We start from the raw sequence: 143,658 nt of genomic DNA, 5'->3' as shown, positions 1-143,658 counted from the left end.
TACATTCTTACAATCATGTACGATTATCTTATATGTATATCATTTTCCACGAATTTCAGACACTTTGAAGAAAAATAATATCAATAAATTAGAAATATGAAAAGCCAAATATATATATATATATATATATATATATATATATATATATATATAACCATATTCATGCTGCTTAAATATGCATTTTTCCAAAACTATTTTATTTTCAAAATTAAAATCACCATAGTACATCATAAAGGTTTATTTCTACCTGCTTTTGTTTTTAGTTTCAAATATATATATATGAATTTATTTCAAATAGTAGAAGGACGTAATTTATATATAGCTAGATTGCAAATGTGTATATGATAACAACATTAAATCTCTATATACTTGTTTTGAATAAACCTCAAAAATATTTGAAATAAACATCATTCACATATACATGTACATAAGAAATTATTGATGAAAATAAGAGATTTGTAACCATAATTATGCCTTAATTGCAACCCACATAAATCAAAGATTTCAGATTTTAAGTAATTAAAAATCCAAAATTATTTAAAAGAAATTTTAAGAATTGATTAAGAAAAATAATATTAATTATGAATCAAACTCCTAAAATGAAAGGAATAATAAACAAAATCCTTGTATTAATTAACAAATATAAACTGATTTAATAAAATGTCACTTTAAAAAGTAAAAAATCCGATTGATGAGTAAAAGAAAACAAAATTATATTATGATCTTTTATATATATATATATATTCAAAGGTTTAATTTTGTCCAAAATTATAGGTAAAAATATCCTAATGAAATAACTAAAATTTAAGCACATAATTTATGAATAATAAGGTGTATGAGAGATTTTTTTTTGGTGGGAAATTGTAGGTAAGAGTAAAGTATATGAATTTTTTAAAAACAAGATAATGAATGAAAGGAGAATAGTAAATGCACTGGAATATCTCAATTACACTCATACACATCCATAATATCCTTCTTATATCTCTAATCCTACAAAGATTCAGAGTAAGGTCCCAATCTAATGTGTTTTTCCCTTCACCTGCCATTTCACACACACACACATATATATATAATAGCGAGGATTTCCAACTTAATTATACAGTTGAAGAAGAGCGAAAAACCACCTAGATTTTTCAATTATGGTGTAAAGTTATTCTTTCCTAAGTCTACGTACATTACTAACAAATGGTTGATTTTTAGCTTACAAATTAAACTCACGCATATAAATTCTTTATTGATCGTAATAAAATAAATTTAAACGCGCTGCACTAGAATATTAGTTTTGAGGATAGTTCAATAGGTAAAAGTATGATATTGAAAATCAACTATGCTACCAGACGATGAATTACACATGTACACCATTGTGGATTAATGAAAAAGCTAGGTGAGTCCTCCACTTGATGAAAACCTACCAAACCCACATTCAAAAAAATTTTCCATGTTCATCATAATTTCATGGACCCATAAATTTTATAATATAAAGTGTTGTGCTCTTTTGATGATCTCTCCAAAAACCCATCTCCCCATTTATTATATATAAAAAGGGTGACCCTTGTCATCCATTATTTCCATCAACATAATTCACCACATTAGTCTCTCTTTTAAAATCTTTAGCCCTTTGTTATATTTTTGTTTGACAAAACTTAGAAGAAGAATGGGTGAGGGAAGAGGCAGTGCAATGGTGTGTGTTGTGATGGTTTGTGTGTTGTTGATGCTTCAATACTCTCAGATGGCTCATGCTGCAGTTTATACTGTTGGAGGTGCTCAAGGCTGGACCTTTAATGTTGCCTCTTGGCCTAAGGGGAAGCGTTTTCGCGCCGGCGATACACTCGGTAAAGTTACTATTTCAAAAACTTTTAAAAATGAAGAAATGTTTTTCCTTCTTAAAAGTAAATTAAATTGGGATGAAATTTAACAGAAGAAGTTAGCCACATTTAGGTTATGGTTTACAATACAATATAAGATATAACCCCACTTGTTCTGAAAGAATAATGAGCGGATAATTAATTATTTCTTATTTTCCAAGCTAAAATAAATAATTATAATAAAATCTTGTTCTCATGTACGGATGTATAAGACACACAAAAAGTAGTAAATCAAATAAATGGAAAAAAAAATGATTGAAGAATTGATTTTCTTATAAGAAATGATTTGGTTTGTAACAGTATTCAACTACAGCCCATCAGCACACAATGTGGTGGGTGTGAACAGATTGGGTTACAGTAGGTGCACCACTCCAAGAGGTTCCAAAGTTTTTCAAACAGGAAAAGATCAAATCAAGCTTGTGAAGGGACAAAATTTCTTCATTTGCAGTCTCCCTGGCCATTGTCAAGGTGGAATGAAGATTGCCGTTAATGCAATTTAATTAAAATATCCCTATATTTACCATCTAATCTAAGAGTTTGTCTATTTTTTTGGATCAAATTTTAATTATGATTAAGTTTATAAATTACTATTGCTTAATCATATTAAGTTTGGTTTATGATTTAGACAACTCTCATCATCGAATAAGACTGAGTACTCTTTTCCTAATTTAAAGTGTGTGCTAATTAGTTTGCTTTGAGTTTTAGTTTGTTTGTGAGGATGTTTTTGCTTCACATGTACCGTATGGAATAAAATTAAATACATCAACTATTATTACTTCTTCGATCAGCTAGTACTTCTTTTTCTTTTATATATATATATATATATATATATATAGTCTCATTAAGAATTTGATAATTTAAGTATAAACAAAAATATATACTAAACAATAAACTAACTTTATTTAACCATATAATCTATAAACTAACAATATCAATCAAAATTTTCAATTTTATTTGAAAGTAGGAAGATCAAATATGGCCATCTAATACCTAAGTTAAGGAATGTTATGGACATATATATATATATATATATATATATATATTATATATTATATACATACACGTACACAAAATACCAAGTGAAACAAAGCATAAAATTAAGTGGGCAATACCAAGTGAGTCGTTTTAAGCCAAATTTTGGAGCAAAAAAGTGTTTTTAATTATTTTTAAATAAATAATTTGGCTGTACTAAATCCCATTCGGAAGTCATATATGGTGTGTCAATTCAAACATGCACTAAATCTATATTTAACTAAATTGGAAAGCTTTTAATCCCTAGATTTGTTTTCATGTACTTCATACCTCTTTTGTTCCCTTTTTATTTTGGAATATGTGAGGATATTTGAGTTAGTATTGACCTGAAAATTAAAGTAAAATGGATTGTGAAATTTTAAAGCTAAGGAAGATGAAAAGCGTAGTGTGAGAGCACACATTGTTTGATGAACTGCCACATCTTGACAAGCTATAGCTAATTAGCTAAGAAATTTAGAAACACATGATCATAGCCACGATACTCAAGTAGGGAATGAGGAATATCCCAACAAAATTTGAGCATCCAAAAAACCACGTCTACCCAACCAATTAAAATTTATTTATAGATAAAGCAAAAAGAAATAGAATGAAAAAACTGAGACAAAGCTCAAATTTTGTCCAAAAAGGGATTGACCACACCATTAAAGGAAATGGACAAAGAAGATGGTATCTAAGATTATCAATTTTCCAGACTTCTCGCAACTCACATTTTCTCCAAAGAAAAAAATACAAAAGAACTCCAATGGAGTACTCTTTAATCTTTCAATCCTTAATTATTAATTATAAATTTCTTTTTTAAAATAATAATTGTTATGAATTGAAAAATATAATAATAGTATAATCAAATTATAAAATAAATGGACAGCATATACTTTGATTTATTTTTCCTATATTCTATAAATAAATTTTAATTTTTTGCTATAATAAAAAGGGGTCTTTTCAAAAATATAAAAAAACGGCAAAGTATTTACATTGTATAGAAGAATTCCGAAAATGATAAAAGCCCAGAGGCCTATCGTGTAAAATACCAAAAATGCCCCATCAACAATGCACATAATATATTTGGTAACACGATTTGGTATACAATCGTTTAATTAATTGGGTACACGATCGTTTAGATTTGGCTACACGATCATTTAGATTTGGGGTTCCAAATCTAAAAAAAAAATTCAAAATTTGGTATACGGTCGTTTAGATTTGGCTACACGATCGTTTTAAATTTGGAGTTCCAAATCTATTTTTTTTTCAAAATTTGGTATACGATCGTTTAGATTTGGCTACATGATTGTTTAGATTTGTTACACGATCGTTTAGATTTGCCTACACGATCGTTTAGATTTGACCAAACGATTTTTTTTCAAAATTTGGTATAAACGATTTTTTTCAATATTCTTTATATCTAATTTAAATCTCTAACCAATTTTTTTTCAAGATTCGTTATAGTGCGTAAAAAAAGATTCTTTATACACCATCTACATAAAAAAAGAAGAAAGACAATTTTTTTTCAATATTCTTTATGCATAATCTTTTAGTTTTTGGTTAGTCTAGTTTAAATGCCTAACCAATTTTTTCAAGATTCTTTATACACCATCTATTTAAAAAAGAAAAGAAGAAAAAAAAGAAAAACGATCCAATGAAAAAAAAAGAAAAAGAAGAAACATGAATAAAAAGAAATAGATTTGGTTACCCAAATCTAAAAAAAAGAAAGACAGAAGAAATCACATGAGTACAGAGGAAGAAGATGACAAAAAATTGCAGAGAGGAGAAAATGATGGAAGCGCAAATCTGAAATATTTAAAAAATGGCTAAATTGATGAGTTTTGTTACACGCACCGTAAATATTTTAGCAGTTTGTTATATTTAGGAAAGTTTCCCTAATAAAAAATGCCCGTTTTCAAAACATCATACTTAATTTGCTCCCATAATTATTTTAGATTCACTACAAGAAAAATCACCTATTATGACAGTTGGTTCAATTCCAAATTGAAAAAAGGGAAGAAATAACTGTCATCAAATGTCAATAAACGGGTTTTTGGCGGAAAAAAAATTGAGTTTTTGGAATTCCCAAATACATGATAGATATTTGGTGTCATAATATGTAAAGGAATTAAAAAAAGTAATTAAATATTTTTTAATTCAAATTTATTAAAATAAAATTTATTTTAAAATAAAAAAAAGAAAGAAAATGGACCAAAGCATCTCCTCACACAAAAACCCTTGAAACTCTTCTCTCATTCCCGTCTCCCCCCTCAATGCCACCACTAGCCGTCTGCTCCCTCACGCAAAATCTGATTCAGTTCGAATGTTGTTGTGATCGTTTCGGTTTGAATGTCGGTCGTCTCCTTCGTCACGCAGAATTCCTACTGTTTCGGTTTGAACTTCAGCCATATCGTTTCGGTTCGAACGCTGCGTCTCCTCTCCCTCAACGCCACTGCTACCCTTTGTAAGTCTTAATTCATCTCCATTCTCTTGAATCCCCGAATAATTTTGTTTACTTTTTATTCCATGGCTGCCATAATCTCCATTTCCAGTTATCTTTTTCCTCTGTTCTTCTTTATCAACACCATATCCTTCTTCTTTATCAACACCGTATCGTTCTTCTCTTCTTCATAGGACGAGCAACCTACTTTAAGCCCTTACATCTTTGGGACAAACCCTCTGGGAATCTATCAAGTTTTCAAACTCATTTCTCCTTTGCCATTGATTCAGAAGGAGCAGAAAGGTATGGAGATGGGCTTACCTTCTCTTTTGCTCCTAATAATTATAGGCTTGATGCTGATATCTCAAAGGGTAGTGGATTAGGGATTGGGTATAATCCCAGTTTGATAGATTTAACATATAGTTTATTTTTTGCAATTAAGTTTGATATATTCAGTAATTTCTTTGATCCACCTGAAAAAGTAGAACATGTACATATTGATACCAATTCAATGTCTTTTGTTGCTTACTCAACATGGAAATGTGATATTAAGAGAGGGAGGAGGACGAATATTTGGATTAATTATGATTCTGCTACTTTGAATTTGAGTATTACTTTTGCTGGGTATGAGAATAATAAAACTATATTGCAAAAACTTAATCATGATGTAGGCTTTAGGTTGACTCTACTTGAATGAGTTACTTTTGGGTTTTCTGCTGCAACTGAAATTTTATATGCAACTCACAACATATATTTTTGGGATTTTAAGTCAATCGTGGAGGTTTTTTTTTTTTTTTTTTGACTTGTTGTTTTAAATGTTTCAATTTGATCATTGTTTAAATAGAATGAGTATTATATTACTTTACCACGTTTATAGTTTCTTTGAAAAGTCACTAAATTCCTTTTATTGCAACCTCATTATTAATGCAGTCACGTTAAAAAGAAAAAAAAAAAGGAAATACTAGTTAATTGCGGGGATAGAATTTGTTTATCTAGTGTTCCATAAGAACCCAAGTACTTCATCTTTTGTGTATTCTTCTAGTTTGTAGTGGGTTCTATATGAAATATGTGTATAATAGGATGTAGTTATTGATTTATTTCCTTAAGTTGTCATTCATCTCTTTTGTACCAGATTTGTTTAGAGGGAAATTATAGAAGATTCAAGTTTGTGACATATACACAATGGACAAATCATGGATGATGGAAAGTAGGATGTCTAGAGAATGTGATGTCACTACAAGAATTGAGGGGACTTCCAACGCACATAAACGTCGGTAGAAGTGCTAAAAACGTCGAAATATGATTTCCCGATGCAGAAGGCGACATCGGGAATGTCGTCGGAAGAAATGTGTCGAAAGAACAATTCCCGACGTATCATGAACAAGGCGTCTGGGAATAACCTTCTCTCGACATACTCTTTTCCAACGCTACCGCTGCGTCGACAATATGTAATTCCCGACGTCCTCATTGTCGACGTCACTTGTGCGTTGGAAATACCTACTCCCAACGTCATGATATCCGACGTCACTTGTGCGTTGGAAAAAACATTATCTCCGACGTCTTGTGTGTAACGTATTTTCGATTTTTTTTGCATTGGGAATTCCTTTTATATGTACTTTTTTTAAATATGTAATTTTTATTTTTTTTTCTCTAAAATAAATTATAATGAATCAAGTCTCTATTTTATGAAATATTCACATTCGTTTTGGAATAAATTAAAGAAAATTAAAAATAAATCAATAAATTACAAAATACTGATAATTTAGATAATACAAAGAAGTTCAAAAAATATAATAGCGTTCATAATACAAAAAATATAATATTCATAATAGAAAAAAGCGCAAAGAAAGAACGAGCCTCGTACGCCATTCTAAACCGCGGGTCCTACAATGATACAAAAGTGGCTAAGTTTAGTACATATATATCCATATCATCACTGTCATTTTAAAAACTTAAGAATAATGGAAACATATATACGTACTGCAAAGCTAGGGATCATATGGTGGTCCTTGCTATGCCCGAGTCATGTATTGTATCAGCTTCCACATTTGTTCCACTTTTGAGGCTAACCTTGGTGATTTCTTGTCTGCTCTTTAATCCGTTCAATCCGTTCCAAAGCTTCATCAAGCTTAGCTTGTAATTGAGTCTCTCTTTCTGTGGACTGTGAACATGACGTCGAGTAACTGCTTGTACTTGTCGTCTTGCAGGCTTTTGGCTTGGGTCCCCAACCAAGGCCTTTTGAGTAGCTTAGTCGTCTACCCAACACCTGATCGCATATCTCATCCTTAGAGAGTAGCTGACTACCCTCTGGGGTAGGTTTGTATTAGAGTTCTAACATTTGATTCTGCAACAAATTTTAAAACTAAGTTAGTAAGTCAAAAATATACTATCATAGAGGACAAATAAAGGCATAAGTGTTGCTTCGATAACTTACATGCGCATCCTCTGTGGCCTTCGACATGAACGTCCTGGATCGAATGTGTGTTTCTCGAAACAACTCCACACAGTCGATCGATGACGACCCTCCCGTGAGGTTATCTAAATCGTGTGCAAACTAAAGGAACATATCGTTCATCTCAAGGAAATTATTGCGTGGGTATGACGATGACATAATGCCTGTGGACATAGAAAACAAACATTCAACAAGCAAATGCGAACACATAGCTAGAATCAAAATATATAAACTACATAAGTATGTGGGTACGTGGTTTGTCACAATAATTCATCGTTATCGCTTGCATGTGACAAGTGTTCATTCACATCGTCGATGAAGTCGTTAATGACATGACATACAACCGGTCTTTCAACGATTGTGGGATAAATGTCAGTTCTATATAGAGTGTCATCTTCAATGTGGTCATTCACTCGATGACTCACAACAATTTCTAGTACATTAAGGTGCTCATTCTCAACATCGTCCATTTCTGGCACGTCCCATATACGTTTATTCTAGATAACTTGCACAACTTTCCAATTGCTACCATTTTTGGGTCATCTAGGTAAAAAACTTGATGTGCTTAAGTAGTAAGAATTACAAGTTCCTCCGCGTACCAAAAATGGGACGCGTCGAGATTCAACAATGTACCAACCAAATTTTCACAAATATTCTTCTTAATGTGTATTACGTCAAGTTTGTGACATAATAGTAGTCTCAACCAACAAGGAAGTTCGAAAAAAAATACTTCTCTTCGTCCAATTAAGAGCTCTCTTTCTTTTCTTATCATTTATTGAAGGATGTTTACTCATAACTGGAAACTCCAACTGATCTAGCTGTTCCAAGATTTCCTACCCATTTATCACCACTGAAGGAGTCCTACGCTCTATCTTTCCATCGTGTAGCCTACTTCTATGTCACACGTGGTTATCTGAAAGATAGCGTCTTTGTCCCATAAAAGATATTCTACCTCGTATTTCAAACGACGATCTATCACCCATGCATACAGGACATGCCTGATACCCCTTTGTACTCTACCCTGATAGGTCACCATACGCCTGAAAGTCATTAATCATCCATAACAAGGTTGTATGTAGCTGAAAGAACTAACATGTAAGAGAGTCATACGTACATATCCCGAACATCCATAACTCTTTTAGTTCCTCAATCAATGGTTGGAGATACACATCAATTTCCCTACCAAAAGATCTAGGATCGGGTATGAGCAGTGACATGAAGAAACTTGTCTCTTTCATGCATTTTCATGGTGGCAAATTGTAATGAAGTAACATAACAGGGCACATATTGTACGAGGTACTCATTTGACCAAATGGGTTAAACCCATCTGAAGCCAAGCCCAAACGCATATTCCGTGGATCAGAAGCAAAATCAGAAAATTCAAAATCAAAATGCTTCCATCCCTCTGCATTAGTTGGATATCTCAACAAATCATCTGTTTCAACACGTTTATCCCTATGCCATCTCATGTCAGCAGACCCTTTCTATGATATAAACAAGCGTTGTAATCTTGGTACCAAAGGAAAGTGGCTCAATACCTTATGCGGAATTTTGTTCCCTCTATTATGATTAACCTTGTACCGAGTCTCACCACATGTAGGACAATGTTGTAAAGCAGCAAACTCTTTCTAATACAATACACTGTCGTACTTGGACGGGTGAATAGTCTCGTATCCCAAGCCCAAGTCACAAAGTTTTCGTTTTGCTTCATAAAATGAATTAGGGATATTACTACTACACATTGAAAACGCTGCTCTTAAGAGTTCTAACAACATGTCGAACGACTTGTTACTCCAACCATTTAGAACCTTCACATGCATCAACTTAACCAAAAAATTCAACGACGAAAATTCAGAACAACCGAGGTACAACTCATTACGTGCTTCATTCAATAATCGTCCATAGGCATCAACGTGAACTTGGCAAATACTAAAAATTGGGTCACTCCCTCTCTTTACTCAAGTGAAAACTTATTCCTAAGTTTCATCCAACCCTTGTTCATCGTTTAAGTCCCTAAAACATAAATATGTTTGATTAGGAACATAAACCTCTCCTCTCACATCCTAAACTTACTCCCCTAAATATACAATCTCTAAAAATTTTCACTAAAACTAACTTCAAACTACAGAGGCTACCATAACTGCATGCTAGCCAATACAACCTAATTATTAACAACAAAATATTTCAATATTTGCATCCTACCCACCCCTTCCAACAATGCTACTTTACAAGCTATCCTACTACCACCCCCTTCAAACCCTCACAAATACAAACAAATTCAAAACAAAAAAGCTACCATAATTGTAGGATAGCCATCCCAAATCAACAACAAAGTTATTCAACACAAACAGGCTATCATAACTACAGGATAGCAAAAAAAAAAAAATCTTAACACACTTCAAACTTTCAATTCATCATCCACTTCAAAATTTTAAATTCAACCCTAAACCCCGCCTTCAAAATTTAAATTCAACCCCCCACTTCAAATTTTTAAATTCAACCATAAACCTCGCCTTTAAAATTTAAATTCAACCCCCCACTTTAAATTTTCAATTCATACCACATCAAAATTTAAATTAAACCAAACCCCACTTCAAATTTTCCCCATTCACCCCGCCTAAAATTTATATTCAACCACTGACTTCAAATTTCAATTCAACAAACATTCAAAGTTTCAATTCAAGACACATTCAAAGTTTCTATTTCACAAATAAAAATCTATTTCTAAACAAAATCCTAAAACAACTTTTTTTTTAAAAAAAAACCCTAAACTATCTAAATAAACCTAAAAATTAAACACTTTAAACTTACCTTGTACGACGGCAGACGGCGGCAGTGAGGGCAATGGCGACTCTTCTTCTTTGTCCCACTTCTCTTCCTTTTTTCTTCTTTTATTTCGGTTTTGTGTTTTACAGAAATGAAATAACAAATTTATAGGGGATCTCCCGACGCAGCACAAAAATGTCAGGAGATCCTTTTTCTTTCGATGCCATTCCCAATGAACAACTAATGTCGTCGGAAATTCTTCATTACTCCCGACGCACTAAAAAACGTCGGGAATACATGTCTAATTATAATTAATACGATCAAATTTCTTACGACCCTTTCCCGACTCATACACGACACGTTGAGATAACGTGCAATTATCGACGTTCGGCCCGACGTCTTTATCATGGCATCGAGAAAAAGGTTTTCTCTCGATGTGTGACATTATGCGTCAAAATCTTGTGCCATTCTCGACGATATTTCTGCCGACGTTTTTCTCTGCGTCGGAAGAACCTCAATTTCTTGTAGTGTGTAAGAGTCGAAAGGTTTATTCAATTTGGATTATCTCATGTCAAAGGTTCTAATTCGATAAGATGTCCATGTTTGAAATGCGGAAATTGTTTACATAGGGATGTCTCAATAGTTCGGTATCATTTGTACGCCAATGGAATTGATAAAACTTATAAGGTATAGTTTTGGCATGGTGAAGATTTGAACTCAAAGGTTGTTACCAGTAGAATGGAAAATACAATCGATAAAAAATATGGACTCGACGATTTGTTTAATACAGTGAACATATTTTGATCCGCTCATAACCAATCTTGTAATACATCTAATACATTTGATACTATGTTTGATACGCAAAAAAACATTTATACCCAGGATGTAAAAAATTTACGAAGTTGTTAGCCTTCGTGAGATTGTACAACTTAAAGGTTAGATATGGTTAGAGTAACACTAGCTTCTCTGAATTATTGTCCCTAATAAGTGACCTCCTACCTGAAAACAACGAAATACCAACTTCATTATACGAAGCTAAGAAAACACTAGGTACCTTAGGACCGAGTTATCAGAAAATTGATGCATGTCCTAATGATTGTTGTTTGTATAGAAAAGAATTTGCAAACATAACAAAGTGTCTTTAAGTGTGGTTTGTTAAGGTGGAAGATCACTAAAAACTCAACAAGTGAGAAAAGTGGAGTGCTTGCCAAGCATATGTGATATTTTCCAATAGTTCCAAGATTTATAAGAATGTTTAAGAGCTTTGAGAATGTTAAGAACTTGCGTTGACATGCGATCAATAGAAAAGTCGATGGTATTATGAGACACATGGTTGACACTCCATCATGGAGGTTGATAGATCACATGTTGCCAACATTTGGGTCAGAATCAAGAAATCTTCGTTTGGGGTTTGTCCACTGATGGAATTAACTCGTGTGGAGATTTATCGTCAAACTATAGTTGTTGGTCCATTATTACTACAATATACAACCTTCCGCCATGGTTGTGTATGAGAAGGAAACATTTGATGTTGACAATGTTAATATTAGGTTCGAAGCAACCGGGATACGATATCAATACCTATTTAGCACCCTTAATTTATGACCTCAAAATTTTATGGGAAGATGGGGTTTAGTGTTTTGATGGGTATAAAAGAATATATTTTACTTTGCGAGCCGTCTTATTGTGGACTATCAATGATTTTCCTGCATACGATAATTTGTGTGGGTGTAGTGTGAAAGGTTTTAAGGCTTGTTCAATATATAGAGAAGATACTACTTCAATCAGACTACAACATGAAAAAGAATGCATACATGGGACACATGAAATATTTGCCAAGACATCATCCATATAGAATACAGAAAAAGAATTTTGATTGTAAGCAAGAGCATGGAAATCCTCCTGAGCCCTTGTCAGGGTAGGTCATCTACTTTAAACTCAAAGACATGATATTTTTATGTGGGAAAAAGTGTTTTAAGAATAATAACGAAGGTGGTAATGACTATTGGAAAAGAAGATTAGACTTCTTTGAACTACCATATTGGAAGAACTTGCATGTACGACATTGTCTAGACAAAATGCATATTGAGAAGAATGTATGCATGAATCTAGTAGGAACATTGTTTGATATACCAGGAAAAAGTAAAGATGAGATGGGTGCAGTCTATGAAGTTGAACATATGAGTGTAGTCTATCAAGTTTGATATTAGGACAATTGTTAGAGCAGGAATATAGTGTGAAATGGGGTGACATAATGTTATATTGCAGTACTGTGGTCATGTGATATTTGATGCTCTCCCTATTTCCTCACCTTTTCTTCTTTCTGGTTATTTCTCTGTTACTTTTGTTGCAAATATAGGAACTGCATACTCAATCTATTGTTGTAAGCTTATGAACTATCTTTAATTCTAAAATGAGGTGTTGACACATATTGCTAATTGGTATATATATCACACAAATGCTCATTAATTGAAATACCTTTGTTTGAACTGCTACAAAACCTTTGCTATAAATTTTTTCCTTCAATTAACTTCTCAACATTGATATTAGAGAAATGACTAATTGTGGCCAGTTAGGTATATGCCATTCTTGTTATCCTGACTGTTATTGGTTTATGAATAATTAGGACTATGACTGTTGCTTTGTGGATATTTGTGTCATTTCATTTATCTTTATACTAAGCTTTAGTTGTTATTGATTTTTGAATCAGAAATGTTTGACTGTTGCTTTGTCTGTTGTGGGTGTTTGCACTATTTCTTGTCTTTATAATAAGTCTTATTTTGAGCTACAATCATCATTTTCTTTTCTTACTACGTTTTGCGAAAATCCATTGGAGCAGTTAAGCCATATTTGCGATAGTTCATTGATTTATATGCCTTTTTGTAGGTTTAGTAGCAAAAATTTGGTTCAAATGCACTTGTATGTTCATTGCTTCATAATACGAACACTTTACGAACAATTGTACATATATTAAAGTATATATATTAAAGTGTTCACCATTTCTTTCCATATGGGTGTGTTGTATAGTACTTTGTGATTGTATTGGTCTGTGTAATGGCAGGACGACAAGAAAAACAGAGATTAAAAAAAAGGTCAAGAAAAACAGGGACTGAAAATAAATTTATATCATTTGAATTTTAAAAAAACTGTCATGGAAAATTTTTTCTTAACAGTTAATTAAAGTCATGGTAGGTGAATGATGCAGTTAATAATTTTCATAAATTATAAATAATGACATTGATCATCTATCATAAAAGATATCTAATGATAGTTATTCTCTGTCATAAACTATAAACAATGACAGTTATTATCTGTCATAAATATAAATAATGACAGTTAATATCTGTCATAAAATATAAATTATGACAATTATTATCTATCATAAAATAAGAAATCTGTGACATTTATTTTTTGTCATAAAAAATACCTTTCGTGACAGTTTTTATGAACTGTCATAAAATACTTTCTATGACTGTCGAAATAATGATTGCAAATAACTGTCACAAAATCTTTTTAGGGCTAGGCCATTTTTTTAGTAGTGATTATAACTACACGAAGCCACTTACTATGTAGATAATAGAGTTATAACCACTGCCATAATGATGTTACTCTAATTAGTTTTACTCCCGTAAATTGTGGGTCAACAAAAAGGTCATCCAAACGTGGTATAAATATCTATTATATAGTTTGCAATAAAATCATACAATATAAATTTTGATGTGAATTGAACCATGTTTATGTGGGTGTAATTTAAAATTAAAGTTAAAAGAAAAAAGAGATAACAAAGAAAGGCTTGAAGCTACAAACTATAGCTGTGAACTCTAAAAAAAGAAAAAGTTACAATATCCATGTTTTTACATCCCATCTTATGAAAAATAATTCAATTACAACATCAGCATGATGCCATTGAGAATTTTACATCATTTAGATCAAATCTTTTTTTTTTTTTAATTGTGATGCCTCTTGTGTAACTCTTAATTTAAAAGCTTTTCTGTTCTTTCTTAATACATTTTTACTTTATTAAAGAATATCTTTTATTTGGGGTAGGATGAAAACTGCTTAGGATGAGTTAACTTAGTTGAGATGTTCGGGTGCATCCATTGATCCCTCGACCTCTTGGAAATCTTAAAAAAATAAAAATAAAATCTTTTATTGTGGTCTTTTTCAAATAATTTGGGATGAAAGTGATGAGTCCACATTTAATAATATTCTATGTCGATGATAATTACACAAACCACACGTTTAAAGTAAAAGCAATTTTATGGCAATGAGATGATCCACTAGAACTGCAACACACACCCCATTGGCCCATTCCATTTATATAAAAAGGTTTTATATCTAAGCCTTCACTGCACAACTAACTTTTCCACCATTGGAACTTTGAAACTTTACTTTTTCTTTTTTTTTTTTTTTTTCCTCTAATAATCTCATCTCTTTCTCTTATTTATGGAAAGAAAATATGGGAGAGGGAAGGGGCAGTTCAATTGTAAATGCATTATTGATGGGTTGCTTGTGTTTGTGTGCTCCAATATTATGACATGATTCATGCAGCTGTTTACACTGTTTTGGATATGATCATTTATTGATCAAAGCATGACAATTTCAATAATGTTGACTCTTAGACCCATTTAAAAGGTCTGACACATGATACACTCTTCATAATATTTTGTGGTATATGTTTGAATTGATTTTAAAATTGAAAGTTTTCCTAAATATAATAAACACACAAAATATTTATGGCATAGGTAACAAAATGAAAAAACCCATAAAAGTGGCCAGATTTGTCCTTCCTTTTTATGGTCTTTCTTCTCTTCCTCATCTACGATTTCTTTTTCTTTTCATCATCTTTCTTCTCTTTCTCTTTTTTTTTTTTTTCTTTTTCAAATTGTTATTTGGTTCAAGATCGTGTACCAGATATAAATGATCTATTTATTTTTATTTTTTTCAAACTGTTATTTGGTTGTTTAAGATCATGTACTAGATATAAAAGATTTTGAAAAAAACGTGGTTTAGATTTGGGCAGCAAAATCTAAACGATCGTGTAGCAAAAGAATCATGAAAACATTGTTTAAACCAAATCTAAACGATTGTGTAGCAAAATCTAAACGATCATGTCCTAAATAATCTTGAAAAAAATCGTTTAGATTCGATTTGGCTACCCAAATATAAAGAATCGTGTACCAAATCTAAACGATCTTGTATCAAATAATAGCTAAATCTAAAAAATCGTGTATCAAATATATTACGCACGTTGTCGACGGGGTCATTTTCAGTATTTTCCATTGTAGACTTTTTTCATTTTCGAAATTGTTTTATACAATGCAAATATTTTGCAGTTTTGTTATATTTTTTAAAAATACTTTTTTAAAATTACCATTTTTTTAATCATTTTTGAAAGGTTTAAATTAATTATATTTTAGTTCTGAACTTTGAATATTGTTGTAACTTGATCCTTAAGCTTCGAAATTTTAGAAGGTCCTTACTTCGATCTAGTTAGATCTTTAGATTTTGTTAACTCGTTTAACAAAATGGTGTGAGTTGTATTTTTAGATAATTAGGTTGCTAAATAAGTTAAGTTATGGATAGAATTTACAATTTCAATTTTAAGAAATGTGGCAAAACCATTTTACAGAGGGGAAAACCCCAAAAGTTATTTTTTGTTTACTATTTTGGTCATTCACTATTTTTATTTGTTGGTTGTTGGCATTTTAATTAAATTAATATTCAAACAAATCTAAAAGTACAAATTCTTTAAAAGGAAAAATAACAAAATCTTAATGGTAAGAATTATCAAATAAATGCTTCTTAAGAATTCAATGACCAAAACAAACATGTTCCAAAGTTTTGAAAGCTAAAATTGCTTATTGTTTTTTTATAACATAACAAGAATAGTTCAAATAATGATTACTTAAAAGAGGAAAATATAAGAGGGATTTTTTATATTTAAATAAATGAAAAAAATAACCCTTTTCAAAAAGTAAATAAATATCGACTAAGGCTCTATCAGGGCAACTATTTTATATTTTATTTTTGATTTTTGAAAATTAAGTCTATCTTCCATCCACTTTCTTACCATGATTGGTATGAATCTTAAAGTAGAAGAATTGTATTCTTAGTCAAATTTTAAATTTCAAAAACAAACTTTTAAAAACTATATATATATATATATATTTTCATTTTCATAACATAAGCAAAAAATAAAAAGTAAAATGAGAAAGGTAGCAAAAGAATAAATTTAGAAGTGAAATATAAACTTAATTTTCAAAAACAAAAAACAAAAAACAAAATGATTGTCACATGAGATCTAAAATTATTTAGGCCCACTTAGATGTCTAAACTTTGGAATTCGTTATACATTTTTACAACATAACTTTTTGTCAATAGGTGCATAACTCCAAGGGGTTCCAAAGGTTTTAAAATAGAAAAAGATCAAATCAAGCTAATTGTGAAGTGACCAAGTTTCTTCTTTTGCAATCTCCATGTCGAATGCCTGAGTGGAATGAAGATTGTCATTACAGCACTTTAATCTATACTATATATAAAAGTTTAGAAGTGGAAAAACTTTTTTCTCGCCCTTTTATCCTTTCTTTTAGTTTTGTTTTCCAATTCTTCTATTGGTTTTATGGTAAATTCTTTTTTAATTTTGTTTTTTATATAATTAATTATAGACTCCATCCCACCGCTTTTTGAATCAATTATAAAATGATTTGAGAAGTTGGAATTAATTTAGTTGAAATAAAGTAATCTATATCCATATATAAAATGATGGATGTGAATAAACTTTTTATTCTCATTTTATCCTTTCATTATAACTTTCTTTAGACTTCCTTTAGTGGCTATTTTGTCATTCAATGTAAAAAAGTGGATTAAAAGAACCAATAGTGGATTTGGAGAAACTTTTTATGCTAATTTTGTCTTTTCCAATGTAAACTTTTTGTAGTCACCTAATTTTGTTCGACCTTATTTCAAATTAATTTAATTGCTACATTAATTTTTATCTTAATTTGGCTTATTTTGAATTTTATGATTAATTACTTTTTTTTTAAAGTGTTATTTAACTACTTTTTAAATTTTGTAGGTAGTTTGTTTAAAGTAACTAAACCATTTAGTTAGGGTAACTAAGGTAGACGGATAAATACCAAAGATGGTAATTTTTATTTATTTGATTTTGGTTATTAAAGGCTCCATGCCATTTTGATATGAATGCTTAAGTTCATATTATTTTCACATGCAAAAATTTCCACCATTTTGAATTTTTAGTCATTTGAAGAAATGATTTTGGCTCTAAATAATCTCTTCTTCCTCATACACACAACACAACATAAAGAAAAGACCACACAAAAAAACCCTTGAAATTTTTACAACCTTCGTATCCTCTCTTCTTCGTCTAAATCTCTAACTTTTCCATACCCCCTACTTCTTTTAATCTTCATACTTTCTTAAAAATATATATATATATATATATATACAACATCCATTTTATCTTCTCTTCTAGCAACTCCTAAATCTTTATCTTTCTCCCTACAATACCAAGAATCTAACACAAAAAAAAAAAAAAAAAAAAAAGAAAATTTTTTGACTTAGTTGGAAATGTACGGTAGGGTTTTGGTCCCAATGATCCACACCTCAACAACAACAAGTGAGTTTAGTAGGTTGAGATTTCAACTTTTATTTCTTTTCTTTTACATCTTCTTCTTCTTGTTATTTTGTTTATTTTCCTTCAAAATTTTTTATTTTTCATTATTCTTACTATTTTAATTATTTTATTTATCTTTCTTTAATCTTCCATGAAGAAAAAAAACACTAAATGATTAAATATTTGCTCATTATTTTTGTTCTTATTTCTCTTATAATTATTTATTTATTATCTCGTGAGCTTCTCTTTTATAGTTTTTTTTTTATTTATTACATATTTCTTCATACCTTGTTGTTATCTATTTTTTATTTATTAGTATGTCTTTTCTTTATTAATTTATTCTTAAGCTTTATTTTCTATATATTGTTTTTTTAATACATAATTAACATTTTTATTTATTTAATTCTTTTTCTTTTTATAACATTTATTATTGCTTCATTACTATTTTCTCATTATTAGTGCTTATTTAATATTTTTTTCACCTTGGTTTTGCTTCTTTAATTAATATGTTCTTGACTTTTATATATTATTATTTTTCTTCTTTTGTGATCAACTTAATATGTTATTACTAATAATTGTTTAAATTTGTTAATATTTTAAATTATTTTTCTTTAAACATATCCGACAATGGAATCTAAAAAATTTGGAAGTCCAATTATTCTTAGAATTCTTGAGGTGAGGAAATCGATTCTTTGGAAGTTCGAAATCGATCTCCAATATGTTTTTATTAAAATCTCAATATGTTATTTTATGCTTGCATAATTTATTATGATGCTTATTTACTCTTGTTTATTTCTACTTCATAAGCCTCATTTTGTTTCCTATTTAAAATTTTCAACTCTCTATAATTAAAATTCTCAATGTTTTAAAATCTTTCTAACTTAAAATTATCCAAGTTTTAAAACATTTCACAAAACTATTCTTTTAATCATTTAGAATTTTTTTTGCTTTTAAAGTTACAATTTTTTTTTTATGTTTTTCAAATGTTCAAAATTTAATCTATGATTTCATAAGGTTTATTAATCAATCTTTTCTAATAACTTATACCATTTTTCCTAAACGAGATCCTACAATGGAATCTAGGAAATTTGAGAGTCCAATTTTCTAGAATTCTTGAGGTGATGGATCAAATATTTGGGAATTCAAGATTTGATCTCAAGAAAAAATGATTTTAATTAATGATTTAAAAAAATCTCTTTATTAGAAGGCTATTCCTATGACAGTTTTTGAGAAATTGTACAAATTTCTCACTTTCTTGAGGTGAGGAGATTTTCTTTTACATAGTCTAATTGATGGAATGTTTTCCACTTATTTTATAAGTTCATTGCTTCAAATATTAGAATAACGAGAGTTAAAATAAGACATTAGTTTTTAAAGAAATTAAAAAATATTTTCAATTCAAGATTTGGAATTTGGTCACTGTTTTCTAAACGGGTGTTGTGGAGTGCTAACATCTTCCTCATACACAAATGACTAGAACTCAACTCTAGTTTTCGCAGACCATTTTTTAATGATTTTATTTAAAAGGTTTTTACTGTATTCCGATGTCCAATCACACCGTAAAAAAGATTGGTGGCAACTCCTATTTTATTTTAAAACTAACCTATTTTGAAGACGTCGGCCGCTCCGCGTTGTTTCGGGCACTTGGCGACACTTTTTATATTGTTACTTCCATGACAATTTCGTCAATTCAATAAAGTTTTATTTATTAAAATTCAAATTGTTATTGTAAACGCTAATGTGAATTATATGATTTTTTTAATATAAAAATATAAAATTTTTTAAGGTTAAATATCATTATTTTGTATTTTGAATTCAAATATATTTTCACTAAAATCTTAATTAATAATTTATCTCTCTTACTCTTTTACTGTGATTAATAAACATAGTTTTAAAATAATATTTGTATCAAATTTAAAAGTAGCCCCTCTAACTTATCTTTGTTTAATGAACTATTAATGTCATAATGGTAAGGTTTAATTATAATTATATGTAAGATAGAAATCATATACTATAATTACACTTTTTTAATACAAATTAAAACTCATTTTTGTTGTTATTTAAAAATATACAAAAAGACTAATTAAATTTGATAAGTTGCAAATATAAAAAGAGTCTTGACATAGGAAAAACTAGTTAATATTTATATATGTTGTAGTCACCTAATTTTATCCTACATTTTTTTTATTATTCTTTAAATTATTAATTGTGGCGATGGTTAAGATATTTCATTAATTTATTTTGTTAAAAAAAGAAAAAGGTAAATTTTTTTTGTAATAATATGAAATCTTATGTTTTTTCTTATCTTTTTATTAAAATGGAAAATAAAGTCATTAATGAGAATATCTATTATTTTAAAAAAATTCAAATCATTTTTTTGACTTATCACTTTAGGAAAAAAAAACAAATTAATTTATTTATACAAAATCTCTTTTGATTTATCATATTAGGAAAAGCAAGATAATTTATTTTATACAAAAAAATTTAATACCATATTTGACTTATCTTTATCACTTTAGGAAAAAAACAAAAAATTTATTTTGGACAAAATCTTTCAATATCATATTTTTACTATTTTAGAAAAAAGAAAATTAATAAAATTACATGATATCTAATTTGATTTTATACTTATTAAATTTTCCTAATTTGTGGCACACCCCGAGTCTATAAATAGGATCCTTTGTCATTTGGGAAAGGGGGAGAAGAAATTATTTTAGAGAAATTCTTGAAGAAAAAATTGCTTTAGAGAGAATCTCTAAGAAAAAAAATTGTTTTAGAGAAATTCTGTAGAGAGAATTCGTGTGAAAGTTCTGAAGAAACATATTTCTCCACAAAAGGGTGGAGGCAACCTTGCCACCCGCCACTCTCGGTTCTTTTTTTCTTTTATTTTTAATTTATTCATTTAAGTTTAGTTTTTTAAAATTTTAAATTTTATGTATAATTTTTAAAATTATTATTATTATTATTATTATTATTATATATATATATATATATATATATATATATATATATATATATATATATATATATATATATATATATATATATATATATATATATATATATCTTTTCTTTTTCTTTTAGGTGGTGGCGACTCGCCACCCTTCTGTTTCTTTTTTCTTTTTTTATATAATTTATTTATTGTTTAATTTAGTTTATAATTTTATTAGTATTATCATAAATATTATTTTTAGAATAACTTTTGTTTGTTTTTTATTTTATATATATAATATTTATTTATTTATTTATTTTTTTATATTTGTGATTTTCTTTAAATTTTTGTTATTTTTATTTTTATTATCATTATTATTATTTCATTTCATAATTTTTTTTTTATTTTTTCAATTTACTATCCCTATGTCCTCTTCTCTTCACTTATTTATTTAATTTTTTTCACATATTTTTTTTGATTTAGTTCTCTTTTCATTTTTTCCCTTATTTTATTTATCGTTATTATGTATCTTTTCTTTTCCTTTTCTTTTAACTTATTTTTATTACTATCGTTATATTTAGTATATGCATGCATTAATATAATAAATTATTTGCCTAATTTATTGTGTGGTATATTTGTTATTTTTAATTGACATTCATTAAAATTTTTTTAAAATTTTTAAAATACTTTTAACCTTATTTGTATGCAATTTTGATTTTTTTTTTAAAATTTTCTCTTTAAACCATTTAGATTTTTTTTCTTTTTGCTTCAAAATTATTTCTTTTAAACTCAAAATTAAATATATATTTCATAAGGTTTCCTAATCTACTTTTTTTTTTTTTTAATAATATCTCATGCCGATTTCGCTAAAAAAAAATCCTATGATGGAATCTTGAAATTTCTGGGAGTCCGTTATTTCTAGATTCTTGAGGTGAGGGATCAATATCTTAGGGAGTCCGAGATTTGATCCTAAGAGAAAATATATTTAATCAATGTTTTTTTAAAAAAAACTTTATTCGAAGACTAGCCTATGATAGAATTTGAGAAATTGTAACAATTTCTCATTCTCTTAAGGTGATGAATTTTCCCCCAATATAGTCTAATTAATGGGTGTATCCCACTTATTTTATGAGATCATTGCTCCGAATATTGGAGTAGTGAGCAATGAAATAAGACATAGTTCTTTTAAAAAAAATAAATTTTATTCAAGACATTAAATTTGGCCACCTTTTTCTAAAACGTTTTCTAAAACGGGTGTTATGGGGTGCTAACACCTTCCCCGTACACAAATGACTCCCGAACTCAACTCTAATTTTTTTTGTAGACCAGTTTTTATTTTATTTAAAATGATTCACTTTATTTCGGTGTCCAATCACACCGTAAAAAAAGATTGGTGGCGACTCCTCTTTTTTTGTTTTTAAAATTAAACCATTTTTAAGGACGTCGGCCGCTCCGCGTCGTCTCGGGTACGTGGCGACATATGTTATATAAATGGGTGTGTGTGGAGGTTGAAGTGCAATTGCATGCATGAAGGAGAAGCCCAAAAAGATGATAAGGCGGGGTGAGTTTTATGCTTTGCTATTCCAAGTGCTTACTTAAGTTTCCTTTCATTTTTTGTTTACATATATTTAATAGTGGTTAAAAAATATTTTATTTTATTTTCTTCTAATTTGACTTGATGTCATAGACATGAAATGAAGTCTTTATTCCATGCATTCAATTAAAATATCTATTAGAGAGATTACAAGCCAATATTGTACTTTCAGTGAGCGTATCTCTTTGAAATCAGAGACGAGACTACTAAAAACGAGTTTGTGAATGAAGTAAAATAGAAGAGAGAAATTTTTTTTAATTTAAGATTATCTTGTTAGTATTACTTAATCTTATCTAGATTGTATAGATTTAAGAATTACATGTACTTAGTAATTCGTATGCTCCAAATTATGTACTTCTTTCCTTGAAGTGAGTGAGCTTGATCAACAAGCTTTTAAATTGTTATACTAAAATAAAATTATTTAATTTTATTAGACAATACATTTTTTATTGCATTTTTACTGTTTTAGACTTCTTGTAATTAATTTTGTTATTTAATACAAAGTTAGCAAACAAAAATGCCTACAAAAATTAATTTTATTTTCTCATAATTTTCTAAAAAGATAAGACTTTTGTGCATTGGACGTGTTTCAAACTAGTTAATATATATATCTTGATCAAATTTTAGTTGGATTAAGTTAATTAATTTCAAATATGCATTATTTGAAATTGTTGGTTAATTAAATTCAATCATGTTGAAAGGAATTATATCGAAGAATCTTTACATGTCTCGTTTACAAACTTAACGTTGGTTGAGTTATGTCTATTTCAAAAATTGAATACCCATTTGGATTCCATATTTGATTAAAAAAATTGCAATGAACTTTGTTTAAGTTGTCCCAAAGGACTGGTATTTAGACAAATTAAATAATAGACATGGAAGAGGAGCTTTATTTACAATAGTTTAGTTATATTTAGTCAACCTCTTAGGTCCATCAGCATCATCAACAACAACAATAATACTAAATTAATAATATACCACACAAACCCAATTTACAAGTTTTTTTTTTTTTTTTTGGGTGAAGAAAGCAAGTAAATTTCGAAAACTAGGACTTCATTTTTCGCACACATGTGATTGGCCGGAGATACTATATCAATGTTATTTGTAACATATGAAAATGTCTCCTTTACCAAAAATTAGCCCCAAATTGCTTCTCTTTCTTGTTCAACATTATTGACATTTTCAAACCTTTTGCATTATCAATTAGAACAAACTACGTCAAATTAGGGCAAAAATATGTTCTAACTCTGTTTCTTTTTTATCATATACCTCCTTCGACAATCGATCATGATCATGAGGAAATTGGGATGATAATAGAGATGAGAATGAGTATGAGATTAAACTTGCCATTGTTTGGAATAAAGTTTTGTAGCTTAGACATAAGAATAAGCTCTTTTCGTTCGTCATTTATACCCCCGAACTATACTCATTCAAAATGATGAGTTCTTTTTTTGTCCACGTACTCTCTTCTCTCTTTTTTTGTACAATTTTTATTTTATATATTAGTAAAATTAATTAAATAAAAATTAAATTTGTGTTTAATAAAATTACATTATAGTATATGCATTTAACTACCATAATTTAATAAATAAAAATATATATTTAAAAAAACAAAAATATAATTTCTTTTTTGGGATTTATTATGGAATAAAAAAAAAATAAATTATTTACAAAAGTACTGTATAGAGATAGATTTTACTATTTTTAAAAATATCTCTATTTTTTTTTGTTATTCCATAATAAAACTACATTATGATTTACAATATAATATAAATTTATTTCTTAATAATAATAATAATAATAATTAGTTTGTCATTTATTAATTATTATATCATAATTATATACATCCATCAAATTACTACTACAAATATCAGTATTAATAAGTTATATAATAATATTATTTGATTGTTAAATAATTAAATTTTCTCAAAATTTTGAACTAAATTTGGTGTGAATCAATTAATCATATTAAAAATTTATAAAATTTTCATGATTAATTTTACGAATGGAATACAAAATAAATTTATTTTCATGCATTCTTAATAACATTTTTATGCACAGTCAAATATATACATCTTTAATTCTCTGCAACCTTATTTCTCTGGACATCTTTAATTTCCAACAACCTTATTCTCATCTTAATTCCTTTAATCCAAACGGTCCCTCAAAGCACATCACAAACTCATGTGTCGAGCAAGGAAAATGGAAAAAATATATAGTAATCATACCTAATGTATTAATAGATATTGCAAAAAAAAAGAAAAAAAAGAAAAAGAAATTAAATATAGTAAAATTTAAATCCAACCGTCATAACTCACAAGACATATCATTAATAGAAGTCTATCGATAATAGAATTCATAAAAAATTTTATATTTGCAAATCTTTAAAAAATGTTACTACATACTTATTTATTAGTTCTAGAAGGGGTGGAGACAATTAATAAGCATTGAGTCCCACATGGGAGAAATATTAGTGTGGATACCACTCTCCAAACAAGCTACACAACATAAGCAAACGTCCCAAAGAGATTTGCAAATTTTGCAACAACTTTTAATCTCCTTTTTAATCTCTTTCTCTGTAGCAGTTCTTAAAGTTGGAGCACCTCAAGAAGCCTTCACCTTAGCTTGAGAACAAACTTACTCCTCCTTTTTAACTTTTTATCTCCTTCAAATTTGTAACAAAAAGCCAAAGGGATAGCAAACTAATATGTTTTATCTTATTACTATGTTGTTTTTCTATTCATTTCTCTTTCTTTTTATATTTATGCCTTTTTCTTTTAACATTATTATGTTTATTTATTTATTTATTTATTGCTTTAGTATGCTATTTTACTCTTTTTTTCGTACTCATGTTTATCCTTTCAATATGTGATATACTCCCATCGTTATTGTTCATGTGAGATTATGAAGAAATTTAATTCGTGAAGTTGAACTTATGTTGATGTTGTATTTACGCTGATTTGATGCAATGTGGTTCAACCTCTATTACTTAATCATTTTGATCTCTCTCTGTTGAATGCCTACGTTTGATTTAAAAAAGTGGACCACATGGTGTCCCTAAAGTTGGAGTCTCGATCTTAGGAATTGTTGATTTTAGGAGTAAAAGGAGTTTTTTTTGGCTCTTGGGAGAATTCTCTTTAGAATTTATATACTAAAAATTTTGCAGCGAAACTCTTCTATTTATAGAGTTCTCTGGTGGGCTAGGCTTGGACCTAGTTGGTGCATGAGCTAGACCCATGGGTTAACCACATGGATTTGGGTCAAATTTAGTTTTGGCTTAAATTAAGTTTAATTTGGCTCAATTGAACTTTAGCCAAAGTATTTAATATTTAATTTGATCGAAATAATTAACTTGATCCAACGATCATAATGAAAAGATGTGGCATCATTTGAATTAGCTAGTTTAGCATCTTCAAATTTAATTTGAGATACTTGTCAATTCTAAATTAGCCTCAAATTCAATTATATGTATTTTTCATCATTAATTTAGTAAATGTGACGTGCTAATTTGTGATATTGTTTTAAAATTTTTTATTCAACAATCATCATTATCATCCATCATTTACGTTTATTGTTGTTTATTCATGTGCATTTGTATTATTTGTTCACATTTTCATTTCCACTATTTATCTCCTTATATATTTAATTTAATTTATTTTATTTCATCTCTTTTTTTTTACTTTTCTTCCTTCCTCACATCTCCTAGGTTTTTTTTTTTTTTTTTTTTTTTTTTTTTTTTTTTTATTTTAATGTTCACCATTATTATTATTTCTATTCTTTTTTAAAAGAAAAGAAGTAAAATTAGGAATTTTGGTGAAGAAGAGAAAATATAAGATGAAAGGAGAAGAAAACAGGAAAAGAAAATTTTGTGAAAATTTTATTCAAAATTTTATTTTAGGTTGGAAATATGTGAATATTTGGAGAATAAATTAGAATTATTCATTCTTTTAATAAAAGAAAAAACTTTAAAGTTTATCATCATCATCATCATTTTGTTGGCAGAGGAGAGGTCGGATGGTAGACGGATTTGGACGATAAATCATACCTCAAGCACTAGTCTCAGTGGTAAGTCCGAGTCAAATTCAAGGAGCACATTGATTTCTCAAACAAATTTATTTCGAACCCAAGGCAACAGGAGAGTTTGAGTTGAATTTAATTGCAAAGAAAGAGTATAGTAAAGAAATTCTATGTCAAATGAGTCCAGCTTGAGTTTTTGATAGATTTTCCCTATTCTATACATTTGATCATACTTTTATCATCACCAAATTTCTAAATTGATTACACCAAACTAATTCAATTAGAAACAACAATTGAATTGTCCTAAGCAACTAATCAATATTAACTGAACTGATGATGCATACGAAATTTAGATTTATACTAATTGCATTAAGCTCAAGGGAAAGTTAAGGTGAATAATTAGTTTTCAAGTGCATAACCAAATATTCATGCGAATTCAATTCTAGATTATATTGATCAATGCATATAGCAAGCAAACTAACATATTGTTTCAACAAAGAGATAATCTAACAATCTCAAAGTATCCAAAAGCAAGATATTAAAGCATTCAAATTAGAATTGGATTCAATCAATGAAAAAGATATCTAGTGCAAAATATAAAGTTTTGTACCCTCAAGAACGTACTACAGATTTCAGAATCGAAGAATGTCGTAATTATTTTTTGATATCGTGTAGGGGTGTAAGAATAACCCGAGAAATCCAACAACACGGATTACCAAATCCATATTATATGAGTTGATTTGGGTTAGTTTAAAATATAGGTTGAGTTGGGTTGAAAATTTTGATTTTTTTCAGGTTAGGTTGGGTTGTGGGTTGGAGGGTTGAAAAATTCGGGTCAACCCAACCCAATCCAAATTAATATAATAAATATAAATATTAATAAATAAATATATATTATATTTTATTATTATTTATTTATTTAATAAAAGAAACAATATTGAGTTTTGAGAGGTTTTTTTTGCTTCACTTGATGCAAATCATATCCTATTTACGGTTGATGATTTCCATTTGCAACCATTAAAATTTAGAAACGAAAAAAAATAATAATACAACCTGAAAATCTAACCCAACCCAATCCGTTTAGACTGATGTTTCTATTTAACTAACATCGTGGGATTTAAGTAGAAATAAATAAAATGAAATAAATAAAGGAGTGAAATAAAAACATTAAAATATATAACAAAAGAGTGATGGGATTCGTTTAATCATTTATTTATCAAAAGTACTACAGATTCATTCATTTATTAATCATTTTGCCGCTTAAGTTCTTTTTCTTCTAAATTTATATTAGTTTAGAATATTTCATATTTTCATTAATTTAATATCTTCGAATTCTTCATTTTCATTTTTTAAAAAAATATCCACGACACAATATAGAAAAATTGAGTTCAATTATTTAAAATTCTGGAGCTGAAGAATCAATTATTTGGGAGTCCAACCTCCATAATCTTCGATATTTTTTCTCTAATATGTTAATGTGTTTATTAATTTATGATCTTTAAATCATATGGATTGTTTGTGTAATATTTTGTATTAATTGTTACATCGATTTCAATTTAATATTTTTTTACTTATTAAATTTCTTTTAAGACATTTACAATTTCTTTCGGTTATATATTTTATATAATTATAAAAATGAATTAATGTATCCTTTCATGACTTTTAGATTCGCTTTATCTTTCAAACAAGCACATTTTCTCATATAAAATTTTCGACGACGAAATTTAAAAAATTTAAAAGTCTGATTTACCAGAATTGTTAAAATGCAAAAATTGATTTTTTGAGAATTCGAGATCTATCTCTGATCATTTTGTTTATTAAAACTTATTCATTTGGTTTATTTATTTAATTCATTATTAAATTATATTTGTTGTTTATATTCATTTTACAATTTAAGTTACTCCCAATTTTTAAGTCTTTCCTAAACTCTTTCGTACGTCCTTGTGTTATCTAGCATTAAAAAAATTAACCTATATTTCCAAGGATTTCTTAATTAATGTTTTCCTAATGATTTAAATCATTTTCATTAAGAAACGGTGGAATTTAGGAAATTCGAGAGTTTGAGTTTCAAGAATTTTTGAACTGAGAATCAAATCTTTGAATTACAAGATATGATCCTAAGAAATTTTTTTTATTTAATATTTTCTGAAAAAACGTACCTTTATATCAAAAGGTTATCTCTATGACATAGTTTGCTAAATTGTAACAATTTATCATATTCTTGAGTTGGAGGAACTTTTTATCAATATAGAGTAGAATTGATGAAATTTCTTCCACTTATCTTTATGGGACCATTAACTTTAAAAAATTGAAGTTATGAGAGGTGAAATGATGAAAACATTGTTTTAAAATATAACTCTTCATAAATAGGATTTTCAACTTTTAAGTTTTTAAGAAAAAAGAAAAGAAAAAACATTGGGCATCGTTTTTTTTTATGGGTGTTATAGGATGGTAATAAATTCCCCTACACAAACGATCCCAAACTTCACATTTTTTAAAAAATAAATATTATTTATTTTATTTTAGTGTCAATCTCAGGTAAAAAAAAAGGATTGGTGTGGTGGTTCCTATCTTATTTTCAAATTCAACCTTTTTTTTTTTTTTAAATGTCAGTCGTTCAGGTGACGACAGTATTGTCCAAGTGATCGAACAAGGTGTGGGCACAAAATATTGCAGAGATTTGGTACCTCCATTGTACATAATTGGTGGAGTACTCGAGCGGAAGAGGGACTAAATTGCAAATATTCGAGAGTAAACCAGAAATTTAGGGATGGAGACTGCTGGATTAGTGTGAGATAAGTAAGAAGCCATAGGAGAAGAAGATGAAGAAAGCATTGAGGAAGATGACGTTAGTCAAACAACTATGATACCAAGATAAAAACTAATTAAGTTATTTAATTATTTCTTTGTATTTTTCCTTTGTCATTTTGTGAGTACAAGAACATGCATTTTATATAAGGATGAGAGCAAAAAAACTTTCTCCATACAAGGATAAAAGAAAAATGAAAGGAAACAAGAAAAAACTATCATAAATATAAAAAATTAACGTTTTTGGCGGAAAAAGACGGAATTTTTCGGATTTGAAGAATTTATGCCAGTTTTTAAGTGTCATAAATCTATGACAACGTTTAAATGTAATTAAATATAAACAATAAAATAATAAATATTTATTTAAATTGAATGAAAAGAAAGAAATAAAAGAGTAATTGGAGTTTGCGTGAAAGGGTAGGAGAACATCTCTTCTTGAAATTTCTCTCGCGGACCTTCCCTCACGACGCAATCTCACTCTATCTCTCCACCGCCAACACCGTTGACTACTGCGACTAAGTGCCGACTAGCCAAACACACCGCTACCAACTCTCGCCGCATAGGACCAAAGTTGCTTGTTGATCTGCGTGGTACTTCCTCCCTATCTCTCCGACTAGACCTAAAATCACCGATTTGGTAATCTCTCTTTATCTCTTCAATTAGCCCCAAAATCTTTGGCTCCCTTTCGCTCTCTTTCCCTCTCTATCCAAAGAGCCATTATTGGGTATTTTGTGTATGTGGAGTAGATTGTGAAGATTTGGGTTAAAGCAATTAGTCGTCCAAAGGGGTTGAACGCTTTAGATCACTCCATCGCTGCTAGTTTGTGACTTCGCCCTAAGTTTCACCGCTTGTGACTCCGCATCAGCCAAACATGACTCTGCAAGTTCGAGATTTGTTGCACATGTCTCTGCCCCAAGCTCCACCAACAATGTGACTCCACCATAAACTGCCAAATTGTAAGTTTATGGATATACTTGAGATTCATAAAGTTTTGCCTCACCGATATTTGTTAAAATTCCTTTGTGAGTTTTTGTGTGTGTGGGGTTTGATGATTTTTTTTTTTATTTCTTCTTATGCATTGTGATTTATGTTGATGTAGTTTTCTAATTCTTAAATTATCAATACACAATTTCATTACATGTTCAACTTGTATTTATTTAATTGGGTTTGGCACTTTAGAATCTTGGTTGATTCTAATATCTAAATTAATTACTTAATATAGGCCAAGCTTCATTGTGCTTTAACAGTGCTACTGGTTCTTAAAATATATGGATCATATTCCTTTGTCCTATTTGATACGTGAGATGCAATTATAAATCTGAAGCAAAATAATGGATATTTTACTCTAAATCTCATGGAGTAAATATGAAACATGCCAATGCAATACTCATTTTATATTTCTCAATGGATATTCTTTTTAGAAGTGTTGCATTGAACAGAGATTTGCTTTGTGACAAAAAAATTTATATGTTCAATGTTTTTTCTTCCAGGAACTAGAAGGATTTGAGTACTTGGGCATCTCCATCATATGGGGTAAACAAATGCCCTAATTAATGTCAAGTGGTTGATTTCATATAGTCCATTTCATAAGCAATGTACTATAGATAGATATACATACATTATGTTTGAAGTATTAGGCTATAAGCCAGATATTACAGAGTTGGAGTTTGGACAAAAATAATTTGAGAATGGATATTTTCTGCTATTCAATTCTATAGAAAAAAAATTCATATCTTTTTCTTTGTTATTCACGTTCCAGCTGACTTGTTTTATTAATTTTTTTGTGCACTTGGTTGTTTGTACTTGCTTTATTATTTTTATTTTTTATATTCCTTCATGTATTCATTATATTCCTTCCTCTAATGATTAATAGTATTTCTTCTATATAAGAAGATTGGGAAGAAGCATGCTCACCATTTGTGAAGAAGTTCAAGACTGTCATACACCCTAGTAAGGTATGTCTTTCAATTTCTCAAACAATGAAGTATAAAACATATGAAAACATTCGATATAGTGAAGCTCATTTTCATATAAGAAGTCTATTCCTGGCAACATTATGCAATTTCTCAAGCTTTTTAATATATTTAGTTGTTGATTCTTGATATTAATAGTATTCTTGATATTAATACAACTTTGCTGATTTTCTAAAGTTTATAGCTTTCTAGTTTTTTCAAGTTTGTAGCTTAGTTTTAACTTGAATTGGGCTTCACATTTATGAAAAGATATGATTACTTGTTTGAAGATAAGTTCTTTTGCTTTGAGTATTTTTGTATTTTGGTGCAACACAATCATCCTAAATTCTTTTGTAATTATATAATCATCATATGCTTATTTACACAGTTGAAAGACTTTCATATAACTGTTTTGGTGGGGAGGGGTAACCTCTACTCTTGCCCTTTGCATCATTCTTCGTTCTCTCATTTTTCTCTCTTAGTCAAATTATAAGAATGACTAAAAGAGTTGAGGTTACCAACACAGCTTCCACATATAGCTCAACAAAGTACAACTTGTAAACATAGTCCAGTTTGAGTTCTAAATTAAACAAATATTACCTTTATTCATGTGTATCAAGAATTATATTGACTTTTCTGTAGAGTTTTATGTTAAAATATGCTATGGTGCATATTCATTCCATAATTCAAATCCGATAATAACAAGGAAGCATAGAAGGGAAGCATGGAAGATACATTTTTGTTTTTGATCCAATGGAAATTAATGTAGAATGACTTGATAAAAAAATTTGGGGCACGAAAATGTTGACATTTTGTAGGATTTTGTTAAATTGAATGTTGATTTTGCATATCGGGTTAGTAAAATATTATTCTTAGTGGTGTTAATCATTTTGGATTTTGGAGGTTAGTATCCTCACGTGCATTTGGATTTACTGTGTTTAGTCCATGGTGCTAAGGTAATAACCTTACTTGTAGGTTTAGTATCTTTTTTTTTCTGAAAGATTTTGCACGGTCGAACTAGCTCTACTATAAGTTTATGATACATTTCAGAATTTTGATTGTTTTCTTGTTATTATGGTATGTTTGTTTTTATTTTTTCTTACCAATTTTGTTATTTCTTACCAATGAATCTTAGTCCAAGAGAAGTAGCCTAACAAGGCTAAAATAATAAAGTAGGATAGTTTCTTATGTGTAACTCTATAGATTAGAAAATACTACTCTTTGTAATAATCACAAATATTTTAAGTTGAAGAATTTGTAGTTAGATGCATTGGTTCTCTAGTAGTTTCTTAGGTTGGAAATGATTTGAATTGGTTCTCTAGTAGTTTCTTAGGTTGGAAATGATTTGTTTGAGAATTCAAATCATACACTCTAGGTCGGGTATCGACTTTTCAAATAGATTTAGCTCGAGCACACCACCGATGAGTTATCCGTAAACGTGTAGTTCCTTTGAAGTTTCTATATGATAGAGGTGAAGGTAACTAATCTAGTTACTCATTGTAATTTGTTCAAGCCTAGCTTTAAAGTTCATTGTCACAACCTTGTCTTATAACATTAAGTAACCACCTGATTCTCTTTCAGATGTAGAGTAGAAAGTATTGGCTGGATCGGAAGTGATCAATAAGGAGTGATATTATTCTTGCAATAAGTGATAGGTTAGATATAGTATTAACTTTTTAACTTTAAGATGGTCATAATAGTTCTTGCAATAAGGAGTGATGTTAAATACAGTATGAGTTGCTAAATTTCAACACCTATTACATTAGTTCTTAATATGGATAAGACCTTATCTTCTCATGGGGTGGAGTGTTGAAATTTATATATATGTTTATGTATTGTAGGTCAAGCCGGTTCGTTTAGATGCTATGAACTAAACATGGAGTCCTATCTTTGGTAGGAAACTTCTTTGTGGAATTATATATAATATTATATAGTGATAATTTAGTTTATTTTTAGTGGATTTATAATAAGGAAATTGTGATTAAGGAATTTTGATTTAATTTGGGCATTTCTCATTACAGAGACCTTGTAAATGTTTTTGGAGAGTTTCTTCCAAAAGTTAGTGCTTGTAAAGTATAGCGAGTAATTCTTCCTCATACTTCATTATATGTATCAAGGTGTGTTGGGCGTAAAACTTTTTAGTGCACATCAATGAGCTTTTAAATCCTTTGCAAATGTACGTACCTCTCACTATGTTATAGTTTTATTGCCTCATAATGTAGACTATGCACTAGAAGAAATTTGGCCTTTAATGTCGATTTAAAACTGACATTAAAGGCCTTTAATGTCACTTAGCAACCGATATCTTTGCTTGTGTTATTAAAGACCTTTAATGTCGGTTGGGCTTTAATGTCGATTTAAAAACGACATTAAAGGCCTCTTTAATGTCAGTTTAAAACCGACATTAAAAGCCTTTAATGTCGGTTTTAAACCGACATCTTTGATAGTGTTATTGAAGCCCTTTAATGTCGGTTAGGCTTTGATGTCATTTTAAAACCGACATTAAAAATGCCAACAATGTCGGTTTATAACCGACATTATAAATCTCCAATAATGTCAGTTTAAAACTAACATTTTAGCCTTGTTTTGGGTCCATTTTTACAAATTTATTTTTATTTAATTGTTGCATTATTGTCCATTTTTATAAAGCAACATTGAGTCCATGTAGATAAATATTTTTTTCTCACTCCAACAAATCAATAAAATTAATATTACTTTAGAAACTATAATATTTGTATACACAAAAGGAAATCTTAATATTTTGTTTATCTACAAGAGTACATGAAACAAGATCCTAATACAAGACTAAATAAATGATCCTAAATGTCTTCTCAGTCTTCAACCTTCAACGATCGCCTGGCTATCTACACAATATTACTAATGTCACTTGCTTCAACCTTCAACCTTCCCAGTCTTCAACCTTTAACCAAATGTACAACCAAATCAATACTATAAAAGAGAACACAATATTAAAACTGAAACTACTTTAAAATTGTGATGGCTTACCAATGTCACTCTCTTGCACATAATGGAATATGAAGTACCAACACAACATACAATAATTTTGACAATTGAATCAAAATAGCTTGTAAAAACATTAAAGGTTTCCAACTTCCAATTATCTTACACTTATGATAATAATGTCACCCTAAAAGTTTTGATTACCCACATTTTGATTTTAGCAGGTATTCATAGTTCATCTCTCTAAAGGATGTTACTGTTAAAGATGTACTATAGTAGTTTCCACATTAAAAAGTAGTCATGACAACCTACAAACATGTAGTACCTATAGAATTTGTTGTCGAACAACTATCATCTGCTTCCACATATGTAAGTTTTTTCATCGTGCTGCACTTATTCCTAGGAGTGGTCTTTGCCTCTTCAACTTCATCAAGGCACTTCATCAAGTTTTGAGCAACTCTAGATAACATGAAAAGAAAATTAAATATTTCCATAAAATGCAATTTTGTGAAGTTTAGAAGCAGAAACATTGATCTTGTGGATTTCAAGTTTCTCACCATATGACTTAAAGCAAAAATCTTTCCATATTGTGCAATATCAACCATTTATTGAAAAAATGAAATACAATTCATTTCACAATTTACATCCAGTACACTAGAATCATATAATCTATTACCAACAAGTTTAACCCCTTATCCATTGGAATGCAAAGAAGGCCAAAAACAAATGGACTTAAATCCAAAGGAAGCATGGACACTATTAACTACAAAAACAATATTATGTCATCATATCATAATATCGTAAAAGGAGAAAGAGGAAATAATTCTGCAAGCACACCTCATGAGAATCGTTGAAACTCTGCTCCTCTAAACCACTATTTAACTCAAAATTTGAAGCTACTTCGACAGATGAATCTGCTTCGACACAATCTTTCTTGGAGCAAGTACCACATCTTGAACTTTGCCATTGTTTTTCCAGCTCAAAATATTTCATCTTTTCTGCCTAATTGTTTCTTGAAAAATTAGATTTTCATTCCCTGCACTCTTATTTCAAAACCATCATAAAAAAAATATTTTTATTATGTTCAGGCTCAGCTGATATAAAATTGATGTTTTCCATATGAAAGAAAAAGTTCAGAAACAGTACAATAATGAAATTATAGATTTGAAACAAGTCAAATACCTCTAAATAAAAATGATTACCTTCAGTGGAAGTGAGATTGTAGATGAAGATTTGGAATCTGTGTAATTTGTCATGTTGACCACAGTCTCTCCAAAAATATTAGATCTTGCTGACCCTGTGATTGGAAATTAAGTGTAAATTAGACTTAGTGGCTATCATAATCAGTTCCCCATCTTTGCAATAAATCAATGTCAAAGATGTAAAAAGCCAAATTACAGAGTACAACTATGGTTAAACAAAGGATAGTCATGGAAACAACATAGGCCTAACAAGAGGAATAATTTCTTATAAACGTAGTTTACTCATAAAGCTCAAACAATAGTACCATGGCCACAATAAGCTTGAAATTACAATCCTCAAACTCCTTAGAAACTTCATCTTGTGAAACCCAAATGGAATCTGATAAAGTCTCAATCTACTGGCAACTTCCATTACGAACTGATGCTTTGCTTGACCTGACAATAATTGTCTTCCCAGTTAAATTGAAAAAGTTTCTAAGAGGCAAGCTATAATTTTTTATTTTTGTTTTTGCTAAATTGAAAAAATTATCCTAAAATTCTACTGTTTGCTGTAAAAGTGTACCTATTCTTTTCAAAAGATGTCATTTTTAAATTTTCATAAATGTTTTAAAACTACTTTACACAGTCTAAATCCTAATTCGAAACCTTCAAGTGGTAAAGCAGAGTATGGACTTTTATTTGCTTTCAAAGAACCAAATTGATTAACATTATATCGGACTAATGGTAAATTGTCAGGCTGCAATGAATTGATGACAAAATTGAAAAATAAAATCTAAAATGTTTGACTCATTTGAACTGTGCAGTGAAGAACCAAATGCTGAAGTTGGACAATATGATATTGAAAGAAGATTCTGACCCAATACAACAGGTTCAAGATCAAGAACTTAAAGGTGCAATAAACACTTTATTTACCTTCCCATCTTGTGATACTTAGCTTAAGCACAACCCTTTCTCCTTCATCACTTTAGTTTTCTTTGATTAATTAGTCCATAAATGCCTTAGGAGAAGAAAATGTGTGAGTCATTTATAAAAGAGAATGAGGTAAGATATGAATAATTTACACCCTTCTCCAACATTCATTCCATGTACTTAGATATATCAATATACCAATTCATTAACTTTTCATACTTCACAGGAATTAAATATTTGTTTATGCATCTTGTCTTGTGATTTCCATTAAAGTTTAAAGTACCTCCTTTGCTTGAGGTTGATGACTCAAAACTTAAAGAAAAACTAGAGCTCAAAAAGTGAATACATAAAGTGTTTTGAACATAGAATTGCTTTGAATTATGGAACAAAGTAAAAGACCATAAATGACCATAACGACTAATCCAACCTCCTTTTCATAACTGCTTCTTATCTTACAAAAAAAGTGAAGGAAACTCACTAGAATTTTTCACAACCCAAAGAATTGTGTAGATAAACAAACCAACACAGACCCATTGTCTTAGTTTCTGTTTGCTTTTTTCCTTGAAGTTGGAGATTCAAACCACTATACTCCACTTTTGTAATATGCTCTAGAGCTCAAAAAGTGAATATTCAAAGTAATTATGTAAAAGTAACAGACTGAATTGGCATTACGACCAACTGATCTAATCTCATTCTCATTGCTGCTTGATGTCTTACAAGAAAGTGGGAAAAACTCACATGAACATCATTTGCCTTTCAAAACTTTTGATATGGAGCAGCTGCTCTAAAGGTTTCATCAATGCTAACCTCTTAACTGACCCCTGCAAAATATGGCACTCAATAGAAAAATGTGCTTCAACACCAAAATTAAATTCACATATCTCGGATGAAAGCGTTAGGAAGTTGGCTAAACTTTGGAAGCATTAGTTTAATATACCGTCCCCCGTCCAACAAAAAGATTACATTTTTTGCCGACCCAGGCTTGCCTCTGCATCTTTGTGATTGTTGAGCAAAGAAAAGAAGTTTCTCATCTACCAAACCTCCTTCAGCATCAAAAATAAATTCTTCAAGTAATTGGTTATATTGTTCATTCTCTTTATCATCGTTTTCATGCTTATGAAAGGAATTTTTGAGTTATTGGTGAATAAACAAACAAAGAAATTCAAAGTGAAACACGATACGAAAATTGAAAAGTTATAGGGGAAAAATTGAATCAGCTAAATAGGGGAAAAAATATTGACAAGCATTATCTATGGGCAATCTGAATGTATATATACATCCCTTTCTCTTGTACTATCACAATCAATGTGTAGACTTACACTAGATTTATCAATCTACGAACTTTAAAAGGTCGATAGAGAACAAGACGGAGCTAGATCTACGAAAGAAACACAACAGAGTACCAAAGAAACGCTAGATCTGGGACGATCTGGGACGGTGCAACGGTGGTGACGCGACTTGGTTAGAAAGATGTTGGCAGTCGTGGTCTTCAGAGTTGGAGATTCGTGGATGGTGGTAAGACTGAGCACGGTGGTGACGAGGACTGTACAAGAGGACGGTGGTCGTGAGGTCTGGGCACGATTGGTGTGGCCGCATCTGTTTAATGCGGAGAAGAGAGAGTGTGAGATGTGCGATTGAGAAGAGAAGGAAAGGAAATTGAAAAACTAGAGAGAAAGAAAAAGATCCGTGGGAAAGAATAGTAAAGTAAGAGAGAGGAAAACTTGATTTTTTACTAAATTAAAAAAATAAAAAAAATTACAAAAGGGCTTTAATGTCAGTTTTCAAAAGGCGGACGTTTAATGTCGGTTTTAAATCGACATTAAACGTCCGCATTTTGAAAACCGACATTAAAGCCCATTTTTCATTTTTTCCACCTGACATTAAAGGCCAGATTTCTTGTAGTTATGTTATAGTTTTATTGCCTCACAATGTAGTTTAGTTTTATTGCGTCATAATGTAAAGGTTGTTGAGAAAGAAGAATTTGAAGAAGTTATAAATTAAAACTATTTGTGTTATAGTTTCAACTTTAAGTGGCTAGCAAGGAATGAATGACACTTTTGTTTTGACTTTTTAAATTTATTGCTATTTTTAGTTAATTTTAAAGTTTACTTTAGATGATTAGAAAATCCGAGTCTCTGTTGCATAATACTTTTGTGAAAAATATGGTGTGACACTCAAATTTTCATCTCTACCGGCTATACATGCTCATAATTATGCAAAGCCCAATTATTTGAGTTTTGTTATTTGTTGTTGGTTTTGGACTTTGAGTGAAGTTTTGTAATTAATTTAGCTGAGTTTGTAGCTGAATTTGGTATTTGCGATTCTGTTTTTCTTCTTTTTCATATGGATGAATTTGTAGATTTCATTTTTAGTGATGAAATTGTGCATTGTGTACTTAAGCAATAGCATAATTTTGTGACCCGTATATGTAAGGCTTTCCATTTGATGTTACTATTGTTGAAATGTATGTGCTTGTGTTGTTGAAGTGAATGTGCTGTATTGTTGAATCAATTTTGTTTCTTTTTATTTTCTTACTAGGTTTTGCCATAATCCATTGGAGTAGCGAAGCCATATTTGCGACAATTCATTGATGTATAGGCATTTTTGTAGGTTTGGTTGGAAAATTTCTGGTTTCAATGTAGTTATTTAAATAGCTTGCTCGTAACAAACTATATATGTATCAACACTTTAAGTGATATTATGAAGTGTATGTTTCTTTATATTAAAGCGTTCATCGTTTCTTTCCATATGTGATTGTATTGGTTTGTGTTATGGTATGTGTAATGGCAGAGCAACATGAAAAACAAACTAATAAAAAATAGTGCAAGAAAAACAGTGACTAAAAACAAAATTATGACATTTAAATGTAAAAAAAAAGCTGTCATCGAAAAAGTTTTATTGACAGTTAATTCATGTCATGGAAATTGAAATGATGACAGTTAATAAGTGTCATAAAAGATAAATAATGACATTTAATATCTGTCATACAATATTAACAGTGACAGTTATTCGCTGTTATAAAATGTAAACAATGACAGTTATCCGATGTCATAAAATATAAACAATAATAGTTATTAACTGTCATCGAAAATAAATAATGACAGCTATAATCTGTCATAAAATATTGAATTCGTGACATTTAATCTATGTCATGAAAAACCACATTTCGTGACAGTTTTGGAGAACTGTCATAAAATACTTTCCATGACTGATGCATCAATGACTGCAAAAAACTGTCACGAAAGCTCTTAATGACAACATTTAACTGTCATCGTAGGCCCTTTTTCTACTAGTAAGTGTCTTTTTAATACAGGGATAAGTGTTCTCAACCGACGAAACCCTTGAAGCAAAAATAAAAGGACAAATAGTGTTTTCTTAATATAGGAATAAATGATATAAAGGGAATAAAATAAAAGACAATCCATACAAAATAATTATATATATATACACTATATAAAGGGGCCGAGAGTATGGAACTTAGATATAACCTAGCGTAGGCTACACCTAAGTATTGATCCTCCCACTTGAAAACCAGCCTAAGTATTAATCCTCCAACTTTTAAACCAATTTATGCTCAATGCTAACTTAGAGTAAGTTAAAGGAAAAATATCCATGAGTACATACGACACTATAAATACTTCATCAATTACATATTTACCATGACTAGCAATTACATAAGTCATATAACATTACTCTACCATTCAACTTTTTGAAATAAAACTTCACTTTAATACATCTATGCCTAGAAAAGAAATATTTCTTCATTAACCTAACCTACTTGAAATAAAAAAGAGTAAATAATTTTTATCTTTTAATGTCTTCAAACATGCAAATAAAATTAATTAAATATATTGAGATTGTGCGTTTGGCAAATGGTAGGAAAATTTTAAGAGGTTAGTTATTGAAATATTTGGCACATAAGTGGGTTGTTGAGTCAATTTTCATTTAGAACCTCTATGATAATTCAACTCAATCAAAAGAATCCTTATTGTCAAAATCACCTACTCATAATTTGTTTAAAGAGTCAAAAACCTAGAAAAGGAAGAAGAAAAGAAAAAAAAAGAAAGAGAGAAAGAAATAAAGAAAGAAAAGAACAGAATGTGAATGGAATGTGAAGTGAATGAGTGCAAATTTACCAAACTTGAAACAATTTGTTCTCAAAAGTATTGATTCATAATTAATACATATATGAGCCAGAATTTTCAAAGGGGGTTAGAGCTATAAAAGAAGACAATAATAATCATCTTAATTATTTCCACAACAAACAATTAATTGAACAACCTATTGGAGAGATAGATAGATAAGAAATGGGTGAGGGAAGTAGAGGTTGTTCAATGGTGGAGAAAGTGGTGTTTTGTTTGTTTTTGGTGCAACAATTAAAGATGGGTTATGCAACCATTTACAATGTTGGAGACGAGCTTGGTTGGACCTTTAATGTCTCCTCTTGGCCTATTGGAAAGAACTTTCATGCTGGAGACATTCTTGGTATTTTCCTTTTCTTTTCTCAATTTTCATGGCATTTGATTATAAATTAATGTTGAGAGTTTAACGTTTTTCATATTAATTCCTTTAAAGTATTGCATATATACACATTCTTTAATATTTTCATTGCTGTTTGTAAACTTTACCTATTTATAAGTTCTTAATTATAGTTTTTTTTTTTTTATTGTCTTAAAAACCGATGGTTTAATTTTTATAAGTTCCTTTAATGTCAATTAGATCGATGGTCAAAAATCTAAAGTCTACCTAATCCTAACCCAAAGTACTCAACTTTATATATTAAAAAGATTATTTATTTAATGAGCGTTAAATAAGCATATAATTTTTGAAGCCTTGATTAATTAACAATTTTATCAGGTATAAAATTATAAAAACATAAAATAAATTTAAAAATAACTTTCATTTAAAAAATAATAAATTATTAATCGGTTTTAATAATATTTAATTAATAAAAATCTAATACATGTGTATATATATATATACACACACACACATATAATTGCTATTTAATGAGCAAGTAGCTTTGGTTTTAATATAGCAAGAGAACTAAATGATATAAGAAAATCTAATACGTGTATGTATACAAACACATATAAGTGCTATTTAATTAATGAGCTAGTAGCTTTGTTTTTAATATAGCAAGAAATTAAAACTAAATAATATAAGAAAACTCTTTCATGCGTTGACGTTAATTAACGGAGTTAAATTGCTTCTTCCTAGTAAAAGTTGAAAGAATAGATGCTGTAGAAAAATTAGCCAACCTAAACAAAAATATATAAAGATGAGTAAAATAGTCTATAATACGAGAATACTGTATCAATTGCTCATTGTGTGTCATGTCATCACAAGCTTTTAATATTGATCAAAGTGTTGAGTATACCTAACATTTAGGTAGAGCAATAATTAATTTGTATGTTTAAAAAAATGCAGCATTCAACTACACCCCATCAACACACAATGTGGTAGAAGTTGACAAAGTGGGTTACAATTGGTGTTTGATTAATCCAATAGAAGCAACTGTTCATCATTCAGGAAAGGATCAAATGAAGCTTGTTGAGGGCATGAATTATTATATCTGCAGCCTTCCTGGCCATTGTCAAATGGGAATGAAACTTGCTATTAATGCTACTTCTTCATCATAAAATATATCATATTAATAATCTTCAAATGAGTTATATCTATATATATATAAACAAAGATACTTCATATATTTAACTTATACTTTATATCTAAGTTATGAGTTTGATGTGCCAATAAACTTAATTATTATTCATGCATGTCTTTCTTTTTCTTTGGGAGTTGCATTTGTTTTCATATTTACGTGATTTTTACGTCAAGAAATACTTATGTAATAAATTAGACTTGAATTATTACTATAATAATCTCTTTCTCTTGATTATTATTTTCCTCCCTTGTGATTGCCATTTGATTAAATACGTGGTTTTTACATCATGATGATTGGCATCATCATTAGTTCCTTTTATCTAATTTTAACCTTCAAATGTATTTCGTTATTCAGCATCTATATGCCAAATAAATTTATATATAATTTGACACCTTAATTAATACTGCCTGGACATCGAGCACAGTGACACAATGAGGTTGATCAAGACACTTGTTTGTTTGTTTTTTAGTATAAATTAGGAGTGAAAAATTTGAAACGGACCTTTTGTTCTCAAGTTTATAGAGGTGTTTGTTGAGCTTATTAACTTTTGTTGGTCAAAACACTTGATTTTTACAACAAACACCAATATTCTTAAATCCTTTATAAACATTATTCGTTTGAGATCTAATAACCGAAAAAAATAATATATAATTACATATATATTTTGACTATTTAATTATTTAACAAACATACTTTATATTAATTCTTTCTCAAGAATATGGAATTATATTTTGTGCATTTCACCTAAAAATAATGTTATTAAAATAAATAATAAAAGAATTAGAGTTGGGTTCAAATATAGACGAAGGTAGTAAATTTTCTGATATCGTGGACCTGGTTCTCAATTTATCCACACATCTAGTTTATGTCGTCAAGTGCCAACGCGATACACAAATTGGTTTTTTTTTTAATGTAATTTAATTTCTTACTTTAAATGTTGTATACATCCTTACGTGTTCCATACATGAAAACACTAACGTCTAAAAGTAGTTGGACAATGATAAACGGTGGAAGACGATGACTATAAAATGAAAAGGGGTAAAGAGACAAAGTTTATAGTTAAGTGAAGATGATCTACATAAAAGGAAAACGACATTAAATCCATAGTGCTACATCGTAATATAGAAAAAAAGTACTTTTTAGAAAACTATGTACTGCAATTGTAAAATTCCTACGGTTTAAAGTGGCTTTGTTAAGGCCTTAACCACAATTTTATTTATCAACTATTGGGGAAGGATTTGAGAGCTCCCTAATCTCTCCACACTTCTCTAATGAGAATACCACAACGCAAATATTCAGGAAATTAAAAGATACCCACCCCCATCATTCATGATACCTAAATACCCAATTACTAAGAAAAATAACATAATACTTGACCCCACTCTAATATTTATACTCCTAAGGACCCACACAGTGAAAATTACTAACTAACTCACAATCATTCTTACTTCTTCCCACTTTTATTTTATAGTGGACCATTAGCGTTGCGCCTTCAGTAAATTGGCTTTCAAAACGCCCATAATTTTATCTTTCTTTCAATATGAAATGGTCTACTTCATTTACTGGACTCGAGTCCTTCACATACGGTAATATAGAGGGGGGTGGCCGACCATATAAAGCCTCGAAGGGGGTCATCAATGTGGTTGTATGGACAATTGTATTATAGCTCAATTCAGCCAAAGCTAGCCATTTAACCCACTGCTTAGGTGTGTTCATAGCAAAACATTGCAGATACGTCTCCTCTCGATTGACAACTTTGATTTGACCATTCATTTGGGGATGGTAAGTGGGGCTTCGTCTCAATTGAGTTTCCCACAAATGCCACAACTCTTCCTAAAATAGACTTGTGAAAATACGATCACGATCTGACACAATGCTTTGAGAGCATCCGTGCAAACGAATAATTTTCCTTATAAAAATAACAACTACAACTTTTGCACCAAATGCATGCTTCAAAGGAATGAAATATGCAACATACTTGGAAAGACGATCCACAACCACTAATATGACATCATAACCCTCGGATTTGGGGAGGGCCTCAATAAAATCCGTACTAATGTCTTTCATACACAGTCCGGAATGGGTAATGCTTGAAGGAGACCGACCGGAGTTAAAGCAAATATTTGACTTGTTGACACACTGAGCATTCAACAACATAGGTGTAGATATGTGCTTTCATACCTCGCCAATAGACCTCCCTTGCTAGCCTTTGATATGTTTTCAACGCCCCATGATGTCCCCCTATCGGGTTGTTATGAAATTTCGCTAATAATAAAGGGATAGTAGGTGAATCCTTTGGAAGAACCAAACAAACGTGATAACATAGAATCTCTCCTTGTAGCGAATATCCCTCAAGAGCTGGTTGTCCATTTATCAAAGATAACCGAATAATGTTAAGAGATTCATTCTCAGTCACTTGATCAATGAAAAATGAAAAATTTAGCCCATCCATAACACTTAGGAGGCTCAATTCAAATGCCAGTGGTAATCTAGATAAGGCATCAGTCGCTTTGTTTTCTAATCCCTTCTTGTATTCAATCACAAAATTATACCCCAATAGTTTAGCGATCCATCTCTGATATTCCCCCCCGATAACTCATTGTTCAAGAAGAAACTTCAAACTTTTCTGATCCGTACGCACCACAAAAGGCTTACCCAATAGATATGGTTGCCATTTTTAACAGTCAGCACGATCGCCATAAGCTCCCATTCATAAACAACTTTAAACCTATTAGGAATAAGTAAAGCTTAACTGAAAAAAGCTAATGGTCGTTGATGCTGCAATAGAACAGCCCCAATACCCAAACCTGAAGCATCAGTTTCCAACACAAAACTTTGCGTAAAATTAGGAATACCTAACACCGACACTGACATCATAGCAGACTTTAACTGCTGAAACGCGTTTTTCTGTCTCATTCCACTGAAAATTACTTTTTTTTAACAATTGTGTCAAATTAAAGGTAGTGCAATAGAACTGTAGTTCACCATAAATTTCCGATAATACCTTGTAAGACCCAAGAAACCTCGCAGTTCCTTCACGTTCTTGGGTGCTGGCCATTTAACCATAGCTTCTATTTTTGTCGGATATATCACCATCCCATCTAACGAGATAATGTGGCTCAAGTATTTGATTTAATCTATCGCAAATTGGCATTTTTAAAAATTAATTTGCCACCAGTTGTTGAGCTACCAAAGTTTCTAAAACCATTGCCAATTGGTGCAAATGTTCCTCCAATGATTTGTTGTAAACTAGGATGTCGTAGAAGAAAACCAAAACGAATTTGCATAAGTACGAGCAGAGAATATCATTCATTACTGATTAAAATGTGGCTAGTGCATTCTTCAATTCGAATGGCATCACGAGAAATTCGTAGTGCCCTTCATGGGTGCAAAACACTGTCTTATGAACATCGGTAGTTCGCACTCTAATATGATGATAACCAGACTCATCAATTTTTGGAAATATGGTTGCTCCAAATAATTCATCTAGCAGTTCATCAGCAACGGGAATCGAATACTTATCTGATATAGTGGGAAGATTCAGTGCTCGATAATCCACACACAATTTCCAGCTACCATCCTTCTTCTTAACAAGGAACACCGAACTTGAAAAGGTATTTTTGCTTGGTTGGATAATTCTGGCTAATAGCATTTCCTTCATTAATTTCTCAATCTCATCTTTCTGGAATTAGGAGTGATGATGAGGGCGCACATTCTCAGCTCGTGCTCTTGGTTTTAATTAAATAACATGATCAAGATTGTGAGATGGAGGAAATCGATTGCTGAGTTCAAACACACTGCTAAAATACAAAAGAACTCTTCGAATTTCGGGTTTCAGATTACTTAGACCATTTGCTAAAATATTTGTTGACTCTTCCACTCCTCATTGTTCAACTATACTAAACTCGATTAAAACTCATTGATCCTCCTTCTCGAAGATCTTCATCATTGATTTTAGTAACACCTACGGTTTTACCAAGCTTCTATCCCCTTGTAAAATCACCAAAAAAATCTCTCAATGAAAACTCCATCTCTGAAATCGAACATTATTTTCTCCAACATTTCCAGCCATGTAATTCCCAATATGACATCAACACTCCCAAATGGTAGAGGAAGGAAATTGTGAGTGATCGATAAGTTGGCAATTGTCAAGTTCACATCCTTATACATTCCTATTGCTCGAATTACACCTCCAGTTCCCAAAACAATGCCATAAGCATCTAAGGTTTCCACTGGAATTTTTAATTCCTTGACCACCTCCTCCAAAATAAAGTTGTGTGTAGCTCCCCTATCGATTAGAACAACAATCTCGCGTCCCTTAATTTCCCCTTTTATTTTTATGGTTTTAAGAGAACTGAGACCTACCAACGAATGCAGAGACAAATTTGCAATCTCGGTATTGATTTCCTTATCCTCCTTACCTTAGTTTTCCCCTGTTACCTTGTCAATTTCCTTGCTTAAGTTCTCTCCTTCTAGAATAGCAATAATGTTTAGCTCTCGTCTTTGTAGCGGTGCCCCAAGCTAAATTTCTCATCGCACCAGAAACATAGTCCTTTTTCCTTCTTAATTTTGATCTCATTGTCGGTCATTCGATAGTATGGTTAAGCCATTGAATTTTTCACATTAGAATTGTGAGGGGAAGTAACTGTCATTGATGATGAAGATGAGTTGTGGCTAGGGTTAATCGTAATGGTCCTTAATGTTGTGACCCGATCTATCCCTTTCAACCCGGTTTGATTGCCTGACCCATTAGGCCCATTACTCGGCGTTTTATTTGACAGATTATGGTTTTCGCTCACCCCATGAATCCTTTTAAGTTGGACTACTTGGTCATCTTCTATTACTTGGACCATTAACATTTTAGCTTTTAGGACCATTAGATTTAATTTATGGATATCACTTTGGATTTCTTCCTTCATCCCACACATAAATTTACTTTCTCGGGCTGCAACACTCATATCCTTAAGGCTAGTCGAAAATTGCTCAAATCGCTGTCGATATTCCCTCACGGGGGTTTCTTGTTGCAATCTCATCAATCTCGCGTGCTTATCCCCCTGATTAGTTGGCTTGAATCTTGCCCACAGAAGCTGTCAAAATTCCATCCAACTACTAATCTTCATTCGATCCTCTTTCCACTAATACTAGTCCAACGCTTCTACTTCCAAACAAAGCACTGCCGCTTCTAGCTTATCTCTCTCTGTCAATCTATTCACCACAAAATAACGTTCCACGTGATGCAACCATTCATCCACATTTTCTTCTTCTTCTCCCTTAAATATTGGTACCTCTAATTTCCATAATCTCATGCCGAAGAGAGGTATATCACGCTGGTTTGGTGCGCACGGTACTCTGATTCCTTCGTTCACAACTGGGTTAGTTTTCTCTTCACTTTTTTCTTCATGAATTCATTACTCATTCATTATTTCCTTTCCCTTTGTCTATTATTGTTCTTTCACTAAATGTAGATCCCTTTGAAGCACTTCCCATCACACTCATCCCTTGTATAAAAAATTTCATATCCTCACTCAATTTTGACATATTATCGTCAATCTTTTGTTCGACCATTGTCCTTCAAATTTCTGCTTCTGCAAACTGTGTTTCCGTCTTCCTTTCGAATACTAATTGTCGTTCTTTTGCTTGCAAGAACTAGCTTGCTTCTACTCTACCTTCCATCTCAGTCATCCTTGTGCTTTCTCCTTCCAAATTAGCTTCCAGTTCGATCAACCTTGCTTTCATCTTACCTACCATTCTAGAAACGATGACTCTAATACTAAAATTGTTAAGGCCTTAGCCACAATTTTATTTATCAACTATTGGAGAAGAATTTAAGAGCTCTCTAATATCTCCACACTTCTCTAATGAGAATACCACAACAAATATTCATGATACCCACCCCTATCATTCATGATACTTAAATAGGCAATTACTAATAAAAATAACATAATACTTGACCCAGTCTAATAGTCATACTTTTAAGGGCCTACACGGTGTAAATTACTAATTCACAGTCATTCTTACTTCTTCCCACTTTTACCCCTACGTGAATACACCTTTACTAATGGGGTTCATCAGGATTTAATTTTAAAAAACTTTGATATCTTCAAAACTATGAAAAGTAACCAATTTTTTAATGATATTATCTTCCTCAGCGGATGGGATACAAGGTTAGTTGATTGATTCTTGATTCATGGAATTTACTTTGGTCTATATTTTCTGTGTCTTTGAATTACATTTTTAAGTCTAATTTTAAAAATATGTTATTTCGAAAAAAAGTTAAAGTCTAACACAAAACTATCTTTTTAAGTATATTTTAAACAATTTTTACAAAAATGAGTTTAAACAAAAATGAATGTAACACCCCAAAATAAGGTAATTTTAATTTTAATTATCTTAAGTTTAATTTTGACCATGTTGAAATTATTTTGGGTGTTATTAAATTAATTGTTGAAATTGTTTGATTTTGTGGAAAGTATGACTAATTAAATATTTTGGGAGAATATTTAGGTAGTTAGAATTTTGGAATTTTAGTGTCATGGAAGATTTGTTTTAAGTGAATTGTGATTAGTTGATTTTTTTTTTCGTTGAAGTTTAGAGAATTTTAGATAATTATATATGTGGGTATATAATTATTTTGATTAGTGAAGATAAGAATAATTATATTATGGAAATAATATAATTGATTAAGAAAATTTGGTTTTGTTTTGAGGAGAAGAAAAAAAGAAGATAAAAGTGATGATTTGATGGAGAAAGTTAATGAAGAGAGAGAAGTTACGAGATTTGTTTTGAAAAAGAATAAGAGAAAAAAAAAGAAAGAAAAGAATAATAATAATATTATTATTATATTTTTCCTTTAAATAAGCCTCGAGAAACGTGACTATCCATTAATTCACCATCTTCTTCCTCAGAAACCCTAACCACTCAAGTTCTCCGCCACCCATCTCCGATCGACGACCGTCGTGCACCAGCCACTACTTGTCGTCGGTACCATCGTCTCTGTCAAGTCGTCGTGAAGCGCAAGTTGATCCCTTTGTCACACGTCGTTCTTCGCCCATCTTCGTCTGTTCGAGCTGTCCGTCGAAGCCAATCACTCAGTTCGTCTGTTGACTGCTGTGTGGTCTTTGTTCGCCCGTCAGCCGCCGCATCCCCTTCCTCAACCGTCGTTGAAAGCAGCCAAGCAACTCGAGTTGTCTCCCTTGCTTCACAGCCGCAAGCAAATCCCAGCTAAGCCCGTCTATAGCCCTAAGCCGCGCTCGAGCCATCTTCTTCATTCCTAATCGCGCGCCTTCAACAAGTCCAAGCCCAACTGAGCCGATCTCTTCTTCTAGCCAAGCCTAGTTTTTGCCTTTTTCCATCTGTTTTGGTAAGTTTTTGTGAGTATTTGTTTGAGTTTTGGTTAAGGTCTAACAAATATTAGTTTTGAACCCCAAATAATTCAATTTTATTTAAATTGAATTCGTTTTCTTAAAGGGCTGGTTAGATCAAGTGGGAGTTTGTGCTGTGAAATTTTCCTAAGTCAAGGTTAAATTGAAATTGAAATTCAACCTCAACTTTGGATAAGTTGAATTAATAGGATTCTTGGGTCTTTAAGCAACTGTTAATTAAGTTATTGAATTTAGTTATTTAACCCTTACTGTTTAGGATTTATTCTTGGGAAGCTTGACCTTATGCTATCAGGATTATATTCTTTGGTTAAGCTAATCTCCAAGTAAGAAATTCTCCTACTAAACTCTCGTATTGAAGTAAGAGTTCGCATGTGATTTCCTTATTATGCATTGACGTAGCTAAAATGCATAATGTATTGATGTTGATGACGACGACTAATAGTTATGAGTGAGTTTATGTTGATGATGATGATGATTGATAGTTATGACTGAGTTTATGTTGATGATGATGTTTAATAGTTATGACTGAGTTTATGTTGATAATGATGACTGATAGTTATGACTGAGTTATGTTGATGATGATTACTGATGATGTTAATGCATGAAATATTAATCTCATGATTTAGAACGTTATGATTAATATTCATGTTATGCTTATGATGTTATGTTATGCTACATGCTATCGACAGGGTGTTCGGTTAACTTTATCTATTAAAGTAGTACCCACATGGGTGTTCCTCGGGATCACCACCTTTTCATGACTGTGTCGTCCGACAGAATCACCAGTCCAGTATGAGATGATATGTATATGAGTGACTCGACGGGGTCATTCATAGCCTGACTGTCTTAGTGTTTCTTTCGAGTTCACTAAAGACCAGTTTGTCCTAGGTGTTTCTTTGGGTTCACTGAAGACCATAGATGTTCTTATGGGATTCCAGATTGCGCGTGTTCGAGAACGTGTCAGTTTAGGGGTACCACTTTACAGAACTCTAATAAGAAGTTAACAGACACTTGGTGGGACTGGTAGTAAGCCCCTAACTGAGTATATTTTTATACTCATTCTTTAAACGTTTAATTTTCAGGCAAAGGTAGAGGAAAACTGTTGAATGACAAGAAGTGACTGTAGCATGCCATAGGAAAACATTTTGCTTCCGTCGTTATGTTATTTGTTTTGATTTCAGTATTTGTGCATTTCATTATTACTCTTTTAAATTAGATAGGGCCCGAGCTAAGATTTTATTTTTTAGATTTATTTGTACATATATTAGTTTATTTATGATTTTAATGAGTCATTAAGGTTTTGATTATGAAAATTTGTTTTATTTTTCATTTTGTTTTAAGAAAGTTGAATTTTTCCTTTAGATAATAATGATTTCAGTTTAGTATAAAGAGTTTGATCGTTATAATAAATTTCTTAAAAAATATTTTATTCTTAAATTAATCCAAACATACATGGTAGTTAATTTTGATTATTATCATAGTGTTTTTTATATGAAAACTCGTGGTAGGTCCATGATTTTTAGGTGGGTCAACTTTTGGCCAACGTGGGCTAATTTATGAAATTGCGGATAGATTTTTCAACCTTTTTTAAAGATTTATTTTTACCCCTACCCTATTTTTGTCGCTATTTATTCAAATAATATTATATATTAAAAAATCTCAAATTTTAATAGTCGGGGGAGAAACAACTTTATTTATTATTGGTTAAATGATAAGTTTAGTGGGTCTAAAGTTTAAGGTTTTATGTCTAAACGAAATTTTATTCAATTTTTTAATTTTATATTTAATAAATTGACGAAGTTTTTTTACTAAAAAATTGTACGATCACAATTTAGATCCATAATTAATTTTGAAAATCACAGACTACTTCATGGACCAATCTTAAATAAATAAATAAAGTTATTTGACTTTTTTTTTTCTTTTTATTCTAGAAATTGTTGGTACATTTGTTTTTTCTTTCTTTTTTTTTTTTTCTAATTGTCTAAAAGCAGAAAATATATTTTGGGAGAGGGCAGAGAATACTTTTTAGTTTTTTTTATTTTTTATTTTTTATTTACATTTATTGGGAGCTCCAGAGCATAATTAAAAGGCAATTATTGTAAATAATTTGAGAAAATGAGCATATATATTATAAGTTGTTTTGGTTTCTCAAGTCAACTCATTAACACATTTCCAATGTTGACCATTACTCTAAGGGCAACGTGCTAGCGTTTATTAAAGTCATTGGCCTATTCCTTCGGCAACGCCATATATTTTTTCCATTAATCCTTTTTCATTCATTCACTTTTTTCTAAACCACATATATTCGTTGACTTCGTTTTTCGAGTCTTTTTACATTAAGAAATGTCGAATCAATTAAACTCGAGAGATATTAAAGTATATATGCGATTTATTTTTATTTTAGTTTTTAAAAAAAGAAAAGTAAGGATCAAATAAAATAGGTTATGTTATACAAACAACATTATAAACAATATAGGTTATGTAAATTTGTTGTAAATAGTCAATCACAACATTGAACTTATACTATGAGTATTGCAATTTTTACTTTGGGATAGAATTTGATTTTCAAAAACTTCAAGGAAAATACAGAAAGGGAATGTAAAATTAGGAAAAGAGAAGAAATAAAAGTAAGAAGAAAAAGTAGAAAAGGTTGTAATTTTACTATCAATCTGGAGGTCCCATATTTGATTGTCCTAGTTCACCATACATGTTATAAATACAATATTTTCCAATTACTATTTCCATCCATTATTCCGTAAAACATAGAAAAAAAAATAAATAAATAGTAAATCACATCGTGGATGTGAAATTAAAGATACACTATTGACCCATATATAAAAAGTGAGCAAATTTTGAATATAGTTAAAATTTTGTGTCTTATGTATAGAATAATTTAGAAAGTTCGAAGTCCAAGGGGTTCATAAGATATGAAATTAGGGTTTGAAAACTCCTTCCTAAATGTACGGATCCAAGTATTATAGAATTTTATTTATTCAATAATTAATCATTAAGAATATAACATCTCACGAGGAGCCACTAAAAAAAAACAACAATAATAATAAATTGAAGATATTATTAGAAAGTAAATGATTGATATTTTTTATTATAAGAATATTGAAAAGAAAAAAAAAAAAAAAAAAGAAGGAAGGATTGAATGAATCAAAATTGTGTCTCCATGTGGTTCGCCACACATTTGCATAATTTCATGTTCAATACATTAAATTCCAAGTTGAAGAAGTTTTGATTAAATAATTATAGGACTTTAATAAGATATAAATTAGAGAAAAAAATTTGGTAAACCCTCTCTCTCTCTCAAGTTGTTTCAACTTTTACGACTTTGAATTGAACCTCAGGTATAGATAAAGTTATGTGATGAAATGTTTTAATTTTAACTTTGTAGTAAGTTATTTTTTCAATAAATTTTCTTTTTCAGACATCTCTACAAAGTGCACACACCTTTTAACAATTTTATCATTTCCACTTCATTAAGATAAGCATAAAAGATACGAGCAAAAGAAAAATGTCAAACAGGCTAGAGATAAGTCCATACAAAAGACCCAAATAGTTATACAAAAGCATGAATATTTAATGCAATTGAACTAGCACTATAGTTACCGAAGAGCTTGGATCTAATTGACCAATAACCCGTGAGAGCTTGAACATCGTCCTATACCTTATTCCATAAATCGTTTGTGGTCTCGAAAGAAATGAAGATGTGGTCCATGTCCTTCGATTTTTTTTACAGAGAAAGCACCAATTTGGATTGAGGTTCCAATTTGGAGACGTTTTTGTGATTTTTCAACAGTATCGATGCATTCATTAAGGAGATCAGTTTATATGGAGAATTTACATTTCTTGGGTATTCCAGATTTTCACAGATTTTGTAAAATGATAGGATTAATTTTGATTCCATCATTCTGTTCATTAGCATGTATAGCTTTTTTAATGGAAGCCACATTGAACTGGTAGTTCGAATTAAGCTTCCATATTAGGGCGTCAGCACCACCGTTGTTGTCCGGAGCAGAAAGAAAATATTTCATGTAATTCCACACTATTGAATTTCGAAACTCCATAAAGGTCTTCTTGGTTGGAGATCCAATCAAGAGTGTTTGAGCTCCACATGTCTTTAACACTACCCTTCTGAAGATTAGAAAGTGCAAAGAGCCTCGGTTTGGAAGAGGGGATTTCTCAGTCCAAGCCCCATTCCAGAAAGAGTTGTTCTCCCCATTGTTGAGCTTCCAATGTGTATGAGAAAGAAACCAGTCCACCCCCTTAATAATAGATCTCCACGCGGTGCCTTTAAACTTCTGTATTTACCCTTGATAGGAATATCACCGATGTAACCCTGATCATATTTAGCAGAAATCACTCTTTTTCATAAGGGCTTTTGTTCACATTCAAGAATCTCTGGAGCCATTTACAAAGTAACGCGAAGTTGGTGTCTAAGAGCGTACTGATGCCCAAACCTCCTTTCTTTCGGAATAGGAGCAGTAATTTTAGCCTATTCCAAAAGATGAATGTGTTTCTCCATGGGAAATTTCTCTAGTTGAGCCTTAAAAACCGATAACTTATAAGTGGGAAGACTAGCAATGGTGGAGTTATTGAGTGTAATTTTGCAACCTTTGGATATGTATTAATATTTTCGGCTATTGAGTTTTTTGTTGATATTCTCAACGATGTTGTTTCAGAAGTTTGCTGAAGATGGTTTACCACCCAAAGTAACATTCAAGTAGTTCAAAAGCAATTGTTGTGTTCATGATAAAATAGTAGAGCTAAATTTTGTATGAAATTTATGAATTTTAGCGAATTCATTCGTGGGTTAATATTTGTGTGCATTGTTTAAATTTATTGTTTGTAAGACTTTATTTGAGTGAAATTAATGAGCCTGGAAATTTTAAAATTATTATATTAATTCTTTTGTGTTAAAATTTTAATAGGTGAATCTGAAGAAGTTTTCAATTGATGGAAAAATGTCACTAACATTTGTTTGAGTTTATGATTAAATTTGATGAAATGGAAAGCTTAGGTCAAAATGGATTATAAAAATCCAACAAATTTAATTAAGGGTCAAAAATTGATCATTTCATAAAAAATAATCTGTTTTAAATAAAAAAAAACGTCACTTAAAAGTACTTTGGGATTTTGATGTGTCTATTAACCAAATGAAATCTAAATTTTGGGATATCATTTATTCCAATATATTAAGTATCCCCCACCATGGGATTGGTGTGGAAGTCAATCTCCACACTTTTCAAAAGAATTTATTTGACTTTTCTTTAGTATTGTTTTTGGGGGTTTATTGAGTGGTACATCACTTTGAGGTTTTTCTTTTCCATTATATTATTAAAATCCAAGAAACCCTAACATTGAACCCAACGAAATATCACTATAAAAAGGACCAAAATCTCTCCCATTTCATATCATATCCTCTCTTCCATATTCTAAAACGCTCTCCTCTCTAATTACTACTAAACAAAAAACAAAGAGAGTAATTCCTTAGAGTTACATATAGATATTAAAATGGGTGAGGGAAAAGGCAGCGTCTTTGCTATCACTTTGTTGCTTTGCATTTTCCTCATCCAATCTGAGATTGCTCAAGCTAAAGTCTACACTGTTGGAGATGCCAACGGATGGACCTTTAATGTCACTACTTGGACTAAGGGAAAGATTTTCCGTGCTGGCGATATACTCGGTAAATTTCTCCTTCACAACTTCTACCTATCTATTTAGTTTTACCTCAACTATACTAATGATTATCATTTCCAAATATAGTAAAATAAATCAAAATATTTATAAAATATCATATGTGATTTATGTTAAATTTTTAATTAGAAATAGATTCTTTTTCTTTTCTTAAAAGAAAAAACACGTTTAATTTTATAAATTTAGCCACATAAAATTAATTAGGATGAGCATCCTAATGTCCAAGTGGTTTGGAGAGAGAGGGGATTACATTATAAATCATAAATCATAAACTAAAAATGACACTAAAGATATGGCCTTTTCATTTATTTGCCTTTAAAATAAAGGTTTTATAATTAAACAAAAATGGACCATTATTTAACCTCTCATATTTCATAACCCTATTAAATCTTATATATTAATACGTAATTCTTCTACACATAAGATATCAAAAGTTTTCTTTAAAAAAATTTAATGACTCCAAACATCTTAATTTCCTACTATTAAAGATGCATAGATAAATATTTGTAAAATCGAAATCTCTATATAATTGTTATAATTCCTTTTAATTTATTCTCTCTCTTAGAATTCATATGAAAAATAAGACTATTGTGATGATTTGTATCGATATTGGAACCGTTGTTAATTATGGTCGAGAATCTCTCATTTAAAAAACTAAAGAAATTCAAAGTATCTATAAGATAGATAGACTAATTAATTTTGGGATGAAACATCTTATCATGAAATGTAATATATGATTAAAAGTAGTTATGTCCATGGTATTTTCTTTCATGATTGAAACAGTATTCAAGTATCCTCGATTGGGACACAACGTGGTGGCATTCAAGAACAAAGTGGCATACAATTGGTGTCTAAAACCAAAAAATTCAAAAGTATACCAAACAGGAAAAGACAGAATCAAGCTTGTCAAAGGATACAACTATTTCATTTGCAGTTACCCTGGCCATTGCAAAGCTGGAATGAAGATTGCCATTAAAGCTATTTGAGATATTATTACTATTAATGTTTTGGACAATAATAATGTGTGCTTGTTATAATGTTGTGTTTTCTTTTAATTTTCACATCATTTTTCTATGTTATTTTATATAATTAGAAGAAGAAGAGCATATTATTAATTGTACTAATCAATATGTGGCCTTCTTGTATGGAAGAAGGAGAGAAGGGGTTAAAAAGAAAACTATTTGGCTTCTATATATTACTAGTTGGTAACGCACATTCATTTTTCTTTTTACTTTACTAAATTAGTATAAAACTATATTTATTTCTTCGTGATTTTTTGAAATACATCTTTCAACTTCATTCTTAAGATACCTCTTGCTTAAAACTTGTTATACATGTATGCATAAATCAAATGAGCTAAAAGATATAAAAATTTTGATAGTATGACTATGAAACAATCTATTCAATTCAACTTTAGAAGGATGAATAGGTTTATTTTATATGTATCAATTACATATTGAATGTTTAAATGGATTGAAATTTTGGATATCGACATTGACTTGATTATTATTTGGACATTTGTACTAATTCCATATGTTTTATGTCTTTCTATCCTATTGAAGAAGTATAATTATTTGACAAATTTTCCAACAATTATAATTAGCTATTGTTTTGAAATGAATAATTAAATTTAAATGAAAATATATTATTGAAATAATACAAATAGAGCAGGCAATTCTTTTCTTTGATCCCTAAAGATCCATAATAAAATATATTGCTAAGCACATATATCCTACGTCTTTTCATCAAAAGCATACTTAATCACAAAGCAATAATAAAAAAATAGAAAAATCTAGTTTTTTTGGCATCTCCTTGTCACTTTGTTATTTTTTGAAACATTGGAAATGATGCTTCTGATCGTTCTCTCTTTAGTCTTCTACTTTTATATTCTTCATCTTTGAATTCTCATCAATTTCTCTTCATCTTTTTTATTAGGTTGATTGTTTGCTTCTAGGCATCTCAAAAATCTATAAACGAAGCAATGTACATAAATATATTTCTATATATAAAAATAGAGAACAAAATAAAATTAAGAAAAAGAAAATTAGAAGAGTGAAAAAAGAATGATTTGATTTTTTCTTCACACTCTTAATCTTTTGTTGTAAATTATGAACCCAAATAGAAAAGAAAAGAAAAAGAGATACATACCAAAGATTTGAAAATGAAAAAAAAAATAATTAATATAAGAGTAGAGAATATAAATAGGTGGAAGATAGATGGATGTGAATGTTTTTATAACATACTTAATTTTTAATTAATTTTTAAAATGTGAAGGAAAAATCATATATCTTATAACTTTTCACAACTCATACTTTAATTATTTTAATTTCACTAAATTTAAATATAATTAATTTAAAAAGTAACGAAAGAGAGTAAATTTCTTAATTAATTATATCGAAAATTAAATTTACTATAAAACAAAAGAATAATTTAAAATATGAAACTAAAACTAGAAAAAAGTTTCATATATAATATAATAAGTGAAACTATGAAAAATTTTAAATCATTAATGTTGAATTTTGATATATTTTTTCTGGAGTTTATATATATATATAAATATAAATATAGGGTGTGATGTGAGGTCTCTCAAAACGTGTAGGCCATGCCTAAATTTAGGTCAATCTGTCATTGAGGTGTCTTCTTCTTCTTCTTCTTAAAAAAGAAAAAAAGAGATATTTTTGTGTTGTTGTTATTATTATTATTATTATAGACCCTATTTTGATTGATTAATTAGAGATGTTTTTTTAAACAAATTCATTTCCCTTTTGATTTGGAAAAAAAACTATCCAAAATTGTAACAGATAGAAATTTGTAAGGTTATAGTTAATTATAAATTATGATAATTAAAAACTTGTAATTGAAGTTTCAAATATAGAGTAAGATCATATAATAACTCATTTAACTTTGAAGTTGGGATCTAAACAATCCTATATATAAACCTAAATTAGATGTAAGGGTTTTTCCATTTTTTTTTTTTTATGTTATGAAGCCTCTAAACATCAGTCTCTGTCTATTTGTTTTTATGGTTCATTATATTATACACATTTTAGAATTGTTTTCAATGTCAAAGTTAAATTTTGAAAATTGAAAAAATGACTTTTAAAACTTATTTTCTATTTCAGACGTTTGATTAAGGATTCAAATGTTTAGATATATAAAAAATACGAAGTCAAGGCTAGAAAATTATGAACAAACAAGCAGATTTTCTTTTTAATTCATTAATGGATTAGACACACCATTGAAATTTTATGATTCTATTAAGCCATAAATACAAAATTTTATGTGCTAAACATAAAATTGCTTTTTTTTTCTTTTTTTTTTTTTGTCATTCTTTTATATTTGAAAACAAATTGGTCATTTTTTTATATATAAAAAAAACTAAAAAGAAAAGGAAAAAAACTATTCAAACCTCATGCTGGGTTGTCATTAGTGGCTAATCTCTTACAAAGTCAACAATTAAATATAGAGATCGGCACAAAGATATACATGATTCACTAACAATGTATTAGCACAGAGATACATTGTTAACACAGAGATATACATGATTCACTAACAATGACAATGTGTTAGCTTCGTCTATAAGAGATTTTTTATGATACATTATTAGAGGGTTTATATATTGCAATTATATTTAAATATATTTACATATATATACTCATTGAATTTCATGGTAGGAAGACAAAGGATAGAAATTTAGGGTGTGTGTACCCACTCCAGAAGAATTTAGGGTGTAAAGAAAATGGATTTCAATGATAATCAAATTATTTTTCATGTGTTTACAAACGTGTAAGGAATGGGTTAAATCGCTGTAAGAAGTAGATTGATGGTGTTTATTTTTGATAAATTATTTTAAACGACAAAATTCTTAAAATAGCTACAAATATAACAAAATATCACAATTTACGATAGACTAAGATGCACTAAAATCACAATTTAATTTATTGATGATTTAAAATGATTTTTCAAACATCAGGAGCTACAATGTCATTTTTGAAATCTAAGGAACCAAAGGTATATACACTTTAATATTATTATTATTATGATGCTATAATCACCTTTCATTTTGTATTTATTCATTTATTTTAAAAAATATTAATAATTTCAAATTTTGTTGATCTGATTCAAATCCCATGTGTTGCCATCAAAATACGACCTGCCTTGGAATCAATGGAATTACAATATAGATGTTCAAAGAAAGAATATATATCTATATATATATATGAAATACCATCAAAATGGCAAATGTAAATCCTGTGGAGGTGTGAGGGAAGGGGAAACATATATATATATATATATATATATATATATATATATATATATATATATATATATATATATATATAAATATAAACACACCGATACCTATAGTCTTGACCATCCTAAACTCAAGACTTGGATATCTACTTGTATAATATTATTTTTATCCTTTCATTCTTGAATTGAGGCTCGTCTGCTGTTGTTACAAGGCCATTCCTATGTGTCTCTAAGCAGTTCAGGCAGTATGATCGGCAGCAATCAAGAAAGTTTGGTTAGTGCCATGTACTTACCAACCAAGCATCATGTCCAATTTTTATTCACCATCTTCACTTTGATGAGTCAGCTAGTTACAGGCGTCGTCCTCAGTCATGCTTTTCATCTTCGACCAGCTTTTCAACAGGATTATCCTCACCCCAGACAGCTGCATCCTCATATCCCAGTTCAAAGAGTTTATCTAGAATGTCGTCTTCTGCTGGCTCCAGAGCCCAGTTGAAAAGCTGAAATGATGCAGAACAAGGAAGAGTTTGATCAATTTTCTGTCACAATATAAAACGGAACGTATCAACTCGTTGGACGAGGTTTGCTGATCTCATTTACCTCTCTGGGGCCAGCTCTGTTTTCAGGGTTGCAGTCGGGACTGATCCCAATCCCTTCAAATCCCAATCTGCTAGCTGGGAAAGCACAAACGCGCACCTGCAATTATCTTGTCTCTAGTGAATAAGATTGATCAAACTACAGGGAAAACATTGAGAAATTTATCAAGTGAATAATACCGTTTGAGAGGCAGAAGTTGGTGGCATGAACAATGTTAGACCACCGTCAATGCATAGTCTATTGCGAAAGACTGTGACAGGTCTTGGGGCTAGGTATCTACACTAAAGCATCGTTTCAGCCCAAGGTCATTTACCAAACTAGGGAAAGTTCGAACATTTAAGAGGATATGAAAATAAAATAGTCACCCAGGAATAAAGGAAGAAGTGAAAACTGCATCGATGAGATCATCTTTTGAATCAAACTGATCCACCAACAAGCCTCTGGGCCTCCAAAAAACTTGGGTAACAGCGACTATAACAAAACAGAGATGTATAAATGAGAAATCAAAGTTTCCAGAATGGAATTGCATTGCAAGTGTGAAATGCTCTCCCGTCACATTGTGCAAACCAATTTCGATGAACTCAGATTGCAGGGACCGAGTGATGTCATAATAATATATCGCTTTCCCCTTTCTTATAGTGATTTTGTTTTGGAATAAAAGAGAATGAATAGGAATGCATACCACGGACCCTTCCATTACACCTAATATGTACATCATCTGGCAGAAACTTGTCAAGAACTTCCCTTAGTACAGCCTGAGGATTTTAAATGAGGAAAACGTTAAAAATAAAAATTAAACCAGTACATGAACTTTAACCAGACGCACACAGAGAGGGAAAGCAAATATCCCCTATCACCATGATCTAAAGCAAGGGGATAAACTACAAAAAGATAGTAGTCCGAACACTCCAACCTGAGTGTCGAGACAAGAGAGACCTATAATATTACTCCTCAAACATCCTACACCATTGTCTAGACTTTTTAAAACCCAGGGATACTAATATCAAGAGTTGAGATTACAAACAATAACAGGAATAAAAGAATAAATGGAGTTATTTTAAATGAAATTCAAATGATATCTCTTTCCACTCCATGTCTTACCACAAAAAATAAACACAAACAATGAATGAAATGATCTACTTCAACAGAGAAATACCCCAAGGCGAAATGCAGTCCCTCTACTTCTGCAGTCCTCGGCCAATAGTTTAGTTGCTTGTAAAGCCTCCTGCATACTGGCTCCAGAGGCAATGACGGCACAGACAATGGCACCAGCTGAAGCTCCAGCTAATGGAGTTGTTTCCTAAATCATTACAAACACTTCAATACCAAAGAAGATAAGAAAAAGATCACGATAGTCGAGAGATAAATTTTCAGTGAGAATGAAAATGTAAAAATGGAAAAAGAAAACAGAAAAATGATAAAAAGAGACCCTTTTGAGGGTCATCAGCCATCACAAGAGCAAGTTAAACCTCCATATCATAAAACAGAAGCAACACCACAAATACATTCTGGTATAATGCAAAGACTTCTGAAGGGGATACTTTCAAAGCACATATGGAAACAATCCTTGCTAAATCTAAAGTACATTTTGATTCTAATAAATGTGTTCTTGATACAATGAGAAAAAGAGAGAGAGAGTTCAAATTCCATCTAAATCTAAACTGTGCTGCCACATCAAATATATAAGAAGCAAAGATGCACAGAAAAGAAAGAAAATCTCTACAAAATTCAAATGCCTGAATTTCTTCCAATTCAAGCACATCATAATTCAGAGTTCAATAACAATAAAAGTTAAAACAAATCAACAGATACAGAAAGGGAAGAACAACCTAAATTTCTCAAACATATTAGGAAGAAAGGGAGGAAAGAGAATAAAACCTTGATATAACTATTCTCTAGGAGAAATTTGGCAACTCCAAGATGGTAGGGAAATAACAAACCGGCGGCGGAGAAACTAAAGCCAGGGCTAGTAACGAGTGGACGCTCCCTCTCGGCCTCAACGTCTTTAACCCGTTGCTCCCAAAGTACGCCAGGCTGAATCTCATCCTCAACCACCGCGCCAATTCTCTCCTCGTACACACTCCTGTTGTTCCCAGTGCGATTATCGAACATAGAAACAGAGTTGGAGGTTTGGTCGGAAGAGCGCTTAATCAGCCTTGCAGCGAGACCCAAGAAGAGCTCCCCGGTGGCTACGGCGAGGGACCTTTTCTCCGGAATGGGATCGGGCGGAGGGGGAGAGGGAGGCGGCGGTGGAGAAGAAGAAGAAGAAGAATTGGAAATGAAACGTAGAGTCTGAGAGCGTAGAGGAAGAGGGAATCTGCAAGTGAAATTGAGATTAGGGTTTGTAATTGGGGAGGAAGAAAATGGATGGGAAATTGAAGAGAGATGAGGAGGAGCCATGGTTGAAGAACAATAACAAGAAGAAGAAAGCAAAAGAAAAGAAATACAAAGCGAGGTTTTGTTTGTTCTTCCAAATGGAATTATTTTAATTCTTAACATAATTTCAAATTATTATTGTTTATTTACTTAAATAATGGCAATGGCATTGTTGATATTTTCATGGCTTTCAACACAAAAGCATACAAAGTATTGGTCTTAGTTTTTGCTTTTCCTTTCCTCCAGATATCTATATCTATATCTATATCTATAAAATGTGGCTACTCATACAATATGTTTAATTCACGTTTTAAGTTAGGGTTTATATTATCTCTAGACTATCAAATTAATATATACACACACACACCTTGACTACTCTTTAAAATTTGAAAAATGTGTCAGATTGAGATAATATTTTGTTTAAAATACTTCATTATTTATATTATATTGCCATTAGTGTCGTATATTTGGAATGTAATAATAATCGTACAAAATGTGTTGGTAGAAGGGAGGTATAAAACTTTTTGTGCAACATGAGGTATACCAAAAATTTGCTACTTTTGTTTTGTGATATGTTAGTAGCTTGTTTTCCAAGTGAGGTACTTTGGTCATTTACATTCTATCTATTTATGTGCTTTTCCACCTTCTCATGTTTCTCACCTTTTCCAACACAAAAATATTTTACAATAAGTTTTTGGTAAATGATTTATAGAAGTTTTTAAAACAATAAGTTTGTTTTCTTGTCGCCGCATTTAACTTAATTTTGAATCTCATTTGGTAGTCATTTTATTTTTAGTTTTTGATTCTCTTAAAAAATGATTTGGTAGTCATAGCATGTAACTTTTCTAAATGCAGGAATTAAATTGTTAGCCAAACTTGAAAGAATAATAATAATTAATACTACATTTATATTTTTTAAAATTTGACTTGATTTTTTCTAAAATAATGGTAAAAAAAATAACAAAGCAAAGCAATAAATTTTGAAGTGGAGTGAAGTGATCATCTTTTTAAGGGAAAAAAAAAAGCTACCAAACATTGGGTAGGTTTTTGGTTTTTAATTTTAAAAAATTAAGTTTATATCCTCTCAAATTTCATATCATGGTCGTTTCCATATTTTTACATAAGGTGGTTGAATTCTAGCCAATATAAAAAAACAAAACTATTAAATGTTGATAACAATATAAAAACTAATTTAAAGGTGGAACAAGTGTTTAACACTTAATTTTAAAAAAACTTAAAAAGAAAGTGTCTTAATTATTTAATTTTATTATTAAGATTCCATTGTTTTGATAGAAAAGAAGATAAGGGTTGGTGTACGTTATTTTAGACTAAATTATAGAAAATATCATGTTTGTTAACAAAATGGTCCTACCTATTTTATTTTTGTGTATGCATTTATTTAAGAAGTTTTTAAGGGTTTGGTTGAGATCCTCCCTTAAAAGATGGGACCATAAGTGGTTAAGATTTTATCTTATATATTGGTAACTTCCTAAAGAAGACAGCATGCACGCGGGCAAGAACCGATATATACCAATTACGGTAAGAGGCTTCTCTTACGCTGCTTGACGAAAAAAGGAAGGAAAAAAATAGATAGAAGATGATTTCCAAATGGAGTAAAAGTTGAATACATTACTGATTAATGCAACAATTAAGGGAGATATTTGTTCTACCCTTAAACTAGTTATGATTATTATAATTATTTCATGATTAAGTTCTGTGGAAACAATCCTAGGACAGTATAGTAACAATAGCGTAGAAGCGTTTCTCTAGTCATAACTATGTATTCGACAATTATTGTATTCATGAATAATACAATCCTCTATCTCGGGTAGACAGCCCCCCAAATGTAGATGATATTCATCGAATTGGGTTAACAAATGTTGATGTGTTATATGTCTCTTTTTATGTTACTATAGTGTTGCACTCTCTACAAGTTATATATCATTAAAATCATTCATATTTCAATCCAAACTAAAAATTATTTTCGATAGATTTGAATGAAAATTATATTATGGTTTTTTATAAACGTCAATTAATATGTAATTTTTCTTGACGTTTTAGAAACGTTAAATTATATCAATTAAATTCTTGGTTTTAAAATCAAAGAATTTTTGTAAACAAGCGATTTACTAAGTAATTAAAATAAATAAAATATTAAAATTTTCATTAATTAATAAATTAAAAACCATAAATTTTCTTTTTCCTTTCTACCCATCGCGTGCCTCCTACCCTAAATTTTCTTTAATTTCTTGTCTCTGTTGTGAGAGCCTGGTATGAGAGACTCTCCACATATCTATCACAACAAGAGTACCAGCGAGGAGGCGTGGATCAAACGAATGTTCATTTATCGACAAGACATTGAGTTCCTGATTGTTCAAATTTACGTGGATGACATTATATTTGGCGGAACATCTTCAGATTATGTTGAAAAGTTTGTATGCCAGATGAAGGGAGAATTTGAAATGAGCATGGTTGGTGAGCTAACCTTCTTTCTGGGATTTCAAATCCGCCAAGAAGCAACAGGTATCTTCTTTTCTCAGAAGAAGTATGCAAAAAATCTCATCTCAAAGTTTGGAATGGATAAAGCCAAACCCAAATGAACACCAATAGCTACTCATCTGAAAATAGCAAAGGATACCACTAGAGAAAAGGTTGATTTGAGCTTCTATCGCAATATCATTGGGAGTCTACTATATCTCACAGCTAGCAGACCAGACATTGCCTTTGCAGTAGGCGTATGTGATCGCTACCAGGCTGACCCTTGCTCGTCTCATCTTTACAGCGCTAAACACATACTGAAATACATAACAGGTACGTTTAATTATGGCATCTGGTGTACGTTTGATACTACTGGAGTTCTTATAGGGTACTGTGATGCAGATTGGGATGGATGCTCCGATGATCAAAAGAGCACATCTGGAGGCTGTTTTTTCTGGGGAACAACATAGCTACCTCGTTCAACAAGAAACAAAACGGTGTGTCCTTATCAACTGTTGAAGCTGAATACATTGCAACTGGGAGTAGCTGCTCGCAACTTCTTTGGATGAAACAAATCTTGGAAGAATATGGTATCGCACAATCGACCATGGCCCTCTACTGGATGAAACATGAGTGCCATAAGCATCTCCAAAAATCCAGTTCAACATAATCGCACTAAGCACATTGACATCCACCATCACTTTATCAGAGAATTAGTTAAAGACAAGATTATCTGTTTAGAACATGTTTAGAGCTCCCTGCAACTTATCGATATCTTTACCAAACCGTTAAATGTGTCTACATTTAAAGGGTTACGGGCTGGTGTTGGAGTCTATCAATGTCCAGCATAGAAATTCATAAGGCAGAGATTTGTTGGGTCTCAAGGCCCAAAGTCTAGGGTTTGGGCCATCAGTTTTAGTCCAGGCCAGTTAAGGTTACACGTCTCTCACATCTTAAATTTAAATTTACTCCATGGTGTTGGATTCCGCACCGTTAGCTATATATCTCTTCATATTTCGGGATCTTCTCTGGTTCATTGGGATTTACTTCTGTAGTATTCATTCCTACTCAACTATATTTATACCAGATTGCACATCATGGTCGCCACGAGGTTTAAGTCATACCAGTCAAGTGCTTCAACTTCCACTTATTATGCCTCAACAACCAGTGTGTTCGATTCCATGGCTTCTTCACCACCGAAAACAGCCACAACCACGAAGGGTAAACGCTACAAGGGTATTCCAACGAGACATCCTTTTAAGAAAATCCACCGGTTAGTGGTAGCAATTGATGCCGATCAGCACAGTCTGTATACAGGTCGTTTCTCTAACCCCATGTCTCCTGTTACTATAAAAAGGGAGGTTCCTTCTAGGGTGTCAGTTGAGACAGTGGTATTAAATTCTGATTCCTTTGATGGTACTAACAATATTGTTCTGTCTACACTCTTTCGTCGAAAGACTGGACATCGAACTGATCCGTCCTCTACTCCTCTCATCCGACTCAGGTTTTGCACTCTCCATCTCGATCTGCTTCACCTCCTAAGGATGTTTCCTCTCGACCTATGGACCATGGTAAGTCTTCTACTGCTTCCTCGTTTCTAGCTTATCCACAAACCTCTCTCCCAACTGATGATGATGGCGCGAGTGATGACACTAACGAGATTATGTTCCTGTACCGGAGGACCCTCTTGCACTAGAGGAAACCACGACTTCTACTAAGGATCCTGTGTCCTCTCCTGATAATCGAACATCCGAAACTCAGTCGACTGAAGGACATGGTGATTCCTCTATTTTGATGTCACCTCCCGAGCATGTTGGTTCCTCCTATAGACCCCGTCGTCCACCTGTCAAGGGCCAATGCGTAATTTCAACCAAGGCTGATCGTCGGAAGATACCTCCCAATGTATCCTCTGTGTCGATAGATGGTGTGTCGTTTCATTTTGAGGAAGGACCACACAAATGGAAATAGGTTGTTAAATGACGCGTTGCAGATGAAACAAATCTTTCTTATCAGTTTAATTCCTACCCTGCCTTTCTTGACTTAATTTGCACTATTGGTCTACTTCGTACTATATCTGAGGTTGGTCCCTTCTATCTTCGACTTATCCAAGAACTAGTTGTTAATCTGCCTTCTGATTTTAATGATTTGAGTGCTGAGGAGTTCTACAAGGTGCATATCTGAGGCGTATGTTTTAATGTTTCTCCTGAATTACTTAATCAATTCCTAGGCATTTCACTATCGACTGACAATGCTGTTTCATACCCCACTCCTCAGCGCCTGACTGAAGAACTTGCTCAGGGAACAATACCTGTCTGACCAGTTGATGGACAACTTCCTGTTGCATCTTTAACATTCAACTATGCGATTCTCCATCAGATTGGTATCTCCAATTGGATTCCCTCTACTTATGCATCTACAATCGCTACTTCTCTAGATCACTTTGTCTATCTTATGGGCACCAGAGTCAAGGTGAATGTTGGAGAATTTATTTTTAATCACTTACTGTGACATGTTGATACGTTTGCAATCCATATACCCATATGCTTTCTAAGACTTCTAAGTGACTTTCTGTTATCCCAACAATCGGCTATTCTGACTCCGCTTGATGTTACTGGCACAGCTTTGCGCATTATTTCGTTGAGTATGCGTTTGTTTCAAGGCTCCCATATTCCAGATGTTGCTGCTGAATTTGACAATGCACCTGGACGGATTAAGTCTGCTGCTGCCATGCACTCTACTGTTGGTCAGTCGCTGGTCCTCTTTATCTTGTTAGCCAATCTCCTGTTACAAGCATTGATGGCAGAATCTCGTTCCCTCACTCGCCATATTAGTGAGCTCTTTGATAGGCGCACTATGTTGGATGCTATTTTATGCGACCTTCGACGTGTAGCTTTCGGACCTTCACCTTCTCCGCCAAAACATCAGGACTGACATTGTTTTTTTTTTGCATCTAAGCAAGGGCTGCTAAGTTTTCTGGTTTCTAGGTTTTTGGGTTCTTTTCATTGTCTCTAGGTTCGGCATTACTGAAAATTGTTTTGTTTTTGTTCTCCTCTGTTTAATGCAATGAAGTTTCGTTTTTTTTCATACTATACGTTCAGTGTGTTGCTTCTGCCTCGTTTTAGAAATTATAGCGCTTGGTAATATGGCTGGGTGAGAATATGTGTTTGTATGCAGAAATAAAGGTAAGTGGTCTTGGAAAGTTTTTTAATATAATGGTCCCACCTATTTTATTTTTGTGTATGCATTTATTTAAGAAGTTGTTAAGGGTTTGGTTGAGATCCTCCCTTAAAAGATGGGCCCATAAGTGGTTAAGATTTTATCTTATATATTGGTAACTTCCTGAAGAAGACAACAGGCAGAAAAGAACCAAGGATATATACTGATTATGGTAAGGGGCTTCTCTTACGCTGTTTGACGAAAAAGGAAGGAAAAAAAATAGATAGAAGATGATTTCCAAATGGAGTAAAAGTTGAATACATCACTAGCAATTAAAAGAGAGATTTGTTCTACCTTCAAATAGTTATGATTGTTACTATTATTTCATGATTAAGTTCTGTGGAAACAGTCCTAGGACAGTACAATAACAATAGTGTAGAAGTGTTGTTCCTCCAGTTATGACTATGTATTCAAAATTTATTGTATTCATGAATAATACAATCCTCTATTTCGGGTAGACAGTCCCCCAGATGTAGATGATATTCAGCGAACTGAGTTAACAAATGTTGATGTGTTATCTGTCTCTTTTTATGTTACTATAGTGTTGCACTCTCTATAAGTTATATATCATTAAAATCATTCATATTTCAATCCAAACTAAAAATTATTTTCGATAGATTTGAATGAAAATTATATTATGATTTTTTATAAACGTCAATTAATATGTAATTTTTCTTGACGTTTTAAAAACGTTAAATTATATCAATTAAATTCTTGGTTTTAAAATCAAAGATTTTTTTTGTAAACAAGCGATTTACTAAGTAATTAAAATAAATAAAATATTAAATTTTTCATTAATTAATAAATTAAAAACCATAAATTTTCCTTTTCCTTTCTACCCATCGCGCGCCTCCTACCCTAAATTTTCTTTAATTTCTTGTCTCTGTTGTATTTCCATCGTGGTTTCGCCGAGGTGTGGTTGCGCCGATTTTCGTCGAACATCGATTTGTCTTGTCGAACGTCACTCCGTTGAACGTCTTGCCGAACGTCGTTTGGTGGTCGCGCCGTTTAGTGGTTGTGGCCGACGTCATCTTCCGTCTTCGACCGTATTGAGTTCGCTGTCCACTGGGCTTATCATCCGGTCGTCTCACATTAATTTGTCGAGGGAGCTTTTTGCTGGCACTCCTAGGAAGCTTGTTGTCGTAGTAGGCATTGCCCTCATTGCTGTTTATCTTTATGCTTCTAATTTTCCGAAGACCATTCAGGAGTTGCATCGTTCTAAGAAGAACGATGACGATGTACTTGGAGTTTTGAAGCCTAGTTGGAGTTTCCCCTTTATTTCCAATCGAAGTTGGGTGAGATTTCCAGCTTAAGTTGGGTAGGACTGTTCGTGTAAATAAGGATGATTTGGGTGTAAGATTTACTATGTACTTGGAGTTTTGAAGCCTAGTAAATTGATTTCTGCCTCTTTAAAGTCTGATTCATCAGTCGTATTTTCTATGCGGGGAGATATCTATCCAGATGGGTATGTTTTTATCTTGTCTTCTTCATATTTTTACTTTATGTTCGGTGATGAATACGTCAATCGTCACCCATTCCAAGATATTGCTTTGAGTTTTTAGCTTAAAGTAGTTGAACACTGAAATACTTTTTGAAAGCTTTTTTTTTATCGGAAGATCAAGAAGAATGAATAACAAGGTACTTTAGCAGGGGAAGAATAAACGACTAGAAAAATAAATATTCATGGTCCAGCAAAGCTGATGTTGCATCGTTAAAAACCTTGGCTTATACCAAAAGTCAAACTTTTCAATTGACTTGAAAATAATGATGTGGGTTACTTAATGCCACTTTGAATGACCAAGAAATTATGTAGCACAACTAAATAAGCCACATAGAGATATGATTATACCGTTTCTGACTGTAAATTAGGATTCTCAAGTTTATGCATCTAAATTCTGGTCATTTTGTTTAGATAGCATACAATGTTTGTCATGATCATGGAGATGCCTTTATTTGCACTAACATGGATTTCACCAACACATAGATTGTATTATACTTACACAATGGTTGGAGAGCCACCTGACCTTAATTCCATTTTGCATTTGAAACTTTCTCTTTCACTCTTGTTATTCTTATACTGTAGATTAGTTTCCCCTCAATTTGATGTTTACACCATGATCTACAGATATACCTCTTATTATTTAGTTTATTATTATGATCTAAACGTTTATGAAAACCATTCTATAGCTTAATTTTGAAGTGCGGTAACTGTGGAAATAACTTTGGGAGTTTCTTATTCAACTTCACGTTCATTGAATAGGTCTTTAGGTAGCTTTTGTTGATTCGTTAGTGGGCTGAGTATGCAACTTGTAACTGATAGATGGTTACCTTGAAGGTTGAAGTGTTTTCTCTGACTGATTCTCTTCCAACCCAAAGGGATGTTTGGTTTATAGTTGAATTTATGGTTGTTTGAGGATCATATGATTTATAGTTTTTTTTAGGGCTTCCCTTGAAATTAGAATGCAGATAAATGATTATAAATCTTTAGGGCTATTATGCAGCATTTTGCAGTTTTTTCTCAAACAACATTTATTTTTCTCTTTCTATTGTCTTTTTTCTTATCTGAAAATTGCAGCACAAATTTTGGGATAATTTGATTGTCCTTTGTTGAAACTCAATAAAATATGAGAATAGCAACTGAAGGGTAAAAAAAGGAGAGAGTTTCTTTGTCAGATGGAGATATCCTAACTTTATGATATTGTGAGCTGATTTAAGCAATATTTGAAGGTGGAAGATGAGATTAGAAAATGTTACAAAACTTACCTTTTTTATTTCAAAATCCTAGCCAGCTTTTCTTGTTTTCCTAGAGAGGTTCTTGAGAACCAAGATTGAAATGTTCTTCGATCTTTCTTTTATGAAAGATAAAATATTGCTTTGAACTCAAAGAAGAACTAAATTAGTAATTATAACAGAAAGATGTTTGACTAGAACTAGAACTCTAGTTCAAAATTTTAGTTTTTGTTGGGTAGACAATACAATATTAGCTTCTCTTTGTACAGGCTTCATCTTTTCTTCACTAAAAAACAATATTAGCTTCTTCTCAAAATAATAATGGTTTGTTTAGTATAGTTTTTGTGGGGTTGGTTTTTCATATGAACTTGTATTCTTTCGTTTTGTTTTCTTAAGAGAAAAAATTGTTTCATAAAAATAATTTTTTTAAATGGTTAATAATAATAATAATAGTGAGGTTTTGTTATTGAATTAAGGAAGGATGCTTTTTCTTTTTGCAGGCTGGTTATGTTGGAGAATACGTTGAATTAATTTTGTACAAGCTACTTGTTGTAAGCTTGGCCGTGTTCATTTCTTCGACTTCGTGTTTAGCAATTTCCCTCATAGTTTGCTGATTTTATCAAGTTGTGGTTGAATTTTTGTGTCATTCATCTCTTCCTTGTATAATAGTTTTATTCATATCATATTTCTGCTATGATGGTCTGTTTTTCTCTTTTTATTTTTATTTTTTATTGAATTAAGAGTTCTAGTTTCTAAGAAGGGTATTTATTAACTCAAATCAACTTTGAGCTCAAAAAACTAATCTACATTTATTTATTTTATGAAGCTTAAGAAGACTCAAGCTAGAACATGATGAAATTTTCAGTTTTAAATGTCTAAAAGCTATGAATTTTGTTTCCAGGAAATGGACATTTACATAAGAGAACAAGAGAAAGATCGGTTGACCCACTGAGTCTTATTTACAGCGAACCATGTGTAGTATACTGTGAAAAGCTATATACTTGTGGTGCTTGACATATTTTAAATACTTTATAGATAGTAGAAGTTCTTCGCACGAGCTACCTGGGTCCCGGCTACTCACAAGTAGTTTATTTAAGTAAGTGGTTGCATTATTTCATGATGTAATCTGATCTGGTTATTCATTGCATTTTTCTCGACAGAACAAATAATTTCACGATTGCTATTAGTGGCTTATGCTTATTGATTCTCACTCCTTATCTATTCTCTTTAGTTTTTGGTTCTCAAGCTTCACTTTGATCATTTTAATCTCTTACCAAGTGTTGAACCTACTATGTAACTCTTGAAAACTATTGTGTTTCTATTAGGTCTTGCACCAATATCCGATCGATCTAATGTAGTGATGAAGCTACCAAGAAAGTGATTGGTATTGGTTAATGACAAGATTTGTTGTAATTTTGTTATTCATGACAATACCTTGTTATATTTAGTTTCTTTGTAAAAATATATTATCAAGATTTAGTTTCTATTTTGCTTGTATTTGTCCATTTACGGATATTTGATAGATTTCGTGTACTTAGTTTCTTTGTAAAAACGTTATCTATGTTATTGTTATATTTGAAAGTTCTTATTTCTATGTGTACTAGTTTTGTGAAATGTTAATATATGTTCAAGTTTTGGAATTGTCCTCGTGCATATTTATGTTCGAGCTTTGAAACTATAGTTGATGATATCGTCGTTTATATATATTTATGAAACTGTTGTTAGATCACTACACAGGACAATGGGAGCAAAAACATAATTGAATTACAATTTTAAAGAAAATTCAGAACATGCTGGACGGTTTTAAAATATCATGAAGTACATTCTTGATGTTTTTAAAATGTCATAAACAAGTACATTATTAACGGTTTTTCAATGTCATAAACAATCAATTTCTTGACGGTTATTAAATGTCAGGAAAACTCATACTCTTGACGGTTTTAAACTGTCATGAAAATTTCTATACTTGACGTTTATAAAACGTCAACGTTCACGTTGACTTTTATAAACCGTCAAAAACTTCGACTTTTTTGACACTGGCTTTAATGACAATTTTAAAACTGTCAAGAATAACAATTTTTTACTATTTAAAAACGTCAAGAAAGTCTATTTTTGTAGTAGTGCGTGTTGACCATGCTACACGTAGTGTTGGCTGTGGTAAGAGATTTTTTAAATCATTTCAACATGATCACATGTGGTTCTTTTTAAACAATGAGAAAAGATCTTCAAATTTAAACGATTTTGTAGTTCTTTTTAAATTATGGGAAAAAAGCTTTCAAATTTAAACAATCGTAATGACCATGGTAAAAGATCGTGTTAACAATGGTAAGCGATTGTTTAGATCATGTCAAAATAACTTTTAAACAATCTTGACATTCTCCAATATGAGAAAGATGAAGTAGCTTCAAAGAATCTTGTTGAAAATGGTAAAGATGAAATATGAGATTTAAACAGAAAAATAAATCGTTTAAAAATAGAAAAACAAAAATCGGAAAGATGAGATGAAGAAATCTGTGAAGAGAAGATGAATATAAATCGAAAAGAAGAAGAAAAAAATGTGTCTACAATATTCAAGAGCAAATCTGAAAATTATGAAAATGTTGTATCGGGCCTATGTACTTTTGTTTTTTTGTTAAACGGTCCGTAAATATTTTTGTGATTTGTTACATTTATGAAAATTATTGTTATGAATAGTAAAAAAAAAAAAGAAACTATTTGCAAAGTATAGCAAAAAATCTTATATTGGTTACAGAGAGCTTGATGAATTTTGCTATATTTTGTAAGTATTTTTAACATTTTGGTATTTTTGAAAACGTTCCTTTAATAAACTTAGATATTTTTAAAAGTTAGCTAAATCAAAACACATATGATATCTAACCAAGATTTTATAATTCAAAAATAAGGAAAAATCTGCTGGTACCCCGAATTTGACTTCTCATTCCATTAGGTTATAGTCTCGTAACCAACTGACAAAAATACATTGTGTTTCAATAATTTGTCTACTTTATTCATGGATTTTGTTAGGTTTGAATCAATCACTAAAATATCATAATACACTGAATTAAAACAAATGATACATGAATTACATTGTATTCGATCAATATGATATACACCAATACTCGAAGCAGAACGAGGATATCTTTAAAATATGGCATCTGTGTGACACGTTTAAAAAAAAAAGTTATTAATCTAAAATTTTGCCAAAACTCTAGGTGGCCCACGTTTTTACTATTTCCCTACAATTATTCCTTAATGATGCTTACCATTGGCATTGCTTCATAATTTTCTTCAAGTCCAAAATAATGATAGGAGAAACAGTATCTTTAATAAAGTGAATGGTTATACTAATTGACTCATCAATTCAATTCCTTTAAGGATGACATGACATCTTCCATTGTCATACACACAAAACTTAGATCTAAATTATATTATTACACTACTAGATGATTGAGATACCTTTTCAAATGTTCACTACATGTTTTAATATTAGTATTTTAAATCAAAAGTAAGAATCAAATTACCAAATATTTTCCAAAATAAGCTCGACTCAATTCAATGGTATTTTACACAACCTCCATTACTAGAGATTCAAGGTTTTAATCTTCTACCCTACCGTTGCTCTACAAGAAAAATACCAAATAATCATATAAAGTTTCTTAAGAATACACATGGAATCAACAAAATTGACATCTCTCATCGGTTAACTAGACTTAATAGAAAATTAAGTTATGTTTACGATACTTTTTCTTTTGTACATTCTTCTATTTCATTATAAATAACGCTATGTATACATGTGAAACAAATAGGGGTAAGTATCTCATGCATTTTCTTGATTTGAACTAAAATTGAAAAAGAATAAATTTGGTAAATGAAATTATATTTAACAAATGAGCATACTAGAACAAAATTCCAAATAATATGAAAATGAAGAGAAAAGTGAAGATGAAGCTTTGCCATCTTTGGGAGATTGTTGGTAACGTTGTTGAGGCCTTTGAGCTCTCCACTTTGCATTTTAGGTGCTTGTCATCATAAGAGCAAACCTTTTGATTCCTGCATTTCTACCCAATAAATTAGTTCAAAACTTCTAAGGGGTAGTTTAGTTTTTAGAGATATTAAAGGAAAGGAAGGCCAATTGTAATATATATTAGAGGTCATGTGTGTTGTATATTACAACTCTAACTTAAAAAATAGCTAGACATGTATATATATTTTCAAAAACAAAATACAAAGTCTACAAAGTTTTTGCAAAATGCACGACTTAAAGCCACGACTTTGTGTGTGTGAGTAAAGACACAACTACTACGCTACAACCATACTTTGTTTAAAATAAAGCATTATTTAACATATATTATAATATGATACTTCAAAATTAATATTAAAATATAAAAATCGATAATATTAGGGGGACATCTGCCCTACTAGCCTCTACGTAAATCCACCGCTGACCTTAGTAATAGATGATATTAGTTTACCCAAAATCCAACGGCGAAGCAATGCAAGGGTAAGGGTTTAAAACATTTTTAGTTATTTGCTTTTTTTAAGTACAATAATTATGCGATTAGAGAGACATGCACTTAAATTACTTAAACTCACCTTGAACTCGTTATTTAAATATATATTTGAAATTTTTATTATTTTGTAATTGATATTACTGCATATTTTTTTAATACTAAATTACTTAATTAATTTAAATATTATATTTTATATTTATATAAATATTAAATTAAAAACATATTCTCTAAATTTCGTTGTGGTGTCTAATATATCTAACAAAATCACAAACTTTCCATTTTAGAGTCGATAGGTTTCATACATGCTAAAATTTAAATGGATTGTTTTATTGGAAGTCTTAAAATTTGTACGTAATAGATAGCACACATTAATTTTAACTTTTTTTTTTATATATAAAATAAAAACACATAATAATAATGTACTGGACATAAAATTAAATTTAATATATGATACAACATATAGTTTTTAAAGTGAATTTATTTTTAAATTAAATTAGTAAGAGACATATCCGAAATAAACTTAAAACTATAGGAATCTAACAAACACAATAAAGAAGTTAAAAGCATATTATACACATTTTAACGTTTAGGTGCCATGATATAAAAACAAATTCTAAAGTCTATAGGCTACATTCTGAATTTTATATGAATTAACAACTGTGCCCCCAACATCAAATTTTAGCTTAGCTAGTGCCATGATTGATCACTAATAAATTATGACATTTTGCTATATTTGTACATATGTAACTTTGGTTTATTTTGTTATGCTTAAAAACAACGTTAACCTTTACTATTACTATATTTTTGAGGAAAAACCTCAAAGTATTTAAAAAAAAAAAAAAAGAAAAGAAAAGTAATATGCTGTTTAGGTTTCTTATTTTTAAAATTAATAATTTATAAATCATAAAAAGAAATTAGAATAAAATCCTAAATTGAGTAAAGAAGAATTCATGTATAACACACTAAAAATAAGAAGAATAAAAAGTAAAGAAATTAGAAATGAAAGCATACCTAGTTGCACAAAAGGCAACAACATAATCGGCTGAAGAACAAGTCAAAATGCTTGTAGGATCATCATATCCAAAACTATAAGCCGCTGGGCAAACTTGCTTGAAACTCCTCGAATAATTTGTTGGTAAACATGTCATCGGGTTATCAAATTGACCCGTGCAACAGTACTCCCCGGTATGAAACACGTCGCACGCACTCCGACATGCCACCACCTTCCCCTCCTCCTTCACCGCCAGCTCTTGTGGGCAGTTGTCTCTCAAGTCTCCATCGCAACCCCCGGAGCTGCAGTTTCCTTTTCCACCCGACGGCTGTATCGCTATAGGAAGATTGAAGCCATCCACAACACTGACATCATAGTAATCTATAGAGCCAAGGGTGAAGTCCGCAAGGGTGGCAGGACGGCTTCCAGGACCTGTGCAGTTCAGCACTTCCCCGCAACTCCCGGTCCGACATTTTCCATTCCCATTCTTGTCGAAGTCACAACCTGTTCGTGCCCATATCCGACCGGTCCATGAGTCGGGAATGGTGTAGACGGCGGATTCGCCACGCTTCAAAGAAAATCCACCACCAGTGATGTTTCCTCCGGGAGTTATGGCAGGCCATATTGTATCTTTGCATGTGTTAACAATGGTGAATGTTCTTGTACTTTCCAAAACCCTAGGCCCTTTCAAAAGTTGATCACAATATGCACAAACTTATAACACACACCATTTTTAGAAAACATGGAATACATATAGTATATCTTAATCTATCTCCTTAAACTTCTAAATTCTGTATTGGTAAATTTAAGGTCTATTTGGTAGGTAATATGAAAACATAATTTTGAAGACGATGAACATATTAAAGAAAAGATAGTTGTAATGTTATCAACAATATATATTCTTCAAATTAATTCCTTTTTCAAAATAAAATAATGGAACCTAAATTACCTATATATCAAACATGCTATTAATTTTAGAATCGAATCTCGAAAGAAAAAGAAAACTTACCCGTAAAAAAGATGAAAATGAGAATGAAGATGAAAGTTTTGGGAATGGATATAGCCATTAACGTGGGTGTGAACCCTTTTCTAAGAAGCTAGTTGATAGTGGAGGGAAAGAGAAGACATGTGAAGCTTATATAAGATAAGTTATGGATCAAGAAAGGAGGAGGAAGAAGAAGAGTAGGTGCTAAGAAAGGGAGAGTGAATAATATATATATGTAAATGGAGACAAATTGAAACAAATTAAAGAAGAGAGAGAGAGAGAAAGAGAGAGAAATTAAATAAAAAAAAAGCTTCCTTGCTTATAGAGCATATAAAGATATCCAATGATACCTTGCTCTCTATCAAATGCTCTAACTATCCATATTATATTTCTCTATTTCCTTTTCTCGTGTGTAAGATCCATTATTTTCCTTTCTCTTCAATCATGATTCTCTATTAGAATAAAAATAATATCTAAGGACTTATTATTCCTACCTACTGCTGTGTGAGAGTAAAAATATATCCCAATGAGTTATATATATATATATATATATATATATGTATGCATGTAGGTATTTTTTTTTCTCTTTATATAATGATTCATATGTACTACAGAATATCTTTGGTGAGATTATATTTCAATCGTGATAGAATAAGAAAAAAGTGGAAAACTATTGAATCTTTCTCTTTCTTTTTTCTTTTTTCTTTTTTTAAAATAGACAAGTAAAAATGACAATTTGAACATCTCCTAACTTTTAAGATAGATATATATAAAATCTCATCATGTAATCCTTTATATACATATAATACGTTCATGATTAAGTGTAGCTTTAGCATAAGTACTGATCAACTAATAATAACATGAACTTGTGTTCTAATCAATCTCAAGATCATTTAAGGTTCAATTTACGTACTCTCCGTACCACGTATAGTAAAAAAGAAAAAGTGTGTATAATATTTCAACTAATTAATTTGATTTACTTTTTCATTAGTTCAATGTCAAATTTTATGTTATGAGAAAATAATAATACTCAACCAACTTAATAAGGGTGTTTCAAGATCATTATATTGTCCATACACTAAACCTAAGCTAAAAGTTTATTTTATGTTTTTAAGGATAAAATGGATGTCTTCAAGTATTTGGCCTCAAAAGGTAATTTAAATATTCATAGTTACCTAATTTGTTATGCCCCTCTCTATGCCCTCTCCCTTAATATCCCTTAGGATTAAGTTTTTAATTAATCATCATCTAATCAATACTGTATATTTATGATAAATAATTGTTTTAGGGATTATTTCTAAAAGTTGATAATTGTCACCTTCTTTGCTTCCTCCAAGGATACAATGTCTTCAAGCTTGAGTTAAGTCCTAAGAAGTAGCTAAGTGTAAAGCTCTCTCCTCCTAATCTTCAATTTTAAGTCTGTTTTTTCATCTTAGATTCTTGTTCAAGCTTTAAATGGCTAGGGTTAGTGGATCTAATAACTGATATCACAGTTATATAAGTCTCTATTTACGATCATTACGAATGCTTCTTTCCAATATTTTCAAATTAAAAGTTATCATTGGAAGCAACTATTAGTTGTAGCAATTGATAGTGGCTACCATTGTAGATGCTATTAATGATAGTTTTCAATATTGAGAAATGTGTGCTATTAGTTGCCATCCTTGATTTATCAATGATAATCATTGAAAGGGTAGACTTGACATTTAAAAAAATATACCAGTTGAATGATCAACATTTGTTACTCTTACAAATATTTAATGTTTGGACTATATTTTTAGTTTATTTTTTAAATTATAGTCTACGTTATTATAATCTATGTCTGGAGTGCAGATTAGTGTTGTCCAAATTTTAGCAATCTATAAAATAAATATTGGTTATATTAGATCATGCCAATTTTTTGCACTATTATTTTTTGTCATACATATATTTAGGTAGATGAAATATCATTTTTGTAAAACATAGTTTAAACTATACCTTCGACCAATTTATACAAACTAGTTTATTATATATGGGATGCACGTATTATGAAATTTTAAAATATATAACCTCTTTTATAGAAATTGATATATAATTTTATTATATCTGATTAATTATGTTGTTTATTTAATAAATTTAATATTAGCTATATGTCTTACATTTAGATTTTACTAAGTTTTAAAAAATGTTTCATAGATGTTTACCACTGTCCTAACTAATATGAAAAAGATCGTGTTCTTTTTCATATCATAATATGCTAACTTCAAATTAATAAACTAGTATTTTCATCTTGAATTTAAAGTAATAATTTTTTTTATCTAATTATATCTTAGGCATAAAAAAATCACAAAATTGGAATTTTAATTTTTATCTAGTCATTAAGTTTTTCCATTTTGATTTTTAAGTTTAAAAGATAAAAATCTAGCTAGGTCTTCAAGCCAATTAAATTGACCAACAAAAAAATGAAAAATGTTTTACTAAATTAGTGATTTCTCCGCTTACTACCTAAATAAATATACTTAATTATATATGTGTATATACATGCGTGTGTGTATATGTTAACTTCAAATTAATAAACTAGCTAGTATTTTCATCTTGATTTAAAATTATATATGTGTGTGGGTTCTTTTCAAAAATATAACAAAACGGTAAAATATTTACACTGTATAGAACAATTTCGAAAACGGAAAAAATCCATAGATCTACAATGAAAAATATAAAAAAAAATTGTAAGGACTCAACCTCTTATACTAAGTTGAGGACTTACTTTAAAAGAAAAAAAGTAATTTATTTAAATTAAATAAATAATAAAACAAAACTACAAATTGTTAATAAATTTATAAATAGTGTATGGAAATAAATTTAAACAAAATCCTATCTCGAACCCTACTAGTTTTAAAGGGAAAACAAGGAAATAAGTAAAACCAAAAATAAAATGATAGGAAGTAACAACACTGAAATCAGACACATGACGTAAGCGGAAGCAAACGTGTCCCTATGGCTCGCCACGGTCACTTCTGGTCATTCATCAGCTTGCCTTTACTCTTACCTCTACCTCTGCCTAAAAAATAGAAATAGAAAGAGTGAGCATAAAAATATACTCAGTAAGGAACCCACTACTAGTCCCGCTAGGTGCCTGTTAACTTTCTATTAAAGTCTTGAAGAGTGGTACCCCCTGAACTGGCACGTTCCCGAACACGTGCAATCTGTGATCTCGTAGGAACAAGCTGGTCTTTGGTGAACCATAAGGAATACCTAAGATGATTGGGCTGTGAGTGATCCTGTCGAATCACTCAAATCATGTCTATGTCAATGTTAATGTCAGACTGGTGGTCCCGTCGGACTACGCAGTCATAAGCGTGAGCAATCCCGTTGAATCTCTCAAATCATGTCTATGTCAATGTCAATGTCAGACTGGTGATCCCGTCGAACTACACAGTCATCTAAAAGAGTGGTGACCCCAAAGGACATTCATGTGGGTATGACTCTAATAGGTAAAGCTAACATACACCCTATCCATAGCATGCACATAACACATCACCAAATCATATCATAGCATATCATGCCATAACATGTCATCCATATCCTGTCATATCATATCATGTCATATCATCCTCAATCACAATACTGTATCATTAAAACGTAGGTGATAACATCGATGCATTATCAACTCTAACCACAAAGTCATCCAGTAGTCATACTTACAATATCAGTTTCTATCTGCAACCTCAAGTTCTGTAGCTAGCCATCATCGGTACATAACCATACATACATGCGGTCTCTTTAAATTAAGCTCGAGGATCTAGTAGTAGAATCTTTTACTTGGAGATTAGCTCAGTCAAATTTTAACAGCAAAACACGCTTTCCAAGCAGCGAAATCCCAAGGTCAAGGTCGCAACAAATTTCCTTTAACTCGAAATAGTTCCACAGTGCAACTTCAAATTGGTCCAACTGGTTCTTTAAGAAAAATAATTTAATTAAATCCATAATTAAATTATTTTAGGTCCAAAAATTTATCTTAGTTGGGTATACCAAAAACCCAACCAAAACTTACCAAAAACCCAGCCAAAACTTACCAAAAAGTGGAAAATGGCTAAAAATAAATAGATGGCTTAAAAAAACTTGGCGGCTCAAGGCTGAAGGCGCAGCTCGAAAGGCTGGAGTGGGCTCACTCGTACACACACGCGTGGCTGGGGCGGCTGCTGTCGCGGTTCGGGCGGCTGGAATGGGCTCGCACGCGGCTCGAAGTGGAAAGCGACAGCGTGGTAGAAACGCTCACGGCTCGGGCTGCGAGTGAAGGCGGCGCTTCGATCTGACGGAGCACGCTTGCTGTGAACTCGAGCGACGAATCGTGACGACGAGCTAACGATCGACGGCTTGCAACGGGAACGCTGACGGCTTGACGAAACGACGGACGGAGACGCTGACGGCTTGGCAGAACTACGGACGACGCCGCTAACGACTTGGGCAAACGCGACCGATCGGCTTCAAACGGCGGTCGTAGGAGAAGGTGGCGTCAATGTATTAGGGTTTTTTTTTTAGAGTTTTCTTCTTTTCTTTCTTTTTCCCAATGAAGATGGCACGACTTCCCATACCATATTTAAACAAAAATAATAATATTAATTAATATTTTTCTTTTCCTTTTCCTATCTCCTCAAACTTATCCAAATAAAACAAATATTTTCTCTCTGTTCATTTAAAACCCCACAATTCTCCTTTTTAAACAAAAAAAATTAACCCTACTTAATTATATTATCCACTTGATATAATTATTTTACCTTCAAATTTAATTATCTATACAATCAAATATATAATTAATCAAATTTTCTCAACTACAACAAAAAAATTTCAAAAATTTAAACTTAAGATAATTAAAAATAAATTACCTTAAATTTTGGGGCGTTATAAAAATGCTCTGTTAACCACGCCGTCAACAACGTGCGTAATATATTTGGTACACAATCGTTTATATTTTACTATTGTTTGGTACACGTTTAGGTTTGGTCTCCAAATCTAAATATTTATTTTTTAAATTGTCTGTATACCCATCTTTTAATTTGGTTACACGGTCATTTAGATTTGGACCCAAATCTAAACGATTTTTTTAAAAAAATTCTATGTACACGATAGTTTAATTTGGTTACACGATCGTTTAGATTTAGTTACATGATCATTATATTTGATCATTTAGATTTGGATATCCAAATCTAAACGATTTTTTTTCTTAAGAATTGGTACACGATCGTTTAGATTTACCTAAACGATTTTTTTGAAGATTCTTTTGCTACACGATCGTTCAGAGTATAAGCAAAGAAATTCATATAAAAAAACTTTGCTACCCGAATCTAAATGAGTTTTTATGATTCTTTGTACATGATCATTTAAATTTGACTAATTTATTTTTTTGTACACGATCCAAATTTAAACGATGTTTTTTTTTTTCCAATCTTTTATATTTAGTACATGATCTTGAACAACCAAATAAAAGTTTAAAAAAATATATATCTTTCCTATTTGATACACGATCTTGAACCAAATAAAAAGAAGAAAAAGAAAAAAGATAACGGAAAGAAAAAAAATCAAATCACAGACAAAGAGGGGAAGAGAGACGATAAAAGAGAAAGACAAACCTGAAATATTTAAAAAATAGCTAACTTCATGGGATTTTGTTATACGGGCCATAAATATTTTACCGATTTGTTATATTTATGAAAATTTCCCTACATATATATACACATATATGTATTAGGACAAAATAAAGCATGTATCTAAAGCTTATTTGAGATATATAAAACACTATATACATACATGTATGTGTATATATATATATATACACATACAAAAAGTTTAAAAAGATAACGCTTACTAATAATAATAATTTAGAAAAAAATCTAAAATTTCCTTCATACACAATCCTCGACTCTTTTTAATAGCCAAACATCGTGTGACTCGACACCAGTGGAGTTCGTACATCCTAATTGTCGTACATTTCTCACCCCAACTTAACACATCCTCCCTTCAAAAAACTTCTTGCAAAACGGGCCTAAGCTTTTCTGTTGTAGCACTTCGGTGAAGCTAGGCTTTGTGGTGAAAAAATATATAAAACAAAAACACGTTTAAATAGATATCATGTGCCCCATCTTCCCCAGGATAAAACAACCTCTAATACCGTCGGTATGAACGACATTGGAACCACACTTGAATCTCAACACTCAATAGACATTTTTATTCATTCTTGGTATACAAAAATAAATATAAAGAGAAAAAATACTACAAAAAAAAAATTAGGACTGAGATGGATGGAAAAGATTTTTTTTAGAGTTGAAGAAAACTCTTTTTTTTCTGTTACTAATAAGAGGTGTGACGATGATCTTTTTGTGGATGAGGGAGGCTCCAACGGGCAAGTATTAATAATGTAATTGTTCTTTATTATAACAATCAATGGAAAACTATCCAACGATTTATGTTAGTCGTGATTATTAATTAAATCAGAAGAAAATATTCAATACTTGACTTAATTTTATTAATCAATCAAATGACCTATATATAGGCAATACAAGCACGTTCAACTAATGAAAGATGAACAAATCAGAAAGTGGAAAACTTAAAACAAACTCTCCTATAAACTAGGTACTAGTGTGCTAGTGGTGATGACACATACCTACCCACTAACATGTTAGGCCTAAAGACAAGGACAATAAAAAGAATTTTTCAACAATGCCTCCCTTAAACTGATAATTTTTCTAAAAAAAGATCAGTTTAAAGACTTATTGATTGCACGAACTCCAAGCAGCTTCAGCAATTTGTTCTTCACTTTTGCAGTAGTAAAGTTCAATAACTTCATCTCTTATTAAATACCTTAGGAAGTGAAACTTCACATATATGTGCTTACTCCTTCCGTGAGAACAAGATTCTTAGAAAGTTTGGTGGCAGAGTTATTATCACGGTAGACTTTAGTAGCACCCTCTTGCTTCAAGTATAGCTCCTCTACTTTAGTTGTTGACAGAGTAACAATTGGTTGCTTCTTTGAATACCACGAAATTGCTGACGAACTCGTCATGAATACATATCCAGAAGTACTCTTTCTATCACCAAGATCACCAGCATAATCACTATCAGTAAAATCAACTAAACTTGATTTTTCACCCTTCTTGTAGAATAGTCCATATTCTGAAGTTCCTTGCAAGTATCGAAAAATCCTTTTGGCAGCTAAAAGTTGCATCTCTGCTGGGAATTCCAAGTATATGCTGATAATGCTTATATGATGCATACTATCAGGTCTTGTTGCTGTCAAATACATTAAACTCCCTACAATTTGCTTGTAGAGTGTGTTGTCAATCTTCCTTCCTTTAGGATCTCGAACAAGTTTAAGACCCACTTCTATAGGCGTGCTCACAAGATTGCAATTCGCCATTCGAAACTTGTCCAACATCTCTTGTGCATATTTTTTTTTAGAAATAAAGATTCCACTTGCTGATTGAACCACTTCAATCCCCAAAAAATAATGCATTTTTCCAAGATCAGACATTTCAAATTCAACCATATAGATCTCTTAAATTTTTCAATCATGGCACTGTCGTTTCCAATAAAAATAAGATCATCCACATATAAGCAAACAATGAGCAATTTTCTTCCATCTTCAATTTTTGTAAAAAGAGTATGCTCATGTGGACATTTCTTAAATCTCTCCTTAGAAAAATAAGCATCTATACGAATATACCATGCTCGTGGAGCTTGTTTTAGTCCGTATAATGTCTTTTTGAATCTATAAACTTTGTGTTCATCTTTCAGCTTCACATAACCAAGAGGTTGATCGACAAATACCTTTTCTTGGAGCTCACCATGTAAAAATGTTGATTTCACATCCAACTGGAAAATAGGCCATGAATTTTGGGCTGCCAAAGAGACCACCAATCTGATTGTATCATGTCTTGCAACTGGAGTAAAGACTTCTTTGTAGTCAACACCAAATTCCTACTTATACCCTTTTGCAACTAAGCGCGCCTTGTACTTGTCGATTTCGCCATTCACTTTCAATTTTGTCTTGTGACCTTTAGGAAGATCAGTCAGCTCCCATGTGTTGTTCTGTTCAATGGCTTCAATTTCTTCATCCATCGCCCTTTTCCATTTTGGATCATTAATAGCTTCTTCAAAAAATGTAGGATCACAATCGAAAAATAGAGCAAAATATGTAAACAGGTCATCAGATTTATTGATTCCTGTCACCTCATGGTTTGTCATCCATGTTGGTTTTCTTCTAGTACGTTGAGGTCTTTCTTCGTTGTCTGATGTTGTTGACAAGCTTGGTGGATTAATCGGACCATCTGTTGAATCGAGTTGATCATGTTCTGCTGGCTTTTGTGACTCCTCATCATCAATTCCATCAAAGTTTGTGGACACTTGTTTTTCAGCAACCTTTTTGTTCCATTGCCAAAAATTTTCTTCATAAAAAACTACATCACAATTGATTATAATTTTCTTAGTGCAAGGATTGTAAAGCTTGTAAGCTTTTGATTGATCTCTTACACCAAGAAAGACACACTTTTCTCCTTTGTCATCTAGCTTTGTTCGCTTCTGATATGGAATATGGGCATAGGCAATACACCCAAAAAATTTGAAATGATCTACCTTCAGCCTCCATCCGCTCCATGCTTCCTCCAAAGTCATATTTCGTACAGTAAGTGCAGCACTTCTATTCAAATATGGATGCTCCAATTGACTGCTTCAGGCCAGAAAGTTCTTGGAATACCACTTTTCATCAAAAGGTTTCTTACCATATTGGGAAGAGTGCGATTATTTCGGTCACAGGCACCATTTTGTTGCGGCGTGTAGGCTGCAGTTAGCTGCCTTTTGATTCCATTATTCTTACTGAAAGTTTCAAATTCTCGTGAGATATACTTTCCACCACGATCTGTGCGAAGAACTTTGATTGAGGTGTCAATTTCTTTCTCAACTTGCACTTTATAGATCATAAAAGCAATAAAAGCTTCAGATTTGTCCTACAAAAAATATATCCAAGTTTTCCGACTATAATCATCAACGAAGGTGATTATATATTGTTTTCTTCCATTTGAAGAGGGGTTTATCGGGCCGCACAAATCTGAATGCACCAACTCCAATGGTATCTTTGCTCTCCATGACTTTCCTGTTGGAAAAGGATCTCGATGTTACTTGCTGACAACACACTCTTCACAAACTTCAGCAGAAACTTCAATTTGAGGAAGCCTTGTCACCATATTTTTCTACTGTAGAGTTTTCAATCCATCAAAGTTCAAGTGACCATAGCAAAAATGTCATAGCCAAGAGACATCCTTCAATTTCCCTGAGAAGCAAGAATGAGTTGTGTTTTGAAGATAAAGTGGGAACATTTGATTTGCTGTCATATTCACTTGAGCAATTAAACCTATATCTACATCTTGAATTCTACAGGTTCCATCTTTGATAGATAACTCATACCCTTTTTCTAGCAATTGGCCCACACTCAAAAGATTGGTCTTTAAATCTGGAACAAAAAGAACATTAGAAATGGTGTGGGTAGAGTTCCCTTTGGTTTGGATAGTCACCCGTCCTTTTCCTAAGACCGAAACGGTGGAGTTATCACTAAATTTAACAGTATTGCAGAATGACTCGTCAAGTTCGGAAAAAGCCTTCTTGTCTCCACACATGTGATTGTTGCAACCTATATCTAAATACCACATGTTTTGTTGAGTTTCTTCATTTAGATGGCACACCATTAAAATAGATATTTCATCTTCTTTCTCTGCAAAGTGAGTTCTTTCTCCATTCAAATTTGTTCGACATTCTAATTGATAATGGCCATACTTATGGCATCGGTGGCATTCAATATGTGACTTGTCTGTTGGCTTGTAAGTTGTTAAGTGAGGTCTCCTCTTTCCTTTCCTCTTCCTCTTTCTCTTCCTTGAAATTGATTCTCTTCGTACTGATGGTGTCTTTGTTGGCTGCCACGATCGTTGCTTCCTCTACTTTTAAATCACGATCTCCCTCATCCTCTATCTCCTTTGAATATTAGACTGATTTTTAGTTGAAGCCTTCAATACTTGATCCTCTTTTTCTTGCTTGATAACTTTTTGCTCATGAACCAGAAAAGAGCTGTGCAGCTCATCAATTGAAAGCTTATCAATATCTTTGGACTCTTCTATGGAATATACAACGAAATTAAACTTTAGTGTCATTGATCAAAGAATCTTTTCCACAATGGTGATGTCCTCCATTTTTTCTCCATGGATCCGCATTTTGTTGGCGATTGTCATTGTTCTTGCAAAGAAATCAATCATTGACTCGCTCATCTTCATTCGTAGAGTCTCGAATTTGGTTCAAAGACCTTGAAGTTGCACCCGCTTTGCCTTCACATTCCCTTGATGCTTCTTTTTCATAGAGTCCCAAATCTGTTTAGAGGTTTCTTTTGCAAATAATTGTTTCCAAAGTTGCTCAATCAATTGCTTGGAAAAGATTGTTTTTTGCTTTAAGGTCCTTCAGCTTCAATGCTTCCAATTCTGACTTTTGTGTATCAGACAATATTGCTTTAGGTGCAGGCTCTATTACTCTAGATTCAACAACCTACCAATATTCCTTAGTCCTCAAGAAATTTTCCATTAGCATGCTCCAGTGGTCATAATGACCATCAAAGCGAGGAATTGCTGGTTGGACAAAGTTATCAGTTGTCATGATAATACACTGCTGCTGCAAGACAAATGAAAGAAGCATTCGCTCACTCACTCCTTTTTTTTTTACTCACCAACCCAACTCTCAGATCACTCACCCTTTTTTGTTTGTTTAACCCAATATCACTCACCAACTCAGCTCTGATACCAATGTTAATTAAATCAAAAGAAAATATTCAATACTTGACTTTATTTTATTAATCAATCAAATGGTCTATATATGGGCAATACAAGCACGTTCAACTAATGAAAGATGAACAAATCAAAAAGTGGAAAACCTAAAACAAACTCTCTTATAAACTAGGTACTAGTGTGCTAGTGGTGATGACACATACTTACCCCACTAACACGTTAAGTCTAAAGACAAGGACAATAAAAAGAAATTTTCAACAATGATCGCCCACAGCTTACCAAGATTGTTCACAGCTTACCGCGATCGCACAACCACGATTTGTGCTGCTACGACATTCACACGATCATGTAGGCAGCCACGATTGTGCTAAGATTACGCAACCACGATTGTGCAGGCAGCCACAATTGCACTACCACAATCGCTCACACAAATTTTTCATTAACATTTTCCTTTCCATAGTGAAATTTTGTCGAGACTGAAACTCATGTACCAAAAATCAGGCAGAACCCGAACAATCTGACCATCGAGAATAATCTATAGAATCGAAACCATCTCTTTCAATCCGGATATAGTCTCAGATTCGATCAATTACTTCAAATGGATGAACCAAGTGGGAGTTTAATGGTGGAATTTGGGAAGCAGATGAAGGAAATTCGACCATACTAAAACTATGTTCTCTTTCTCTCTATCAATTTCAAGTTGTTGTTATTATTGATAAGTTGTCTTCACTGTGGAAGGATTTCAAGAACACTCTAAGGCACAAAACCAAGGAGTTCTCACTGAAAAGTCTAATCACGAGATTAAGGAAAGAGGAGGAGGCAAGGAAGCCTGATAAAAAAGAAAAGGTGAATGCTATCCCTAGAAAGAAGTCCACTACAGTTCTGAAACCGAACTTGGAGAAGCTGAAAGGAAACAAGATGAAACGTGGATCCAACAAACAGAACAATCCCCAGTCCAAAAGTATGGTACAAATTGTTTGTTATAACTATAATAAGCCTGGACATTTAGCTAGAAATTGTAGAAAAAGGAGTTGTCCTAGTGCGCAGGCGAACCTAATAGAAGATGAGTTAGTAGCTATGATTTCTAAAGTTAATGTAATTGGGGGGGTCTAAAGACTGGTGGCTAGACACTGGTGCATCCCATCATGTCTGCCACGACTTTAGTTTTTTATAAAATATAATGAAGTTAAGGATAAAAATATCCCTCTGAGAGATCATCACACAACCAAACTGGCATGCATTGGAAAAGTATAACTGAAATTCACATTCCACAAGACACTTGGCCTGAAGGAAGTTCTGCATACTCAAAAAATTCGAAAGAATTTGGTCTCTACATATCTCCTCAACAAGGCTAGATTCATACAAACCATAGGATTAGACTTGCATACCTTAACTTAAAATAATGTATTTGTGGGAAAGAGTTATGCTACTGATGGCATGTTTAAAATGAATTTGGAAATTAATGCGAATTTATCTTCTGCTTACATGTTGTCTTCTTTTAATGTTTGACATGCTAGACTTTGTCATGTTAATAAAAGGTTAATTAGCAACATGACTAGCTTAAATCTTATACCTAAGTTATCTTTGCATGATTTTGAGAAATGTGCATGTTGTAGTCAAGCTAAGATAACCAAAACCTCGCATAAGTCAGTAACTAGAGTAACAAAGCCTTTAGAATTAATTCATTCTGACTTATGTGAATTTGATGACACTTTAACTAGAAACAGTAAAAGAGATATGTAATTACCTTTATAGATGACTGTTCTAACTACACTTTTATTTATCTTCTTAAAAATAAAAGTGATGCTTTGACATGTTCAAGGTGTTTTTAATTGAAATAGAGAATCAATTTAACAAAAGAGTTAAGAGACTTCATAGTGATACAGGAACTGAATATGATTCAGTTGCCTTCAATGAGTTTTATAACTCAAAAGGAATATTACACGAAACTACTGCACCTTATTCTCCTGAAATAAATGGAAAAGTAGAAAGAAAGAACAAAACTCTAACTGAGTTAGTAGTTGCTATCTTACTTGAATCAGGAGTAGCACCATCTTGGTGGGGTGAAATAATTAAAACTGTTAATTATGTTCTTAATAGGATTCCCAAATCAAACAGTAAAACTTCATCATGCGAAGTCCTTAAACATAAAACACCAAACTTGTCTTATCTTAAAACTTGGGGTTGTTTAGCCTATTTTAGAATACCTTATCCAAAAAGAAAGAAACTAGCAAGTCGAGCCTATGAATATGTCTTCATAGGATACGTTGAAAATAGTAAAGCCTATATGTTCTATGACTTAGAAAACAAAGTAATCATAGAATTGAATAACGAAAATTTTTTTAGGAAAGATTTCCTTTTAAATCTAGAAATAGTGGGTTCTTAAATGGTCAAACTAGTGGAGGCTCAAGTTTCAGTAGTATACCTTCAATTAGGATCTAAACCCAAGAAAAGAAAGTAGATCCTGAACTTAGAAGAAGCAAGAGAGCTAGAACCATAAAAGACTTTGGAGAAGACTTCAAAACGTACAACGTAGAAAATCCAAAAGATCTAACAGAAGCCTTATTCTCAGTAGATGCCAATTTATTGCAAGAAGCTATCAATGATGAAATGGACTTTCTTGAATCCAATAGAATTTGGCACCTAGTTGATTTACCCCCTGGCTGTAAAGCCATAAGCTGCAAATAGGTTTTAAGAAAGAAACTCAAACTTGATGGTTCAATAGATAAATATAAGGCTATATTAGTAGCAAAAGGATTTAGGTAGAGGGAAAACATAGATTTCTTCGATACTTTTTCCCTAGTCACTAAAATCACCTCAATAAAAGTGTTGATATCTATAGTTGTCCTGAACAATCTCTTAATCCATTAGATGAATGTAAAATTGTCTTCCTAAAGGTGATTTAGAAGAAGAGATTTATATGGAACAACCTGAAGGTTTCATAGCTCACGGTTAAGAATCCAAAGTTTGTAAACTAGACAAATCCCTCTACGACCTAAAACAAGCTCCCAAACAATGCCACAAAAAGTTTGACAACTTACTCATGTCAAAAAGATTCAAAGTAAATAAGAGTGACAAATTTATCTACTATAAGACTAGGTAGGTTATGTACTATCATATGCCTATACTTAGATGACATGTTAATTTTTGGATCAAACATGCACGTCATAAATGATGTAAAATCTATGTTGAGTGCAAAATTTGACATGAAAGACTTAGACAAAGCTGATGTAATCTTAGGCATCAAAATTATCAGAACTGAAAATGAAATTTTCTTAGATCAATCTCATTACATAGAAAAGATTTTAAAGAAGTACAACTACTTCGAAAGTAAACCAACTTGTACACCTTATGACTCTAGTGTTAAATTATTCAAGAACACTAGTGACAATGTTAACCAATCCGAGTATGCTAGTATCATAAGTAGTTTAAGGTATGTTGTTGATTGCATTAGACCAGACATAGCTTACGTCATAGGATTACTATGTAGGTTTACCAGCAAACCTAGCCTAGAACACTGGAATACAATAGAGAGAGTAATGAGATACCTTAAGAAAACCCAAAACCTAGGACTACATTATAAAAAGTTTCTTGCTTTACTTGAAGGTTATAACAATGCTGATTGGAACTCCCTCTCAAATGACTCAAAGGCTACAAGTGGCTATATTTTTAATATAGCATAAGGAGTTGTTGCTTGGAAATCCAAGAAACAGACAATCTTAGTTCAGTGAACATCAGAGATGATAACACTAGCTACTGCTAGTGTAGAAGCAAGCTGGCTTCGAAGCTTGCTATTAGAGATTCCCACATGGAAAAGACCGATACCAGCCATACTAATTCATTGTGATAGTATTATAGCTATCACAGAAGTTCAAAACTGTTATTATAATGATAAGAGACGACAGGTATGTCGTAAGCACAGTACCATTAAAGAATTGCTCACTAACGGTGCAGTGATAGTGGATTATATACCATTAAAGAATTGCTCAATTATATTATTTTTGCTAAAACTTTATTTTTGAATGTCCAAAACATTTATATCAATTTAACTTACTCCCATGATTTTAATATCATTACTCTCCCCCATAAGTTTTGTTTTGTGACCGTTGGTAATCCATTTTTTAATCACTATATATATCTCATTCCTTCTCTTATTCGAATACACAACAAAAACATGTTCTTCTCTTTCTGTTTGTCCTTCCTTTTCTATCAAAGTTCTCTGTCTGTAAAAGGTTCATAAGCTCTCTATACCATGTCTGTCATTTTGAGTGATTTTGATTTTAGTTGGTTTCTGTGCAAAATCGATTGAAGAAGAGGTTGTTTTATCCTGGGGACGACGGAGCAATATTTTGTTTGCACGATCCGGAGCAGAGTCGCGAAACGTCTTAAAGAGAGCGTGTTTCGCGACTTAACCATCTACTAACCTTCTTTCTGTTTTGCGGTTTCCGTTCCAATATCGATATGTCTTGCCGTTGTTGTTCTATTTTTGTACGTACCAGTTTGCTAAATTTGAATGGAACTACATACTACTATAATTTAGCAAACTACATATTGGATTATGAGAAATGCACATTTAAACATAGAACAATTGTTGAAGATCGAAATGCAACTACATACTACTATAAGAAAAAGTTTTTGGATTATGAGAAAAATTGTTGGGGGAGAAATTAGAGAAATTGGATTGAAAACTTATTTTTAATTTTGTCACTCTATGGTTAATACAAAGATTAAGTTTGAGTATAACCTAACTTAAATAGAGGTGTTTTTTCTTTCTTTTGACAGTAAATAGAGGTATGCTTTACTTTACTACCATCGAAAAAAAGTTTTCTTAAAAAAAATGGAAATTATGAAAAAATTTGTTAGAGAGGAAGAAATTAAGGAAATTGGATTTATGTTATTAATCTAAAAATTTACATTTAAACATTTTGCAATGATTCTGACTCTGAATATATGCATAAATAAATCTTTTTTAATCTTTTTGCATTTTAAATCAACAAAATGTTAATATATGTAAATATTTGTGTGTTCCTATTTTGTAGATATTCAATTAATAACAAACTAAAACACTATTGATTAAATTCTCATGGGTGATAATTTGAGATGAAAGAAGCTTTTCAAATCCTATACAAAATAGATGTCTTCTTGAATTAAAATTAGAACTACAATCTTTTAATTAGATTAATTTTCATAAATATAATAAAACACCAAAATATGTACGGTCTGTGTAATAAAATCGAAAAGCCCATGAAGCTAACCATTTTTTAAATAGATTGGAATTGTCCTTGACGCTTTTGAATTTTCACAACTCCAATTTCTTCCTTCGTCCTTTTCTTTCTTCTTCTACGATTTTTCTTTTATATTTTTTCGAAATCATGGTGATTGTTCTACGATTACTATTATTATTCTTTCTTTTAAATCTTTCTTTTTTTCACTTCTTTAAATCCCCACTTGGTAAACAATCTTCGTCATCTTTCATATATTTCCTCTTCCAAACCTAAACGATTGTGTACGATCTTGGTACATGATCGTTTATATATTGGTACACGATCGTGTATCAAACATAAAATATTTTGGTACACAATCTTGAACCAAAATCGTGTATGCTTTCCTACATGATCGCATATCACGATCATTTAAAATAAGAATTACACATGTACGTTTGGTCGATTAATTGCATGCGTTGATTGGCGCATTTTTTATATTTTTCATTGTGAATCTATAAGTTTTTTCCGTTTTTAAAATTGTTTTATACAGTATAAATATTTTGCCGGTTTATTATATTTTTAAAAAACCTCTTGACATTTTGTATTAATTTTTCCTTTTTCAATATAAGGTAAAAAAACAATATTTGCATAAGTTTGAATTATTCTTCTCCCTCTCAATATCTATATAAAAGCAATATTTTTGTTACAATTTTGGGACAAGTAGAATTTTCTTCTTCGCCCATGAAGCGTTAACAATTAATTTCTTTAATTTAGTTAATTAATTATTGAAAACGTCAAAAAAACAATTGATAAACAAAATATCAATTATCTCCCAAGTCTTCTCCCTTTCAAAGAAAACTACTTTCCATACCCCACCAATTTCACTTTTTTAGATAGTATTTTAATTTAAGAATTGATATTTTCATCTTTAACTTTTTATAACATCATGAAAATCATCCTAAAAGCAAAGAGAAAATTAGTTTTATAAAAAAAAGAATAGGAGAAAAAACCATCGGAGGAGAAATTCAAGAGAATGAGATGATGTGTGCATATGATAGTTATATGCTCATCCATTTGAGTTCTATGGTTTCGATTAACTAATTAAGAGAGAAAACATTTATTTACACATGTTAATAGACAACGATTAAATGTTCATGCACTATTAGAAAATGGAATTCTCTTAATGTTCGAAGGTTTTAAATACTTGAAAGTTAAAAAAATACGTCAAAAAATGTATCAAAAATAAAACTAACATATCGTATAGCCTAGAATGTCACTTAGCAGTTCACTTTTGTAGTTCTCAAGGTTATGCTAAATGTGTAATCAAAATATTTTGATTTCAGGGTAATCATTTTAAAATCTTATATCACTATTTTGTGTATTACAAATTTTTGCTACAATAAAATAACAATGATAATGTCTCTCTCTCACTATTAAATTTAATGTATTAGAAATAATAATAATAACAATTAACAACACAAAGTTTTCTCTATTTCACAAATGCATGGCACATTTTTGGTCTAGCTAGTGGGTCATCTAAAGCCACCAATGTTTGGGTATTTTGTTTTTTCTTTTGAGTGGAACGACTGATTACAAAATAAGAAATATACCTTTACTACTTTACTATGGGGTATATATGAATTGATAGACATCCCCTAATGAAAGTTGGCTACTGTTTCTTCATTTCATAATCCCCTAATAAGAATCCTCCTTTTTTTTGTTCACAAAGGATTGCATTTGTATTTGTCAACTCCTCTCCCCAATTGTCTCCAACAACTAAAACCCCATACTTTTTTTCTTTCACCATATATTTAACCAACCACTCCCATCATCCTTTAGCAATGGACATGAGAAAACTTGGTAATTAAAACACCCCAAGTCCTGCGCGCATGTTTCATTTTGTAACTCCACCTAAATTTGACATCAATAAATGGTTAAAAATTTCATTTTAAAAAAGTGGGGTAAATTTCATTTAAATTTTTTTTTTTTTTTGTTTATGGGACCCCAACAGGGATATAATCCGAATAAATCGACAATTCGGATATGTGTTAGTTTAAAATGTGGGTTTAGTTGGACGTTAGGTTGAAGGGTTAAAAAATATAGGTTAACCTAACCCAACCCGAATTATATATATATCATATTTATATGTATGTTTGGAATTAATGGATGTGAACTTTTTTTTAGAAAATGAACAATTTTAAACTTTAGGAACATTAAAATTTAGAAGAAAAAAAAACAATCAAACCCAATCTATTTTTTTTTTTTCGAATTGGATTGATTGGAAAATTATTCGGATTACTAATCCAACCAACCCAAAAAATATGGGTCGGATACCCATTTAGACCCTCAAAAGCTATTTATCCGAACTTCTATTAAACTTCTGCGCACGTGGGTGCGCCTCTCGCATAGGCGATTGGGCATTAAAAACTCTTCAAACTTTTGCAGATTCACATCCAAAAACAATGCTATTTATCGAAAACATTTTATGAAACCATCCCTCAAAAGCTACCTTCATCTTCTCCATCCTCTTCATCTCTTCAAACTTTTGCAGATTCATATCCATCAAACCACACATTCACAACCTAATAAGTCTTCAATGCAAAGCTTTCATTTCTTCAGTTAAAAGTGCAAAAAAGTATCAACAAACCACAAAAACAGAGCTTGAACAACAACAAGAAACTCCAATTCAATTTCCCTTTCTTCCACGACAACTTCTTTTGTAATCTTATGTTCAAACAAAATCCAAGTTACGACAAGGAATAACTTTCCCATCACTTCTCTTCCTCCGTTTCCCTATATCATCCTCTCTTTCTTCCTTTCTCAATACATGTCCATTAAACCTTCAATTCTTAGAGTATGTCCATCCCCCAGCCTCAAAACCCCCGATCTCGAATCGTCGTCAATGGCGGCTTCACCAGGACCACCAATATGCATTACTACTGGTGCCGAATTTGTCGAAGAATCATCAGAATTAGCTTAGGAAACCCTTTAGAAATTTCCATTACTTGCCCCTTTTGCTCCAGAAATCTCCGCCATGAATTGGACGTAGCTAGGGCTCGAAATTTCCCTCGTCTCCCCCCGATTTCCCCTCCGATTGTCCAACGGTGGGGATTCGAAGATACCGATGAGTCATGGATCACGCTCCAATTCCCGAGACCAGCGGTAAATTCCGGGATAGAGGAGATTCCAAGGGTGAGAATTACGGGAAAGCATTTGGAGAAGGATTCGAACTGTGCGATTTGTAAGGAGGAATTTGAAATGGGAGAGGAAGTTAGGGAGTTGCCTTGCAAGCATTTTTACCATTCGGATTGCGTTGTTCCTTGGTTGAGAATGCATAATACTTGCCCTGTTTGCCGGTATACGTTGGAGAATATCGGCGACGAGGGGAGTGGGAGCGGTTTTAATGGCGGAAGGGGTGAGGAACTCGGGGAAGAAGAAGAAGAAGAAGAAGAAGGCGAAGGCGAAGGAAGAGGGAATGGATGGTGGAACTTGGTGTGTTGTTGGTGGCCGCTCCGTTTAATAGGCGATTGGGCTCGCCGTCTCCGGTTTGCTGATTCGGGTGATAGTTTCTTCGTCGTTGAACGTAAGGTTTTTTCTTTTCAAGTTTCTTCATCTTCATCTATGGATGGAGTTGGGAATCAAAATAAAAATAACAAACCATTTCTTATAATCAAAATGAAATTGTTTAGATTATTACCATTTTTCTTTTACCAAATATTTATTTCATTTTTTCAAATTTTAAAAATTTGCCTAAATTTAAATTTAGAAAATTATAAAAAAAAATAGAACCTTTAAAATGGAAAACACAGATAAAACATTTCATGTCGTAAACATCTTATAAAATATGAGAAATCAAGTAAAACAAATTGTTTGTCAAATTTTTCTATCTTTTAGAAAATATCTTTAAATTTTATATTTAATTTTGTAATTTTAGATCAGATACGTATATTTAAAAGAAAATTGGGGTTATATTCAAATGGAAACGATTTACAAAATATCCTAAAATTTATTAAATTCTTTTATAACCCAATCTCTTATTTAAGTTTTTTATTTTTGGTAAGAATTTCTGAAAAACAATACAAACTATGAAACTGCACAGTTTATAAATTGGACTCCTTATTTGGTAAAAGATTAAATGTTAACTTTACAATTTTCTACTTTATTTATTCACTATACATTCGAATGTCTAATTTCAATTTATATACTTTGGTAGTTGATCTTAGCTATTATTAACTATTAGCATTGTTACCATAAATTTTAATAACATAATATTTACGGACATGATAAATATTTTTATTATTATTAACAAACCAAATATAATAAAAACTAATTTTGATAACTAAATTAAAAAATTATTAAATACACTCAAACAGATAGTAAACATTATTTTCTTAAAGAACAAAAAGACAAAAAATGACAGAATTCCATGAAGATCCTAACATAAGACAACCAGATTAAACATGACAAAATGGACCATCAAAATCAAACAAGTCAACTTAAAAAAGGACAAAAATTGACCATTAAAATCAAACTAGTCTAATCTCAATCAAATTCACAAAAACATAAGTAAAATCCAACTCAAAACAGTCAAACAGACAAAAATTTCAAAATTATACACTTAAAAAAGAAAGAAAAAAAAAAAGAAAGAGTTTACAAAATCCAAATATTTAAATATAATTTTAATGTGTACTGGTTGGAGATTGCAGCAGGTTCGTGGATGTACTCTTGGCTAGCTAATTAACCCACCCCCGGTAATATCTACTACGTTCCTTACTCTTATTTCTTAACCAATTGATTCGGTACATGAAAGTTTGTTGGATGTAGTAATGTAATTAACAAGCATTTTGCTTTCTTATTCCATTTCTTTCTTTGTAAGTAACTAGCAAAATTGCAGACAGTCAAAAGGAACCTTTGTTTTAGAACTGTACAGCTTTTACTAAAGAAAATAAGACTACATAACAGTTCCTTTTGAGGTCTGCAACTTCAAATCTCTCATTTCATTAATTATTTATATTTTACCAAAACATATATAATTCAAACCCAAGCAAGGAGGAGAGTTGGTTCCCTTTGGAAAACAACATCCCTATTTCCCCCGTGTAGAGTTAATATAAAGGGAAATATCACCTTCTGTCTTCTTCTTATTCTTTCTTCAGACTCTCTATACTGACTTTCTTTGTTTTTGAGGGGTGAACCAAAAATGAGTTTCCAATCTGATTGTATTCTTCAGACGATGGTATGTTGATTATGTAGGTGATGGATGTAAATGCCAAGTTGTAGGAGAGAGCGGTGGAGACCCGTTATTCTTAATCCTACAAAGATGAGAAGGGAATAAGTTGTAGATATAAATGAATTGATGTTGTACTAAGAAATGTGTATGCTACATGCTTTCAACCTATAATCTAGTAAAAACATGTCAAAGCTTACATGAACAGGATGTGACAAATCTTCGTTTGTCTGCCCTGATTTGGAGTGAAAAGAAGGCTTGGGTTTAGGTAACAGATCGGGGGGCAACAGTGGTGGAAACTCTATCGGAGATGCACGTGGAGAAGAAACACGAGGTTGATTAGCCGGAGGAACGACCAGTCTGGTAGACTTAGGATACGAGATTGGTGGTATTGAATGTTCATGAGGGGAATGTGCAGGAACCATAGAAGGGTTTGGAGACAAGCTTTTGCAATTTGCATGAGGTGGGGAATGGTTTGCAGGTGGTCGTGTGGATCTCAACCGATGTGGGTCACTCGGTACTTCTACATGATCACCAGGCGCTGGGGCAGGGGCTGGAGAAAAACTTGGTGGCATTGCCTTGGAGGTTCTCTTCGGATAAGAAGACAAACTGACACTCTTGACTTCTCCAAAAACAGAATAATCAAGGCCAAGATTTCTTTCAGGAGAGGTGTTGATGATTGCAGCCAACTGCTGTAATCTCTGTGACGTTATGCGTCCCAATTCCGATGTAATAGAAGCCTGAACAATTACGAGTGGTTGCACCGTCGAGCCAATCTTGTTTGTTATTTGCAAATACACATTCTGTATTACAAGAAAAGAAAGATTAGAATCCAACATCCATTAATGAACTCCAGTCCCAGAAACATAAAACTACCAACAAATAGCATACAATCTCATCTCAAGTCTAAACTTATGATCTCAAGTTCTAGAGATAATATTTGATAAATTCCATCCATGGCAGAAAATATAAGTTTAACTTAAATAAGTTTTTGTACCTCATAAGACCTCAGACGCAATCCAAACTTTAGCTCGCTCTTGAACTTGGCAAAGTTGTCAAGTATTTCGGAAATGGAGTTAGTAAGAGTGAAGTTAAATACGATCTGGGGAAACTCCCAAATCGAAGCATGTTGAAATGGGATTATAGAAATCCCCCCTGGAAACTTGAGAATTTGAAGTGTCGATGGCTGTCCAAAAATCGATGTCGTCAAAGTAAGGTTGGATTCGGAAAGGAAAAAGTCATATAAAGATGATCTCAGCAGACTTAAGGACACTGGATTTATTGGAGCAGTTATGTATTCAGAAAGAAGACCGAAAACCACGTAAGTCCTGTTTGACTCACCTATATCATGCATGGATAGAATGGAAACCTGGTAACATAAACGACAACCCTTAGGCATACAAGACCTTACTAGTAAACTAAATCCAAAAACAATAAAGAAGCACAAAACCTTCACGTCTGGAATGTCTAATTCACCATTGATATCAAACTCTAATCTCTTGATGTGAGGGAGAAGCTCGGTCACGGGCTTTTCAAGAACAAAATACACCTGAACTGTAGCTGGAAAAGAGAACAAAAACTTTCTAAGTAACAAATACTCTAAGTTGAAGCAAAAGCAAAGTCTAATTTCTAGCTGTCCATCAAACTAAGAAGTAAGCATTCTTAATCCCTTACGAATCGGATTCTAACCAAATAGTTCACAGACAATCTAAAATTTAAGCAAAAGCAAAATCTGGTTTTTCTGCTATGAAATAAACTAAAGAGCAAGTGCTTCATAGTTGATGCCAGGAGGAATGCTCGTAAGCTCCACCCGATCGTCCTGAATCCGATTCTATGGAGAATAGGATTCTCTAAGCAAAATGGTAAGGGAGGAATATGATTCCTTTACTATTTTCCAAATAGTATAAATGTTGGTTCACACCTTCGCATGTGAAAATTATATTCCAACATGGAAGAACTAAATCATCATCAAGTGAGTGTTGGCTTCAACTACACCAAATTCACATAATAAACTCTGAGGGCTAGGACTAAGGCGCCATAATTTCAAACATTTCTATCAAGAAAATCAAACAAAATAAAACCCCTCAAGTAAAACCTAAACAAGATAAAAAGTAGGAAACATCTAAAACCAGAATTAAACCTTCAGAAATGGCCTTTCATCTACATATTAACATGACCATCAAAGCAAAGCTACGGGAATAAAAATGGTAGATCAGATGAGTTGATCCGAAGCACAATCATGTTCTGGAAACATCAGAACACTTCCAAATTTCCAATTTCAATAGATAGGGGAGAAAACAGAAAGATCATTCAAAAGCATCAGAAAAGGCATAAACCCCCATTAAAAAATTGCAAGAAAAATCAGAGCAATCAAGTATTAAATTAGAAACTCCAAAGAACAAAATTGAAGAAGACGAAAGAAGAAAAGAAAAACAGGAATCTCAAGACAGACATACCACTGAGTTTAACGTTTTCTTTGGCCTCAAACCCAGAATTTCTTTCATGAAGTGGAAGAAGCCAAAATAATCCAGGAACAAACACCACAAACCCCAAAACCAAAACAAAGAAACACTTGAAATTCAACTCCTTACAAACTCTATGAAAAGCAATCGAACATTGGCCACAAAGAAACCCGGAAGAATCCCCACTTAAAGCCACCTCACGACGCTGCTGCAACGGGAGATTTTGCTCTTCCCCTTTCCCCATTTGCGGAGCATCTGTAACAATCCACCACCGAAAACAAAATCGAACTAGAAAAATACACCAATCAAAGGGAAAACCCCTCGTGGGTTTCTTAGAAAAAGCCAAAATTGCCAAACTGAAATGAAATGGATGGGTATTTTTAGGAGAAACCCAACGTTGAAGAGAAGCAAAGTTGAAAGAGAAGGGTAAAGGGGAAGATGAGAATAAAGAGAGAAACCCCACTTGAAGGATTTAAAATAAGAAGAAATGGAAATAAAAAAGGATTAAAGAAAAGTTTGTCCACCAAAACTAACAAATGGAGATCTAATGGAACGCTCAATCACTTCCTTTTCTGCAACTTCGTTTCAATACTGACCATTGAAATGAGTTGAGAATGAATACTAAATTGAGTTTTTGGGTTTGGCGGAAATTGATGAATGAAGCAAAGGGAAGATTACATTAGCGAAAGCATAAGGGAAAAAGAACTTTCGAAGTGTAACTGTCAGTCGTGTGAAGATTCAACCTCCATCCGCATCCAAATCTATTTCTCGGAAATACAATATTAAAATATATATATATACACACACACATACATATCCACAAAATGTTGATGTGATGAATACTTCTCAAAAATTATTTTTAAAACTGAAAAATATTTAAATAAATATATGTTTTTTTCTTAAAAAAATTCACATATTTATTAATTATATTACATTTATATCGAAAACATTTTATTGTTTATTTTATATATATATCGATGATTTTTTACCATGTAAAATATTATATTGAGTAAGAGACTTTATATCATTTTTTTAGTTATAATTTTCAATTTAACAAAAACTTAGATGAAAATATGGTACATTAATGATACCATCATCAACTTAATTCAAAAGTTTTTAAAACTAAAAATTAGAAATAACATGGGAAATTGCCAAAAATAGGTTAAAAAAAGAGATTTAAATGAATTTTGGGACAAGTTTTCAAAAGAAAGACTTTTAGGACAATTTGGGTGTGAATAGACAAAAATGCCCTTCATTAAATTTCTATCGCTCTCTATTGATTGTTTCGCCTACCCACGTTCGCTTTCCCTTCTCTTTCGCATAGAACACCTGAAGTAAAAAAAAAAAAAACATCTCCTTTCTTTGGCTTTTCAAATTTCCCGCTCTGCTCTTCGAAGATACTCCGACTGTTCGTCTGTCGTCGGTCCTCCAGTGCATTTCGTCGCTTCTCCTTTTCGAACCTAAGAATCAACTTTGAGCGTGTTCTCTTATTTCAGTGAGTTTTATCTGTAACCCATTTTCAATATATTTGCTTTTTCTTGGCTTGAATCATGACATCGACTTCAACATCGACCGACGGACCCTTCTACAAGATTAATCCTTCCCATCATTTTTATTCCCTAGTAAGCTGTTTGTCTCATTTGGAAAAGACAACACATAATATTAAGGCCAAACTCAAACCCGATCAATTAGCCTTATTTAGGAAAACAAAGTTTGGGCACTTTTTGGACCTAAATATTGTCTTCAATGGGCCACTCATCCACTACTTACTGTTAAGGGAGGTGGAAGATGAAGGAAAGGATTCTATAAGTTTCCTACTAGGGGGCGTTGTTTGTACTTTCGGTAGGAGAGAGTTTAACATCGTAACTGGACTATGGGGTCCTAAAGAGGACTATATTCAGTTGGGTGGGAACAGTCGACTGTTGGAGAAGTTTTTCAAAGACAAGGACTGTGTTTACGTTAGCGACTTAGAAGATATATTTTTGGAATACGAGGGTGATGACGATGATATCGTCAAATTAGCTTTAGTCTACTTTATAGAGATATCTTTGTTGGGAAAAGATAGGCGAACCAAAGTGGACATTGGTTTTTTGAAGATTGCTGATGATTGGAATTCATTTAATAATTATGATTGGGGTCGGATTGTTTTTGTACGCACGCTAAGTGCATTGAAAAGAGCCTTGGACAAGCAATATGCCAAGGGAAAGAAGAAATCAACACAGACAAAAAAATATACTATCAATGGATTTCCGCATGCATTACAGGTATTTGACTTCTTACTTCTTACTTCAAAACTTTAAAAAGATCGTTTAGTTATTTGAAACGATCGTTTAGTTATTTTAAACGATCGTTTAGTTATTTTAAACGATCGTTTAGTTATTTTAAACGATCGTTTAGTTATTTTAAACGATCGTTTAGTTATTTAAACGATCGTTTAGTTCTTTTTAACGATCGTTTAGTTATGTTAAATGATCGTATAGTTGTTTTGAAACGATTGTATAACCACTTGTTTATATATCTATATATATCTTGTGGCACTTTCTAAACTTGTTTGTCAAATGTGGAATAGGTTTGGGCATATGAGTCTATACCAACCATCATTGGATGTGGTGTAGATAAAGTAAACGATCATGCCATACCACGAATGCTGAGGTGGGTGTGCCAACAATCACCAAAGTCCCAAACTATAAGCCAGGTGTTTGACTCGCCAATGGTAAGTAGCAAGCAATAGTAACTTACTTAAGGATCGCGTGATTTTGTGCTTATTTCTTTGTCCTAAATACATTTGCCTTTTTCTATTTGCAGTTTATAATTAAGGCGGTCATTGAGATGACACCTGAAGAGGAGCAATTGAAAATTGCTTCAGGTGAACTTTTTGAAAACTTCCGCTCATCTACCATTATTCAGTCGAAGAATGGTGGTTCAAAAAGAGTACGAGAAGTTGTTAACGATGAAGATGAGTTGAAAAAGAGTAAGAAACAGAAGTCCAAGATTAAGATGAAAAAGGCTATTCGAAATCTCCAAGATCGAGTAGCGGTTGTTGAAGGCCAACTTAATACTATAAAATCCGATATTGACGAATTGAAGGGCCTGATGTCAACCATATTGAAGCACATTGGACTTCAAAGAAAGGTTAGGAATGAAACTGTTAAGTGTATTCACGTTAGTTGTTTCATATTTGGTAACCATGTTCTCGCTAATTCATTTTGAGGTTCCATAGGGTGACGAAGGGGACCACAAGGTGTCCGAAGGCTTGGAGGATGAACACATTGAAGTTAAAAAGAAGGTTTGGTTCCATGTTCATGCTAATATTGATGTTTAATTTCTATCATTATATACACTAATGCATTATGAGCTTCCATAGGGTGACGAAGATGTGTTGGAGAAGAAGGTTGATATTGGTTTAGAGGAGCCAATAGATGTCGTTGACGATGAGGACGTCATAGAGATAGAACCATTTCTCACTCAACGACCACACGTTCGGCCCGCCCGTAGGAAGCGTGCAAGTGTTTACCTATCAACCCCATTCACAACTCTACCTAAACGGTCTCTGACATCAACCACCAGCACCTCTGAGTCTGAAGCAATTGTTTATGATCCTATGCACAAAATACTTGACGTCCATTTAGATAGACTTCGAGCGTGGATTACAGACAAGCGTACAGACGATGAGCTGCGTGAAACCTTTCATGGGAAAAAATCGAAGGCTTTTTTCAGAGACTTGTTTATGTGTCGCCGGTGGTTGTCGGATGAGGTATGGGATTATCTTATCATTTATGCAATTATAATTTTATCATTGTTATGGTTCTATACATTTACTGCTTACTTTTGTTTGTATTAGCATTTGGATGCACTTTTTCTTTTCATTCGCTTGAAGATTAAGGCAGCCGGGATACCTTCTTCTCAGAACTTCACAACTGCGGACACAATCTTTATGGTTTGTAATCGTCTCGTTACTTTATGTATGTATTTGCGTTTGATATTTGTCTTTCGGTCTGATATTTGCGTTTGTATGTTTTTCTTTGCAGCGCATTTTAGTTTCGAAGTGGCCCCTATACAAAGAATGTATTAAAGAGAATCGCCCGTTTGACTGGGACGAAGAGTATAGGTTGGTTGACTATGTTGTCGGGTCAAAAGTGGACTTCCAAGATCCTTGGGCAAGTGTTGATTACGTTTACTCTCCATTCAATGTCCATGGCAACCATTGGGTTCTATTATGCTTGGATTTGGTAAGTTGTCAAGTGAAGGTATGGGATTCGCTTCCGTCACTTACAACTGCCGAAGAGATGACAAACATATTACTGCCCATTCGACAGTTGGTGCCAAAGTTGTTAGATAGTACTGGCTTCTTTGATAGGAGAGGTAGATCATCGACATACAAGGAACCTTGGCCAGTTGTCATTGTTGACCCAATTCCACTTCAACGAAATAATTGTGATTGTGGCGTATTCGCAATTAAGTATTTTGAGTACATAGCTGCTGGTGTTGGTTTAGATACATTATGTCAAGAAAACATGTCATACTTTAGAAAACAATTAGCATTTCAAGTATGGACCAACACTCCTATGTATTGAAATATTAACATAAATCACAAGTATCAATTGGCTGTTCTATTATTGTGTATGTTGCATTTCAATTAGTAGTATCGATTATTCTCTATGTTGCAAAACTACTTGTAGCTAAACGATCGCTGAATTTTTTTATGATTTTAAGAATATCGTTTAGACTTTACCAAACGATCGTTTAGACTGTACCAAACGATCGTTTAGACTTTACCAAACGATCGTTTAGACTTTACTAAACGATCGCTTAATATTTTGACGTTTATTAAGAAGATCGTTTAGACATCGTTTATTAAGAAGATCGTTTACACTTACCGAACGATCGTTTAGACTTTACCAAACGATCGTTTAGACTTTACTAAACGATCGCTTAATATTTTGACATTTATTAAGAAGATCGTTTAGACATCGTTTATTAAGAAGATCGTTTATACATATGTGCGCGATGAGTATTTCTCTACACGAATATTTTGTGATATGTATCTAAACGAATACAAATATTAACTCAAATATTCTTTCTCAATTTTGGTCGCGTTTAATTGAAAATATCACAAAGTATTTATTTTATAACAAAGTTTAAAATTATAATATGTTATTCTCTCTATAAAAATTACATAAAAAAATTATATAAACGAATACAAATATTAACAAAAGTATTTATTGGCCCAAAGTTCCAGCACATATTGTTGTCTAAACAGTTTCATGTTTGGCACAGTTAGACAACCAAGGTCACTAGCAGTTACAAGGCATTCAACAAATTTGGTACAGAAAATTCCACAATCCAATGAACGCCCTTTCTGTAATGTGGCCTTCGATCTGCGTATTGGCCAAGGGCCATATGTGAAACGATCTGAATGGAGGTTGACTCCAATTGCAATCGCGAGTGAGGCAATGCATCGTGCAGGCATTTGAAGAGCTTCATCAACAAGTTTCTGCTCAACATAATTTGGCATTGAGTCGAACACGTAGATCCTGCATTTTCTCATATCAGCTGCAATAGCCAACCAGTGTTCTTTTATGTTGATGCAGGTAATCACGTAGTTGACATCTCCCCACCCTGGTATGTCGTTGTAATCACCAACAGCAGTGTTGAAATAGTATTCGACATCTTTTTCTGTCCATATAGTTAGGTGTGCTGTTGGGTCTGTCCATTCAGCTTTCTTATTATCTGGTGTCACCAGATGAGTATCAAAAATGTGGTTCCAAACAATGCAGTCTGGTTTATTGATTCCAGTCTTCAAGAACAAGTCAAAATTTAATCAGAATATAATGATGCAGTTTAACTTGTATACAAAAAAAAAATTAAAGAATAACAACTTACCAGAAAAGAGGAATGTAATATTCTAAAAGAACGCTTGCAATGGTGCTTGAGATGCAACATTTTATTCTGCAAGTGGGCGAATAGCAGATCCAATGTCTACAAAGAAAAAATAAACGATCGTTTAATGAATGAAAGGAGAGGATAAGCGATCGCATAAGAAATGTACATGTGATCGTTTACGTAGTAAGCGATCGTGTAATATTAACTTAACGATCGTTTAGTTAATAGAAGCGATCGTTTAGTTAATAGAAGCGATCGTATATCAAATATAAGCGATCGTTTGGGAAGAGTACTTACGTCTCCATGTACCCATGTGTTTTCTTCAAGCTGTCTGAAAAAGTCTTTCTTTCTGGTTGTGGAGACTACTTTCCTTTCTTCATGGGTTGTTTTTCTTGATTTTTTCCATTGCAAGTATTCCTTCCATAATTTTGGATCCACTTTCCACATCGGATTATATGGATCTACTTCTCTGATTTCCACATCTGGGACAGGTGTTGTAGATACTGATATGATCTGAGCAGATGTTGTGGGTGGATTACCTTGTTCATCTTCATGTTGCACCTCTTTATTTGCTATTTTACATAGCTTTCTTCTCTTTATTGGTTTTTCTTCCACATCTTTATAAGGCACAGTTACTGGTTCTTTTTCAACCAAAGTAACTGCTTCATCATTTTTTTTCATCTCAACCTGTTTTTTTGTTGTTTCCTGCAATGTAATCGTATTAAACAAGTAACAAACTATTCATTCAAACGACTACAAATTTGTTGTGTATACATACCAGTTGAGATTCTTCATTTACAATTTGTACAGTTTGATCCATTGGAGCCAATTCACAAAGTGCAAGAGGTTGGCTCACATATGGAAGGGTAGTAATCATCTGTGGCAGGTCTGATTCTTTCTGAATTTGATGACTTAGACTATCCGATATATCTCTTATAGTCATTAGCAAGTCTGCATCCCTACCGTCTATGCTTATATCACTACCACGTTCCTCTTCATGTTCCCTAAACAAAATGAGAAGAAACATGAGAATAAGAAAAAAAAATACAATTGTTAGGTATTTATAAACTAGTAAACAATGAATGAAATGTTAACCTTTGGGTTTCCTCTTGACGTTCAGTATGTTGTTCTTCAGTAGGTTGTTGTTGAGTATGTTGTTCTTGAACAACATACTCATTGTCATTCTGATCAGTATGATCATTCCCTTGATTTTCAGTTTGATTCTAACAAACAAATAAAAACGAACATAAAATTAAAAAAATAATGTATTGTTAAACCATCGTGTATATAAAAGTAAACGATCGCGTAACTTTGATAAACGATCGTCTATCGAAGTTAAACGATCGAGTAACTTTGATAAACGATCGTCTATCAAAGTTATACGATCGTTTATCTAATGTATGATGAAAACAAATTTTACCTGGACCAATCTCTCCAGCATCTGCTTCATTTCATACAGCTCCAATGACTGCTTTGTGATTGTGTCATCCATCCTACAGACTATAGAAGTCAGTGTGGATAAATCCTTACGAACTTCTTTTATTTCCTTCTTCAGTTTCTTGTAGGATTTTGAATGACTTCGTTCTTCTTTGTCATTGGACTTCTTTGATCTGAAATGTTTCTTCTTGGTGATTGGATGCATTTCAGACTCCTCAGCCACTGTTTGACTTTGTTCCCTTTGGGGTGAGAGTTGTTCTCTTTGTGGAGATGAGTCTGATTGCTCCAATGATTTGTTGTTCATTGCTCCAATGGATTCATCCTCCTCCATTTGCATGTTATCATCCCCTCGAATTCGACTCTCCATGAAAGCCTTCTCTTGGGTTGACATCTTGAGTTTAGGTTGAACAACAGTCTGCAATGTAATTGTATTATTGGATTGTGTAATTATATTAAACGATGACTGACAGGTTTTACTTACATTTTTGTTGTCGAATATGTTATTCTGCAGCATTTTGTAAGATGGAGCTTGTGTACAATTCCATCTCAATATCCTTGGGATTAATCCCTTACTGTTTCTTGTGGCCAGGTGCTCATTTGCGGTTGAGAGTACTTCATAAGCCCACACCTACAACATTTAAACAAATATGTTAAACTTTGATGTTCAATTGGCATTTACTTAAAGTGTATGAAGAAATAAAAATCACCTGAAAAGCAAGGACGTAGCCTTTGATGTTATAGTATGACACTGCTTTGGAACTTCGTGTCTTCTTCAGCTCGTATGCTTCTTTTTTGCCTTGGAGACTTGTCTTTAAACTGTTGAGCAGACGAGTGTAGAAGAAAGTTGACCAATCGAAGCTTTTAAATGCTTCTTCATCATCAACTCTTCCCAAAATGTCCATGTCAAACTGTGTTTTCTTATCCTTCCCGACCATCACAGTTTCTATAAAGACGGCCAAGGCGACCTTCACAGCATCGTCATCATTTGTAAACTCAAAATTCTTGAAAATTTCCTCAATTTCCAAGCATGTTATTACTTTCTTATTTTCTGATCCGAATAGAAGACTTTGCAGTCGCTTGCTATCGCAATCTTTCTCCAATGGATTGTTTGTTGGCCACAATCCAGTTATGATGTTGAATTCCTTTTGGGTAAAACGGACGTTCTTCCCTAAAACCGAGAAACAGATTCCATCTGCGTTACCGTCTTCAGGTATCTGCCTCAGCAAGAAATGATGGATCAACTGGCCGTTGAATACCATGTTCACATTCAGCAATGGACCAAAAATTGTTTTTTCGAACATTTGCAGCTGGTCCTTGGTCAGTTTATCCTTAATAAGACTGCCAATCTTGTGCACTTGGCATGACACAGTGGCAGGGAAATACTTTTCGCTAGGTACAGCCATCCTGAAATGAATATAATATATTGAAGACAGAAGTCGAACCCGAAACCCTAAACGCTTCACAATAATAATATAAGAACACAGTGATAGTTTTTGAAGACAGAAGTTGAAACGTTTGAAATATAAACAAAGGAAAAGTGTAACGTTATAGTAGGAAAAGTTCGGGAAAATACCTTTTAACGTTGACGAAAACTATGGACTGAGACAAAAATGGTCTGAGAGAACAATGGACTGAGAGAAAACGAAGGTGTGATCAGTGCGGTTGTGTATTGCGTAGTGACGAAAAACGAAAAGTGAGAAGGCGGAACGTATATATATATCGGTCGTTTTTACCAAAGGGGCAATATTGTAAATTCGCATACTTTTTTTGAAATGTTGAATCGCGGTTGTAAACAATTCGCGGGTGTCTTTCGTTGTTTCAAAAGATCGTTTAGTTTATGTAAACGATCGTTTAGTTTTTTATAGTCGATCGTTTAGTTAATTTCAAACGATCGATTGGTTGTTTTAAACGATCGTTTAGTTTTGTTCGACCAATCGTTTAGTTTTGTTTAACTGATCGTTTAGTTAATTTCAAGGTATCGATTGGTTGTTTTAAACGATCGTTTAGTTTTGTTCGACCAATCGTTTAGTTTTGTTTAACTGATCGTTTAGTTAATTTCAAGGTATCGATTGGTTGTTTTAAACGATCGTTTAGTTTTGTTTGACCAATCGTTTAGTTTTGTTTCACGGATCGTTTAGTTGTTTTCCAACGATCGATTGGTTGTTTTAAACGATCGTTTAGTTTTGTTCGACCAATCGATCGTTTAGTTTTGTTTAACCTATCGTTTAGTTGTTTTCAAACGATCGTTTGGTTGTTCTTAACCGATCGTTTAGTTATTTTTAAACGATCGTTTACATATTTTTAAACGAACATTTAGTTATTTTTAAACGATCATAAAACCAGTGTTTGTGTTCTTAAATGAATAAGTCAATCGTTATTTTCGTCTTCTTCATCCATTTGGACGCACAGAAAGTAAGAATGTTGGGACAAATCATTAAGAAAACACATCATTAACAAACATTCATTAATTAGTGTAATACTTGGTACATTGGTAGGGAAATTTCTAATCTTGTATGCTCGACTTGTCGGTATATGAAATTGGATTGGTACACGTTAATCTGTTGTGACCTATTTGTTTACACCGACCACACTTATGCAATTTCGGAGCTTCACCAACACTTGGAATCCTCTTTTTCTTCGGTCGACCAACTCTTTTGACTACTTTTGGAGGTAAAACAGTCATATGTACGTAGTCTTCGCTTGTCTTCCAATCTGACTGATTCCCAACTGGGTAGACGGCCTCCGCATATGCAGCCAACAAACATTCATTAGTGTAATAATTAGCACATAAACTATAAACATTTATATTACGAACCCGTGCTGCAGCAATGGCATGTGAGCATGGTAGTTGCTCAGCTTGAAACTCCTTGCAAGTGCATTCTTTAGTCTGAAGGTTTACGACCTCCTCCTTATCTAAATCTTTGACATGAAATTGGTAACAGTCAATTGGGTTGACCTTCATTGTCAAAGCTCCTTCTTGTTTCTTTTGAATAACTAACTCTGCCCATTTGGTCAATGTAGACGTCACTTTAATGCCTTCTTCTCGACGCTCCCAAAACCAACGTTGTAGCAAAGCTCGAACATTTTCAAGGAATGAAGCAATAGGCAAATCTCTAGGTTCTTTCAGTATAGAATTCATGGACTCCGCTATATTTGTTGTCATCATGTTATACCGTCTTCCTGGGCAGTGAACACGAGACCATCGTGCTATTCCAACATCATTTAAATATTTCCCTGAACCATTAGGAAATGAAAGAAGATGTCTCCACGCTTCAACAAACGTTGATTCACGATATGTTCTCGATGCATTATAAAACAAAGTAGCAACCGTGTCATTCTTATATTTATCATGCAAATTTTGACTCAAATGTTGGACACAAAGGCCGTGGAATGCAGATGGGAAAACTGATGAAATACCCTTGGCGAAGCATGTTTTCCGATCTGTCACAAAGCCTAGATTAGGCACCTCCCCTATTGCACCTTTCAATTTTTCTAAGAACCACTGTATTGAGTCATCTGTTTCTCTATCAACTACTCCAAAGGCTAGAGGATAGATCTGATTGTTACCATCTAAACAAACGGCCACTATCAACTGACCCCGATATTTGTTCTTAAGAAATGTTCCGTCCATGACTATGACCGGTCTAATGCAATTTAAGAATCCTCTAACACATGCACCAACAGCCATAAAAAGATATTTAAAGAAACGATCATCTTCGAGTTCCATGTGAAATATTGTACCTGAATTTGTAAATTTGAGTGCTTCACCATATCTACGCAAAAGATTATATGACTCTTCAGGAGACCCTCGCACTCGTTCATATGCATTTTCTCTGGCACGCCATGCTTTCTCATAACTCATATTTATGCCATAGTCTTGCCTCATGTCTTCTATGATATCACGTGGTTTGTATATGCGACCGGGCCCCTTGAATTTGGACTTGATTAATTCTCCAACAACCCAAGATTTTGCTTGCCTATGGTCACGATTCAAAAACTCAAGAGAACATGAATGAACTTTCACATACTTTTTAATCTTGAATATATTTGAATCCTTCAGTCTAACCGCTCGCAATCTCCAACCACACTTGTTGTCGATGCATCTAACGAAAAGAACCTCTTTTGTAGACTTTTTTACTACAAACTGAAAATTTTTTTTCATTGCCAACACACTTAATCTCATTGACAAATCTCTCTTGCAAAAAAATATTTGTCCTACATCCAACTCTTCACTTGTAGAGCTTTCTTCCGACCAGCCACTTCCTTTTGTCTTCAACTTCCGACTAGAGGACCTGTAGTCAACTTTACCTTTTCCTTTGCAATCTTTTGTAGGAGCATCTCTTTGTTCTGGGATGTCAAACAATTCATTGTACATCTCAACTGACTCCAATGTAAAAGTATCATCTATTGAATGATATGACTCATATGATTCCCATATAGCCGAATTGGTCCCTATCATGTTATGACACAAGCCACCCTCGACTTCACCAATATCAACTTCATTCTCATCTAATCTATCCATTCCAATTGGAGGAGGATGAGGGTTTAAATTTTGAACTTGGTTGCTCCCAGATACTGAATTGTAATCTTTGTTTAACACTTTCATGCTTCGATTGCTTGTAGGCTCAAACGATAGGTATAGGGGGACCTCCAATGGATTTTCACTAAGAATATAAAACTTCAAATCACGGTCATTGCTTAACTCAAATGGAGGAGCTTCCTTTTCCCCTTTGATCTCATATATACATCTTATCTTTATGTCAAACTTTGTAGGGTCAACTTCTGCAAGGTCATATAGTTCAGACTGTAAATCTTTGTGTGTTATTTCTTTAGGGACAACAATGCCTTTTAACACTCCTCCTTCATATTTTCTTCGTCCCTCATCCCATTCACCACCGTGACGCACTAAAATCCGAACATGTGCCATCCTTAAACTACCTTAAGTACTTTTGTATCTTAAAAAATTGATTTGAACTTAAGAACCTACAAAATGCGTGCAAGATGTAAAGAAATGAATTAGGAGGTGTACCAATTTGATTTTGAAATAAATAGTGGAAGTTTGGAACGTGCGAGATGTGTGCGAGATGTGTGCGAGATACGTGCGAGATGTGTGCGAGATACGTGCGAGATAAAGCATGAGGGCCTAAGAGAGTTACTAAACATGCAAAGAATAGCTCTAAATGGATTAGGAGGTGTACCAAGTTGATTTTGAAATAAATAGTGAAAGTTCGGAACGTGCGAGATGTGTGCGAGATACGTGCGAGATACGTGCGAGATAAAGCATGAGGGCCTAAGAGAGTTACTAAACATGCAAAGAATAGCTCTAAATGGATTAGGAGGTGTACCAAGTTGATTTTGAAATAAATAGTGAAAGTTCGGAACGTGCGAGATGTGTGCGAGATACGTGCGAGATACGTGCGAGATAAAGCATGAGGGCCTAAGAGAGTTACTAAACATGCAAAGAATAGCTCTAAATGGATTAGGAGGTGTACCAAGTTGATTTTGAAATAAATAGTGAAAGTTTGGAACGTGCGAGATACGTGCGAGATAAGTGCGAGATAAAAAAAAAATGCGAGATAAAAAAAAAAAACCTTAATTCCTTCTATTCCTATTGCTTACTCCTCCTCTATTTGATCCAACTAAATCCTCATCCTCTAGTTCAATTCATTTTTCACTAGCCATTGAACATTGAACTTTCTAAGAACCTAAAACCAAAATTTGACTAAACTAATTTACGGCAAATAAGTCCAATTCCAAAAACCAGACAATTACGGATGAAAATAGCACCAAATACCCTAACAAACATTTACTTACAGCAGATAAATTGAAAATCGGTTATACATGAAACTCACCTAAATAAGACGCTCGAAGTTGATTGAATGGTCCGAATAGGAGCGACGAAATGCACTGGACAACGACCGACGAAGGGCAAGCGACGAAGGGCAAGCGACGAAGGGCAAACGACGATGGGCAAGCGACGATGGGCAAGTGACGATGAACAACTGACGATGGCCGGAGTAGGTTCAAGTGTTCTACACGAAAGAAAAGAGAAGGGAAACGGAACTATACGCGAAAGAGAACGAATCAGAGAAGGGAAAGCAACGTGGAAGAGGGAAAGGAAAGGAAGGGCATTTTTGTCTATTCACACCCAAATTGTCCTAAAAGTCTTTCTTTTGAAAACTTGTCCCAAAATTCATTTAAATCTCTTTTTTTAACCTATTTTTGGCAATTTCCCAAATAACATGTTGGTGTGTAATTGGATTTGTACTTATCTTGGAGTTGTGATTTGTTTCTGTTTGTTTCTTATTTAAAAACAATTTTAAATTGAAATGATCAAAATTTAGATTGTATTAAGTGGAAATGAATAAAATAGTAAATATGATTGCTTTCTAATTTCAAAAATTACTTTCAAACGCTAAAGGAAAAGCAAAACTTCCAAACAATGATAAAAATATTTGTTTTGATATATACATAAATTTTGGAAGATTGTGATATGGTTTAATGAATATTTAATGTTAAAAAGAAAATCATATAGCCATTAATGTAAATATAAATATTAATAATAAAATCTTAATTATTAATATAATTAAATTTACAAACTTTTTTATTTATAGATAAATCAGGCAATGTTGATACTAATTTTACTTATCATATAACTAATTAATCAAACTTGTGTTTGGTCTACTAATTCATCCACTGTTCAATGCTTCCTTTTGAAACCATATCTATTCCTATATTATGTAAAGTCTTAATAGGATTAAACTTTTTTATAGGTTATTGTTTCATCTCTTAATACAATCTCATTAACTCTTAATTAATTATATCTACCTATATTTTGATTATATTCTATTCTATTCTATCCATATGATTTCAAACACTAAGAAAGGATTTAATTAAAAATCAATACATAAAAAGATGAAATTGAGTTTTAAAAATTTTAAATTTTGGGATGAACGAAGTACTTCAAAAAAAATAATTAAGACAACCTTTTCTAACTAACTTTTTCTTTAGTTTTGTAATTGTGTTGTTGAAGGAATGAGATGATAATTAATATGATATTAGAAGTTGGGTTTAGTAATTATGGTTAAGCAATGGAAGTTGATAACTTAATTAATTAGATTATTGATCTCGCACTATGAAATAAAGAATAATTTTACAAATCATCTTTTACCAATTTTCTCTAATTTATAAATTATATGTTTGCGTTTACAAAGAAAAATACACAGTATCAAACTTCTTGATATTAGATTATAAAATTTAAATCATATTCTTATGTTAAAAGCGTACATAAGCTTATTCCTACACCTAATATGCAAATATGCTTGAAACTATTTTAAAAGTATATATATATATATATAATTAGGTCAATTGCAATGAAATTTGAATTTTTGTTTCATTTTTTTATATTTAAATTTGTATAATAATTATAATAATTAATAATCTCTCCTAACTCTTTTGGGAAAAAAAAAAATCCAAAACAATGAAAATTAGATTTGGAAGTGGTGGCAACTTTCGTCGAATCTTGATTTAAAAGCTTTCTTCCATTTCAAAACATCAATTTCTTTAATTATAAAAATAGTACATAAAAAGTCCAAATTATAAAAACATATATCAATTCTTCACTTCAAAGATTGAATCTATAAATGTGTATAATTCTTTCCTTCATCCATACTTCAAGATGTAATACACTTTCAATCACCCCAAAAAATATATACTTTGTTACAAATTAATATATGTTCTTTAAATAATAACCTAACTCCAACCTAAAAAAACACGACTATTTAAATCACTATTTCTCTTCTTCAAATTGCATTCAACAACTTTTTCACAAGCACTTTTCTCTCGTTAAAATGTTTCTTTTTTTTCTAAATTTGTTCATATTCAAAATATAGTTCAGTGGATCTTGTAGACAAAATGAAGATTACTTATTAAACTCAAGTTATAGATAAAGTGTGTAAAATTGTCTTAAGGAGACAACTAACAACTAAACTTGTTGGGCTTAGATTCTCTCTTATATATATAAAAGGGGAAATTGTCAAAAACGACAAATTTGACAAAATATTTATAAAATATAACAATATTCAATCAATAATAGGTATTGATATACTTTTATTAGTCATATTAATAATAAAAAATGTTTTAGTGTTTTCTTTTAAGAAAATAAGTAAATATTATTTAAAAAGAAAAACTATATTTGGGGAATTTAAAATATAAAGAATAATAATGAACAAATAAATAAAGAAAAGTTCATTTTCTATAACCCATTCCCACTACGAAATGTAGCTTTAACATGTATATATATATAGAGAGAGAGAACAAATTCTTTCTTTAGTTTCTTTTGGAATTATATAGGCATCACCACCACCACCACCATCATCATCATCATCATTTAATTTAGAAACTACAAATTTGGTTGTATATAATTTGATAATTCTAAGAGAAAAAAACAAGGAATAAAATCCCCTTTTCTCTATACTCATTTAAAGGTCTTTTCTACTATTATTATATCATATACTTTTGTGATTTGATCAATCAATCAATAACTTCCAACTAAAATCAAAATACCATATGATTTTATCATTCATAAATTTCAAAAGATAACCCATTGATTACTTTTTCAATAGTTGAACCCATGTTAGCATATATATATATATACATATATTTCCCAACATCCACTATCCACTAATTATAAAATATTATCTTTTATATTTTTGTTTTTAACTTATAAAGTGAAATATAGAATATGCTTTTAGGATTAGTTAAGAAAATTAAATTATAAACTTATTCCTACCCTTCACATATGGTCTATATTGTTGGGTTATTCTCAACCAACGAAAACAACTTTGGAAATTCACAATATATTCATACAACATTTCTATATTTAAATAATTTTTTGTTTACCAACAACAAAAAAGAACCTAAAAGAATTTTTATGCATAATTCTTTGGTACCATCTTATTATTAAATATACTTTTTAAACTACAATAATGTTCATTAAAAATAAGTCATTTCCGAAAGATGTGTTTTTATTTTAATAATCTTTCATTTTGTTTTATTTTAGTCCATTAAATTTTAGTCCATCTCTTCAAACCTTCCTCGAATTCGAATTCAAATTCAGTTAAAAATAATAAGTAATAAAATATTTGACAAAATATTTACACTTTATAAAAAAATCAACTGTAATAAATTTTGGTTTTTTTTTTTTTGATTTTGTTATATGGAATGTAAATAGTTTGTCATTTTATTTTTCTTTTTTTTTAGAAAACCTCATTCAGTTATGATAGTTTTTCAAATCTTCAGCAAATTTATGTTTTTACAGAATTTGTTTTTTTCCAAAATTTCAAATGGGTTTTTGATTGTTAAAATAGATTTTTCAAATTGATTCAACATTTCAAAATTTCGAAAAAAAATCAAATTTTGTGAAAAATTGGAACAGATTTGGAATATATATATATATATATATATATATATATATATATTTAGAATCACCGCGTTAATCTTGTCTGAAATTGATCAAAAAAGTTCAAACATATCAAATTTTGGTGTTAAATATGTCAAAGATTTCAACGAAAAGGTCCAAATATATAGAATCTTGATGTTATTATGTCTAAGATTAACATCGAGATTCACATAACACCAAGAAAGCACAAATATATCAAACTTTAGTGTGGTGACTTGGATGTTTTTTGTAGCAGCGGGGTGACAAAATTTGGATTTGTGAAAGTTCACAATTTGGGATTTGGAATTTAAAGAACCTTTAAATTAAGATAAAGATTTTAAAGAATTATATAAAAAAATTTATATAGAATTTATAGAGAGTAAATTTTGAGAAGGTTTACTATATGATTTGGAATAATTATATAAATTTTTTGAAAAATTATAGAATTCCAGAGTTAATATAGGCTGAAGTTTCAATGAGAAAGCCAAATAATTCAATGGCGTTGAAAAAGTTAAATTTTTAGTAAATCTTAGTGGTCGATCTCGAATGAGATGTATCAAAAACAACTATCGTAGCGTGTTAACTTTTAAAAATTTAAATATTTAAACCAAGTTTTAAAACTTAAAAAAAAAAACATTTTTTTCTTGTTTTGGGTTTTAAAAATTATATTAAAAATTCAAATGTTTCTTCAAAGAAAGTGAGTACTACGTTATAGCTTTCGACGAGATTGTGTCTTGGTTGCTGCTTACATATTTTGTCGACCAATCTGAGTTCACATATTACTTATCTTTGATTCACTTTACTTTATCTAACTTTCACTCATTTTCTAACTATAACTCTTTAAACTTAACTTTGAGTCTTATTGTTTCGTTCCCTAGGAACTAATTTTTGTTTTGATACCAAATTGTGACATCCTCTCCTTCACTTACTCTAGACTCAAGAGACGGCATGACGTCAATCTTCGCTCCCTTTTTGAACGACACCAGCTGACCCTTAACCATTGACCTTTAAAATAACTTGTAAGCGGAAGCTAATAACAATAATATTAACCAAAACTGAGATGCAACTCATTTAGTAAAACGACTTTTATAATTAAAATAAACTTATAGAAAATATTGAACAACTTTGATTGTTATGCAGATCATAAAATTACCTACAATCACTTCTAATTCTAACAAAGTAACTCACTATATCTTAACAACTCTTTTAATAATTAAATTTCGATTGGCCTGGCAGCACTAAATCCAAGACTTCAAGTTGCATAATTTGTACCGGAAAGAGAGAAAACATTTTGGAAGGTTGTCTCCAAGTGCGGATCTTACTGTTGGCAGGTCAATCAGTTTAAAAGAGTTGTTAGAATATTTTGGGTTGTTTTGTTTAGAGCTAAAGTTTGTTATGGAAAATCTTATGGTCTTCATCTAAATTGGAGTTACTAAATGTCTTTATAAAATGAAATATTTAGAGAAAATACCCAATTTGACTAGAAAGTTTCATAAATATCATAAAATAAAAAAAAAAAATTTACTTGATTAGAAATTCACATCATTTTAGGGTAATTTTAACATTATCATTAACATTAATTACATAGGTAATTCGAAATTAAAAAATATATTTTTCCTTATTTATATTATATTTTCATTATTACCTAAATTATAACTTTCTTGATTATTATCTTAATTAATGTAAAATCTTAATTATTAATGAAAAACGTTACTTTATATAATTTATTTTAATTTATTATCAAATAATATATTTTAATATAGAAATAATTTTCAAAATAACACTTGATTAATCTTTCATCGGTCGTATAAATCATCTTAAATTTTCATTCGCCGCCATCAACTTCTTGCATTATTCCTCACCATAAATTATTGTATTAATCCAATTCCGTACATCCGCCGCAGACAAGTTATCGAATTTCTCCACCAATTTTGATACATCCTTTGTCGGCAAGTTATCGAATTTCTTCACCAATTCCAGTACATCCAGTTTCGTTCTTCACTGATTTATATTTCGTCCATCACCAATTCCAATTCTGTTCTTCACAAAATCTCAATTTATTTCATCCTTTTGTTTTCCTCATACATTCGGTTAATTGTCTTCCTCAATTTGTTATACTTTTTAGTAGTCCATTACCTTGTAGTATTCCTAGAACGTTTAACCTTATATTCCAGAATATTTGTTATGTTATTTTTTAAATATATACCCATTCATATATACAATAGTGTACATAAATTAACATACAGTAATTTATGAATATGATATGTGTGTTTTGTGATTTTGTAGATATATACTCATTCTTATTTGCCATAATATATATATATATATGTGGACATTCAGTAATCATAGAAGATTATATGTTTTTTCAGTGATTTAGTATATATATACCCCTTCTTGATTACAACATAAATTTGTAGTGACATATATTTCTAATATGTTTTGGCAAGATGGCCAAAATTACAACCTACTTCGATGGTTTTTCAATAAATTTAACAATTACGTTAGTTTTAATGTGCTCAAAATAACAGTTAATGAACATATGTGCTATAAAAAATTGTACACTAGCCTTAGATCCAAGTTAGGCAATTTTATTGACATGCACAACATTGATATATACCTTTGTCTAGGTCCTATAGAATGTGTTAAGAAGGATTTTACTATAAAAAAATGATAACGACGTTAAATGAGTTTACCTTATAATAACATCGAATATTGAGCGACATATTGCCCTTGTTGTTCATTCTGTTGGCCCTTTATCGATTTTTTTGGGTTCATCGTCGTCAAGTTCTTTTCAAACTGACATCCATGATGATGTGAGTCATTTTTTTTTAAAACATAGATATCTTTAAGATAAATTCCAACTTTGCACTGAAAATTCATGACATGTTTTCAACCAAATCTTTGTTCAAACAGTGCGTACAAGTCATTGATATTATAAACACAATTTTCAATATGTTACTGTGAAATCAAACAAGGAAGTTTTGATTTTGCAAAGCATAATTGAAGATTGCAAATGATCCCTGTGTGCTTTTTATTGTATTCGTGGAGATAGGACATTATGGGTTCTTATTAGGTTGGATTCTGAACATACATGTTTAGTAGATGTTCCATTAACAGATCATAAACAGACCACTTTTATTCTTATCAATGACATAATTAAGAACAAAATAAGTTTAGTTGGTTCTGAATTGTCAACTCCCAAAGATATAGTTCATTACATTTGTGCTGAACATGGTTTAAGCATATCTTACCAAAAAGCATGACGTGCATGTGAGACTGCATTGGATGAGATTCAAGGATCTCTGAATGACTCTAAAAAGATGATACCCAAATTTGCTTACATATTAGGATTCAACAACCCAGGTATATTGCCAATATACATGTTCATATATGTAATCATTTTTTCGTCATTCTTTCCTTACCATTTTTTCGTCATATTTTTCATGTTCATAGGTTTTGTTGTTGAATACAAAGTTGATGTCGATGGTAGATTTCTATATTTCTTCATATTATCTGCTTCCATTTCTGGTTGGCAACATTGTCGCCTAGTCATCTTTATTGATGGAACAAGTCTGAAGAATAATTATGGTGGTACTATTTTATCTGCTTCAATACTTAATGCCAATGATCATATATTTCCATTAGCTTTTTGTATTGATTATGAGAATGATTCCTCTTGGACCTGGTTTTACAACCAATTGAAAGAGAATTATAGGTGGGCGGAATGAGATTGTCATAGTATGTGATAGGCATAAAAGTTGTAACGCCCCAAAATTAAGATAATTTTGGAGTTAATTATCTTAATTTTGTTTAATTAGATTTAATTTATTAGACGTTATTTTGAATTCATTTAATAAGAATTATTTGATTTTTGTGGGAATTGAAATTAATTAAATATTAATAAGAATTATTTGATTTTTGTGGGAATTGAAATTAATTAGATATTTGTTGGATGAATATTTAATTAATTAGAGGTTTTGACATGTGGTGTTTGTTGAGTTTTTAATTAAATGGTAGGTTAAGAGGATTAAGTAAAGTTGTTGATTTTTAGTGTTGTTGAAGTTGAATTTAATTAAATAATTATGGATGTTATTTAATTAAATTGTAGAGTAGAAAGTTTGTGGAAATATATATATGCATATGTGGAAATATATATATAATTATTATGTTAAAGGAAAATATAATTATATTTGTTGAAATATAATTATTTAAGGAAAAGATAATATGTATTTTGGAGAAAAGATACTTATTAAGGGAGAAAAAGAAAAATAATTATATTTTAAAAAATATAATTATTTGTAAAAGGATAATTACTTTGGAGAAAGATAAATAATAATTAATTATTGTGGGAGATAATTAATTATTTTGGAGAAAGATAAATAATAATTAATTATTGTAGAAGATAATTAATTATTTTAGATAAAGATAAATAATAATTAATTATTGTGAAAGATAATTAATTATTTTGGAGAAAGATAAATAATAATTAATTATTGTGGAAGATAATTAATTATTTAGATAAAGATAAATAATAATTAATTATTTTAGAGAAAAATAAATAATAAATAATTATATAAATCCTAATTTTGGAGACAAGTTGTTATGATTGGGTAAATAAGGAAAGAGAAGGAATTCGATTTATTTAAAAAGAAAATTGATAATTATATATTGAAATATAATTATTGGGAAAAAGGAATGTAACATCTATGAAGTTTTTATTGATTAGGTTAAATTATTTGAGTGTTATATTAAGGATTGGAGCCAAATTTAATGGTTGGGTTAAGATAATTCATGTTGTAACTTATGAGTGATTTACTGGAAAAGATTTGATTGATTAAAAGAATTAACAATTTTAGTTAAATTGAGATTTTGGAGGAAAAAGTTGATTTTGGTGAAATTGGATTTAATTAAGCATGTATATATGGATATATATATATATATATATATATATATATATATATATATATATATATATTTAATTAATAATTAGGATTCTTGTGGAATACGATATTAATTATTTGGTTTTGTCTAAATAATTAATATGGAAAAGTGAAGTTAATTATATGACGGAATATAATTATATTTATTTGGACAAGAAATAATCTACGATAAGAGAGATGGTTGATTTGATTAGACGAAAAAGATATATATTTATTTAGAAGAGAGAATGATGGTTTAAATAAATATATATGTTTATTATAGATTTTGATGAGAGAAAAATAATAATAATAAAGAAGTATTATTATTAGTAATGGTTATAAATACCAAAGATTTTATACATTTAAGAAATTTATTGAGGAAAGATAATGAGAACAAAGATATATGTATATTTTTGTTATATATATATATCCTAAAATGAAAAGGAAATAATAATAATAAATATTATTGTTATTATTTGGATCTACAAATAGCATTTTAATGCTTAAGTTGGAAAAAAAAGATTATTTATCTCCTTCACTAAGATAACCCTTTGCGCTCACTGTCACACTAGTTTTAGTTAAGATTGGTCCCCTTCGCAAAATTTGAAGATTTAAAGTGATGAATTTTCACTCGATAAGAAACTTGGTAAGCTAAGGTAATTAAATTAATAATTTATTAATTTAATTTTGGACTATTTGGGTTTTTTAAAGGTTCAATTGGCTAATTATTGAAGAATTAAGTTAATTAATTTGGGAGAATTTTTGGATGATAGCCAATTGCTAATTTCATTCATTAAGATATAGAAATTTTGTTTTATGATTAGGATCAAATTAATTGGAGAATTTTTACTGTCAGCTAAGGAGTATTTGTTTGGCTAAAATCTACCGTTAAAGATTCTCCTACTAGACTTTTGAACTGAATTTAAGAGACCGCATGTAATTATGATTATGCATTGGGTAGCTAAAATGCATAACTTTATGCTATTGATAATGACTGTCATTATATTGATTGACGATAATGACTGATATTATGTTAATGACTGGTAGTATGTTGATGAGATTGTTGATGTTGATGTTAATGAATGATATATTAATCACATGATTAAGGACGTTAAGATTAATATTCATGTCTTGTTTATGATGTTTATGATATGCTACATGCTATGGATGAACATTCTATTAACTATGTCTATTAAAGTCGTACCCACATGGATGTCCCTCGAGATCACCACCTTGTTATGACTGTGTGTAATCTGACGGGATCACCAGTCTAATATGACATAGACATGATTACGAGTGATTCGACGGGGTTACTCACAACCCGATTGTCTTAGTGTTTCTTCCGAGATCACTAAAGACCAGTTTTGTCCTAGGTGTCCCTTTGGGTTCATCGAACACTAGAGATGTTCCTACGAGATTACAGATTGCACGTGTTCGGGAACATGCCAGTTCAGGCGTACTTCTTTACAGCACTCTAATAGGAAGTTAACAGACACCTAGCGGGACTAGCTTACTGAGTATATGTTTAATATTTTTGGCAAAGGTAAAGATAGAGGAAAGCTGGCGAGCGACAGGAAGGATCCGTGACATGTAATATGGGGACTCATTTTTGCTTCCCTGTCTATGTATCGATATTTCAGTATTTTGTTTTTAATGAAAATTTAGTTTTCCTCTTTTCAAGAAATGTCTATCTTTATTGTTTTTTAGTAATGATCTCAACTTAGTATAAAGAGAGAGTTGAGTTGTTACAAAAGTATATGCAAAGCAGTATGTTAGTTTTGTTTAATATTAATGTTTTTAACTTTTGCTTGCATATTATTTAAAGGTCAGTGGTTAAGGGCCAGTCGGTGTTGTTCAAAGAGAAATGACCTCGGTTCAAACAGAAATGTTGTCCGCTCGCTCATTCTACCCTCCCAATAAGGAAAAGGAGGCCACTACAAGTTTGAACCCCAAGCGAGTCTCGCAGTTGCAGGGATCCTGAAAGAAAATTGAAGAAAGAGAAAGAGCGGTAACGAAGGAAGAAAAGAAAAGGAACCTAATGAAGAAGACCACGGACAAGAAGAGAAATCTTTCTTTTTTTGATGCCTTCTACGTTCATAGAAGAAAGATCAGTGGCAGTTAAAGGTTTGAAGCCTTGAAGTGGCCTAGCTGCAGAGGGATGGGTGGAGGACGAGGCGTAGCTACAAATCGAGCACAGTTCCATCGAGATCTCCTAACATATATCAAATATAGAGGTAATAGATTGAAAAGTGTAAGTATTTACCACATATACCATTTTTATTTTATAGTATATTAGAAAATATAATATTAATATCATTCCCATATATTGTACAAATTGAATTGTTCATACACTTATGAAATGTACCCTTCAATTTATTTTTTAAAAATTAAAAAATTAATACACATCGTATTGTACCTATTAAATATATCTTCAAAATATCTTGTCTATTCGTACTTTTATTTATGAGTTTCAGTTTTCAGATGTTTAAAGAAAAAAACGATTTTGAAAAGTTGTAAGAAACTTCCCTTGTATGCTTCTTCTATTGTACAAAATACTAGCTTGTTAGGTTATTAATGTAAAAAATAGGAAAGTTAAGACAACGGTGTAACCAAACCTATTTGTTTATAGACCTAAATAGTTAACCAATTAAATGAATAGATAATTGCAACATAAACCAACTTTTTAAAATGCATATCATCCACAAGTTAGAGCTTTGGATACCCACGTAGTAGAAACTCAATAAAATTTATAATAATAAATACATAATCAATGCCCTTTAATCAATTGAATTCAGCTAGATTGATCTTAATTCTTTTGATTTCTTAAAGAAAAAAAAAAAGGATTATTCAAAGCTAAACATTGTCAACCATATTGTCTTAAATTAAACTTGGGACTAATAGAAACTGAAGCTGCTAAGCTGCTGATTTGCAAATATTTCTTATATGCTCACATTTTGATCAAATTATGGTATGATCCATCTTCTTGACCTTCAATTTCTCTATGAATCCTAATCACGTAAAGGATGATGAACATCGAATCTCAACAAGCAGAACTCACTAAATTCTATCAAAGCAACAGAGGAAAAAGAAAACACAAAAATCTGGAATAAAAATTATAAACAAGCTCTGCATGGCTTGCAGTTCGTGTCAAAACTTCTCTACTTTGTATAAAGAAATAAAACTAAATAAGTTAACAATCTCTTTCTGAAACATGAGTAGAAGACTCTCTAAATAAGTTTTTTCTTCTGAAAGAATCGCTTCAAGTACAATATTTGTAAAGTAGAAGCAACAATGCACACACCCAAGGACATGAGGCTATACCACGCAACTCGTGCATTTGTCCTCTCGCTCACCGTCCTCATATCTGCTTCTCTGTAAGCATCCAAAATTATATAAATGAGATTAAGGGCTATATTTTGTTAAGCATCCATTTTCACCATGGAAACTTAGTTACCTGTCCTTGAGATAGAGTAGATTTTCATGAATAGCTTCAACTGCTCCCTCCAGTTTCCTCAGCTCGAGTTCAACACCCTAAATGAGAATGAGGTTGAGCATTAGAATGGAAGTTTTAGGGTATAGTGAAATATGGAAAGGCAAGAGGAGCTAGTTACCTCAATCTTCTCTTTTTTTGCAACTGATTCCCAATCCTTGGCTGCAATACCAGTTCTCCAATCAAGGTTGACACTTATCTCATTGCCAGCTTCATGTTTGTAGTCAGACAACCAGAAACATACTAGATAATTACCAGCCTCAGTGGTCGTAAATGCGAACTGGCCGTGTGTTACATTCTCCGAGTGATGAAGATTGTTCCCATATGGAGATGTCACCTAAATGAGCCCACCATCGATCAGTTAAGTGTAAAACAATAACAGACATCACGATATTAGAGGAAGTTACCCATCAACTTGAAAAGAAACTCCTTCCACATATCAACCAAAAACATCAATAGCTCATGTCTTTAAAAGTTACAAGACAGCCAAATCATCCAAATCATAGGTCATCGAGATTTTGAAGGTCAAGAATTTTACAAGACAGCCAAATCATCCAAGGAAGCTTTCAAATCTGCCATTATCAATGATATTTATAGGTCATCGAGATCCATAGTGCAGGCACAACCAATGGACTGGCTAGTTACCCTAAGAGTGCAGTTGACCTGGTTGTTTACAACTCTACATGAACACTGAACAGTGACTCCATCGGTAGTCCATATCAAATGGTCTGAAGCACCGGTAAGTCTAAACTCGACAGTAGTTGTTTAAGTCTTAGATTGAGGGGTTGAAGAGAAATTTGTTAAAACCAAGAAATAGCAAACAAAGCTTATTTACTAAGCGCAATGATCTCTTAAAAATGTTCAGCAGGGATGCATAGGTTAAAAAACAACCCCTCAATGGAATCCACCAAAGAAATGGCCAAAGCATTTCATCTGCAGACTCAAGTTGAACTGTAAATAAAGATCCGCCGCTGTCAATAACATAAATACTAGTAACGTTTTGAGACTCCTCTTTTCTTTTTCTTTTTTTTTCTTTTTCCTCCCTTGGTTTGGGGGAGGTGTGTGTGTGTGTGTGTTGGGGGGGGGGGGGGGGGGGGGATGTAAAAAATGACAATTTAATTTTCGAGGAATTGTACAAGGACATGGAAAAAAGAGCTAAGCTCCTAAATTCTATCCATCCAATTTAAATCCTTATCGGGAACTAAGGTGCATGATGTGTGCCAAGAGAACTCTCCAATTTGAATTTTATCACCATGAATTTCATGGAAAAGACCCTTCAGAAAAGTGAGACCTCAGATCCAAGATCCAACTTTTTCATCACCCCCCCTCATGAATCATCCTCCAAACAATCACTAGACTAGAAATCATATGTGAGGAAGAATTCTGAAACAATTTGCAAAACCATTTGTTATGTTGGGTCAGTAGCAAATTCCCAAGGTATTTCTCTTCCCCTTGAAATCAATCCACAACTATTCCTATAGATGTTTTGAAATAATCTTAACAGCCAAAATCAGAAACCAAACAAACCCTCCATAGCAGTAAAGAAAAGATTACATTCACAGAATTGATCTCTTTCTTTTATCTCACTGCAATGATATGCCTACAGGGACGTGAAAACATCAGAATTTAGAATATCGAAGAAAAGAAAAGGGGAGAAACACAAAAGAAATAGATCATAGTTCTTTGCATTTCGCAATTGGTGGGCAAAAGCAAACGGGAGAGGCAAATCAACAAATACATAGCATAGAAAGACAAGAACCAATAGTACCCATCAGGGTGGGTTTTTTTTCTTTTTTTTTTTTTTAATTAAGCGTATCCATTGTAGGCTATAGCCCATCAAACAAATTAATGAATCAAGAAATTTGAAATGCAAAACTCCAAGGGCACTAATGAAAAAGGCATTGAAAAAGAAAAAAAAGGTTTAATGTGGAAAATTGACCTTGATAGAGAAGGTGGGGGAGTGAGAATGATCAGCGACGACGACATAATCGGCAAGAACGACAACGTTGGTCTGGATTTCCTCGGAGACGCACTTGGTTCCAGATGGAGGCAAGTTCAACCAGATTGAATGAGCAGTTCGAAGAAGATCTGTGGCGAAGAAACAGAGGAGGAACAACGGCAAGACAACTTCCCGGCGCATGATGTTTCCGAATCTAGAAATCGCAAATGGAATCCGATTGGTGGTTTCAGATCAGAGATTAGAAATGGAAGAGTAAGAAGAAGAAGAAGAAGCCAATGACTTTGGTAATCTGATTTCTCCCGACTTTCTCTTCGGATTGTTTTGTTCCTCCAAATTCTCTTTCACAAACAATTAAGGGTGGGTTTGTTTGTTTTTTTAAGAAAATGTTTTTGAAGAACCTTTTAAACATTTTCTTCTAAATGAATTTAAAACCAAACACTTACCTCTTGGTTAGATGTTTTTATTAAGTGTTTATAGGTAAATTTTGTTTGGTTTGTAATATAACAAAATGTTTATACTTTAACTCAAATTATATATAGGACTACTAAATACTATTATACATATATTTTGATTTTTAAAAAGGAATATACTTTGAAATTAATTCCACGTTATCTCGAAACTAATTGTTTTAAAATTTTGAAATTAGTAAAGTTAAAACAAAACATTATTTTTTTGGTATTAAATTTTTTAGATAATTTTATTTTAGAGGTAGAAGTAACTTGATACTTAAATTTATAATCATAAAAACTATAATTGATCTCCAACAACAAAACATAATAATAATAATAATAATTTTTCTTAAATAATATAATATCAACTAGACATGAGAAGTTGTGCAATTTGATCACGTTTTTCATTTATCTCCATTTCATGAATTGAACCTCTATACTCTTCATTGACGTCCTCATAATTTATTTCATCATTTGAAGGTAGTAGCATCTCGTCGTCGCCATAACACTTGAACTCAAAATCTGTTGTTGAATGAATCCTTATAAAGTTATGAAGAGCCATTGAAGCAACAACAATTTTTATCGGTTAGTCAAATGGAAAACCATGCATTTGCCATGGATGAGTTCAGACGGTTCGAAGAGGAGTTTGATCAGATGGCTAAAGCTGAGCTACAACAACTCCTTGATAAGTCTGAGAAGGCTCGCAAGATGGGTAGTTTGATGGAGAAAGCTGCGTCGGTTGCTTCTAAGAGGTACATGGAGGCAGCTATGAATTCTGCCACTGCTTCCATGAGATCTGCCTGGAAGGCTATTTCTTCCAATAAGGTTCATCCTTCTTGAAGCTGCTCTTTTCATTTTCATTTCTTATTGAATTGAAATCTATTTATCTTTTTAATGTTGGTTCAAAACCCAATTTTAGAAGCCTTTTACTTGTACTGTACTTTTAGCAAGACAAGGAATTATCTCCATAAGCTGTACAATTAATGCATAAATAACTACTTCCATTACATACAAATTGCATAATTATAAACTTTCAGAAGCTTCTTCTGTTTGGACTCTGCTTACAAAAAGTGTAAAACATTTCTGGAACTGAAAAAGTTAATGATTAGTGCCTAAGATGCTATAAATCATACTTCAACTACTCAATCTTCTTCCTGTTTAAGAGTGATTTATAGATACAGAAGATACATTATTGAACTGTGATTGTGATTCTGAGAAATTGTGGGCTTCCTTCTTATGCTGAGTTTCTGATTCTTCAATAGACAACAACTTGAAACCTCTGACGTTTGGTTTGTTGAGAGGATAGATATGGTGAGTATTGGTGGTATCCCTCTTTTCTTTCATAATTTGCTTCCTTCTACCACTGAGAGAAGTCCACTGAATTATAATTGTGATGGCTCTTCTTTTTTCTTTCATCTTCCTTCACTTGAATGCTCTTATTTTTGTCCTCTTGCCTTTGGGATAATAAATGTAGTGGCTTGGGTGAATAATCATGATGCTCACTTTTTTTAATTTCACCTTCCTCTAGTTCATTATCGCTCTCTTTCTCTTGCCATTTAAACTCCAGCGGCTTGATTCTTTGAAGTTCAAGATCAGGCAAATCCTGTATGGAAGTTTCCTGTCATCCATTTTTCGGAATGCGATCAAAGTCCTGCAATAAGCCCAAAAGATTCAAAATATTAGGAACTTTTTTCTTTTGGGAACGATTTGAAGATTATAAAATAACAATAGTAGATATCCAACCTTTTTGCTTTGACACTAGGTACACAATGCTTGGCAAGATCAGTTTCATTACCACTTAAAATCAATACAAAACTGCAATATCAATAGAAGCACAGACATAACATTAGATTTATAACCAAGAAAATGAAGTGGACAAACAAAGAAAGCACAATAATGGTGTTTGTCATACCCTTAGAGCAAAGGAGTCGAGACAGGACCAGAGAACTCTCTAGGACTAAGAACTTCTAGTCGAGTGCCAAATATGATGTTACTTTCTGTTTGAAATGACACAGTGCAAAAGGGTCTTAGAAAATCATGGTGATCAATGTGTGGAGGAATGCAATCTCCTTCATCATATATGTTTACGATGCAGCTATCGGGGATGCATGTACTATGTAGAATCAGCCACTTCACGAATCTCTTGATCATCTTCTTAAACAAAGATGGCAATAGATCAACTTCCTCATCTCTTACGATACCAGGTGGGATTCCATTTTAATCCTACAAAAGGACAATATAGAATAAGACAGACTACCAAGGAAGCAAAGGGGTTTGAAGAAACTTGTATTGAACTAGAACAACATGAATACGAAGGTAATTAAGAAAGCAGTGTGGTCGAAGACCATTGCATAATTGTAGCAGCATCCAAATTGAATGGTAACTCTTCCTTTACCTCTCACTAGTTTCGGAATACCTACGCTCTGTTGAAAACATACGAGAACGATAATGAGCATATATTGCAAGGAAAAAAATTGAATTAGAAAGCAAAGTATGGGAAGAATAAATACTTCCAATTTGGGCTCTTCGTCCTTTTTGTTGTAAATGGTAAACATAATCAACAATGTTCTTCTGCTATTCGTCGTTAAGAACTCCTGCGTGAATCTCTAGCCCTTGAACAACATTTTTCAGTTTTCCATCTATCTTTTCCAAATGAACAAATTCCTCCTTCCTCACTTTGGAAGATCTTAATTTTTCCATCCCATAATCCAATATTGAATCTGAATTATTAGAAATCCCCATTCCTCTTCTTGTTCTCCTCAGTTGCAGAATGATAGATTTCTGAATTGTGGTTGTGACTTTCTGCAGAGAAGTAAAATGAGATTCAGAAAAAAAGAAGAAGAAGGAAACGACAAAATTTCAAAGGACTTTAACTTGACCGAAAACTAACAATATCAGGACACCAAACCTCGAAAGCTTTTACAACTATCACTCAAAGTTCTTATCTTTCACAAATCAATATGCTATGAATGAAGTACCAAAGGAGTCCATAGCTGTAGGAATGAGGAGTCGAAGACGTTGCTGAAGAAGAAAACGGCATTTACCACAAAAAGCCTTCCGATAATACCTCCAATAAGCTATCAGGATTCTTCATTACGAGGAGTCTCCGACTGTGTTCAACATACTCCGGCATCGAAAGCTCGGCGGCCATGGGTGAGTGTAGGCTGTAAAAGGAAAATTTTCAAAATAGGAGAGGATTGAGAAGAAAGAGATGGAACAAAAATTGCTTTGTGTTCAAGTTACTCTGACCTCTTCGATTTGTAGAAGAAAATCCTTTGAAACATATTTGTATAAATTTGATCGTTGACTTGGTAAGTTTAGCAAACAGAAAAAGAAAATATGTTGTTAATGAACTCTTCTATATACTATAGTTCTAGGCCACCATTGAATATAATTCTTAGTTTATGAATTTTTTATTCCAAAATACTAGAGATGTCCAGGGGTCGGGGGCAGGGCTCCCATCCCTACTCCCCTATCTCACTCCCCATTCCCACGAATTTCCCCACAAGGTGGGATTTCCCGCAGAGATTTCGTGGACATTTCTTTTGCTTTTTTGTTTTTCATTTTTGATAAATAAGTATAATTATATATATATAAACATCTTGTAGACATAATTTTTTCCCTTCGAGGTGAGACGGAGGATCGAGGCCGAGTTGGGGAATGTATTACCAATTTCCAACCTTGAAATGTCAACGAGGAAAGAGTAATCTCCACTCCCTCTCCCATTCCCCCTGTGTTTGGGAATTTTCCACCTCGTTCGGGGCTGCTCCTCGTGGGACCCCGGCCTCACGGTTAAATGAACATTTCTATCCCTATCTTTATACATTCCACTACATCATAATTTTGCTTTTTCTTTTTTGAAATATTTCATTTTTTTTATGTAAATGGTAAATATAGTTTAAACGATTATCATCTACAGAGATAGATAGATAGATTCTAATAGGCATTAGTATGATTTAATAATTTTGTTTATATATAAAAATATTTTCAACATTGTTATGATTTAAAACAATAAGCTTTCAAAATATTGATATTTTAAAAAAGAATGAATAATAAATCAGACTAGAATTAAAATTTGAAGGCATCATAATTATTAAAAAAATGCAAATTTAGATCTTTTAATAAATGTTTAAGAGAAAAATATAGTTGTGGTCCGTCCGTCCTTTATGTTATTTTAATAATCTCATCTTCCCTCCTGCTTAAATTTCCATAAAACTAAAGATTGAAAAAGAAATTAGGAAAGAAACTTGGGATTGTGGTTTTACTTGTAGAAAAATAAAATACATAAATTTAATATACTTTTACTTTTTCTAGAGTGGACTTTTAGAACATTTTATTCTGCCTTTACGCATTGAATGGACCAAACCAACTAAATGGACCAAACCAGTTATTGATCCTTCCTTTCCGCCATGGATTTCTTTTTCTTTATCTTCTTCCTAATTTTTCAATTTTCTTTTTTCTTCTCATAAACAACTTTCTATTATTATTAATATTAATATCTACTTCTATATTAACAAATCAAACTTCTTTTCTCAATCCACCATCTTCCCTTCTCTTATTAACAATAAAAACAACTGAATTCATTATAATAATAATAATAATAATAATAATAATAATAAACTATTAAATTAGATTTTTCGTAGCTGAAATAATGAATTTTACCCAAAAAAAAATGAAAAATTTATTACTTTTTTAAATTTACAATCAAACACTCTTAAATTCAAACCCAACTTGATTTTGAATACTGTGAAAAATAAATCATTTTAATTTTCTACTGATATTTAAAAAAAAAAAGATTAGATCACGAGTCAAACAGAGCCTTAATTTTTTAATAATAAAGTTTATAATCATCTCTCACTTCAAAATTTCTTTCCTTATTCTCTAATTTCCACCTACATGTTAAAAGAATAAGCAAAATTTTGAAAACTAACAAAACAATTTTTAAAACTTCCTTTCATTTTTAGAATTTCGGCTAAAACTTCAACTTTTTTTACTCAAGGGTTGAAAATTGAGAGAACATGCTTACTTTATGGAAAAACAACTAGATAATAAGTGTTACAAATAAGTTTTTTTGCTATGTCTAATTGTAGAAAAAGGATCCAATCTTTAACCTCTTAAAAGAAAAATAATGTCAATTCCAGTTGAGTTATTGTAACGACCCAACTCCTTATACTGAGTTGAAGTCATTACTAAATGTAAAACACATGATTTAAGCCATAAAGTTTAGTAAAAACGAGTAAAACTTCATAATTTTATTTATGAAAATCAAATCAGGGTAATATGCAAAATGAAATTGAATATTAAAATCCTACTCGGGCCCTATCTACTTTTAAAGAAATGAAATAGTAAATAATGAAGAAAATAAAACTCAAGTACTAAATGTCTAAAACAAGGTGTAAGCGGAAACAGAAATCCCTATGGCTCGCCACGATCACTTCTGGTCGCTCGCCAGCTTGCCTTTGCCCCTACCTCGGCCTCTACCTGAAAAACATGACATGGAGAGAGTGAGTATAAAATACTCAGTAAGGGACCCACTACTAGTCCCACTAGGTGCCTGTTAGCTTCCTATTAGAGTCCTGTAAATGGTACCCAATCTCTGACACGTTTCCGAACACGTGCAACATGCGCTCCCGTAAGAACGAAAATCTGGTCTTCGGTGTCTCGGGGGAGCACCTAGGACCTGCTGGTCTGTAGTGAACCCGGGGGTAACACTAAGACAATCGGGATGCGAGGACCCCGTCGAATCACTCGAATCATATCTATATCCATGCTAGACTGGCGTCCCGTCGGACCGCACAGTCCTAAATAGGTGGTGATCCCGAAGGACACCCATGCCGGTACGACTCTAATAGGTTAAGCTAACAAGTACCCTAACCATAACAATATCCAACATCACAATATCCAACATACAATTACAACATGTAATCAAACCAATCTAATCGCCATTTCACAAACCATCACAATATCCAACATACAATTACAACAAGTCACATCATCACAATATCATACCATCATGTAACCACATCATCAATCACATCATGCTCTCATTAATTACATGTGTTATGCAGTCTAGTCCTTAACACGCATAACTGGAGGTGTAAGCGATCTCATGGTTCTAATCACAGAGCTAGTAGTAGAAGTCTCTTACCTCGATATTTGCTCGACGAGTCCTAACAGTAACAACACGCTTTCCCAAGCGGCGCAAGTCCTAAAGGGTCAAAAGTTCACAATTTAGTAATTTACCTCATGGAAAGATTGGTCCAAGACTTACTTGAGGCGACTTACCCACGATCGAGGTTGCAATGCTTGAGCCCCTACTGAAGAGTTCCAACACTCCCAAGTCAGTCGGTCCAAGACGTTCCTTAAGCGATAATTTAATTTAGTCCAAATAAAATTATTTAGATTAAAGTTTCAAATCTTGGCTGGGTGTGAGAAGCACTTTTGACTCACCAAAGTAGGTGGAAAGGAACCGGAGCAGACTGGCGGCTCAAGGGCAGGTGGATCAACTTGGCTAGACGAGCAGGAATCGGCTCGGCTTGGTCGGCTGGAAGAGCAGGCGCGGCTCGGCTTGCGGGTGCTGCGCGCGTGCAGCTCGGCTTGCGGGTGCACGCGACTTGACGCTCGGGCGCGGCTTGACGGTGTGGAGCGGCTGCGCGGGTCGGGTTCCGGATCGTAGGCGCGGCGTCTCTCGTGGATCGACTGCAGTAGAAGGCGCGGGTCGGCTGGCGATCGGACGCGGGGCGGAGACGCGGATCAGAGCGGAGCGACGCGACGCGGATTGACTCGCTCGAGACGAGTGGCGGCGCGGCTTGTGAGCTGGCTGCGGAGCGACGCGGACGACGGGAGGGATCGGCTGGCGAAGTAGGACGGCTAGCGACGCGAGTCCGACGGCTTGGAGGCACGAACCCGACGGTTTGGAGGCGCAAAGGGTTGCGGGTCGGATTAGTGCTGGTCGGCTCGACTGCTCTGTGAACACGTCGAAGGCGGCGGCTGGCGGAGGAGGAAGAGGCGGCAGCAGCGGATACTTTGAAGGATTTGGGATTAGGGTTTACTTTGGGGAAGAAGGTGAATAGTCTCCCACGTTTCCCAATGCCCCTTTTAAGAAAAATAATAATGATATAAGAATTATTATCCTTTTTTTTCTTTTTCCTTAATTTACTCCAAATAACAACCACCCTGTAACGACCCAACTTTCCGGACTAAGCTGAGGTCACTACCAAATACCAAAACTCGACTATTCGACATAAAATTTAAAACGGACCAGTTACGATTCATTAAAACATTAGAAACCTTACAAAAGACAGTTTCGGGCCCTATTTTAAATCAATAAAAAAAACCACAAATAAAAACTCAAGTTACCAGTTCAAAATCACACATCAAAATATTCTGACAAAATACATAGCGGAAGCGATAAGAAAACCAGACGCGTCCATATGGCCTTCACGCGTCCTTCCTGCCTCTCATCGGTCTGCCCCTCGCTGTGCCCTTACCTGAAAAGTTAAAGAAGAAAAAAGGGTGAGTATAAACATACCCAGTAAGGGACCCACTACTGGGCCCGTTAGGGGACAACAGTTAACTTCCTATTCGGGGGTACCCTACATAACAGTCTAGTGGTTCCGTAGAACGCACATATCAGTCTAGTGCTCCCGAAGGATGCACACATCAGTCTAGTGCTCCCGAAGGATGCACATATCAGTCTAGTGCTCCCGAAGGATGCACGTATCAGTCTAGTGCTCCCGAAGGACGCACACATCAGTCTAGTGCTCCCAAAGGATGCACCTATCAGTCTAGTGCTCCCGAAGGATGCACCTATCAGTCTAGTGCTCCCGAAGGATGCACTTATCCGTAAGGCACACTACCCCATAGATGAAGCTAACCGTTACCCCTCAGTCCATACTAAACCGTCTACATCAGTCACACCCCAACGGCATTCATATTACAGTTCCGCCATAGGCTTTGTCAGTCAGATAGTATAGGTTTAAACATCTACACCCTCAGTTGCTATACGCATCACCAATTCGCACACCATTAGGGAAAACCCTAGATCCAATCGACTAACCAACCAAAAACCGGACTCACTGTCCTTCCCCGTCCAAACTCCATGAACAACATCCAGACCAGTGTTTTACTACATACTGAACCGTAACTTCAAGGTCCATCAACATAAAATCTCAATCCACAATAAGCAGTCACAGTATCTTTACATCAGACAAAATATAATAACAGTACTTAACAGTCAACACGCATACAGTTATTCAGTACAGTCACTAACGTGTAATCCCCTGTGGATTTCTACGTTTTCAGCCTGGATTCGGGGTCCAGTAGTAGGAAAACCCTTACCTGATACTCGGTTATGCCCCTCGATCGAATCCACGCTCAACAGATCCACCTAAACGAAACACGAAAGTTTTAGTTGATGACTTTAGTAGAAGTCGTTTTAAAAAGGTCGGAAGCGACATCCGTTGACTTACCCAAGGAAAGGAAGCTATCTCCAACCAAGCCTACCGCGGGACCCGAGAACTTAAGCGTCAACTCTGTACTACCTTCAAGGGAGAAAAGTAGGGCCATATCTTATTCCAATATTCAAACTCTAATCGGATGTAGCAACATTAGGGAATTCATCGAAAACAATCCTTACCGAAGACTCACCGTGACCCGGAGCGGAGGAAGGGAGGCTTAGGTGGCTTGATGAAACAAGGAGCTCGGCTCGGCTTGAAGGCGTTCGGCTCGGCTCGACTCGGCTCACTCGGCTCGCGGCTCGGCTCACTCGGCTCGCGGCTCGGCTCGCGGCTCGGCTCACTCAGCTCGCGGCTCGGCTCACTCGGCTTGCGGCTCGGCTCGCGGCTCACTCGGCTCGGCTTACTCAGCTCGGCTCACCCGGATTTGTGTGTGGCTCGGACTGGAAGCGGGTTTTGGGTCGGGTCAGCTTGGAACCGGGTCGGGTTGGATGAAAACGGCAGCCACGGTTTCGATGGTCCTTTCTTCCGGCGAACGACGGCGGTACGATGGCCGAATGGCTTGCCCTTACGTCGATGCTGGTATGGCGACAGCCGACGCCGCACCACCGAGGCAGAGACGGCCAATGGCTGGCCGTGCACGCGGAACCCAGAAGAAGGACGGTCGGGGACGGCTGTCGCTGTGGCTTCCCGTCGGTGAGGTGCGGATGGAGAGAAACGGGCGGTCGTCGAAGGCGTACGGATGGCGTCTGTGTTCGTCGGGTGAAGAAGCCGAAGAGAAGAAGAAGAAGAAGAAGAGATGGCGGCGGCGCTTCGTGAAGGCGGTGGGGCTTTCGGGGTCGTGCGGCGGCGCAAGGGAGAAAGCGAAAATGGATGGCTCGCGCGCGTAGGGTTTCTTCCTCTCTCTTTTTTTTAAAATATATATATATATATATATATATAAATAATAATAATAAATATATATTTAATAAAAATGAATAATAATAATAATAATAATAATAATAATAATATTAAATATAATAACAGTAAATAATGATACATGTATATATATATATTGAATAAAATTTATATAATTTATAATAGAATATTAATATTAATTAATTATAATAATATTAAATAAGAATATTAATATTTATTTTAAATAAATAAAAAGAAAATATTAACATTAAAAATTGTAATAATAATTCCCGATAATAATAATCTAATCAATATTATATTATTATTTTATCGTTTTACCAAAACTCAAATTTCCGAACAATTCACTTAAAATGCTAAAATTTTACCTCGAACTTCGGGGCGTTACATTCTTCCCTCCTTAGGGAACTTTCGTCCTCGAAAGTTTTATTCCTCGAACAGCTCGGGATAACGGGACATCATGTCATCTTCTCGCTCCCACGTAGCCTCTTCTATCCGGTGATTCCGCCATAAGACTTTAACCAGAGGGATTTCCTTATTCCTCAACGTCTTCACCTCTCTAGCAAGCACCTCAACGGGTTGTTCAACATAGCTCAGGTTTTCATCAATCTCCAGTGGCTCGTAATCAACTACATGGGATGGATCTGGCACGTATTTCCTCAACATAGAAACATGAAACACATCATGGACTGTCGAGAGTGATGGGGGCAACGCCAAGCGATAAGCTACAGGGCCTATCCGCTCCAGAATCTCAAACGGCCCAACAAAACGGGGACTCAGTTTTCCCCTCCTTTCAAAACGTAAGACACCTCTCATAGGTGCTACCTTTAAGAACACCTTGTCCCCTACCTCAAATTCGAGATCCTTCCGCCTCACATCTGCATAACTCTTCTGTCTACTCTGAGCGGTATGCATGCGTGATCTAATCTTCTGTATCGCTTCGTTGGTAGACTGAACTAACTCAGGGCCCATCAATCTCTGCTCACCTACCTCACCCCAGCAAACCGGGGATCTACAACATTTGCCGTACAGGGCCTCAAACGGTGCCATGCCAATAGTAGCCTGATAACTGTTATTATAAGCAAATTCCATCAAATGTAAGTGGGAGTCCCAGCTACCTGGAAATTCCAATGCACACGCTCGCAACATATCCTCTAAAACTTGGTTCAGACGTTCAGTCTGGCCGTCAGTCTGTGGATGGAAAGCTGTACTAAAGTCTAACCTCGTGCCCATAGCAGTCTGCAAACCCTTCCAGAATTTGGAAGTGAAACAGGCATCTCTATCAGAAACAATCGACACTGGCACTCCGTGCAATCTCACTATCTCAGACATGTACAACTGTGCCCACTTACTAGCAGTATAGGTGGATTTACCAGGAACGAAGTGCGCTGATTTAGTAAGTCTGTCCACCACAACCCAAATCACTGTAAATCCCCTCAGAGTTCTCGGTAACCCTGTAATGAAATCCATGGACACGTTTTCCCACTTCCATTCCGGTATGCTCAAGGGTTGTAATAAACCCGCTGGTTTCTGCCTTGGTGCCTTAACCTGCTGACACACCAAGCACTTACTAACAAATTCTGCTACTTCCCTCTTCATGTTACGCCACCAATAAACCCGCTTCAGGTCCTGATACATCTTCGTACTACCTGGGTGCATAGAAAATGGGGAACTGTGAGCGTCAGATAATAATTCTGTCTTAACCGCACTATCTGACGACACACAGAGGCGTCTCTCGAACAAAAGTCCACCATCAGAGGATAATGAGAACTCAACCGCTTGCCCTGCCTCTGCTAGGCCACGTTTCTCAACCAGATAAGGATCGTTACTCTGAGCATCAATGATCCTTTGTCTCAAAGTCGGCTGTACCGTCAACTGGGCTAACTGCATAGTAACTGCCCCCACTGACACTGCAATCTCAGCTCGCTCGAGATCCCGATGCAATGGGGCCTGTCGGGTAATAAGTGCTGCCGAATGTGATACCTTTCTACTAAGAGCATCAGCTACCACGTTTGCCTTGCCTGGATGATACAATATCTCACAATCGTAATCCTTCACTAACTCAAGCCACCTTCGCTGTCTCATATTCAATTCTTTCTGAGTAAAGAAGTATTTCAGGCTCTTATGGTCCGTGAAGATCTGTATCTTTTCACCATATAAGTAATGCCTCCATATTTTCAAAGCAAAAACCACTGCTGCCAACTCTAAATCATGTGTAGGGTAGTTCTACTCATGACTCTTCAACTGACGAGAAGCATAAGCGACCACCTTACCCTGTTGCATCAAAACACAACCCAAACCTTTCTTGGAAGCATCACTATAAATCACAAAACTGCCAGAACCATCAGGTACAGTAAGAACCGGCGCGGTAACTAGCTTCTGTTTAAGGTTCTGGAAACTGTCCTCACATGCCTTGCTCCAAACAAAAGGAACTCCCTTTCTGGTCAACTGAGTAAGAGGAGTAGCTATACGAGAAAAGTTCTCCACAAACCGTCGATAATAGTCTGCTAAACCCAGAAAGCTACGAACCTCACTGACTGTGGAAGGTCGGGTCCAACCGGTGACTGCCTCTATCTTAGCTGGATCCACAGAGACTCCAGCCTTAGAAACCACGTGGCCCAGAAAGGACACCTGCTTCAGCCAAAACTCGCACTTCGAGGACTTTGCGTACAACTTATTATCCCGAAGTGTTTGCAAAACCATACGTAAATGCTCCTCGTGTTCGGCCTCCGTCTTGGAGTATATCAAGATATCGTCGATAAACACGATCACAAAAGTATCTAGGAACTTCCTAAACACTCTGTTCATCAAGTCCATAAACACTGCCGGAGCATTCGTCAAACCAAAAGACATCACAATAAACTCGTAGTGTCCATACCTGGAACGAAATGCTGTCTTCGGTACATCCTCATCCTTAATCCTCAGCTGATGGTATCCCGACCGAAGATCAATCTTAGAGAACACTGTGGCTCCCTGTAACTGGTCAAATAGATCGTCAATCCTGGGCAAGGGATATCTGTTCTTTACGGTTACCTTGTTCAACTCCCTATAGTCAATGCATAGACGCATCGATCCATCCTTCTTCTTAACAAATAAAACTGGCGCACCCCAACGTGACACGCTCGGTCGAATGAATCCCTTATCAAGCAATTCCTGTAACTGTACCTTCAGTTCTTTCAGTTCTGCGGGGGCCATTCTGTAAGGGGCTCTGGATATAGGAACCGTGCCCGGCTCCAACTCTATGGCAAATTCAACCTCTCTGAGCGGAGGTAACCCTGGAAGTTCCTCAGGAAAGACATCCGGATAGTCCCTCACTACTGGTTCTGATGACAGGGATACATCGGCCTCTCTAGTATCCACCACGCTCGCTAAGATACCCCAAGTACCCTGACTGAGCAGTTTACTGGCCCTGATGGCTGAGATTACCTGAGGCAACGACCTTGACCCTTCTCCCTTAAATTTAAAACTGGCCATCGAGGGAGGGTTAAACGTTACCTCCTTACGTGAACAATCTATGCTGGCGTGGTTAGCGGCCAACCAATCCATACCCAGGATTACATCAAAGTCTAGCATATCCAGGACTATCAGCGTTACTTCAATCACATGGCCTGCTATCTCAATTTGGCATGCTTTCACCTTTTCCTTCGACAACATACATTCCCCGGAAGGAGTAGATACTGATAGAACATGGTGTAAGGGCTCTACCTTTAAGCGGGCATGCAACACAAATGCGGAAGAGATAAAAGAATGTGACGAACCCGAATCAAACAAAACTAAGGCGTAATGCCCCAACACTGGGAGCGTACCTGTCACTACCGTGCCTGCCTTCTCAGCCTCAGTTTTGTTGGTAGCAAAGACTCTACCCTGATGTGGAGCACCTGCTCCCTGATTCTGTGCGTTCCCCGTAAGTCTCAACGGGCATCTATCAGCTGTATGACCCTCTTGCCTACACTTAAAGCAAGTCCTGGTCCCGAACAAGCAACGGCCCAGATGGTGCTTCCCACAAGTGGTACACAACGGCTTCCCTCTGGCAGCCTCCCCTGCCTCAAAAGGTTTCTGCTGGAAGCGGCGAAACTCACCACTTGATCTGAAATTCCGCTGTGGCACTGGAACAGGCTGCTGCTCAGCCTTCCTCTTCTGTCCCGATGTCGAACCTCTACCAGCGGTCTTAGACGAGTTAGCCCTCTCCTGTAAACTGAGATCCACTGCCAGGCGCAGTGCATCGGCATGAGTAGCGGGTCTGAAAGCTCGGACCAAACCCTGAATGTCCAGTCGGAGGCCTCTAACAAACTTATCAGCTCTGGCCGCCTCGGTCGCTATCATCTCGGGAGCGAAGCGGGATAACATGTCAAACTCCGCATCATACTGCTCCACTGTCATATCACCCTGCTCTAAGTTCAGGAACTCCTGCCGCTTGGCGTCTCTCAAACTGGCAAAGAAGAATTTTGCATAGAAATTCTCCTTGAACTGCTGCCACGTGATCTGACTCACATCACCACCTAGCATCCTCTCTGTAGTCTCCCACCATGCAGTACCTCTGTCAGTCAACATAAAAACAGCACACTGAACCTTCTGATCCTCAGGGCATTTCATGTAATGGAATATGGTCTCCAAGGACGATAACCACATCTGAGCCCTGGTGGGGTCCTCCAAAGACCCATCGAACGTCGTGGGATTATACTTCCTGAAATCCCTCAGGTGCTTAGCCTCTGCTGACAACTGATCCGGCACAAACTGGGGCGCAACTGGTACTGGAGTCGGAGCTGGAGCAGGAGCTGGTGCAGGAGCTGGTGCTGGAGCTGGCGCTGGAGCTGGCGCCGGAGTTGGAGAGGCAGGCTTCTGCTGCTCCCGCATCTGCATAATCAAATCTCTAAACCTCTGCTCCATGGCGGCTAGGTCCGCATGAGTAACTGGCGTAGTCGGGTCAGGGGCTTGGGCTACAGGCTGCACCTCAGGTTGAACGCGTCCTGCTCCCCCTCCTCGGCCTCCTCGGCCACCCCTACGTGCACCTCTCCTCGGCGGCATTTCCCTAACAACCACCAACGATCTCTTTAGTCATAAATGGTAGTTGAATTTTCAGTTTAACTTAGGTAAGGTAATGCATGTAGAGTTATACATATACTTTCATGAGAGCGTACCTGACGAGCGGCAAGGATCGTTTCAGCCATAAGGACACAAAACACAGACTCACATTATAAGCCAGTCTACAGAACCTAAAACTTAGGCTCTGATACCAACTGTAACGACCCAACTTTCCGGACTAAGCTGAGGTCACTACCAAATACCAAAACTCGACTATTCGACATAAAATTTAAAACGGACCAGTTACGATTCATTAAAACATTAGAAACCTTACAAAAGACAGTTTCGGGCCCTATTTTAAATCAATAAAAAAAAACCACAAATAAAAACTCAAGTCACCAGTTCAAAATCACACGTCAAAATATTCTGACAAAATACATAGCGGAAGCGATAAGAAAACCAGACGCGTCCATATGGCCTTCACGCGTCCTTCCTGCCTCTCATCGGTCTGCCCCTCGCTGTGCCCTTACCTGAAAAGTTAAAGAAGAGAAAAGGGTGAGTATAAACATACC

General features: G+C 32.7%; 13 protein-coding genes, 3 long non-coding RNA genes and 1 pseudogene across 20 annotated transcripts; 10 read left to right on the top strand and 7 right to left on the bottom strand.

The window, feature by feature from the left end:
• Positions 1-1,446: 1,446 nt before the first annotated feature.
• Positions 1,447-2,652, top strand: LOC103503230 (basic blue protein-like). Its single transcript, XM_008467372.2, has 2 exons — positions 1,447-1,832; positions 2,166-2,652. The coding sequence occupies exons 1-2, from the start codon at positions 1,655-1,657 to the stop codon at positions 2,363-2,365; spliced, it is 378 nt and encodes a 125-aa protein (XP_008465594.1). The 5' UTR covers positions 1,447-1,654; the 3' UTR covers positions 2,366-2,652.
• A 38,144-nt stretch (positions 2,653-40,796) lies between these two features.
• LOC103496130 (basic blue protein-like) lies at positions 40,797-42,298 on the top strand. Its single transcript, XM_008457869.2, has 2 exons — positions 40,797-41,030; positions 41,976-42,298. Exons 1-2 carry the CDS (start codon positions 40,853-40,855, stop codon positions 42,185-42,187), a joined length of 390 nt encoding a protein of 129 aa, XP_008456091.1. The 5' UTR covers positions 40,797-40,852; the 3' UTR covers positions 42,188-42,298.
• A 4,869-nt stretch (positions 42,299-47,167) lies between these two features.
• On the top strand, positions 47,168-50,775 carry LOC127149897 (uncharacterized). The gene is made up of 3 exons (XR_007821757.1): positions 47,168-47,582; positions 49,116-49,570; positions 50,282-50,775. It is a non-coding gene; the product is annotated as an uncharacterized LOC127149897 (long non-coding RNA).
• A 4,237-nt stretch (positions 50,776-55,012) lies between these two features.
• On the top strand, positions 55,013-56,594 carry LOC103496129 (basic blue protein-like). Its single transcript, XM_008457868.2, has 2 exons — positions 55,013-55,284; positions 56,079-56,594. The coding sequence occupies exons 1-2, from the start codon at positions 55,113-55,115 to the stop codon at positions 56,279-56,281; spliced, it is 375 nt and encodes a 124-aa protein (XP_008456090.1). The 5' UTR covers positions 55,013-55,112; the 3' UTR covers positions 56,282-56,594.
• A 2,888-nt stretch (positions 56,595-59,482) lies between these two features.
• LOC103496128 (uncharacterized) lies at positions 59,483-62,623 on the bottom strand. The gene is made up of 7 exons (XM_008457867.3): positions 62,025-62,623; positions 61,303-61,446; positions 60,829-60,901; positions 60,512-60,617; positions 60,326-60,422; positions 60,150-60,245; positions 59,483-60,049 (listed from the first exon to the last, which is right to left on the bottom strand). The coding sequence occupies exons 1-7, from the start codon at positions 62,544-62,546 to the stop codon at positions 59,915-59,917; spliced, it is 1,173 nt and encodes a 390-aa protein (XP_008456089.1). The 5' UTR covers positions 62,547-62,623; the 3' UTR covers positions 59,483-59,914.
• Positions 62,624-64,795: 2,172 nt separating this feature from the next.
• Positions 64,796-65,470, top strand: LOC107991459 (secreted RxLR effector protein 161-like). Its single transcript, XM_017046404.1, has 3 exons — positions 64,796-65,045; positions 65,226-65,333; positions 65,388-65,470. The coding sequence occupies exons 1-3, from the start codon at positions 64,796-64,798 to the stop codon at positions 65,468-65,470; spliced, it is 441 nt and encodes a 146-aa protein (XP_016901893.1).
• Positions 65,471-69,049: 3,579 nt separating this feature from the next.
• Positions 69,050-72,546, top strand: LOC103496127 (uncharacterized). 2 transcript variants are annotated; one of them, XR_007821734.1, is made up of 4 exons: positions 69,050-69,681; positions 71,447-71,497; positions 71,848-72,042; positions 72,272-72,546. It is a non-coding gene; the product is annotated as an uncharacterized LOC103496127 (long non-coding RNA). The 2 variants fall into 2 exon arrangements; XR_539076.3 differs by lacking the exon at positions 72,272-72,546 and having other exon boundaries at positions 71,848-72,156.
• A 2,188-nt stretch (positions 72,547-74,734) lies between these two features.
• Positions 74,735-77,655, bottom strand: LOC103496126 (pathogenesis-related thaumatin-like protein 3.5). Of its 2 annotated transcripts, none has more exons than XM_008457863.3 (3): positions 77,458-77,655; positions 76,469-77,132; positions 74,735-74,996 (listed from the first exon to the last, which is right to left on the bottom strand). In XM_008457863.3, exons 1-3 carry the CDS (start codon positions 77,513-77,515, stop codon positions 74,843-74,845), a joined length of 876 nt encoding a protein of 291 aa, XP_008456085.1. In that variant the 5' UTR covers positions 77,516-77,655; the 3' UTR covers positions 74,735-74,842. The 2 variants fall into 2 exon arrangements, with proteins under 2 accessions (XP_008456085.1, XP_008456086.1); XM_008457864.3 differs by having other exon boundaries at positions 74,735-75,004; positions 77,458-77,623.
• Positions 77,656-84,286: 6,631 nt separating this feature from the next.
• Positions 84,287-84,955, bottom strand: LOC107991458 (secreted RxLR effector protein 161-like). Its single transcript, XM_017046403.1, has one exon. The coding sequence runs from the start codon at positions 84,953-84,955 to the stop codon at positions 84,287-84,289; it is 669 nt and encodes a 222-aa protein (XP_016901892.1).
• Positions 84,956-95,890: 10,935 nt separating this feature from the next.
• LOC103496124 (probable E3 ubiquitin-protein ligase RHC1A) lies at positions 95,891-98,181 on the top strand. Its single transcript, XM_008457860.3, has 2 exons — positions 95,891-97,013; positions 98,137-98,181. Exons 1-2 carry the CDS (start codon positions 96,287-96,289, stop codon positions 98,169-98,171), a joined length of 762 nt encoding a protein of 253 aa, XP_008456082.1. The 5' UTR covers positions 95,891-96,286; the 3' UTR covers positions 98,172-98,181.
• Positions 98,182-98,259: 78 nt separating this feature from the next.
• Positions 98,260-101,862, bottom strand: LOC103496125 (uncharacterized). 3 transcript variants are annotated; one of them, XM_008457862.3, is made up of 5 exons: positions 101,111-101,862; positions 100,105-100,214; positions 99,652-100,023; positions 98,855-99,457; positions 98,260-98,739 (listed from the first exon to the last, which is right to left on the bottom strand). In XM_008457862.3, the coding sequence occupies exons 1-5, from the start codon at positions 101,358-101,360 to the stop codon at positions 98,734-98,736; spliced, it is 1,341 nt and encodes a 446-aa protein (XP_008456084.1). In that variant the 5' UTR covers positions 101,361-101,862; the 3' UTR covers positions 98,260-98,733. The 3 variants fall into 3 exon arrangements, with proteins under 3 accessions (XP_008456084.1, XP_016901918.1, XP_050941679.1); XM_017046429.2 differs by having other exon boundaries at positions 99,652-99,840; positions 101,111-101,853; XM_051085722.1 differs by lacking the exon at positions 98,260-98,739 and having other exon boundaries at positions 98,769-99,457; positions 101,111-101,858.
• Positions 101,863-103,943: 2,081 nt separating this feature from the next.
• Positions 103,944-105,732, top strand: LOC127149802 (uncharacterized). Its single transcript, XM_051085778.1, has 5 exons — positions 103,944-104,248; positions 104,337-104,402; positions 104,481-104,870; positions 104,958-105,053; positions 105,145-105,732. The coding sequence occupies exons 1-5, from the start codon at positions 103,946-103,948 to the stop codon at positions 105,688-105,690; spliced, it is 1,401 nt and encodes a 466-aa protein (XP_050941735.1). The 5' UTR covers positions 103,944-103,945; the 3' UTR covers positions 105,691-105,732.
• A 538-nt stretch (positions 105,733-106,270) lies between these two features.
• On the bottom strand, positions 106,271-110,375 carry LOC127149902 (uncharacterized). Its single transcript, XM_051086279.1, has 9 exons — positions 110,010-110,375; positions 109,144-109,840; positions 108,918-109,064; positions 108,420-108,851; positions 108,095-108,222; positions 107,778-108,003; positions 107,297-107,704; positions 107,000-107,095; positions 106,271-106,913 (listed from the first exon to the last, which is right to left on the bottom strand). The coding sequence occupies exons 2-9, from the start codon at positions 109,837-109,839 to the stop codon at positions 106,323-106,325; spliced, it is 2,724 nt and encodes a 907-aa protein (XP_050942236.1). The 5' UTR covers position 109,840; positions 110,010-110,375; the 3' UTR covers positions 106,271-106,322.
• Positions 110,376-125,875: 15,500 nt separating this feature from the next.
• LOC103496123 (transmembrane emp24 domain-containing protein p24delta3-like) lies at positions 125,876-128,721 on the bottom strand. The gene is made up of 4 exons (XM_008457859.3): positions 128,224-128,721; positions 126,406-126,621; positions 126,249-126,325; positions 125,876-126,166 (listed from the first exon to the last, which is right to left on the bottom strand). Exons 1-4 carry the CDS (start codon positions 128,422-128,424, stop codon positions 126,022-126,024), a joined length of 639 nt encoding a protein of 212 aa, XP_008456081.1. The 5' UTR covers positions 128,425-128,721; the 3' UTR covers positions 125,876-126,021.
• Positions 127,454-128,516, top strand: LOC127149821 (uncharacterized). The gene is made up of 2 exons (XR_007821526.1): positions 127,454-127,721; positions 127,891-128,516. It is a non-coding gene; the product is annotated as an uncharacterized LOC127149821 (long non-coding RNA).
• Positions 128,722-129,180: 459 nt separating the features above from the next.
• LOC103496225 (uncharacterized) lies at positions 129,181-129,687 on the top strand. The gene has a single exon (XM_017046414.2). It carries the CDS (start codon positions 129,288-129,290, stop codon positions 129,531-129,533), a length of 246 nt encoding a protein of 81 aa, XP_016901903.1. The 5' UTR covers positions 129,181-129,287; the 3' UTR covers positions 129,534-129,687.
• A 530-nt stretch (positions 129,688-130,217) lies between these two features.
• Positions 130,218-131,844, bottom strand: LOC127150069 (RNA demethylase ALKBH9B-like; annotated as a pseudogene).
• Positions 131,845-143,658: the final 11,814 nt, after the last annotated feature.

This window comes from Cucumis melo, chromosome 6 (assembly GCF_025177605.1).
Source record: "Cucumis melo cultivar AY chromosome 6, USDA_Cmelo_AY_1.0, whole genome shotgun sequence".
Classification (NCBI taxonomy): domain Eukaryota; kingdom Viridiplantae; phylum Streptophyta; class Magnoliopsida; order Cucurbitales; family Cucurbitaceae; genus Cucumis; species Cucumis melo.
This window is presented reverse-complemented; position numbering and strand designations above follow the sequence as displayed.

What these genes read in the sequence shown, in the direction of transcription:
- LOC103503230 (XM_008467372.2), top strand. Translation starts at nt 1,655, where the DNA reads ATGGGTGAGGGAAGAGGCAGTGCAATGGTGTGTGTTGTGATGGTTTGT. An exon ending in TCGCGCCGGCGATACACTCG is followed by an intron (nt 1,833 to 2,165) that starts GTAAAGTTACTA and finishes GGTTTGTAACAG; the next exon opens with TATTCAACTACAGCCCATCA.
- LOC103496130 (XM_008457869.2), top strand. Translation starts at nt 40,853, where the DNA reads ATGGGTGAGGGAAGTAGAGGTTGTTCAATGGTGGAGAAAGTGGTGTTT. An exon ending in TCATGCTGGAGACATTCTTG is followed by an intron (nt 41,031 to 41,975) that starts GTATTTTCCTTT and finishes AAAAAAATGCAG; the next exon opens with CATTCAACTACACCCCATCA.
- LOC103496129 (XM_008457868.2), top strand. Translation starts at nt 55,113, where the DNA reads ATGGGTGAGGGAAAAGGCAGCGTCTTTGCTATCACTTTGTTGCTTTGC. An exon ending in CCGTGCTGGCGATATACTCG is followed by an intron (nt 55,285 to 56,078) that starts GTAAATTTCTCC and finishes TGATTGAAACAG; the next exon opens with TATTCAAGTATCCTCGATTG.
- LOC103496128 (XM_008457867.3), bottom strand. Translation starts at nt 62,546, where the DNA reads ATGGCTCCTCCTCATCTCTCTTCAATTTCCCATCCATTTTCTTCCTCC. An exon ending in GGACTGCATTTCGCCTTGGG is followed by an intron (nt 60,902 to 61,302) that starts GTATTTCTCTGT and finishes TAAAATCCTCAG; the next exon opens with GCTGTACTAAGGGAAGTTCT. An exon ending in ACAGAGCTGGCCCCAGAGAG is followed by an intron (nt 60,050 to 60,149) that starts GTAAATGAGATC and finishes GCATCATTTCAG; the next exon opens with CTTTTCAACTGGGCTCTGGA.
- LOC107991459 (XM_017046404.1), top strand. Translation starts at nt 64,796, where the DNA reads ATGAGAGACTCTCCACATATCTATCACAACAAGAGTACCAGCGAGGAG. An exon ending in AATCCGCCAAGAAGCAACAG is followed by an intron (nt 65,046 to 65,225) that starts GTATCTTCTTTT and finishes TATATCTCACAG; the next exon opens with CTAGCAGACCAGACATTGCC. An exon ending in CATACTGAAATACATAACAG is followed by an intron (nt 65,334 to 65,387) that starts GTACGTTTAATT and finishes GAGTTCTTATAG; the next exon opens with GGTACTGTGATGCAGATTGG.
- LOC103496126 (XM_008457863.3), bottom strand. Translation starts at nt 77,515, where the DNA reads ATGGCTATATCCATTCCCAAAACTTTCATCTTCATTCTCATTTTCATC. An exon ending in CATTTTCATCTTTTTTACGG is followed by an intron (nt 77,133 to 77,457) that starts GTAAGTTTTCTT and finishes AACTTTTGAAAG; the next exon opens with GGCCTAGGGTTTTGGAAAGT. An exon ending in GTTGCCTTTTGTGCAACTAG is followed by an intron (nt 74,997 to 76,468) that starts GTATGCTTTCAT and finishes GTAGAAATGCAG; the next exon opens with GAATCAAAAGGTTTGCTCTT.
- LOC107991458 (XM_017046403.1), bottom strand. Translation starts at nt 84,955, where the DNA reads ATGGTTGAATTTGAAATGTCTGATCTTGGAAAAATGCATTATTTTTTG.
- LOC103496124 (XM_008457860.3), top strand. Translation starts at nt 96,287, where the DNA reads ATGTCCATCCCCCAGCCTCAAAACCCCCGATCTCGAATCGTCGTCAAT. An exon ending in TAGTTTCTTCGTCGTTGAAC is followed by an intron (nt 97,014 to 98,136) that starts GTAAGGTTTTTT and finishes TGGAGATTGCAG; the next exon opens with CAGGTTCGTGGATGTACTCT.
- LOC103496125 (XM_051085722.1), bottom strand. Translation starts at nt 101,360, where the DNA reads ATGGGGAAAGGGGAAGAGCAAAATCTCCCGTTGCAGCAGCGTCGTGAG. An exon ending in AGAAAACGTTAAACTCAGTG is followed by an intron (nt 100,215 to 101,110) that starts GTATGTCTGTCT and finishes TCTCTTTTCCAG; the next exon opens with CTACAGTTCAGGTGTATTTT. An exon ending in TAGACATTCCAGACGTGAAG is followed by an intron (nt 100,024 to 100,104) that starts GTTTTGTGCTTC and finishes TTATGTTACCAG; the next exon opens with GTTTCCATTCTATCCATGCA.
- LOC127149802 (XM_051085778.1), top strand. Translation starts at nt 103,946, where the DNA reads ATGACACCTGAAGAGGAGCAATTGAAAATTGCTTCAGGTGAACTTTTT. An exon ending in ACATTGGACTTCAAAGAAAG is followed by an intron (nt 104,249 to 104,336) that starts GTTAGGAATGAA and finishes GAGGTTCCATAG; the next exon opens with GGTGACGAAGGGGACCACAA. An exon ending in CTGCGGACACAATCTTTATG is followed by an intron (nt 105,054 to 105,144) that starts GTTTGTAATCGT and finishes TTTTCTTTGCAG; the next exon opens with CGCATTTTAGTTTCGAAGTG.
- LOC127149902 (XM_051086279.1), bottom strand. Translation starts at nt 109,839, where the DNA reads ATGGCTGTACCTAGCGAAAAGTATTTCCCTGCCACTGTGTCATGCCAA. An exon ending in CGTCAAGAGGAAACCCAAAG is followed by an intron (nt 108,004 to 108,094) that starts GTTAACATTTCA and finishes CATTTTGTTTAG; the next exon opens with GGAACATGAAGAGGAACGTG. An exon ending in TATTACATTCCTCTTTTCTG is followed by an intron (nt 106,914 to 106,999) that starts GTAAGTTGTTAT and finishes TTGTTCTTGAAG; the next exon opens with ACTGGAATCAATAAACCAGA.
- LOC103496123 (XM_008457859.3), bottom strand. Translation starts at nt 128,424, where the DNA reads ATGCGCCGGGAAGTTGTCTTGCCGTTGTTCCTCCTCTGTTTCTTCGCC. An exon ending in CAAAAAAAGAGAAGATTGAG is followed by an intron (nt 126,326 to 126,405) that starts GTAACTAGCTCC and finishes ATTCTCATTTAG; the next exon opens with GGTGTTGAACTCGAGCTGAG. An exon ending in CTACTCTATCTCAAGGACAG is followed by an intron (nt 126,167 to 126,248) that starts GTAACTAAGTTT and finishes GGATGCTTACAG; the next exon opens with AGAAGCAGATATGAGGACGG.
- LOC103496225 (XM_017046414.2), top strand. Translation starts at nt 129,288, where the DNA reads ATGGAAAACCATGCATTTGCCATGGATGAGTTCAGACGGTTCGAAGAG.